The following is a 144179-nucleotide window of genomic DNA, read 5'->3' as shown; positions in this document are numbered from 1 at the left end:
TTCTTTATATGTTGAAGATGTAAATTCTTTGTCAGATGTGTTAAAATATTTTTTTCCAGTCTCCAACTAGCCAATTTATTTTCTTACAGGAGTTTGATGAACAGAAATTTAAAACTTTTATGATGGAAAAATGAAATATTTGCATATATAAGTCACAAAGATATTCTATGTTTTCTTCTGGAACTGTTACAGTTTGAGCTTTTAACTTCAATGTCTACCTATGTGTTGAGTGTCAGGTCTTGAATTCAAGATGATCCATTTTGAATTAATTTTCATGTTTTATGTGGCTTAAATATCAAGGTTTGTTTTATTTTTTATATGAATATTCAGCAATTCTAACACGATTTGTTCAAAGTTTTCTTTCTCCACTGGATTGTCTTAACACCCTGAAAAATTATTTGATAATCATATAGGTATGTGGGGGCCTATTTGGAGCATCTGCTCTGTTACATTGACTAATGTTTGTCTGTCTGCTAAACTACACTGTCTTGTTCACTATAGCTTGATAGTCAATCCTGAAGTCAGAAAGAAAGAATCTTCCTATTTTGTTTTTCTTTGATAAGATTGTTTTGGTTATTCTATAACTTTTTCATTTCCATAGAAGTTTTAGAATCCCTTTGACATTATTAGCTTAAAAAGTGTGCTGTGATTTTAAGATTTCATTGAATCTGTACTTCATTTTGGGAACATTTACCATGTTAATAATTTTGAGTCTTTTAATCCATGAATGTGGTATATTTCTTGTTTATTTAGGACTTTAAAAATTTACTCCACTCATATTTTATAGCTTTTAATGTTAAGATCTTGAACAAGTTTCATAAAATACAATCCCAAGTATCTTATGTCTTTGGATACTGTTTTAAATGGTATTCTTTAAATTTCATTTTCCAAATTTTTATTGCTACCATACAGTTATATAATTAATTTTGACTTCTGAAACATTATTAAACCGACTTATTAGATCTAGTAGGTCTTCTCTTCTTTCCAGCAATTTTAGGATTTCCTGCCTATATAGTTGTGTCATCTGAGAATAATGGAAAATTTATGTTTCTTTCTTTTAAATCCTTGTCTTTTATTTCTTTTGGAGTGTGTGCCTAGTAAATTTGAAATTATGGATGCCTCAGTAATGACCCCTGTCTCTCTACAGTGGCTCTCCCTGGGCAATCTTATCTATTTTTATCGTTTCAACTTCAATTTATATTTCTAATTCAAATCACTATTTTGAGTTTTGTACACATATTTCTGACTTCTTATCATTAATCACCATCTGTACATTTCCTAGTCATCTCTATTTCATCATCCCAACTGAATTTACTTTTATCTCCCCAAGAACTAAATGTATTTTTTCCCCTAGGTATTTAGGTCAATGTCATGACCAATAACTTCAAAATGGATTTTTGAAATCAATTTTAATTTCATAGTTTACTATCACCATTACTCCTCCCACAGATCTACTTTCACTCTGAGGCAAACACAAACTGTTTAGCAAGCACTTTTTGACTTACCTCTTAATCTTCTGTTCCTTCCTTGCTGTCTTCCATGTTACTCATGTAATTCATATGCTTAATTTCATTTGCTTGGACTACTGAGGATCAGTGGATTTGTCTCATCTATACTCCACATTAGATAGATTACAAATGATGAATTTAAAATACAAATCTAAACATGTCATTTTGTTTCCAGAAAACCTTCAATGAATCCCATTTATGTGTAGACTAAAATTTATATTAACTCTCCAAATATATTTATGCAGAGGTAATACAGAAATTTAGAAGGCCAATTTAAAAGTTCCTGTTGATTTTAATGTCACATAGGATAGTGCACTAGATATCTTCTTTTGCCCCTCCAGATCACTCTCCACCATGTTCCACCCCACTCTATGCACTAGCGGCAAACTATTACCATCTATAGACTACTTGGTTCTTCAGTTTCCTTTTTGGTTTGGCAGATGAGTAGCATTGTTAGGAGCTAAGTGGAACGGTGGAGGGAGAGTTTGAGTTATACATTCCCCAGATTTATCCCTTGGCCTGACTGTAGTCCTTGTCATGCTTACCCTTATATTGCACTGGCTTTGGTGTATGATATTATCTCCATCACTGCCCTTAGACTTTGTCTTCAACTTTAAATTGTCTCTTTATTGAATGCTTTTCAAAGTATTCACTTTGAAATTATGATATTGACACATATGAAAGGTAAAGAAATGACCTGAGGATGATTTTTTTTTTTTTGAGGATGATTTTTTGACATAAATAAAACACTAGTTGATCCTTATGTAAAGACATGGGAAACTAATGCAGAGTCAGGTCTTGTCAGGGTGGGAGGTGCTTCACTACCTAACATCACCTATATTCCCAAATTCATCTTATCTCACTTTTTCATGTCTACATCAGCCTCCAGCCATTTCAGGTGAAATGTAGCCATATTTTGTGCAGGCACAATATTTAATGTTTCCTCTCACCTATTCTTTTTCCTGGTAACCTACATAAAGTCTGCTTTAAGGACATGCTGGTCTACTGACACTAGCCATATTTATGTTTCCTTTTTGATCCATGTTGAATTAAACAGAACTCCTCTACTATTTTCCTGTAATTCAGACTTCCAAGTCATTTTTTTTCAAACTAGATGATATCTTCCATTTGGGAAAAGACAACAAAAATTATTTTGACTTTTGTATAATCAATGCTAAATATAACTCAATCTATCTATACCAGACATTAAATAAAGGTTTTTTGATTATTCTCAGAGATAAGCAAAAATATGCATAGATTCATGTAATGCAGTTTAGCAATATTTTATGGGTCCTGACTTTTGAAATTAGCTATTGATAGAGAATAACTTGACAAGTAAATTCAGATGTTTCTACCTGCTTAGTTGAGTATAGGTCACCTTAATCAAATAGACACATAAAACTGAAAAAGTGCTAAACTTCTGAATTTGATAATAAAATAATAAAGAGCTTGAAGGAATATTTGAAGGTAATACATTATAGTGTTAATGAATTATAAGATAGTGCATTTCCCTAAAAGTTAGAAATGCATCAATATGCATCATTTTGAATAATACAAAGATTCAAAATGATACAAGTGGCAAGGATGAGAAGTAGGATCAGATTCTTGACTGAATCTGATCCTGTGTTCTTGTGTTCTTGTGTTCATTGAAGCTCTTGTGTCACTCCAGTATTTGGGACACATGTCAGCCTAGTTCATTTTATTCAGTATCCTTAAATTACTTCTAAAGTTTAGTCAAACACTTTTGTGCTTGAATTGCTAGCTAACACTTTAAGAAATTTCTTACATGTCTCATGAGCCACATCAGTGCTTATTTTTCCAATGAGGTTAGCGGAATAATATAATCAAAGAAAAATAATTGCATATATGAGATTATACTGAAATCATAATATTTGGGGAGAGAAGCTTTGCATTTATGGAACAAAATCCTACTGTTTAAATCCAACATATATATATATATATATATATATATATATATATATATATATATATATTTTGTTCTGGTTTTAATTTTGCTGCTGTTGAATCCCTGCATCTTTCAGGTGAAGTAACTTCAGTTAATAAAAATACATTTGAGCAAACACCCTTTTTTTTAATCACTGACCTACATAAATTTATGATCACAATAAATAAATGAATGTTAACCAAGATTGCAAAATAGTACACAAACTCCTTGAAAGATAGAGATAAAATCCTTCACAAAGTATTTTGAATTACAAAGTAATCAATCACATTATAGTCAGAGATACATAAATGCATGACTTTCAGCATTGAAAATGATTACAGATGGCATCTACTTCATGATACAAATTATCCTTCACTAATGTCTAAGAAAAGCAGGCACTTGAGTTTAATTTAAACAGTCCTAGTGACAGAGAAATTATTACTCCATTTTAATCCAGCCAATTGTTAGAAGTTCTTATTATTATAGCAACATTTATCATCTTATAAATTATACTCATTTTTTCAATTGATTATACAACAAATCTAATTTTCCAGTCTCATAACAAACCTTCAAATTTAAAAACAGACACTTCCTCCTAAATTGTCCAGAGTAAGAGTCTGAGTTCACATGAACGTTTATCATAGTTTGAGGTGTTTCATCATCCTGATACTATCCTAGCAACTTATTTAGGTTGTCAATAATCTTATAAAAATATGAGATGCAGAATTGATTGTATCATGTTCAGTGTTTCATGATCTACCTAGTGTAAGAGATATGAAATGAAATTAATAATTAGATATTAACCAGAACAGGATTTTTAGTCTGGGTATTATAGTCAATGTAATTATTCATTTGTGTACCCATTAGTATCCAAGGGAGAGAGAGAAACCACAGGTTTTTTTAAAAAATATTTTATTTATTTATTCATGAGAGATACAGAGAGAGAGAGAGGCAGAGACACAGGCAGAGGGAGAAGCAGGCTCCATGCAGGGAGCTCGACGTGGGACTTGACCCTGGGACCCCAGGATCACACCCTGGGTGGAAGGCAGGTGCTAAACTGCTGAGCAACCCAGGGATCCTAGAAACCACAGTTTTTTTTGAACAAGGGAGGTTTAATATAAAGAATGATTAACTATAACAAGAAGTTGAAGTAAAGAGAAATTGGCTAATGAGAAGTAGAGAAAAATAAAGAGAACTCTAAAGAATATGGGGATGCAAATATAAGATATAAGATGCAGACACTACTCTAGGACTGGGCTATAGCAATCAAGGGAAAGTCTCCCCACTCATCCCCCAGGACTTAGATCTATACTGGCAGAACTTGCTGGAAATTTTCCCTCTGGGCACCAGAGAAAGCCATGCACAGGAAAGTGTCTCAAAACTTTGGCGTTACTACAAAACCACCCAATGGAGAGTGCCAAGAGAACGTGTTGGCCTCTGAGCTTTGTCAAACACCCTGTCCTCTAAGACCTGTATGCTGGAGCAGCCATGGCACTGCAGGAAGTCATATATATGGAAAGAAGCAGGTTTTAGAGAAACTGCTTTTTCTGCACGACCCCAGCCCTGCATTTTGAGGCATCCACTCCTAAGGAACTTAGTGCTGGAGAAACTATGTAGAGTTTAGTTTTCCTTGTATGGTGTCTCCATCTTTGAGCATGACTATTCTAAGGAGCAACGTCTTAGTCTGTTTGGGCTGCTGTACCAAATACCATAGACTAGGGGGCAGTTCTTGTAAACAACAGATATTCTTTTCTCACAGTTGGGGCTGAGAAGTCCAATATCAAGGCACTGGCAGATTCTTTGTCTGGTGAGGGCCCACTTCCTGGTTCCCAGTCCCCTTCTTATTGTGCCTTCAGAGAGTAGAGGTGAAGAATTTTGTCTCTTTAGGCTCTTATAAGGACACCAACTCTTTGTGAGGGCTCTACCTTCATGACCTAATCACCTCCTCAAGGACCACCTCCAAAAGCCTTCACTTTAGGGATTGGTTTTCAACATAGCAGTTTGGGTGGTGGAAGGACACACTCATTCCACCATAACAGTGACTGTAATTGAGTCACTGGCTGTAATTTAGTGTTGTGTTACATACACACACACATGCAGGAATGTATATTTAATCCATTAAAACATATACATATAATATATATAACATATATATAGTAATATACATAAATATATATTTATACATATGCTATATATATAGTATTTTAATTATAATCAACACAACATTGATGAAATTTTACCTTGTACTGTCTACTTTAACCTAATTAAAAACAAGAACCCCATGTTATTTTACACTATCAAATATAAAGAATGCCTGGTTACTAGAAATTACAGTCAATATGTCTTTTTATTTTAAAGATTTATTTCTTTGAGAGAGAGAAAGTGGGTTTGGGGGCTGGTGGGCAGAGAGAAAGAGTCTTAAGCAGACTCTGCACTGAGTGCAGACCCCTATGCAGGGTTTAATCTCAGGACTTCGAGATCATGACCTGAGTAGAAACCAAGAGTTGGATGCTTAACTGACTGTGACACCCAGGCATCCTGTCAATATGTCTTTCTGATAAAAAACTTAAATTTCTACATATGTTATTTAGTATAGTACACATTATCTAGATATAGTAATACAACAATTATTAGCTGCATTATCCAGAACAATACAATATTATCTGGAATAATACAGTGTTATCCAAAATGATACAATAAAAAATATAAAATAAAATAAAATAAAATAAAATAAAATAAAATAAAATAAAATAAAATAAAATAATACAATAATACCTAAGATATGTGTGTGTATACATACATACATACATGTGTGTATATCATTACATCACACTCTCTTTGCCTCTTGGTCAGCACCCTGAAGGTGATTAGAATAGAACAATTTATATTACTGCACAAGACATTGAAAAATGTCATTCCAGGAATGAATCCAAACTAATAAACCTTGTTTCCCATGTAATCATATTTCTAATATCTCAGAATGTGTCAGCTTTTACCTCACTTTGAGTTCCAATTTTAGGTTTAATGATCCTACCTCAAATTGATTTTAATATTCACTTTATTCTATCCATATAAAAACATGACCAAATTATAATCATTCTGGTGGCACATTGGGCCCTTTTCTCAACCTGTGTTGCCTAAACTGTTTTCCTTTTGAAAGACACCAGAATAAATCAAATATTTTTAATAGAAACAGAATAAATCAAAAGTTTGCATTGAGATGTTGTAGGAAGTCCAAGATCTGCCCAAATTTAATAGTGTCAGTGTCCTGAATTTGATTATTTGCCTCACTTAAAGAGCAGTGCATGAACATATAGGTGATTAAATATTCAACAGTGTAATTTGCTCAAGATTTGAGGTTATTGGATGGTGAAAAATACAAAATTGCAATGAGGTAATAACCAGAAGAACCAGAAGAATCTTGTGTTTCCTTTGACAGGACCAACCCTAAAGAATATTGATTAGAACACAGCTTTCTTAAATACTTGTCCTGAAAAAAAAAAAAAATACTTGTCCTGAAGTTGGTGGACTTTGATTATTATTTCCAGTTACTTGCTTCTTGGAATTATTCTTATGAGTACAATATCTAGCTCCTTGTCATGTGAACATGTAAAATTGTTCTAGAAATCACTACGTGTTTAACTATTTCTAACAGTAATACATGTCATTATAGAAATTTGGAAAACATGAAGAAAACTGAACTTATTCATGATCCTACTCTACAGAAATAGACATGAAAGCTCATTAATGTATTCATGTATTAGAAATATTAATTTTCGGGGATCCCTGGGTGGCGCAGCGGTTTGGCGCCTGCCTTTGGCCTAGGGCGCGATCCTGGAGACCCAGGATCGAATCCCACGTCGGGCTCCCGGTGCATGGAGCCTGCTTCTCCCTCTGCCTGTGTTTCTGCCTCTCTCTATCTCTCTGTGACTATCATAAATAAATAAAAATTAAAAAAAAAGAAATATTAATTTTCAAAATGTCACTGTAAAATATTTTCCCTATTATTACATACCCATACCATTGAATATTATTTGAAATATGTTTCCCTAGTCACTTATATAATCCTTATGTCATTTATTCAAACATTTCTCTCCTTTTCAACATTAGTTCTTTTTTTTTAATGTTAGTTCTTCTTCTTTGTTATTATAAATAATTTTGGGAAGTACATCATCATTCTCTAAAACTTGAATATAATCCCAGTTATTCTCTTACAGTAAATTTTGAGAATTTAAATGATCTATAGAAAAAGGATGAATATTTTGTCCGTTTTTTACTTTTTTTTACTTTTTATTTTTCATAATTTATTTTTTATTAAATGCTTAATTTTAATTCCAGTACAGTTAACACACAATGATATATTAGTTTCAAGTATATTTGTCCATTTTTTTACAATAAAATACCAGTTGGTTTTCCAGAAAGATAGTACCAACATGCACTTCCATGTACAGTATTTTAGAAAATCTTGTCCATTCTCAAAACATTCTTTAATGTCTTTGATCATTACTTTACTTTGATTTCTTCTGGAAACAAAGATTTCCACTCTCCCTGGAATATCATTTTATTTTGTTTTGATATTTTTTACAAAAATTTTGAGTCTAGTTGACACACAATGTTCCATGAGCTTCAAGTATACATTGTAGTGACTCAACATCTCTACACATTATGCTATGCGTACCACAAGTATAGCTACCGTCTGTCGCCATACAGTGCTCTTATAATATTGATTATATTCTCTATCCTGTGCTTTTTATTCCTGTGACATATTCATTCCTTAACTATAATCCTGCATCTCCCACACACCTTTCCCCATTTTGCCCACCCCCCTTTCCTCTGGTAACCTTCAGTATATTCTCTGTATTTATACATCTTATTCTGCTCTATGTTTGTCTGCTTATTTGTTTTGTTTTTAGATTCCATATATGAGTGAAGTCATATAGTATTTGTTTTTCTCAGCTTGATTTATTTCATGTACCGTGTTACCCTCTAGATCTATCCATGTTGTCACAAATGGCAATATCTCATCATTTTATGGTTCTGTAATATTCCATTGTTGTATATAAACCACATCTTCTTTATCCATTCAACTGTTGGACACTTAGGTTGCTTCCATTTGTTGGCTTATTGTAAATAATGCTGCAATAAACATAAGGACTCAAATATCTTTTAGAATTAGTGTTTTTCCTTACTTTGGGTAAATACCCGAATATTAAAATTATTGGGTCATATGGCATTTCTACTTTTAATTTTCTGATGAACTTTAATATGATACTCCACAGTGGCTATACCAATTTATATTCCCAACAGCATGTGGGAGTTCCTTTTTCTCCACATCCTCACCAACACTTATTTCTTGTTTTCTTTGGGCTTTTTTTTTTTTTTTTGGTTGTTATTGTTTTATTTTATCTTAGCCATTCTGACAGGTGTGAGGTGATATCTCATTGTGGTTTGGATTTGCACTTTCATAATGAAGAGTGATGTTGAGCTTCTTTTCATGTATCTGTTGGCCATCTGCATGTCTTCTTTGGAAAAATGTCTATTCAAGTCCACTACCTATTTTTGGTCAGATTGTTTTTTTGATGTTGAATTGTGTAAGTTCTTTATATATTTTGAATAGTAATCTCTTATTGAATATATCACTTGCAAATATCTTCTCCCATTCAGTAGGTTGCCTCTTTGTTTTATTGATGGTTTCTATTCCACCCAAAGCCACTTACAGATGTAATGCAATCCCTATCAAAATACCAACAACATTTTTCTTTTTTTTAAGATTTTATTTATTAATTCATGAAAGACATAGAGAGAGAGAGGCAGAGACATAGGCAGAGGGAGAAGCAGGCTCCGTGCAGGGAGCCCAATGTGGCATTTGATCCCTGGACTCCAGGATCACGTCCTGGGCCAAAGGCAGGTGCTCAACCCCTGAGCCACCCAGGCATCTCCCAATAACATTTTTCACAGAACTAGAACAAATAATCCTAAAATTTGTATGGAACCACAAAAGACCCTGAATAGCCAAAGCAATCTTGAGAAAGAAGAACAAAGTTGGAGAATTCAGAATTAGAGATTTCAGGATAGACTACAAAGCTGTAGTAATCAAAACAGTATGGTAGTGGCACAAAAATAGACAAATAGATCATTTGAATTCTATCATAGAATAGAATAAAGAGCCCAGAAATTAATTTGTGATCATATGTTTAATTAATCTATGAAAAGGAAGCAAAAATATACAATGGGGAAAAGGCATTTTCATCAACAAATGGTGCTGTGAAACCAAATAGCTACATGCAAAAGAATGAAACTGGACCACTTTCTAATACCCTACAGGAAAATAAACTGAAAATGAATTAAAGACCTAAAAAGGAGACCTGAAATCATAAAAATCCTAGAAGAGAACATAAGCAGTAATTTATTTGACATCAGCCATAGCAACATAGTTTTCTAAGTATGTCTCTAAGGCAGGGAAACAAAAGCAAAAATTAAACTATTGGAACTACATCAAATAAAAAGCTTTTGCACATTCATTTTGTTTTTGAATGCACCACTTAAAACAGAATATTAGTTTACACATGAGGATTTTTATAATGCCTTGGTTTGACAACTAGTTTGTCAATAATGCCTTGGTTTAACAACTGCAAACTAGTATTTGCAGCTCACTTTGTATATTCTGGCAATATAGTGGAAAGAATTAAGAATTGTTAATACTAAAGGATGACAGTGGTAACTAATACTTCAGCATACAAAATGTCTCATAATATTTTTTTTTAAACATCCACTGATATCCTATGTTCATTTTGTGGATTTTTTTATATGGGCAACTCTTAAAGTGAATCTATTACTGAACTGGCATTGCTCTCTCTCTCTCTCTCTCTCTCTCTCTCTCTCTCTCTCTGTCTTTTGTATTGATGAGGCAAAGTCATAATGACTTCCAGCAAATGCAAGAAGGTCTGGCTTCCGTTCATGTTAAGCTTGTCTCTAACTTCTTACTTACAGACTGTTGAACCCTCTCTCTATTGCATATCACAATCCTCCTGCTGAATTAACATAACATCTGCCAGATATCCCTGTAGGACAATGTATACATAACTCTAGAAAAATTAAATTTTTTACGTCCTGATACCTATTTGGTGGCACGGCTACAATGAATTTGCTCTACTCTTGTGCAAAGAAACACTACAATACACAATGTATGAGGAAAGGCAACTGGTTCAGATAAAAGAGCTTTGCAAGGAAGCTTCCCAGGGAGAGAGATCTACCCTACTGACCTTGTTAAATTTCATTTAAGGCCTCACGTGTCTCAACAGTCTTTGAAAATGACATTTGAAAAGAAGTTGTTATGCAAAAAGAGTGCGTATGACTATATTTTCATATGTAAACAGGATGGCTACTGGAGAGATGAAATACTGACTAAAATACTTCCTTCTGAGAAGCAAGCAGCTGGGTGATACTTTCAAACATTTTTGGCAAACTAATAAATATAATGAAATTGTCTAACTTTTCCTCCTGTCACTAGAGAAAATGGGGAAAGAAAGGGATGAACACAAGGATTCAAATTCCCAGCTCAAGTCTCACATAAGTGATCTGAAAGCTGTGTGTGTACCCTGAAGAGGAAGACCCTATATCCTATGATCTCAGGCATGAGTTTGGGAAAAATCAAAACCAAATTCTAACCTGCAAGTGGATGAGTTATATAATGTATACTGAACTTCCAGTCTCACAGGATGCCTCTGTTAAAGTGAGAGTACAGATTGAGAAGAAATGGGATGCTAAAAATTGGAATGAAGATGATGGGGAATACAGTGATGGGGGAACCTGAGCCCTTAAATTCTGATGAGTCTTCTTTGCCTGCAGAAGAGCATTCCGCACCCTCATCTGAGATGATTACTCAGCATTGCCTGAGGATTGTAATACCCTTCCTGAGGCAGTTGTCAGGCAAGAAAGGCCATACTACTTATTCCTCAGGACACAGCTTCACATCAGTCTTGCTACTAGATAACTAGATTCACATCCCAGCAGGTCTGTAATTGTGAAGTATAAAGTATGGACCATGAGGATATGCACTACACTGCAAAAGAACTACTTGTGTTTTATAATTTATAGAGACAGAATTCTAGGGAAGTTGGATGGCAATGGATATTAAGTGAGTAGAATAACAGTAGTAGGAACATAAAGTTAAATCAGGTTGAATTTATTGATATGAGGTCAGTAAGCAAAGATTCTGCCTTTTATGTTGGAGCTCAGCGACTTTGTTTGGTTGTTGGTCTAAAACATAGACCAAAAGATGGCCCTAGTAAGTGAATAGGAAATGCTGCACTAGCTTTGGTTTAATGTAGGGGAAGGCACTCAAAAGCTTAGGGAAAAAGCTTAGGTTGTTTTCCTATCTTGTCTCTTGTGAATAAATTTGTTGAATCCAAGCTCAATAAATATTTTGAATAAAATTTTCATAGACATAAAAAATGCAATACTGATCAGGAGATAATACCTATAAACATAAGAGACTTAAGTATTAACAAAATAACCGGACTCCACCTCTAGAATGTGTAATACCTGCTTTTTCTGGAGAAAGAAATTTGCCTTCTGTTATACTATGCTAACATATGTCCAGTAGAACTTGAACTTCTTGCTTCTCTGCACTTTTACCTTTTCACCCTCTCTGGGCCCCTTTATCATGGTCAGATATGTTTTATGGGGAAAACCCTCTGGGAAGAAGAGAGACAATCACAGATAACTCCAGATCTATCTCTTTTGCCACCTTCCCATAAGCTGAAAATGGAGCATTATTCTTGTTCATTAAGCTAAGGAAAACTAGTACCTGATATCTGTAATTTTAAGGTATTGGCAAAATGTAATTTTATAGGATAGTTTGTGAGTGTGGTAAATACATGGTTTATTTATCACAACTAGGTTAAATTAATTTACTAGTGTTATAATATATTTAATATTCTTAATTAGATACTCTTAATGAGAAAGTTACTTCTTTAAAATTATGAAATACTTCCTACTTCCATTCAAATGGGCAATAAAATGTTTATGATTTAGATTGATAAAATTACACTGATATATGATGAGACAGAAATTAGAGTGGGTTCTGAAACTTTCCTCCTTGTTATGGATTTATTCAAGAATAAAGTATCCAAGTTTTTTAAAAAAGAATAAAATATCCAAGTTTTAATTAATGACACAGCATGCATTTTAAGAGCATCAGTCCATGCCAATGAACATTAGGTCATTTCGGGAAAATCTGTATTATTCATCAATTTTCACTCTGCCCCAAATCTTTGGCATTGTTTCAATGTAGCTAGTTTTAGGCTTTATAGATGCAAGTTTCAAGTTTAAAGGTCATTACTAGAATTCTCTGGTTCCTTCAGTTCATTGGACCTTTGATTTTGTTGCTACTTTACCCATTAAAGCTAACTTCATGGATCTGAACCAATGAAGCTAATTCTGTTTGTTTGTGTGTGTTCTTGTTTGTTTTTCTTTAAGAAATAAAGCAATTTTATTTTTAAAAGGCCAAATATTATGATGTAGAAAGCCAAATTTACACTTTTTAAATTTTTTTCCTAATTTCTTTTTTATAGTGGTAAAATATACATGCTATAAAATGCACTATCTTAACCATTTCTGAGTGTACAGTTCAGGGGCATTAAGTACATTCATATTGTACAATCATCAACACTATCCATCTATGGAGACTTTTATCCTGCAAAACTGAAATTCTATATCCATTAACTATCATGCTCCCTTCCCTTCTCCTAAGCACTTTTCTATTTTCATTTTTATTGTGGTAAGAGCACTTAACATGATATTTATCCCCGTAACAATTTTTAAGTGTATAATATTATGTAGTCAACTGTAGTCACAGTGTTGTAAGCAGGTCTCAAAGAACTTTTTCATTTTGCTTAACTAAAACTTTGTGGCCTTTGACCAATACCTTTTCATTCCCCCCACCCCCTCAACCACTGGAAACCATCATTCTATTCTCTCATTCTGAGTCTGACTCATTTGTTTGTTTCAATTTCACATATAAGCAATACCTTGTAGCACTTGTCTTTTCTCTGTCTGACTTATTTCATTTAACATAATGCCCTTCATGTTCATCTGTGTTGTTGTAAATAAAGCAGATATTTCTTTTTTATGACTGAATAATATCTCATTGTATATATATATATACCACATTTTCTTTATATATTGATGGATATTTAGGTTGTTTTTACCTTGGCTATTGTGAATAATGCTTCAAAAAACAGGGGAGTGCTAATATCTCTTCAGGATCCTGCTTTCAAATCTTTTGGATAAAAACCCAGAAGTTCTAGAATTGCTAGGCTATATGGTACTTCCATTTTTAATTTTTTGAGGAACCCCCATATTGTTTTCCACACTGACTGCAGCATTTTGCATTTCTACCAACAAGAGTTCCGATCTCTCCGTTTCCTGCCCATTTGTATGTCTTTTCTGGAGAAATGTCTATTCAAATCCTTTTTATACAGCCATACTCATTCGTGACTAATGCATGACTAAAGCATAAATGGTTGGTAATCTTCTCTGAAGGAATATAGCAACTGCCATCCCATTCTCTCATTAGTATGCTGTTCTAGTAAGAGATACACACCTCTATTAAATCTCCAAGTGAAATATATACTTTATGAAGATTGTGTAGAAGAAGATTTAAACTTCATATTCTTAGTTCTTTATTGAGATCCCTATAATAAAAGATGAACAAGAGAAAAAACAAACAAGTTTATTAACATATATACTTTACATACATATCCTGAGGAAAATGAGTAATACTCAGAAGTGGTTGGGAACTCTGGCTTAAATACCATCTTTAGCTAAATAAAATAGAAAGAAAGGGATGGGAGAGGCCAGTTATGGTATGATTCCCAGGAAAACCATGGCAAAGAACTCTAGGGTTAATTTACTATGCAGATTTTAATGGGTGCCTTCTTCACTGATAATGGTTTAAAGTTGTCTCCAGGTATTAACACTTGTTCTTTTGGTAGAGTGAAGAGGATGGACACCCTTATAGATTTATGTGCCACTTTTAGACAAATAGGGGAAAGCAGAGAGATTTTCTCATATCTTCTTCTTCTCAATTACCTTCAGATCAACATAATCCTTATGCCAAAGTGTCATATTTTAGGATGGCATTCTACCACCCTTCAATTGAAATCATTAGTTTTGTTTGTTGAAAACATCTAGCACAAATCATTTGTCTTAATAGGTACTCAATAACTGTTTTTAAATCAGATTTCCTCAGTATCATTTTTTATGTGGTTTAGCAATAATAAATAATGATACTCTTCAGATAGGTTTGCTTTATTGCACTCCCATCTGAGTGGGTCAAGACTCAAAATAAAACCAATTAGAACTTGGTTTTGACTTTGTGACATCCAAAATGCAAAGGCAACGAAATTTTAAAATTCAGAGGAAGAAATAGGATATGTGATGATTCAAAATATAGCTAGAGCTTGGAAAAGCATAGGCAATGTATAAAGAGAATTAAGAAAGGTCATTCATGGCAGGCCTAGGAGATTTTTCATGCTTTTATGAAATGGCTAATCTTTTAAGCAGTCCACTTAGCATCCAAATCCACCTTCCCATAAAAAGGCAAATGTTAGGGCAGCCTGGGTGGGCTCAGCAATTTAGTGCCAACTTCAAACCCAGGGCCTGATCTTGGAGACCCAGAATCGAGTCCCACATCGGGCTCCCTACATGGAGCCTGCTTCTCCCTCTTCCTGTGTCTCTGCCTCTCTCTCCTTCTTTCTTTCTCTCTCTCTCTCTCTCTCTCTTTCTCTCTCTTTCTATCTCTGTGTCTCTCATGAATAAATAAATAAAATCTTTTCTTAAAAAAAGGCAAATGTTGAGATTTTAATTGCTGGTCTTTTGAGAAAGGTTATAAAATGGTACCATTATGTATTTCTTGAATCACAAATGGAGGCAGTAGGTATGTGGGGAGCCAAATTTCTAAAACCCTATAGAACCTAATTTAAATCTTAGTCGAATGTCTTAAATTCTCTGAATCTCAAAATTTGAGTAAGGGACAGGCAGGCTAGGTAGGGAGAGATAGATAGGGAGCTATGGGATTAGGCTCATGGAAATCCTAAAAATACTGAGATGTACGGAAACCAGAGATAAGGGAACAAACCAGACCATCATGCCCTAGGTGTGGGTGGGGAGGATGGTGTGTGTGTGTGCATGCATGTGCTTTAATGACAATGGCTGTGACCAACAAAGAACAATCAGACTCATAAGGAAGCCATTAAAGATGTTATCACCAGTCATTACTCAAACCAGGACATCAAGAAAATGATAAGGCCACAAGCTCCCTGGTCAGTTCTTTTTTTTTTTTTTTTTTAAAGATTTTATTTATTTATTCATGAGAGACACACAGAGAGAGAGAAAGAGAGAGAGGCAGAGGGAGAAGCAGGCTCCTCATAGGGAGCCCGATGTAGGACTAGATTCCAAAACGGGATCACACCCTGAGCCAAAGGCAGATGCTCAACTGCTGACCCACCCAGGTGTCCCACCCTTGTCAGTTCTAAATAAAAGACTGTCAGTAGAGGCCCACATTGTCAATCCTGTTGGGACCCTTCTCACTCTTGAGAGCTTTTTCTGTACCTAATAAACTTATATCACTTTACTCCTTTGTGAGAATGATTCTTCAACACCATGAGACAAGAACCTAGCTCTTCTGCTTCAAATTTATCCATAAAATGGCAATTATATTTCTGAACCATGGTTATTGTAGGAATTATGCCAAATGCCTGTGAAATTTTTTCATAGGCTGTAAAAACCTTATAACCTAATGGGGCACCTGGGTGGTTCATTCTGTTAAGTGTCCAGCTCTCAATCCCAGGGTTGTGAGTTCAAGGCCCATGTTGGGTTCCATGCAAAACAAAAACAAAAACAAAGCCAAATTTATAACCTTATAGATTATAAATGTATACAATTAATACATGTAAGACAAGATGGTGATGATAATGACAGAGTTAAGACTAAGATATATAACTACATATGTCATAAATCAGTGATCAAAAATTATGTCAGAAGAGACTTAGGTCAGATGTGGCTTAATTTTGCATACTTTCTATCAATCTTGCATTGTTAGAAAAGTGAATTTACTGCAGTTTATGGTGCAGCCTGAATAGGTATAAAGATATTTGTTAATTACTATTCTCTAGTAGCAGTTTTATTTAAAACAATATTGAAATAAAGATTTGGAAGGGGAAAAGGAGTAATTCTAAATACACAGGCATTGGGAAAAGAAGGTAGGCTCTGAATCCAGCTAATCTGGTCTTGAGACTCCACTCTCCCACTTCATAGTTGGTTTTCCTAGGGCTGGATACTTGGAACTTTTTCTTCCTAAAATTCAGTTTCCTCATCTATTGCAAAATAATTTCTTAGGGGTAATTTTATTATCTCATGGTATGAGCATGTTATAGTAAAAAAATCTCACATTTATCCCTTCATCAAGAAATATTGATTCTATACCATGTCCCAGACACTAGTCTTCAAACAATATTTTTTATATAAAATTATTGATAGTAAATCCAGGATATTGATTTCATAACTCTCTGGTGCTATTATTTATACATTCATAGCAAACCTATAAGCCAGAATACTCTTTATTTAACACAAGAAACATAGCATAAATTTCATTATAACATGAACAATGCTACAGATTTTAGAATATTTTCCCAAACAGAAGCTATATACAACAATTGGATTTACAGCCAATTTGAGTGTCATTAGTTTCCTTGTTTGTCCAAGAAAAAATGTATGTCTCTAGCTTTTCCAAAACGAGTATGTTTTGAACTTGCTTTGAACTTGTGTATATAGCCCTTAGAAACCCCAAGGTGAATAGTAAGAGGGCAGATTTTGATGTCTATCTTCAAGAAAATTATCTTTTTTCTCTTCATAGACAAATTATACAGTCAATTACAATTCCCACTTTTGGAGACGCTCTCAGAATTACAGGTATAATTTCAGCATTTTGATTGAAGGAAATTATGAAGACCTGGCTAAAAGTAACTACCTGGATAAAGCAGAAGAAACCAAAGATAATTATTTTAAAGCAACTATCTGGCCATTCAAGATTGTTCTGCCATATGGTAAATGCCAGTGTTTATGTGCTTGAGGTGATGCAGGAGAGAGATTTCAAATGTTTTTCTGAATTTTCAAGCAGAGGTTTACTTTTATTCTCGTTGCATATTCAGCTTCTGGAATATAAATATTCCTTCGCTAACTGAAATGGTTGTGGTAGTATTGCCATCATTATTGTATCTTTTATGAAAATCTGTATGAAAATCCAACTGCATTGGTGAGAATAAAATAAAAAAAATTAAAAAAAAAGAAGAAGAATGGAAAAATTTGCCCATGCTGATAATAATAGCCCTTAGAATCAAATGGGTTTAATTCATGAGCTTGTTCTCAAAAGTTCTATCCACTCTGTCCAGATTTGACTCTTTGGGTTTACCTAGTTGCAGAAAGTACGGACTGCCTTTCTCCACACAGATTTTATGTAGTCGATTAAGTTTCTACTTAAATTACTGCTCCATTCCAGTACTGCATCCTGAGATGATTACAGGCCACTTTGATGGGGGACTTAGGAATTCCAAAACTTTTCAGTAATACATTTAGAGACAGTTTGAGTTACTCCCAACAGATGGCTAATTACATCTATTGTGTTGTGATTTAGCTCTCAGAGGCAATCTTATTACCCAGTTCTTGTTTGGAGAGAGGACAGCTCACTGTTTCCATGATGTTACACTAAATTTGGAAGGAGCATTAGAGATAATCTCCAACTCCCTCATTATGAAGATGAAAGAACTTACTTTGATAGAGTAAGTGGGTAAATCACTTATGAAAATAATTTAACAAACTCTAATTGTGGGACTAAATATGCAAAACAGCATGCATGTTTGCACTGGATGGAAGGGGCACCTTTAAGTAGCTTAGAATGAGGTTAAAGAAAGAATGTACCTTTGTTAAGGTAAAATAGATACACAATACATATCACAATAACCAAATAAAAAAGACCATTGGAATTTGGGTATTTATTACCACAGTGGGGAAATCTGGGACTGTTTGGAAAAAGAAGTAACATTTGATCTGTATCTTGAAGAACAAGTAAGATTTTTGACAAGCAAAGATTAGGAGGACGTGGTGGTGATATTTTAGGAGGCAATCATGTTAGCCAAGGCATACAGGGCTTTTATAATGGAAGCAAAAAGCATGTAGAGTTAAGTATAGTGAAAGAAATGGCACTAAAAGCTAGTTGAGCTGGAGGAAATCAAGCTCCACACTGAAGAATTTGGTTTTATTCTATGGAAAATTGAAAGTGATAGAAAATGTTATCAAAGTAAGGAAGTAACTTGATCATAACTTTACTTTAGGAAGATAGCTGCAGAAACTATATTACACACATTATAAAAGGGGGGGTTAATGTGTGGATTGTGCAGTTTCAGACTACTACAAATGAGATAGCTTTGAAAATTTGTGTTTACCATAAAATGTCTCTTGATATTTTGCAATATACATCAAATATACCTGTGAGGCTTAATATTTAAATGATCTTTCAATGTTTTACCTACCAAATTGCTTCAAATCACCTTCCTCTCATATCTCATATAGAAGCACATATTTATCTTGTGATTTTATCTAATTCTTGGTTCAAACACTTCAGACTTCCTAGTTAAGTTTTAGAATAAGAAGACAGGGATCCCTGGGTGGCGCAGCAGTTTAGCGCCTGCCTTTGGCCCAGGGAGCGATCCTGGAAACCCGGGATCGAATCCCACCTCGGGCTCCCGGTGCATGGAGCCTGCTTCTCCCTCTGCCTGTGTCTCTGTCTCTCTCTCTCTCTCTCTCTCTCTCTCTCTCTCTCTCTCCTCTCTCTGTGTGACTATCATAAATAAATAAATAAAAATAAAAAAAAATAGAATAAGAAGACAAAGTCATATTAAAAATTTGAATAATAAGCACCTGGGTGCCTCAGCTGTTTAAGTGTTAGCCTTGGACATGATCTCAGGGTCCTGGGATGGAGTCCCTGCTCAGTGGGGAGGCTGCTTCTCCCTCTGCTCCCACCGGCCCTGCCCAGCTCCTGCTCTCTTTCACTCTCTCTCAAATAAATAAATAAAATCTTAACTTAAAAATGTGAATACTAATGGCATTAATATAATAACTAATATAATAACAGTAATAACAATAGCAAACAGCAGAGATAGCAGTGATTATCAGGGAGTGTATTCATAAGCCAGTATAGATACGTGCTTTACATGCAGGATCTAAATAATCCCTCAAAACAATTATGTGATACAAATATTATTGTCCTTAATTACAGATAAATATCCTAGTGATCCTGGAGAGCTTGGTTGTTTTCTCACGGAGTCGAAGAATGAATCCCGCGAATATAGCGGAGTGAGTAAAAGGATAGACGTTTATTAAGTAAAGATACAGAAAAAGCTCTCAGGAGCAGAGGGGTCCTGACACGGTTGCCACTGAGGGCTTGTAGTGTCAGTATTTTAGTGAAAATTAAATGGGAAGCTTGTGGCCTTGAGATTCTTGTGTTGTCTTGATTTGAGTTAGGACTGGTGATAACATCTTTAATGGCTTACTTCTTCTTTGGGGTCTGTTTTTTCTTTGTTGGTCATAAATGACTGTTACAACCAGACACCCTCCCCACCCACACTTTAGGGCAGGGCTATCTGGCTTGTCCCCTTATCTCTGGTTTCCTTACACCTCAGCATTTTGGGGATTTTTGTGAGCCTACTTCCATGGCCTCCTACCTAGCCCTGCCTCGCTCTGTTTGTCCCTAACTCACTAGGGCTTGGAGACTAGTGAAATAGCCCATGGTCACAGAAATAATACAAATGTAGCTAGGAATTTAACACAACCTATTTTTATTCTAATTATAATGGAAACACTAATTTAGGGATTTTTTTTTAATAAAGAAAAATTAATGACAACAACAATGAACTGAAATCCCTTAACCAAGTGATAATCATTTATATTATTGAGGCATATTTTATTTATAGATGCACTCACAGGCATGGACAAATTTGAAATTGCATTTTATATACAAATGCACCCCCCCTTTTTTTTGTAATTTAAAATATTTACCCTCTCCTCCAACAAAATTAAAGTTTGTTTACTTTTGGGGGAAAAACATGTGAAAATAATTCTATGAAAAAGATTGTTTTTCCTCCTATACCCAGTGAGGCAATGAAGAGCTTAGCATGTTTTACTCTTATATTATAGGGCTTCACTTCAGATCATGATTGTAACCTGGTAGGAAAGGAAAGGGTAGGTGATATGCAAAGCTACCTGCCTTCCAAAAGAGTCATCTCTTAGTCACCTTCTAGGGCCACAGCAAGCAATTTGGGAGGATATTGTATAAGCAACCTGGTCCACCCAATCTTAATGCCCATACTCTGTATATTCCACGTGATGCTTCTATGCAAAAGGAAAATCCTAGTGTCTTTCCCAGCATTTCTACCTCACCAATCATCAATATTTAATCAATCACCAAATTAGATTATTTTTATACTCTAAATATTTCTTACATCTGTTTACTTCCTTCCATATCTGTGACAAATTATCTAACAGCTATGTGATAAAGCGGTAGCTTCCTAAATAAAATACACACATGCAATTTACCACTTTCCCAATTTGACTTTCATAGCTAAAGTGATTTTTTTTTGTAATATAAATATGATCGTATCAATTATTTTATTTAAACTCTACCACTGTTTTGTTTCTATTTTAACACATAGAAATTATTTTTATCAACACTAGATTAATAGAAAGAAAGGCAGAGAAGGAAAAAGAGAGGAGTGGGGAGGCAGAGGGGCACAAAGAAGAGAAAAAGAGTAGAAAGGATGGAGTGAAAAGAGAAAGATCAGTTGTAGTTGTAAGATTATCTTCCTGGCACACCTGGGTGGCTCAGTTGGTTAAGTGTTTGCCCTCAGGTCATGATCTCAGGGTCCCGGGATCTAGCCCTGGGTCTCCCCTCAGCAGGGAGGCTTCTCTCTCTCCCTCTGCCCCTTTCCCCACTCGTTTGTTCTCTCTCTCTCTCTCAAATATAAACAGGTAAAATATTTCTTAAAAAAGATTATCTTCCTGTTTTTAAAGAGATCTGAAGGATATATAGAAAAAGTATTAATTCTCTTCAAATTCAGTGGTTTATAAGAAATATTATTTTCTAATTTTTCCATATACTTTACTTTTTTAAAAATTAAAAGAGTGTTGATGCTTTTCTAAAAAAATGAGTAACTTGTAAACACAGATTACCAGGCTCAACATGAGCCACTGTGTCTCTCCAGACTCAGGCTATAAGGCTATCTACAGTGGTTACACATGAGTCCCTCCCATTGTTGGGAGAAAGGTCTGGAGAACAGTTCAGGATAACTAAATTAGATGTCTATTTACCATCAAAGTAATGTGTCAAAAAGACAGTTTAAATATATGAGTCAGAAGTTCAGGAGAGAGGTCAGAATCTAGAGAAAGAATTTGGCAGCCACTGGCATATAGATGATATTTAAGGTCATGAAACCAGATGAGATCACCAGGAGAAAAAATGTAAATAAAGAGGAGAAGGGGACCAAAAATTAAGCTGTGTGGTTTTCTAAAGTAGAGATGTAACCCAGCAGAGGAGGAGCTGGCAGAGGAAACAACAGGTAGAGTCAGTGGTTAAAGCAAGAGAGGCGGTGCTTTGTTTGCCTCCCAGAAGTAACTATAATCAAGAAGGAGGAAAGAACTATTGTGGCAGAACTGATGGTGCTAAAAAGTCATAGGAAAGATGAGAACTGGATTAGATGACAGGATTTAACAATGGGGAAGCAGGATTCATCGGTGATCTTGACAAGAAGTAGAAATCTGCCACAAAAACTTGGCTGGAATGTTTTTTTTAAAGAAGTAATGTAATTGGAAATAATGTGATAATGAGTAGAGATCACAATTTAAATATTACACTATTGTTGAACATTTGGTTTCTGTCAATTTCCTTACTGCTATAAATACCAGAAAATAATAGAGCAATAAACACTTTTTAAAAATATTTGTTTGATTATTTCCTAGAAGTGAGGTTTCTGGGTGAAAGATTCAAAGTATTTTTAAAAATAATTCTTGTCGCACATTTTTGTTCTGCTAAAATTTTTGTTATCTTGCTCTTTTTATTTGTTAGGCTTACTTTTAGTATTTTCTGTATTATATGTACCGAATTTATAAAACTATTTTTATTAATAATAGTGAAAGATATCATTTTTTTAAGAAATCATCCTTTTATATATGAGAGAATATATCTCCTGCTTTACTGTTAAAGGTGACACTGACTTCTAGATTGTCCATATTTTTTATTATGATATTGATAATATATGTTCATCATACAAAATACGACAGTTCTAAAAAGGTACAGCCAAAGTAGGAATCACCATTTACTGAAACATTTTTGTATTTTTTAATACATTTGCAATTTTCATCATAAGGATTCATGAAGACCTTTTGAGAAATATTCTTTTTTAATGTGTGTTATTCTATTGTCTTGTGTTTTGATGTTGCTTTTGTCCATGGCCCAGCAAATGGTGGAGTAATTATGTGATTTACATTTTTGAATTGATACTTCTACATGCTTTGCCTCCAGGAGAAAGGAGGGTCAACCTCAGAACTAGACTGAGGAATTCAGGAAATTCTTTATAAATGTCTGTTGAATAATTGACTAAGCAGTAAGTAACTCTGTCTTTTATCATTTGTCAAAGATTTCTTCAACCCAGTTCTATCAGTAAACCTCCCTTAATGCTCTGTGGAGCACAGTAAGTTTTTGTGTTTTCTGAATATCTTTATCCCTACATCTTCTAGTCTAAATGAAGTCTAGTCATTTAGAGTAAATCCTGGCAAACTATAGTCTGTGGGCCAATTTCAACCTATCACCTGTTTCTGTAAAGAAGTTTTTATTAGAACTCAGCCATATTCATCAGATTATGTATTATCTATGACTGCTTCTGCACAACTGCAGAACTGAATAACTGCAACAGAGATTTTTATGGCCTGAAAAGCCTACAATATATACTATCTGCCCCTTTGCAGGAAAAAAAAATTGCCAACACTGACCTAGAAGGATAGTTCTCAAACTTTCCTCCTTACAATCTCTTACAAATCATTGGGGATACCAAAGCACTTTTGTTTATATGTGTTATGCCTACTTATCTATTTACATATTAGAAACCATATTTGAAAGAAAAGTTAATTCATCTAAAATGACAATAATAAACACATGTTAAGATAAATGACATTCTCTGTGAAAAACAACTGTATTTTCCAAGACAAAATAGTGTAGTGAGATGACTGTGTTTTCCATTTTTGGAGATCTTCTTAATGTCTGGCTAATTAGATGATTATTTTCATAATTACTTCTGCATTCAATTTGTTGTAATTTGAAGTTTTGTCTGAAGGAGATGAAGAGTTCAGTCTCACACAGACATATATTTGGATAAGGGAGGGATATTTACAATGGGATTTCAGATGACTGAGGATACTCAACAAGTTACAGTTTCTTTAGGGCTAGTGGCATTGAAAAATCTGAAACCATGTCAATCAACTTTTCTTGTATGCTGTTACCTTCAAATCCATTGCTCTGTCTTGCACATTGAAAGGATTATATACTCATATATAGTTTTGTAACATCTTTTCAATATACAGAGTCAAAAATCCATAGCTGATAGGGCTACCAAACTCTCAGAAAGCATGCAAGGATTGGAAAGCTGGTTAACTTACAGTAGAGGATATGATTTCTAGCGTTCTGGTTTCTTTTTTTTTTTTTTTTTTTTTTGGTTTCTTTTTGAAAGTTAAAATTTTATTATTGCCAGCAAATACTATAATATGTTTTTTTTTTCTTTTGTGAAAGACTTCACTCATTTTGGAGAAAGTATCTGCCAATTATTTAACTCATAATAACCACAGTTTATACAAGTTATTCTTTCAATTAAAAAAGGACAAACATTATATGTTCTCATTCATTTGGGGAATATAAATAATAGTGAAAGGGAATAGAAGGGAAGGGAAAAGAAATGGGTAGGAAATATCAGAAAGGGAGACAGAACATAAAGACTCCTAACTCTGGGAAATGAACTAGGGGTGGTAGAAGGGGGGGAGGGCGGGGGGTGGGGGTGAATGGGTGACGGGCGCTGAGGGGGGCACTTGATGGGATGAGCACTGGGTGTTATTCTGTATGTTGGCAAATTGAACACCAATAAAAAATAAATTTATTATTAGTAAAAAAAATTAAACTATGAAAAAATAAAAAATAAAAATAAAAATGTCACTACATTTAAAGAACAGCTAAGCTAGTTCAGCTGACAACAAAAACTTTAGTGCAAATGTTTTCCTTCAAGTCATCCATTATATTTTAATATGTAGCAGAAGTCCTTTATGTGTGTACCTAACATTTTGTCATACAGAATATTTAAAAGACACTCAGGGATCTGTGAGCCGCACTTTGACAGGTGGTGGTCTAATGTTTCTTATTTTTCTAAAGTGTGTCATTTTTATCACTGGCCAATCCTAATGATGGATGACTTTGGTTCCTTCCTGAATTCACATAGAAAATAGAGTCATGAAAGACTCCTAACTCTGGGAAACGAACTAGGGGTGGTGGAAGGGGAGGTGGGTGGGGGGTGGGGGTGACTGGGTGACAGACATTGAGGTGGGCACTTGACGGGATGAGCACTGGGTGTTATTTTATATGTTGACAAATTGAACACCAATAAAAAATAAATTTACAGAAAAAGAAAATAGAGTCATCACACATACTCAATTTCACTGGAATATTTCTTTCAATCTTAGTATGCTACACCTACCCCCTCCATCCCAAACCTGGAAATACCATCATAAATTCTATAATGCCTCACAGGCCTTTTAGAAGAGTTCTATGGTCAACTGTTTAGAAGTCAGGAGAGAGGGAAACTGGTAGATAACTTTGGAGGAGGTGACAAAGTGTTTGAAGCTTTGTTGTCTCCTCAGTAAACTAGAGGTGTAATTCTGGTGCATTTTCAAAGAATATGAAAATGACAGTGTAGATCACATTTAAGATCAAAATTGTACCAGTGCTCTATTATACATATAGCTAATAGCGATAATCACACCCTAAATTTTATATTATTTTCTGAAAACTGAGATGCAGAGAAGCTCAGTGATTTTCTAAAGTCACATAATTCATACATTCAGAAACCAAGGTTTAAATCCAGACCTGTCATCTCCAGAGCTTATAGAGTTTCAATTTTGGGGCTACTACTTTACAGTGAAAACATTCTAAAATTTTTTTCCGTAAAATGTAATGTGTAAATGACCACAGGATATTTTATTGTTAAAATTAGGATCATTTATTTTGTAATACTACTAATTCATTTATCTTTTATTGTACCTCTCAAAGGGTTATATGATTTAACTTCTATGAGAGATACTGACCATTGTCTCATTTTCGCTCTCACATTAATTTATAAATCCCAAAATATACTTCTCTTATTCTATCCTTCCTCAGTCCACAGCACACAGTACCCTAACTCAGTAGAAACAAACGGCTTTTACTATATTTTTCTAACATTTTAGGATGACCCTAATTCAGTAGAAACATATGGTTTTTACTATATTTTTCTAACATTTTAGGATGATCATTCCAAATAAATCATCACTTGATTTTTTTTTTTTTTTGAGTTATCTCAGGTTTATCTCCACAACCCAGTCTTGAAGTCTGTGACTTGGGTTTTACATGAGTTGAAATACTACTTGTCAATATAACCTATTTTCTTCAAAAGTAATTTTATAGCTTAAAAATTATAAATTAAACTGAGAACCTTTTACAATAATTTAGGCGGATTCTTTTTTCCAAAAAGAAATGTCACTTTTCTCCCCATAAGAAACCTGTACATTTCCATGCATCATACTATCATGTTGATAATAAGAAACAGACGAAACTACTGATTAGCTTTCTCTAGTGCATCTTATTGAGGACTCATGGGAAATAATACCTCAATAATCACAGTCTATTGCTTTTTGCTAAAAAAGATCATGATGTTACTGTGTAAAGAGCTCAGGGTAGTAGTTATTCCTTGGGAGAATGTTAGACAAACTGTGTTAAGTACTTGAGATCAACAGGGAATAATTTGAAGCAACTTTTTCTCCCTAAAAATAACCTACTTTTATTTACTTTTATTTCCTATTAGAAATTTGGGTTTTGAAAATGTGATGATAGAGATAAAAATAATCCAGAAGACTTTCAGGTATATTACTAAATCTTTGAGTTTAGAAACATTCCATAATCTATATTTGCTATATCAGTTTACAAATATGAGAACTTATTTTTGGCAGAAAATATTCTACAATAAGATTTAAAAATCATTGATATAATTTAATCTCTTTGCAGCATTTTGTAACTATATTGCATATAAAATATATATTTATTATATGTTTAAAGTATAAAACTAAGTAAAATATTAAATATAATTTGTAATATAAATATGGCTATATTATAACTATTCTTTGTTATAATTATAGATGAAGAAACAGCAACTCTAAAATTTAAATAATTTGCTCTCTTAACTAATATTCATATTGTTCATAATAAAATACATCTTAACATTATCGATAATGACTTTGAGAAGCTATGTCTAAGAAACTCAGTACTGAAGTTATTTTCACGTATCAAATGATTTGTTACTATATAAGAATATACATATATCTTGATAAGAAATTGTTAGAAAAAAACAAGGAATTACAGCTCTTCATCTAGACATAATTTATGTTTGGCATCACTTTTTTTTTTTTTTGGCATCACATTTTTTTAATCCCAAGCCTCAATTAAACTTGTGAATTAGAGATACATTATCCGTCAGGATATTGACATCTATGTCTATGAAGTAATCTATTTTAACTGAGCGTGTTCTATTAAATTAGATGTAACCAATAGAATTTCTTAACTTGTACCTCTTGATTTTCAGTTTAGAGAATATTAAATAAAATAATTCAAGAAACACAAATTTATGTCAATAATATATTTAAAATGTCACATCCTAAGTGGAAAAGCTGAGTATCGGTAATAACATTTAGAAATGTCAATGTCTAAGAAACATCTGAACTCTCTCCTCATATTTTAAAAGAAGTATCAGTCAGAATATCTTCGGCAAACATGAGAGAAAATTTTCAGTAATATTTGGAGTAGACATAATAGGAGGGGACAGGTGGGAGAAAAGGTGGCACATACTCATGCATAGGCTCTTGCTTATCCTCCCACCTGGTTAAATTCTGCTTTGCTCCTTACCTACTTAACACCCACTTTGGTCTCAAAACCAAGATCAGTTATTACTTTTTTAAGAAACCCTTCTTTTTTGACTCTTTGTTCAAATACTTTACACTAGCATTGGAATATTCACTTACCCTTCAAAACCTTTCCTCAGTTCTAATTTTACATGCATTTTTGTGAATATTTAATTAATGTTCATCTTCCCTACCGGATAGTAAATTTCAGGAGAATAAAGACCTGATATTTTTATTGGTGTTGTTCTTTTGATGTCATTCTAGCCCCAGGACAGTGCTTGGCACAGAGAACTATGCAATAAATGAATAGAAAATGAATGACAAGATCTACTTTCTTATATAGGCATGTATTTGTGAAAGATTACTCTTTTCTATGCCAAAACAACACAAAATTTTCTGTCAACTGAGCCAAGATCTGGGATGGATTGGAGTGAGGAGTGGAGAGGGAGTAAAAACAATTGAAACCAAAGATCTGTTTATCACACATTAGGATGCTATGCTTCGAATTTCTCCTTTCCTTTTTTTTTTTTCTTCTCTTTTTAAAACGTATGGGCAGCCATGGAATGAATAGTCTTTTCATGTCTAAATTCTCCCAAAATTCTAAACATAAAAGAGCCCTGAACATTTTCAAAAGCCCCAGTAACATTTGGAAAAAGTCAGTTGGCATAAGAATTAGCCATTGAACATATGTTGCTGTGGTAAGTAGTAGTAGAATTAGGCTTTTGATTGAATATACGTTTTTCAAACTCTCTGTAAACTGTTAAAGCCTTTTTGGTTTGTGTGTTTTAAATTATAAACCTGCCGGAAAGTTTTACTTTCTTAGCTTGCTGTGCTTAGAAAATGCTTTAAATAATCCATTATTTTGGAAAATATGTATTTTCAACACATTGAGAAATCACACACACACATACACACACAAATATGATTTATATATTATGATTAAACAGTCCTGAATTGTTAATCATCTTCTTGGTAAGATAAAAGAATGATGTGTATAGAATACACTAAAATAGAGAAAGTGTGAATATAAATTATAAATTATTTCCCATGTCAGCAATTAATTTATGCTTATATATGTATATATGTATTATATATAAATGATGCTAAAATTTCCACATCTGGGTCACTTTTGTTGAAAATGTATAAAAGAGGAAATGAAGCATACAGAATACATGCTAGAAGAAAATGCTTTTCCAACAGAAAAAACGGTCTGCTTGTTAAAAGACAATTTTTAAAAAATCAGCAGTTGCCACCTTACACAAGTCAGATATGATATTTATAGCTGGATATTCAGCCTGTAGATTTCCATAAAAGTTTTAAATATGCATTGAAAATATGAGAGTTCATCTTCAACATGAACTCTATCCATCAGTAATTTACAATCCATTTTACTCTTATTCATATTTAAATATGGCTGTGGAAATTTTAGGTATATTCAGTGTTTATCATTATACTTAGAAGTTTTAGGATTTTTTTTCACTATCTATTTGTATATGTGGATGGCTGTAATAGTCTTTCCTGAGAAATTATAGGTGAGTTTCTAGGACCATCATTTATCAACATGGATTACTATCTATGCAATAAGTGAAGTGTATTCAGATAACACTACAGCTCTGAAGTTGTTTCTTATAAGATTTTTTATAACCTAATGATGTAAAATTTCTCTCCAAAATTTGCTTTCATCTTGGTAATATTAAAATATCAAATATTCACTTGATTGGGGTAGATCAGAATAATTACAATATTGAAGAAATGCTACTATGAAGTAAAATTCTCTTTTGGAATATCAAATTTCATCAATATTAATACAAATAAATTTTCACATTATAAAGCATGTTATGGCTTCCAAATAATTCTTTTCTATATTCCACCTCAGTAAAGGACAGGTGAGAGCCCTGGAACAGGGGACACTACACCATGAAATACGCAAGGATCAAAGGATGGGTTGCTTTGGCTCAAATTAATGCTGTCACATTTGATTAGTTCAATTTACCCTCTGTTTTGTGGTTACTTCACTTGAAAAATGAGGAGGAGGGTTTACATTATTATAAGGTCTCCACTAACTCTGAAATTATTTAAGTCTCTGAGGAACAAAAGCAAAGCTCTCAGAAGATAAATGGTTTATCACATAAACTAGTAAATTTTAGAACCTGAAACATACCCAAATTATCTGATTGAGTTTCTAGTAAATTTTTGAACCTGAAACATACCCACATTATCTGATTGAGTTTCTATTTTATTTATTTATTTATTTATTTATTTATTTATTTATTTATTTATTTATTTATTTTGATTGAGTTTCTAGAAAACATTTTGGCAGTAAAAATAACCAGAACGTCTGTAATGACAATAGAAAGATGAGAATACTTTTAGTTTTTTATTTATTTGAGTTTAATATAAATAATAAGGACATCATCTGCCCAAATTAAAAGTAAATCATACTGAATCTAATATTTACTTCCCATGTGTCAGAGAAAATAAGAAAAATAACAATAACTAACTTTTGTGCGATTATAATTTATAAGATACCTGTCAGATACATGCTCATGAGCACAAGATTTCAATAACTGTATGCAATGAAAGAAAATATTCTTTTCTCAGAAATGTTGAGACTAACCTAGTGCAGGAGGATGCTCTCTATGACTTAGCTCTTAGAGCTTTAAAATGTGCAACTTATGTAATTATGTGAACCTTTTCACTTATTATAACATTTCATTATTTACAGTTTTGATCAGTTTTGATCTATGGCAAAGGGAAATAGGAAATAGCACAGATAAATAACAATGTATATTATAACACAAATGTAATTTCAGACAAGAGATTCTCAATCACAAAATCCACTGAAAAGAGAATTTAACAAATAAAAATTTTGAACTCTTGCCATTCTAGATACATTAATAAAAATCTCCTGAACTGACTCTTAAATTTTACTACTTTTGTATATCTTCCCAAATATTATATGAAAGTTTTTTTCTCTACCTGTAAAAGCATCTAGAATTAGTGAAGAAATTAATAGACGAACACACACCGCATGCTCTAATAGAAAACAGGGTCTGGCACAGTAGGATTCAAGAAATGATCCCAAAGAAAAATAAGCAAATGCTTATAATGAAAATAACATTCAATATGACAGAAAAAGGTCATCAAGAGAGCAAGACTTCAATGAAAATATAATAAAAATAAAGTTTTAAATCCACATTGGAAAATGAAGATAACAGAATTTATATTTTGTTTCATTAGGTAATCATATTGTAATTTTTAAAAATTTTAAAAATTTTTAGAGGCAGCTCTGGTGGCTCAGCGGTTTAGTGCCACCTTCAGCTCAGGGCGTGATCCTGGAGACCCGGGATTGAGACCCATGTCGGGCTCCCTGCATGGAGCCTGCTTCTCCCTCTGCCTGTGTCTCTGCCTCTTTCTCTCTCTGTCTATCTATCTCTTATAAATAAATAAATAAAATCCAGAGAGAGAAAGGCAGAAACATAGGCAGAGGATGAAGCAGGCTCCTCTGGGATCCTAGAGTCCTGGGATCAAGTCCCACATCAGGCTCCCTGCATGGAGCCTGCTTCTCCCTCTGCCTGTGTCTCTGCCTCTCTCTCTCTCTCTCTCATGAATAAATAAATAAAATCTTAAAAAAAAATTGGAAGGTCTATATTCTATTGTCTTTTTTAAAGATTTATTTATTTATTTAGAGAGAGAGAGAACATGCAAGCACATGAGCTGGGTGAGGGGCAGAGGAAGAAGGAGAGGGAGAAGCCTTAAGTGGACTCCCTGCTGAGCATGGAGCCCTACAAGAGGCTCTGTCTCAGGACCATGAGATCATGATCTGAGCCAAAATCAAGAGTCAGATGCTCTACTGACTGAGTCACCCAGGCGTCGCACATTGTCTTCTAATATACAGTTTGCTAATAAGAATTCTGAGAAAGGTTTGTTTTCTTTAGATTATTGATACTCCTTTTCTCTTCTATGAATTCTCTCATAATTTTCTGTATTACTCACATGTTCAATTTTACAGCAATATATAAAGGTATGAATATTATGCATATGTGTGCAATTGGTAAAAAATACTTTTAAGATTCCATGTTTCTCTTTAGCTTTAGTAATGGAAGACAGGCAACCATGAAAGATAAGAACAGCTTTTATACCTTAAGCTCTGCAAAATTATTCAAAATAGCCAGTCCAACGGGAGCATCCAAAACCGAGCTACCCCTCCCCAACTTACCATATCTATAAATTGCTTCCTTCCATTCTAGCTTGCTGTTGTTACCTTAGCCCACTGGATGAACCCTTGTGTGGCCTGGCCTGGTAGCCTTCTCTCACCTAGAGATATGGACAACAAGAAATTCAGTTCTTCATCTACCCAAGTGTCACTGTGTTGTATCCCTCCACCAAGAAAATGTTTAAATCTTATAAAATACATGTGAAGGCCCAACTCTCTTAGAACGCAACTTAAAAACAACAACAACAATTAACAGCTAGGAGAAAGCACACATTGAGTTTGTGTTAGAGAGATGAATATTCAATATAGAAATATTGGTGCTTCTTTTCTTTAAAGATTTTATTTATTTATTCATGAAAGACACAGAAAGAGAGAGGCAGAGGGAGATGCAGACTCCCCATGGGGAGCCTGATGTGGAACTTGATCCCAGGAGCACAGTATTATGCCCTGAGCCAAAAGTGATGTTCAACAACCGAGCCACCCAGGCATCCCAATATTGATGTTTCTTAAGAGGAAGTCAAAGAACAATTGAAAATGGAATTATCAGCTATTATAGAAAGAATGTTTCCTAAAGAAAAAATGTAGACTGAGAGAGATCCTAATTTCAGGAAACATGATCACAAACTGGACCCATACCTACATAGCAGCAAATTTTTAGACTTGCAAAATTAAAGAAATAATTAATCCCACAAAGGAAAAACAGGAAATAAAAACAAGTTTACTGAGAAGAGTAAAATCAAATGACTTGTGCACACTAAGTAATATTTCTATGGAGTTAAATATATAATACATCCCAATATTTTCATATCCATTCAAAGATTCCTTGCTTTTGTGTTAAAATTTTAAATTCTCAACTAAGTAAATTGGCAGCAATAATACAACCTGTTTAAGCATTTTAATATTTTAACATGTGTGTTTTGGGGATAGTACTCATTGTAGCTTTGCATGTGTCTCTTTTCTGCTCTTCTTAGAATAAAGAAAATTTCTGTACCTAAACCCATCAAATGTCCCCAAGATATATGGAATAGAGAAGTCATATTTAAATCATAAGAAAGTAAGTTTTAAGCCTAGAAATAAAATTAATTAAAACTAAAGAACTGCCTATAAATAACTGCCTTAAAAGTACACAGAATGAAGGCAAGGTGATTTTTTTTTTCTTGAAAGAGAAACTAAAAAATATTGTATAATTATCTAATGATATCAGCCTGAAGTCACTCATTTTATTTTATTACCATTATTATTATTAAAGACTTTATTTATGTATTCTTGAGAAACACACACACACACACACACACACACAGAAGCAGAGACACAAGCAGAGGGAAAAGTAGGCTTCCTGCTAGGAATCTGATGTGGGACTTGATCCTGCATCCCAGGATCAGGCCCTGAGCTGAAGGCAGATGCTCAACCACTGAGCCACCCAGGAGTCCTTATTGTTATTATTCTTAAGTAAGCTCCATATGGGGCTTGAACTCACAACTCTGAAGTCAAGACCTGAGCTGGTATGCTGGGACACCTGGGTGGCTCAGTGGTTGTGCATCTGCCTCTGGCTCAAGACATGATCCTGTGATCTGGGATCGAGTCCCACATCTGCTTCTCCCTCTGTGTAGGTCTCTGCCATTCTCTCTCTCTCTCTCTCTCTCTCTCTCTCTGTCTTTCACAAATAAATAAAATAAAATCTTCAAAAAAGAATCAGATGCTTAACCATTTGAGCACCAAGACATCCCACTAATTTTATTTTTAAAAATATAATCAAATAACAGACAGAAGTAAAGATGTAGTGGTAATTTCTAAATTAAGTGGTCATCAAAAATACCACTTATTTTGTGATTTTTAAATTTGAGATAATATTCTAAAATATGAAGAGCCAACTGTGTCTAGAATAAAATAAATACAACACATAAACTTAAGTTTCATTTGAGATTTAGCAAAAATCGGGATCCCTGGGTGGTGCAGCTGTTTGGCACCTGCCTTTGGCCCAGGGCGCGATCCTGGAGACCCAGGATCGAATCCCATGTCGGGCTCCCAGTGCATGGAGCCTGCTTCTCCCTCTGCCTATGTCTCTGCCTCTCTCTCTCTCTCTCTGTGTGACTATCATAAATAAATAAAAATTTTAAAAAATCATATCAAATTTAATGAAGCTGAAGCAAAAGTAAGGAAAAAATGAACATACAATAGCAGATATTAATACAAACTATAAAACAGAGGTGCCTGGGTGGCTCAGTCAGTTGAGCATTTGCCTTTGGCTCAGGTCAGACTTTGGGGTCCTGGAATCAAGCCTCACATTGGGCTTCCTGCTCTGTGAGGAATCTGCTTCTTCCTCTCTCGCTGCTTGTATTCTCTATTAAATGGATAAATAAAATCATTAAAAAAAAAAAAAAAAGACAATCCAGAACACATAAAAAAAAAAAAAAAAAACCTGTAAAACGGGAAATGATTTAAAAATCGAAGATAAGGGGATCCCTGGGTGGCGCAGCGGTTTGGCGCCTGCCTTTGGTCCGGGGCGCGATCCTGGAGACCCGGGATCGAATCCCACGTCGGGCTCCCGGTGCATGGAGCCTGCTTCTCCCTCTGCCTGTGTCTCTCTGCTCTCTCTCTCTCACTGTGTGCCTATCATAAATAAATAAAATTAAAAAAAAAAAAGTTTTAAAAAAAATCAAAGATAATTATTTAAATTAAAAAAAAAACTGAAACAATTTCAGACACTAAAAAGTTAGAAGAAAATATACAAAACCAAGAAGAGGGATAATTACACAGGTAGAAGAATATTAAACATTTTTGGGATAATGTGTTCCAATTTATGAAAAAAAAAACACTGAAAGTTTAGATTGAAAACATTCTAACAGTATCCAGTGGCTAGTTCCTAGAAATTGCTATTTCCTTTGTGTATTTTTATAAATCCATATGATATTTTGAACTCTAGTCCTCTGGTTCTGAACCAAATCTTTATTGTGAGCTTTAATATTCATAGAGGATTTTAAGAAGATAGACAGCCTTTCCATCTGCTATCAATTCTTAATTTTATTTTTGTTTTGAGCTAGAGCAACAGAGAGCAGAGCAGCTTAGTGAGGACTTTTGCAGGTGTGTGCTTACCAAACTCTGTTTGGCCTTATGCCATTAGTCTATTTTGAGAGATTTTATAAGGCAAGGAACTCTGAAACTTGCCAAAGTCTTGATTTTAAGGGTGCTGCAGTCTATATTCTCCTGTGTACCATGAAGTGCCATGTATATGAGAAACCCTTTAGAAAAAAAATCCTGTTGTTGAGAAATTCAAATGTGAGATTAAACAGACGCTGAAATCTTTATTGTGAATGGCAATTCTCATTGTATTTTGCCTTCTAGAAATCGGATAACCGGATGTTGTACTCACCTCAAATAATGGTGCTTGTTTTCACAGCTTTTTTGTGCTTTGGCACTATAATTATCTTTGTATATTTTCCTGTCCTGACTTTTCTATTCCCTCAATTACTCATTAAAAACATTTTTCTTTTTAAAAATCTCATATGGCATGCTTCACTGTAAAGGCATGGCTAATTTTTCACCATGTCAGAATAACAATGAACTAGACTTAAAACAATCAATTAGCATTATGGTCTGACCAGCAACCAGCTACTGAAAAGAAGCTGTAACTCCCCAGACAATTCAATGACACTTTCTTTTGTAGTTTCATTCCTTATTACACAAAATAAAGAATCTGATCTACTCTAGTTAATCTCTAAAATGTTTTGAGATTGAATGTTTTGAATGATTTCATTCCTTATTGTGGAATGCCCTGACCTAAAATTGCTCCCTTCCTCCACTTTTTTTTTGTAATATGTATGGGAGTGTCTATCAAATTAGGAGCACTTGGAAGAGATCTATATACACTCCAAGACTTATAGTTATTATTATTATTTACATTGGAAATCCATATACACTTCAAGACTTATAATTATTTACATCGATGTTCATGGCCTTCATGGTGCTTACCTTCTAGATGGAGAGATAGGAAGTGAGTATGAGGTAGAGGTCAGTGGGGAAACTCCTAGGCAGAAAGTAATGAGGTAGGGGGACAAGAGGAATGATGGCCTTAAAGAATAAAGTGGAAGAGTCCAGAGACAAGAGAAAACAATGGCAATAATTTATTGTTTTCCCCTGTGGTTTCATATTTTAGAAGCAAGATAGAAAAGGCAGAGAGGGAAAATGTGGCTCGATGAGAAATTTGTAAGCCATGATTAGGAGTAGGAGCCACATCTTTAGAGTATTGAGGATGTATTTGTGGATTTTACTGACAGTGATGTGAATTGCAGCTCATTTTAGAAAGATCCCTGTGGTGGAGCGCCTGAGGGGCTCAGTTGGCTCCAACTCTTGATTTGGCTCAGGTTGTGATCTCAGGGCTGTAAGATGGAGCCCTGTGTGGGGAAATCCATGCTTAGCAGGGCGTCTGCTCTAGATTCTCTCTGTCCCTCTCCCTTTGCCCCATCCCCCTCTCTAAAATCAATCATCACTCAATCAATCAATCTTTAGAATGATTCCTTTGGCTACCCAGAAGGGCTACCTTACAGGACAGAGAGAGGGAAAGAGATAACTCTGCAACCATTATTGAAAGGACAATAACAACTTGTTAATAAAATATAAACTTACTTAGCATTGCCTACTTATACTACATGTGGGAATGATTTAGAAATATCAAGTTTTGAACCAAAGTTGACTAAATTTGTCTTTATTTTTAACACAGCTCTTTTGTGTTTTTTTTTAAGATTTTCTCTATCTATCTATCTATCTATCTATCTATCTATCTATCTATCTATATCTATCATCTATTTATTTATTACCCAGAGGGAGAAACAGACTCCCCCTAAGGAGCCCAGGAGCCAGATGCGGGATTTGATCCCAGGAGCAGGGAGCAGGCCCTGAGCTAACGGCAGACACTCAACCGCTGAGCCACCCAGGCCTCCCCAACACAACTCTTTGAATTGCCTGTGATTTCCTTTAGTCATTATGTCAGTGGTTGGAGGTAACAGTTTAAAACATATGTGAATAGAATCACATAGGTAAGCAAAGCAAGTCTTGTTTTCCACCTCAATTAGAAATCCAAAATGTTTTAAAAATTGATAATAATACAGGAACAACAACATGTAGATGGCTTCTTTCTAAATTTACCAAAACCCTGTAAGTGTTCCGTTAGAGACACTCTATCATCCATGGTGTATGTTCAGAAGGTTGTGAGGTGTGGGAGATGAGAGCAGTGCCTGGTGTCTTGAAAAGCAAATGTTTGAATAATTTCAAAGTTTAGAACAAATATTACCTATGGAGCCAAAATGACATCTGCTAAATAAATCTACAAAATGCTACTAAATCTATGCCAGACACAGTTCTTTACATGAAAATTAAATGCTGACTAGAATCCTAAGTAGTGTTTTGTTTAACAAAATTGCAGCATCAGAAGTTATTATTCAGGAACTCTGTCTTCTGTGTTTTCTACTTGGAATTTTACAGGGGATATTTTAATTACCTCAATACTTTTTTGAATTGTTTTTGTATTAAAACATTAAGATGAGGGGATCCCTGGGTGGCGCAGCGGTTTGGCGCCTGCCTTTGGCCCAGGGCTCGATCCTGGAGACCCGGGATCGAATCCCACGTCGGGCTCCCGGTGCATGGCGCCTGCTTCTCCCTCTGCCTGTGCCTCTGCCTCTCTCTCTCTCTCTCTCTGTGACTATCATAAATAAAAATTAAAAAAAAAAATACAAAACATTAAGATGAAAAGTAGAGGTTTCATAGTAAATACTATTGTATGATTTTGTTTTTAGAATGGAATACATGGAATTTATTTATATTAAGAGTGAAGTCTGTGGCACTTGGCTGGCTCAGTTGGTAGAGCACAGGACTGTTGATCTCAGGGTTGTGAGTTCAAGCCCCACGCTGAATGTAGAGCTTGCTTAAAAACAATAAAGTATGTATAATTGTTCATACAAACGAGTAAGAACCTGGAAAAATTAAGCGCAAAGGGCTTACTTTTCTTCTTTTTTCCTCTTTTTTGTTTGCAAAATGTCTTTCAATGTAGAGCTATTCCTGATGATAATAGACATGTAGGTTTAAAATTGGGGTTAAAGATGCTGAAATTAGATCACAAACTTTCTAAAATACTATCTCACTTTCAGAAAGAAATCATTAGATTAGCGTACCTTTAATTCTGAGGAGGCAAATATTAGTAGAGTATTTTAGCATAATCTATCTGGTCTGCACAAGAGCAGTATAATTTTCATTGACACCAACAGATTATTTAACACATATGAATCTATTGTCTCTAGAATCTGGTTAAGTTCCAGTTTTTTTTTTTTTTAAGTTCCAGTTTTATAAAGGATCTTTAGGATGTTATGTGAGTACAGAGTTTTTAAAATATGGTGATAAATTATCCTTGTAGTACAGATTGTTTCTCACCAGGAAGATCCACCATAGTTAGACTGAGTAATCTCTGTTCTGCCTGTGAAATCTCATCATGTATTTTTATGTGAAAATGAAAATAGAAGAATAGAACACTAATTTTATTTGCCTTGTGCCATATTATATGCCTTTGGAATCTGGTCAGCAAGATAAGAATGCTATAATTATAAGCAATTGAACAGAACAAGCTGATATACATTTGTAAGACTGATGCTTCCATTCAATGATATTTTTAAAGTAATTATTGAGGAAATACTGCTGGTCATGTGATATAATCACAACTCTGAGCAATTAGTTATGTTAGAAAATCTGAGACAACAGTACCATAATTCTTGTGTTATATATTATAAATGCCAGTATAATTCAGACATAGAGTTTTACAAGTACATTCTATGCATACATACGTATAATTTCAAATATTTGTGCTTTTAACATTAGCACCATGCCTATAATTTTATATGGTTTTTCTGCCAGTCAGACAGTGGGCTTCTCAAAGAGAGAGATTGTGTCTTATTTATCTTACGCTCACCAGTTTTTCATACTGTAGGTACATAATGGATGACTTAAAAAATAATAAAAGAAAATTCACAAAACAGGAATTATTTATTTTTAAAATGTTTTGGAACACAGATTTTCTGACATCTCATAAAAGTTAGGTAATAGTTGAATCATTCAAATAAATTATTTTCTTTGAATGTGTGACTCATTCGAATAAAATTAGAGAAGCATCCTATGATTCCCCCCCCCCCGACTTTGCCACATTAATCTTTCTTTTGCTGACAAATGCTTACTGAATCATCCACTTTATACTTGTCACTGAGGTACTTTTAGCAAATTGGGAAAGAGTTTTCAACACACTGCACAGCTTCTGTTCATGTTTAGTACAGTAATTGTTGTCCTGTTGTATCATGTGTATATGCTTTATTTCCAAAAATAGATAGGGGATTCTTTGCAGTGTTTTATTGACTTTTGCTCCCCAAAGTACTCTAGGATTGGATACATATTAACCTTTCCTCAAGAATCAACACATATGCAAATGAAACCTTGAAAACAATGACAAGCCATTTAAAATTTATAAAGCTAGTGTGCATTTGTGAGTTCCTTGCTTCCGTTAATAATATGGGTTTTCTTGAGAAAATATTGAGCAGAAGTGTTGTGATCAAGACTCTTAGTAAGTAGTTATGGAGTGAGAGAAGCCAAGGAAATGTCTTCCTTGTGATAATAACTTTTAAGCAGTAAACTTTTGTGTCCAGTCAAATGCACATAACAACACAGGACTTTCAGGGATGGGAAAATCTGCATGGGCATCTCGCATATCTTCACAAAGATTGGCAGGGGCCTCAATTTAATTCATAATGCTGAATTTAAAAAAATTAAACAGTATGGCAACAGGATTTTAGGTATTATTTAAAATATATTTATTATTGATATTAAATAAAAAATAAACCTTAATCATCTTAATTAAGAAATATCATGATTTAGAGTTTGTTTTCATCATGTTGTCAAAATTTAAAACCCAATTTTCTGTAATAATTCATAATTACTTCATCTTTTCACTCCATCTGGAGGGTAATCAATATATAAGCACATGAACCAGCTGCTGCCCCAGTCATGGGGCAGCTGCCAAGAGTGACCTGGGCTCTTGTCCAACAGCAGAATCCCCAGAAAACCCTCTAGCTACAAGGAAATTGGTTCAAGTGCAAATACAGCTTCCTTTTTACCCAGGGTTTCATTTATTGGGGTCTAGGGATCTTTGGGCCTCTTGCCTCACTTTTCACATCCATGATATTATAAACAACAACAATTTATTAAATTCCCAATTTATATGACAATAATGCCTATAATCACTTAGAGGATATAGATATAATGACTTTATGGATTTTTTTTTTTGGCTTTCAGAACCATACTTAAGAATATCAAAAGTCTGATATGAATACGAGATAGGAAAACAAAACTGCATCTACCAAGGAAAACCTGGTTATAAAAGGGCACGTGAAGTCATAGGAGCATAGGGACTTCCAAATAAAATCGTGGGAGATAATAAGTAAAATAAAGCATAATATAACCCAAATTAATTAAATAAAGGATTATGACCTACTGTTGTCATGCTCATCTTGAATTAAATAAAGGATTTCTACCTACTTTCATAATTAAGCATACACAAAATAGGTTATAGATTAGATTCTGTAACTTTACTGTATTTGAGATAAAAATGGCAAGCAGAGATTCGATATTTTTCAGTTAAAAGGTAAACTAGAACAGTTGTTGAACTTTGACCTCATATACATCATTTCCACTATGCTTTATAACAATAGTGTAAGCAGGACTTCAGTATTTCCATGCTGTAAAGCAGGAGATTAATTTGCACCAAATTAGGTAACTCGTTAGTCTGCAGCCTGTTAATCTCATGGTTTTCCACTAAATACCACTGAATTCCTTTTTAGGCTTAAAAAAATAATACTGGCATCATTACTCTTTTTAATCCCTTAATGCCGTATTTTCACTGCCAATGTTCCAAAGAGAATTGCTAGGAATAAAAACCCACACACAGTTCTTTAATATCTTCAAGGAGTACTTTGGCAAAGACAGGGTGTAAAAACGATTCACTTCCAGAGGTGGGCATCTGAGCAACTGACATTCTTTTTCTCGCCTGGCCTTCTCTTTAATTAGTTGCTTGTTTTTTTAAGTATTTCCAGGATTTAGACTTATTATTTATATTCCAGCTTCAAATCTGGCACTCTTATTTCCCTTGAGTAATCTGCTTCCTGGTGATAGAACAGCAAGGAAGAATATGTTGGAACAATCCAGAAAAGGGCTACCTCCTTCCAAACTTTTGCTTTTCCTTAAAAGCATAATGAAATGTATTTCATTTTTATCTGTTATTTTCAATTCCAGTTCCAATGCATACTTTGCTAAAACTAGGCGTTTCAAGGGAATATTTACTTTAATTTTCAAAATTTGCCATATGTTCTATGAGCTAGAATGCTATAATCAGAATAAATTAACTTGGCTTCCTTTACTCTTGGTCCTTCAATATCTTTACTTGAAAAGCAAATAAATGTTATTTACAAAGATTTTAGTTGAAACTCTCCTTGTTGAAATTATTTAAGTGTTGTAATTCCTTTAAGGAATAATGAATTCCTTAAAATTCATAAATGGAATATTCCTTAATTTGGCAATAATGATAATTGCAATTCAAACAAATATACATTTTTAAAAATAAGTATTTAAAATTATACTAGGTTTAACTGTTGCCATGCTTATCTTGAACAATCTCTAAGATTTATTCTATTCAGATACTATACTTGGTCTCTTACCTAAGTAAAACCCCTTCTTCCCAATTTAATTATAATATATACTTTTTTTTAATCTTTTCCTACCTTTCCCACACTTCTCTGATTTCTCCTAGATTTGTGTACCTACCCTTTTGTATTAGTCTTTAGACTTGTTGTCCACTCCATGTAGAAAACCTTTGCCTTGGCAAATGTCAAGTTTCTCTCTCTAGCAGGGCTAATCTGACACTTCTAAATATTTTCTGTGTTTCTAAACTGAATATTATTCTGAAAGCTTAGATTTGGAATGCTTTGATACAAATTCATCTTTTCCTCATGCCTTCTCTGAATATATATATATTTTAAATTTTTGCTATCAACACTTTGTTTTGGTTAATGCCACTATGGTTATGGGTTAAACTATGTCCTCCTCACCCCAAGATATGTTGAAATCCTAACCCCCAGTAAAACAGAACTTAATTTTATTTGTAAATAGGGTCATTGCAGATATGATTAATTAGGATGAGGCTCTACCGCAGTAGGGTGGGCCCTTAATCCAATATGACTGGTATCCTGAAAAGAAGGGACAAATTTGGGCAAAAACACATTAGGGGAACCCCGTGTGAAGACAGTGAGTACACAGGAGGACACACCTCTGTGACAACAGGAGTGGAGATTTAAGCAATGCATCTACAAGTCAAGGAACACCAGAAACTAGATGAGGAAAGGAAGGGTTTCTCCTGTGGGTTTCATAGGGAGTGTGGCTTTGCTAACTCCTTAATTCTGGAATTCTAGGAACAGGGAGAGAGCAAATTGCTCTTTCTTAAGTCACCTGAGTTGTAGTAGTTTGCTAGAGCAGCTGTTGGGAATAAATACAGCTATCCCCATAAATTTAATGTTAAAAACATCTTTTAACAGTCATCCTGACCCTTCACAACCAAAAAATGTACAAATTTACAAATTCTTTCAATTGTTTTGACAATAATGGTGACAGCATTCTCCTATACATATACTTTACTATTATTCACAGGCTTTTATCATATCTTACCTAATTAAAACCTTAGAAGATTATGGCAAGATGATTACATTAGCAGCTCCAATTGTTTACTAGTCCCTGGTTCCATACTGTTAATGTAATTTTGTTGTTTTCTTCCATCCTGACTTTGGTTTCCATCATGACATGTGTTTAAGGCTGATTGAATGCTGGGGACCATACCATAAGTAGTCTTGAATAGCTTGAATTGTGAGGCTTTTCTTATATGCCTCTGACTTCATCGCTTCCAGGAGAATATATGCCCAATTAGCTGACAGGAAGATAAAAGACGTATGGGTTAGTCATTGCAAAACCCTGTTAGACAATCAACTGTCCACATGTGAATGAGTTTAGGAGACATCAGAAAATCTAGGCAGGTAAATCAGCCCAAATGCTGATTTGCATGCTCCGGGGCTGAAAAAATATAAATGGCTTTAAGCCCCTGAGTTCTATGCTTTCCTCACATGCACCCATAATTCTGTGCACACACAAGTTTTTATTACTATCTCAATAGATAATCAGTAGCAGGATCTACACATCCAGCTTTAGAGAACCTTAATAATCTAGCCTTTTCCTTTCTTTCAACGTTTATTATTCATTGCATCAGTTCATTCACCATATCTTTTAGCAACCTCAATTATTACCCGGAGTCTGGGTTATAAGGATGTGCATGATTAATAACGCAGATTCGTTGTTACAGTAAAATGAGGCAAAATGAGATTTTCTGACTAGGTGCATCGAGAACCCCTAATCTTCTGAAATCCCAGAGAAAACCTCAAACATATGAGGGACTTCTTGTTTATGAATTATGAGTTAGAAAAACATAATCTGTATTGTTTTAATCTGTATTGTTTTAGAGGTCTCTTCTTAAAAACAGTGATGCACTTAGGACAGTGATTTATCAACACAATTATTATCTCATAAATAAGCCAAGAATATTATGAAAATGTATCATTTTCTGGAAATCAAATCAGAAAATCAAACATCAAGTGATAGTGCCAGGAAATACATTTGTATTCCATATTGTGCAAATGACTCTGTATCTATAAGACTAGAAAAACTAAATTATTTATGAAAGTGTCAAATTTGTATACAGAAATACCAATTTGGATTACAAATTCATGAGTATATGATATCTTATTGCAGAGTAAGCAGACACTCTAGAGATGAAGTATTCCCAAAGTAACTATCTTTTATATTTATATATTTTAATAGATACTCGCCATTAAAGAATTATAAGCCCTCACTTACTAGCATTGTCTTCTCAATTTGATAAATTACACATTCAGACAATCAAAATTCAGGGAGAAACTTCCATTGTTTATCACTTTATGTATGAATTTAATAAAAGCTATTTGTATATTTAATTAAAATTTAAGATATTTATATATTTAAACTTAGTTAAAGATTTTAATTTAATATATATGTAATTCTCAAGTAAACTTGCATTGGCACAGAAGACCTTTTTATATTTAGTTAAACTTTTGTGCTTAGAAATTTATCTTTTCTATTTGAACCATTTAATCATTAGGTTGATTTTCTAGTCACTTTAATAAGTTAGCCTTGTAGATGGTCTTAAAATTTTCCATATTTTTATATAGCAAAAAAGAATAAAACATACACATTTTCCTTTTTCTAGTATAGCTAGCATTATCAGTTATTCTGGTATTTTACAATCTTACACTGATGCACTCATTATTTAAACAATCATTTATTAAATGTATTGTATACTAAAAAAAATAAATAAATGTATTGTATACTATAAACATTTTATACATGTTGCATACATACTTATTTATATATACAAATATGCATATTATTTATAATATATATATTTATACACATATAGTTACAACACAAATATTGATTCACTAAATTTTAAATAACTTATTTTAGGGATGCCTGGGTGGCTCAGTGGTTCAGCATCTGCCTTCATCTCGGGATGTGTTCCCGGGGTCCTGGGATAGAGTCCTGTATTAGGCTCTCCGCAGGGAGCTGCTTCTCCCTATGCCTGTGTCTCTGCCTCTCTCTCAGTGTCTCTCATGAATAAATAAAATAAAATCGTCAAAATATATGTATATATAGATTTTTTTAAGTACACCACTAGAGTCATTTGCAATTGAATTTTACTGTATTTAGTCAAAAATGTCAATTCAACTACAGAAAGCTGTGCTCAAACATACCCCAATAATATAAGAATTGTTCCTAAACTGTTAAGTTTGTTTTGTTGAATTTTCAGAAGTTAATAATGTGAGCATTCTCCTCTGAGAAAGCTGCCATAAAAGTTGAAAGAGATAAAAAAAAAATGGAGAATACGCCATTATACTAATAGTTCCTTTGAGTTTATATTCAATTACTTTATTTTAAGCTAATCCTTAATTGGCTCAACACATTTAATCTCTCTCTAGTTATCAAAACAACTAGCAGCCCTGATATGCATAAAATATGTTGTTTAATCTATTAGAAATTTACATATCTATGTATGCACTATCCAAAACTAATAGAATAATTTATGAATGTTTTTGTGTGAAAAAGCTGAATATGTGTTACTTTATTCTGTTTTATTTATATTCAGCACAGGACAGAATCTGTTAAAAAAACATGGGATATTTTAGCAATTTCAACAAATACCAATTACTGTATTAAATAATTTAAAATATAATTAATTTAAAATATTATTCCTTTGCTCTGTAATTTACTTCTGGTGGCACGGTTTAATACTATTGCAGTAAAGAGTGCACAGATATCAATTTGGTATTGATTTATTTGATATTCATTTTCTATCTCATGAAAAATTAACGTCTTTTTTTTTTCTCTTCATAGAAAATTATTTCATTCTAAATCTTCTCAGGACTTAATTCCATTGCAGTGTAGGCATTTTGCTTATATACCCCTGTTAGGCAATGCAACACAAATATTTCAACAAGCGGCTGATGTATTTGAGTCTATGGTAACTCCACTCTTGTCAAATGAGGCAAGCCAGCAAAATGCAAAGATACCAAAGGCTTTAGATCAGAAAACATAGAATTTGAATTTTACTTGTGATGCAGCACATCCAGTAAAGATAAGCTTCTATGTCCTCATATTGAAAAAAAATGGGACCAAAAAGACCCACTCCCATGGATTTATGATGAAGTTTAAGTGAGATAATACACATGAAAAATAGCAGCTTAATGTTTGCTTTGTAATCCAAACCTTAGTTGTCTCCCATACCTCACACGAAAAAGTTTGTTCTAGTGGAAAGAAACAAAGGTATCACAAGTTCTCTCAAAGGAATGGTATAAGCTCCCTGGATTCCTGTAACTATAGTACATGTTAGCTCTCAGGACATTCAGGACATGGCATCCATGATATAGAGGGATCACCTTACTCTTTATTCATTGGATATATTTCTTAAATTCTCACAGTACATCATTTCTTTATCCATCTTTTCATCCTAGGGATCTCTTTTATTTGTACTTACTTTACAAAGTTTTAGGTACTAAATTGATTAAATAGAATCTCAACAAGTCTGTCTTCAATATAAATTTTAAAATTTGGATATGGATTTTATCTACAAACAATACTGAACCTCATACTTAGGAGAATTTTTGTGTTATCTTAGCAAAGTTCCTGAAATATGGAAAATTTTTTAATTATTAAGATGAGTGAATGATAATGTTAATGTAATCATTCAAATGTGATAACAAACCATACCTTGTTTTTATTCCCGGTCACTTATTTGCCTGGACAATTCTCACATTAGTCCTAGAATAAATAGCATTAGTCACCTTGTTATCTATCTTTTTCTGGCGTTGGAGCCTTAGCAAAGTACACAAGTATTTAATTACATTTTGGATCTTCTAAATACTAAAGATTTGAGTTAAGTAAGTCACAGAAAATTCAAATTCAGCAAATTGTATTAAAATGGGACTAGGAGTAAATCCTATAATTTTTATTACATAAAATTATTTTACCTTTGTCTTAATATTAATAATTATAATATTTAGTGTCTTGAGAAATGTTATTTTTAATAGCCATCAAATAGTATTTATGTTCTCAGTGTATGCTTGAAATGCAAATCAATGTTTTTGTGCTGAAATTGGTCAAAGAAGCAATGTGTCTCTCCTCATTAAGTTATACATATTGAGGGGATCCCTGGGTGGCGCAGCGGTTTGGCGCCTGCCTTTGGCCCAGGGCGCGATCCTGGAGACCCGGGATCGAATCCCACATCAGGCTCCCGGTGCATGGAGCCTGCTTCTCCCTCCGCCTGTGTCTCTGCCTCTCTCTCTCTCTCTGTGACTATCATAAATAAATAAAAAATTAAAAAAAAATTTTTTAAAGTTATACATATTGAGGAAAATTGACAAATATGTTATATCTGACACATAATAGGCCATTTTATGAACACACTCAATGCATATTCCTCATATAACATATATTCAGATATTATATAGGTATATGTATATACAGGATATCCTAGCTATTTTATTGTTGTGTCCATGAAGAATACTACCTAAAGAGTCACATTCTGAAGATTACAGAGCAAAATGATGAGAAATGGGTGTTTTTTTTTTGCAACATGTGTACAACAGTTCAGCCTCAGTGATAACAATATTAGCAGAGACTGCACTAATTTTTTTTCCAGAATCGGGAATGCATTTTGCTGATCCATCCATATTTTAGCAGCCTGTCTAATTAAAGGATACATTAGTAGTAGCTTCTGGAATGGAGTAAAACTCATGGTCTGTTCAAGGTTAAAAATCACAATTGCGGTTGCATTAACATCTGAATTTTATCATTCAAGCTGACAAAATTGAGGGCAATGCTATCAGGTGAAAAGTTAAGAATAACAGAGAAAAGGAAAGTAAATATCCACTGATGTGATTTATTTGATGATAATATAGAATTTAGAGGTGGGATAAGTCTTAAAGATGATCTATTTAATCAATGTATTGGAACAGCTTAGGAAATAGGTGCCCCCCCCCCATCCAAGAAAACACATAACTTGTTTAAATGGCTACATCCCCTAGAGATTAAAGGCAAAGAGGCAGGGGGGACCAGAACTCAGTTGTTCTAATTAGTATTGTATTTCCTGTTCTTACACAGATTGCTTCCAGAGGAGGTGATTTATTTTGTAATAGATTGACCTAAGCCACTCAGATTTCCTTGTTTTAGGCTCATTTCTTGGTGTTGAAAGAAAAAAAGGAAGGGAGGCAGTGCCTTAAGGGATAAGGAATTCTTGCCTAGGAACCTGAAATATGCAGTGATGAAGGAATAGCAAAAGGACATGACGGTTTTTGTGCCAGGCATGCTCATACGCATCATCTTACATAATCCTTGCTGCATCATGTCAGGTAGGTGTAACTCAACCAACTTTCAGAGTTGAGAAAATGGCAGCTTTCTTAAGGTCACACAATAAAGTAGTGATGGATTTGGGATTACACTAAATCGCTAGTTGCCATGTTTGAAGTGTCTGAGATGGCATATTTGCATAGATTGTATCTAAATTTCATGTCAACTCAAAAAACGAAGTTCAACAGCTTGCCTAGGTATTAGAGAAAATAAGCAACAATTCTGAATTTCAACTTGGAGGAGCCTAACATCTGTTGAAGATCTTGTTTCTAGATCACACCTGAGCTTGACAGTTCTTTGACACTTCACTGCTCCCAGCATAAATTTCTTTGTTTGAATGGTGGCAGAGTTCCTCCTGCTTTGAGTATTCTTGTATGGATAATTCAGAAAACATGTAAAAATGGGTTTTGAAAAATATAATATTAATGCATTTTCCCTGTGAGTACATGAAATTGAAATAAAAGAATTTCTGGTATGTGTTGTAGCCCCAATTTTCCATTGCACCCAGAAAAAAATTAGTCTTTTAAAAATGATGTTCTTGGCAGTTTTATGATATTTTAAAAGTTAAACTATTTTTAAAAATCTTAATTGTACATACTGCTTTGTAGCTCTCTGGTGTTAGGAAAAATAATGCAGCCCAGTTTTCCAGGACTCCCCTATGGAATGCATTTTTAAAACTTTTGTCTTTTTTCCCCAATGTACTCACAATAACTTGGCAAACACTGAATTCTGTCTTTAAAAATTAGTTTTCATCTTATAAATAAATCCATAATTCACTTCAAAATTAATTTTAATCTCTACTGCTCTATGAATTAAATGTTTTTCACTGAATAGATTTTCTATATATTTTAATCCAATTTATGTAGTTAATTATACTGCTGTTTCATTGCATTTCACACTTTTTATTTAAATCTCACATTACTAATCAAGACATCAGTTTGCTTACAAGTTCTTAGTAAGTAGACAGTTTCTTTAATAATTGAGATTAGTTACTTTCTGTATAGTGTCTTCCAAGATCCTCATTTTTATTAAACCTGCATTATAACTGATGTGTTGATATATACAAATATTTATATAAAATTGATCTCTTGTTTAAAAGAAGACAGTAATGTGGTAAAACAAAAGACAAAATATGATTATATGTATGTCTTGTGAATAATGAAAATACACAAAGGCTAATCCTTTTGCCACAGAAAATTAAAAAACAAAAAACAAAAACAAAACACCTCACTAAGTGAAATGTGACTCAGCAAAATGGCTCTTGTTTGTAATCTATATCTGTGACAGTGAATTATGATACAACTCCATTTCCAGGTACAAACCATATTACTAATGTTATTTGTTTTTATGTTCATAGTTTTTAGATTATTTCGAACATGATATTAAGACTGTCCCTGTGATTTATGATTTTTTTCTTCTTACTATAACTCTAGAATTACATACTCTAAAGCTATCTTTCAGGTAAATGAAAGTTGCTCAAACTAATTTATCTTGACTGTGTCTAATAATCACACCTATGGCAACTAACATTTTTTAGATGCCTACTCTGTGAGGTAAAATACTTCAAAAGTCATTATTAAAGGAGACGTATGTCATAATTTTCCTACCAGTTATCTTTCCATTTGCTTTGAAGATTTTATTGTCATAAATCATGATATTTCTGGTCTTCCTGTAATAGGATCTTGTAAGAGGATCCTCATGAGGGAGAGTGAAAGCTTATGATCTTAAACAGGAATAAAAAGGTAGCTCCAAATGTCCTGATTTTCAGGAAGCTGATAAGAAGAACAGAGAGCTTGCTGAGAATGATCTGTGGGTAGTGACAATCAACTCTCTGATGAGTTGAAATGTTAGAGTTGGGTAGATTAACTTCAGAACACTTCATCCATCATATTTTGCTCTCTATCAATGCTTTAATCCTGGGGTCTCCAGCAGGGCTCTCTTGTCCTTGATTTATTTAAGCGTGTGCACACACACACACACACACACACACACTCCTCCAGCACTGTCACTTTCTTTTGGTTGTGACAATAGACTATAGAGCCTCGTTTATATTTATAGTGCTGACAATTCAACAAGAACTTAACTCAGGGTCCCAAATGCCTGTTAATTTCACAGCCATTCTGACACACGTACACTTGTCTATACCCTATGGGGCACATGTGAAATATTGTAAAGGGTTTGGTACCCAGAATGATTAGAGACCAGCCAGGAGCTTATATCATGCCCTGAGCAATACTGCAAGAATTACTTCAGGGTCCTCTGGTTGTGCAGTGGGGTTTGAGGAGACATCTTGACCTTTCTAGCCCGAGTAAACCTGATGGCCCAGCTCCAATCAACCTCTGCTGTCTTTGGAGTGGACTCAGAATCACCTCTGTCTAATCTAGCTTCTAATCTCAAACTTCCCAGGTTTCATGCTTAAATATCAACTCTAACCTCAAATTAGACCTATTTTTAAAATTGACCTAAAATGAGACTTATAAATGCAGAGAATTTATAATTTGTTCACAATAGATATTCCATTGATATCAAGTACATAACTGAATCAAAAAATAAATTCTTTGAGTTGCCATCCCACTGTACCTAACCAATGGAAGAATTATGCATGTAAATTCATTTATTGCAGATAACTCTCTCAATTATGCTTTTGTTTATTTAAGCAGAACCTTATGAAATAAATTATCAAGCAGTGGTATCCCTTTGTCATATTATCAAAACATTCTACTAGAATACGAAAGTGCATTGATTAAAACATACATTATTCTGAATGTGTCATATGTTAAGATTATTTAGCATACCATGAATTATTTTCTTTCCTATATAATTTTTAGTAGTTTTATGGATGCTTTTACAATATCTTTTTAAAAATGAGGTCACAGGCTAGATTTCTGGTGTATTTTCCTCTACACAAAGCAATTGCTTTTTTGATTACTTGTTTCTTTAGCATAATAACTAGAGCTGAGGGGCAACATGCATTGTCATTGGCATCTGAGGCAACATGCATTGTCATTGGCATCTGAATATTTGAAATTTAATTTTAAACAAAATTAGATAAGTCTTGGTACTATAAACTTTGACTAACACCAAGTTGTGACTTACACTCCATAATACATTGCCAAATAATGGTAAAAATTGTGTGTACCTTCAACAAAAAGGCAAACTCAGAAAGGGGTCCATTAACAAGCATTTTCATCACAATATAATTATTTCACAGTATTCCATCCTAACACCTAGCTTTTCAAGAATTTTTGACAGAGGTTTAAATTTTTCTGATGAAATTCTGTGAGAACTGTAAGTTATTATAACTGGTTTCAAACTTCTTAAAACAGAGTACTTGTACATAATGAAGATATTTCTATACATTATGCAATAATTTTGCACTCTGCATTGTCTATCTTGTTTTTGAAACATAAGTACAGATCTTAATTGACTTATGATGAAGTTACATCCTTATAAACCCATCATAAGTTGAAAATACTCTAAGTCAAAATAGGTTTAATATACATAACCTACTAAACATTATAGCTTAGGCCAGCCTACCTTAAACTGAATCAGAACAGTTATATTAGCTTACAACTGGGCAAAATCCTCTAACACAAAATCTATTTTATAATAAAGTGTTGAAAATCTTATGTAATTTGTTGAATACTGTACTGAAAGTAAAAAAAAAAAACAGAATGGTTGTATGGGTACAGAATGATTGTCAGTGGTACAGTGTTGACTCTCATGATGGTATGGCTGACTGGGAGCTATGGCTCACTGCCCTGCCTAGTGTCATGAGAGAGGATTGTACCACATATCGGGAGTCTAGAAGAAGATCCAAATTAAAAATTCTAACTACGTTTTCTCCTGAATGTGTATGGCATTTGCATCATCGTAAAGTCAAGAAAACAAGTTGAAGTCAAACTATTATTGTAAGTCAGGGACCATCTGTATAACATTTGTTAGTTTACCATTATTTCCATTGTAAACTATCATTGACAGATATGATGAGAGGCAAGCAGCCTTATCAGCTTCCTTAATTGTGTGGAAAATGTGATTCGCATGTTCTTCTATCTTAGAAATTTCTCAAATTGACAAAGATGAGTACTTATTTAAGTAACTTTTACATTTTACTTAGAAATATGAAGTAGTATGCATTTTTAGGAATAGTTTAAATCAACTGTATTGGTTACACTAACATCCAAAAAGAAAGTGGCTCTTTGGGCTGGAGTTTTGTTTTGTTTTGTTTTTTAATAAACCAAGGACAAGACAGTTCTGCTTGAGACCCCAGGATTAAAACATTGATAGAGAGCAAACTATGATGGACAAAGCATTCTGAAATTAATTTAAAAATCTGTTATTTAAAACAACTCTATTTTTTTAGTTTAGTAATACATGTATTTTCAAGGATATGCTCCTAGCAGATACCACAAAAATTTCTGAAGTAACCTCTATGTTTTTTGGGTACAAACATGAGTGCCTGAAGCAGTGTTGAGGATATCTGTTCATTACTAAGTACAGCACCACTTGACCACAAGCTCAAAATAACTACAGAAGTCACTGCCTCACAGTTTTCTGGAGTGATATTTGGTCAAGGAAATCTGGGCCTTAGGCAGTGACAAAGATCATCGTGTCTTGTAATCCTGTGTCTGGAAGAAATTTGCAGAATTCTCTTTATATTCTACCCTCAAATTGCCACTTCATCTGTCATCTCATGTCTCCAGGAGGATGTACCAAAACTAGGGTTGCCATATAACAGTCACTCTAATTGGCAGTCCAGTAAATTACTTTTGGAAGTCTTATATCTCAGGTTTCCACAGGGGAACTAGGAAATACTAAGATTTCATCCTCTGATTATCCTTTTAAAGCAGTTTGCTTGTCCTTATCATGACTGAATAGTAGACTGAATAGTACTCTTTTCTCTTTTGCCTTGTTCTCAAAACTAGTTACCACTGTCTCCTCAAAGAAACACACGCAAATACACACTCTGTCTCAGGACCATTTGCCCCTGAATCCACAGATGCTCAGGTGAATGTTGGCAGGATTATAAGCTTTTTGTAACCATGTCCATAGACACCAAAATTTGTGAGACATATTTTAACTGTTGTCAGGTGCCTAGAAAGGGAAATAGAGAAAGCTATCTGCTTATTGGAGGGCAGGTCAGTGATTAATGGCAATAGTACTTTGTGCAGGCAAAAAAAGAGAGAGAGAACTAAGTTAATTGTCAATAATCATCTGTCTTTATGTATATTATATATAGGAAAATATTAACACACACAGGATATCAGAAGGTAACTTTGTGTCTTTAAATGCTTCTGGTAATTATTAATAATCAGAGCACCAACATTACTTGAGTGATATATGAAGCACTGTGTTATGCAATTTATATATATGTCAATATTTATAAATATATACATATAATATATTATATATTTATATATAGAATTTATATATAAGCATATATATGCAATTTATATATATTTCTTATATATATTATATATTTCTTCATTTAATCATAACAATGATCTTATGAAGTTCTTGTGTTCATTTTAAATAACTGAAACAAAAAGAATAAAAAATGCCACATCTTTACTAGGAAAATTTCCCTCCTAGTCTCCCTCAGATAAACACAAATTTGCTCAGTGATCCAGTTGCCCTGTCACTCACCTCTTCACTCAATGAGCAGCAACTAAAACAGCAATCAATGAGAATGGATTAGAACTGCCAAAATAAGAAAAACTATTTTCATGCTTTGGAGAGGACACTATTTACTCCTTTCAATTATTTCCCAAAATAACTGGCTAAAAAGTAGATAAAAAGAATAATCAACTGAATGCAAAAACCATTGCCTCCAAAGGCATTTGCATAATATGGTGGGGGTGTTTATTTCCACTTTTTCTTACTCTCATAGAAAGGAATGACTTAATGCATTACTCCCCAGGAGACAAATGTGTGGGAAAAATACATCTGACTAATAATTTTTTTTTGACTAATAGATTTAAGAAAAGAAATCAGTGTGGTTGACTCAGTGTCTCCTAGGTATCCTTTTGTATCCAGCTGCTTTGCAAGACATATGCATCCTCTTCTGCTTCATGGAATAAGCTTTGAGTCTGGCTCTTGCCCTGCAGGGGAGGTGTGCAGATGTCCAAAGCACTAGGGACTGCGTGACTAAGTCTGTGGAATTCTAGGGTGAAGGATAAGCAAGTACATTTTGCCAAATTAACTGATGTTCTGTTCTCTACTCCATGTTATCAATAATTAACCTAGCATTTCACGTGTCGTTTTCAGTTCTATGCCTAATTTCAAATCTGAAAAAAGTAGAAAGGTATTTTTTATTGGCTTCAGAAAAAACCTGTATCCTACAGTTATTGGGAAGCCTAGAAAATATAGAAGTAATGGTATTTGAGGACCAGATATGATGGAAATTTGCTGTAGTACTAATAAAATCCTTAGGGTATAAAGGTCATGTGGCATTTTGAATTAAGCCTTTCATAGTGGCTTATTCATAGGGCATTTGCTGTTTTTAAAGGTTCAATGTTGTTTTTAACGGGCCTTTGGCATATTAAATATAGGCTCTACAGAACTTAATATGCAGGAAGAGAATTCTCGGCCACTGACACCGATCTAACCTAAGGCATGAGATAGTCCTTTATGACTGAACACAATCCTACCTAAGCTGATACAGATTTTATGTAGCAAATAAATTATACTGAATAAAAGGAGACTTTGAGACATACTTGGTGCTTATTTAAAACAAACAAAAATCCATTAAACTAGCATTTAAGTCATTTGAAGTGTGGATTATTTTCCCTGCTTTTCATGTGCTTTTCAGGCATTACCTCAGATTGGGATTTATAATTGCAAAGTTAGCTAAATTTCCAGTAAGAAGTTCACAGAGTGACCAATGTGTGAGCTAGATTGTGGCAGGGAAGACATTCCACATTCTGTTGGTTTTTACATAGCTTTTAACTACAATAAAGTTTAAAAGAAAAATATCTAAGGGTACACTTTTTTAGTAACATATATTTTCTTTTCAGTCAGGACTCTTGAGAACAGAACAGAACCTGAATTCGTGGCTTCCAAAACTCTGATCAAAATGTTAGATTTCAGAGATCCTAATTATGACTCCATCTGCATAAGCTCAGCAGAGTTTATTATGCAAAGAATGGTAGAGAGGCCATTAATTTATAAGGAATATGCCATCAACTTCAACTGAGGACAAAAAAACATGTTGTAAAGATATACAAAGGCAACTTAAACCTGAGCTAGAACATTCTGCATCTAGGAATGCCATTTCTCAGAAAATCCAAAACTAATTGGCTTGATTTAAAAATGTCCTTTGTTCTTGATGATCGGGAGTAGTAAAAAGTGAAAACACCATAAATTTAAGCTAATTAAGCTTGAGGAGGAGAGAATTTCCACACAAATGTTGTGATTTTAAAGGAGAGGATATATACCTTTGAAAAGGGATAAATGAGATCTTGGCGATCACGCCATATAGATAAGAAAGCAGAGGAGACGCACTTTGGTGTAATTAATTTTCAGGAAGGTATTAAAGAAGGGACACCTGTCTTGGTTTCACTATCAGAATGAATGGCTGGGTTCCCCTAAAAATAAATAAATAAATAAATAAATAAATAAATAAATAAATAGGAAAATGCAAGGTTTTCCTGATTGGGAACCTCACTGAGAAAGATTCCAAAAACATATTGCGATGTATCCTCTTGATGATTAAATTAAATAAAGAATCCATAAAACTGGATGAATCACAATTTGAAGATAAGAGAAGGTATGAACAGTTTTGAGAGGGAATGACTAGCAACATGAGTGTATGTAGCCACATAATTACTGAATGAGATTTGGGGAAACACAGTTAACTTAGGTGGGGAAGTCCTGCTTGTGCTCTGCAGAAACAGGCACAAAAGGAAGGAGGCACCAGGAACCTGACACTGAGCCAGTCTGGGTAATAACAAATCATATTCATCCTCAGTTTGGTGGTAATAACAAATCATATTCATCCTCGGTTTGGTGGAAATATTCAGAGAAGGGATGTAAAGATACACAATTTTTCTTTGAATATTCATTGATTTTTTTCAGACCAAAATGTTCACTTGCTCTATGAAACCAAGGGGCCTCACAAAACAAAAATCAAGAATTATATAGGGAATGCAAATGTCTAGTGCCACCAGAAAAAGGGTAAAATAAACCTTTATATTTAGGGAAATGACTCCAAATGTGGTAGAGTGAAAAAAAGAGGTGAACATAGGCTCAACTGCTAAAAAGGCTCAGCAAAACCTCCTTCAAAGCACCGGGGTCAAAGAAAGCAAAAGTAAAAAAAGGCATAGCTTCCTACTGCAGAGAAAGAGAGTAGAAAGAAATGCTAATCAGAGCTGGAAATATTCAAAAGGTGAAAGAAGAGAGAGAACAGGGCTTCGCAGTGTTGCATAGAGATATCAGAGATCTCAGTCACAAGAAGGCTTTTTCTTTTCTTTTCTTTTCTTTCTTTCTTTCTTTTTTTTTTTTTTATAAGATGCCCAATAACACAGGAAAAAAAAAAAAAAAAGATCTCCAGATCTGGGAACTGGGCCATCACCAGTGCAAATTTCCACACATTGCTAAAAGGCACATATGCCTCAAATACCACTTTCTGAGTGAGAAGACAGTCTAAGTAAGTGGATGACAGTCCTGGCCTCAGCTGCTGAAGAGCGAGCACCTTCCCTGTGGGGCCTCTGCCCAAGCATCCCAGAAAGCCACCTCAGCAGCCAGAGTCAGCCAGTCTCATTTTTAGAATTTAATTTCTTTACTTCAACAAGAGCTATGAACTTTGATATATTTTCAGGTTTTATATTCATTATTTGGGTTAAGGGATTCCACTTGGGATTGTAGGCTTTTCTTAAGTGGATAATGGGAGGAGCTTGTCTTGAATGGGGGAACATGCTCTGGACTACCATCAGGCTCTTCCATTAGCTATTATTTAATCTTATCTATTATTTCCGCCACTACCATTAAATTTCATCTCATGATCTTAGGTGAGGTAAGAAAGCAGTCATGGGTAATTTGTGCAGGGAAACTAGGGGGAAATACATAGTTTAGGGCTTAGCAAAGCCTTTGAGATACTTTAATTAATTACCTGTTCTAAACCAGTGCTTCTCCAACTGTAATGTACATAAAGAAGTACCTGGGGATCCTGTATAACTATAGAGTAAGTACATCTCAGCTGGGTCTGAAATTCCACATTTCTAACAAATTCTGCATTTCTAACAAGCCCCAAGTGATGCTGATTTCTCTGGTCTGAAATGATAAGGTTCTTTTTTTTTTTTAATTTCTTCTTAAGATTTTATTTATTTATTTGAGAGAGCGGGTGTGCTTAAGAAAGAGAGAGAGAGAGAGAGCACAAGTGGGGAGGCAGAGAGAGAAGCAGACTCCCCACCAAAATGGGAACCAGATGTGGGGACTTGATCTAGGGACTCCAGGTTCATGACCTGAGCAGAAGGCAAATGCTTAACCAACTGAGCCACTCAGGGACCCCTGAAATGTTACGGTTCTAAACCACTTCAAAACCCTCTGGGGAGGAAACTAACTCCCTGCCGGTGAATCCAGGAGGACCTACACAGAAGCTAGGTTGGCATGAAGGGAGTGGCATCATGAAGATGGAAACAGGGCTAGCCTGATCCGTCACCTCTCTCCTCCGTGACAGTAAGCTGCTGTGATCAGGGCTGATCATAGAATTAATCATTTAGTCTAACAAGAAATAAGATCTGAGGAGAATCAGGGGGAGATTTTGTATTTCCCATTCCTCATATTTCTGTGAAAAGGGAACAAATTCCTACCTCAGAACCCAAGGAATAAAGGTCTGGGGAGAACACATCCAGCTCCATTCTGCTCCTCCACTGTCCTCTATCAAAGGGCAGAAAAACAACACATTTGCTTCCTTGGCTCAGGGGCACTCCAAGTTCTTTTGTGGGGCCACCTTGCTTGCAGGTTCTTACTTCCCCCTCAACTGCAGAGGACTAGCTTTCCTTGGTCAGGAAGGCCCTCTTCATTCAGCACTGCCAGTATTGTGTGGGTCAGTCTGTTTAACTCTGGGGTGAAGCATTTCAAGTCCAAGTGGCCATATTCTTAAAGCCACATTCACCAAACATCTTTACCAGTAATAAATATGTCATATTCTCCATTTATCTGATTCCTCTGTATTTATTTTTCAATAAGTTCCAAACTCAGGAGGGGAAGATTGAAGCGTTCCTCAGGGGCCAACTAAAAGGCCAATGGTAAATACAGTCTTCTTGAAAGACCTCCTGATTTGTGTTTTTCTATCACAGAATGGGTTTCTCTGCTGATTCTACCTGCCACCAGGCTGTATCATGAGACCAGGCTAAAAAGGAAGAAGTAGATGAATGGGCTGCTCCTTTCTGACCTTGAGGATTGTTAGAGGAAGAAGGAAGATAGTAGTTTTGTTATGGCGTCTCCTCATCTAATTGTCACTTTATCTGTTAGGTCCTAACTTTAGCAAAGTACAAGTTTTAAAGATACCCAGGTATGTACTGTGGAACCTGAACACAAAAAGCAAATGTCCTGTGGCTATTGAAAGAACATGGAGGAAGCCACAGGTCCATTGAAGAACCTTGCTCCTCATCAGCACCCTACCCACCAAGGTGTCAAAGAGATTACACAGAGAATGAGAATGGTGGGTGAAGTAATTAGTTAAGATGCAGCAATAATTCTTTACTTCCATCCACAACCATGTGGAGGGATCAGGCATTTGGGGTATAAATGCTTAATTCACAAAATCAAAAGAAAGTGCTGAACATATGAATAAAGATTTAGAGACTAGGGTTAGAAACAAGTCTATCTATGAGTGGGAGGACTTTCAGATGAAACCAAATGAACGAACACCATGGATGCTAGTTGTAGGTGTAGGCATGTCCCACAACACACCAAACAAAGCCAATCCAAAGATAGGGATCACCTGTCCAGTAGTTATACCAGAACAGGCCCCTTCACAGCAGGAAACCACACAGAAGTTCAGGAATCTAAGATCCTCTTAATAACCACAAGGATGCATAATTAATACACAGTTGCCATTTTGGGGAAGAGAAAGGAGAACACAATTTAAAGAGATTCAGGTTTTTAAAAAGAACTATTTAAACCAGCACTGCTGGGAAGTTGAACTATGAATTAACGATTTTAACAGGAAAAAACTGTTATCTGAAATATCTGTTATCTGAGATATCTGTTTCCTTGCCACTGGCATGTGGTTCATAGGAAATATCAGAGAAGCTATGGAATAAATAAATAGAAGCTACATTTCTGTACCAACCAAATTAAAAAAATGAGAACAGAGGTAGAATAAGACTTAGAAGATAAACCCAGGTGACTGAATCTCAATCTAATGGCATTTAAGAAATGGACAACAAAGAAAATGGAAGACAAGCCACCATGAAAGATAAGAATTACTAAAAGCTAAAGAGAAACATGGAATCTTAAAAGTATTTTTTACCAATTGCACACATATGCACAACATTCATACCTTTATATATTGCTGTAAAATTGAACATGTGAGTAATACAGAAAAAATTATAAGAAAATTCATAGAAGAGAAAAAGAGTATCAATAATCTAAAGAAAACAAACCTGTCTCAGAATTCTTATTAGCAAACTATATATTAGAAGACAATGTGCGACGCCTGGGTGACTCAGTCAGTAGAGCATCTGACTCTTGATTTTGGCTCAGATCATGATCTCATGGTCCTGAGACAGAGCCTCTTGTAGGGCTCCATGCTCAGCAGGGAGTCCACTTAAGGCTTCTCCCTCTCCTTCTTCCTCTGCCCCTCACCCAGCTCGTGTGCTTGCATGTTCTCTCTCTTTCTCCCTCTCTCTCTCTCTCTCTCAAATAAATAAATAAATAAATCTTTAAAAAAGACAATAGAATATAGACCTTCTAAGCTCTTTTTTTTAAAGATTTTATTTATTTATTCAAGAGAGATAGAGAGAGAGAGAGGGAGAGAGGCAGAGACACAGACAGGGAGAAGCAGGCTCCATGCAGGGAGCTTGATGTGGGACTTGATCCCAGGACTCTAGGATCCCTGGGCCGAAGGCAGGTGCTAAACTGCTGAGCTACCCAGGAATCCCGCAGACCTTCTATATTCTGAGGGAAAAGTTTTTCCATGTAGAATTGAAAACCCTGACAGCTTAACAGTAATATCTGAGTTAGAACAAAGCCATTACAAAATTCCCAAGCTTGGAAATTTATTTCTGGCCCACCTTTTCTTAGGAAATCAGTTGAGTATGTGCTTCAAAAAACAATGAGAAAAAAAAATTTAAATGAGTAATAAGTCAAGGAAAGATCCTGAGATCCAGTCAATAGTGATTTCAGACCCGGAGATCAGTGAAAGAAAATTCTAGGTTAAAAGTCAAAGCAAGAAGACAGAATTCTCTGGAAAGTAGGTCATGGGTATGAAAAAATGGTATGTATCAAACTTGACAATATAATTGAAAATTTGAAAAAAAGAGGTTATGATATTATATATATATTTTTTTTAATTAATTTTTATTGGTGTTCAATTTACCAACATACAGAAAAACACCCAGTGCTCATCCCGTCAAGTGTCCACCTCAGTGCCCGTCACCCATTCCCCTCCAACACCCGCCCTCCTCCCCCCTTCCACCACCCCTAGTTCGTTTCCCCGAGTTAGGAGTCTTTATGTTCTGTCTGCCTTCCTGATATTTCCCAACATTTCTTCTCCCTTCCTTTATATTCCCTTTCACTATTATTTATATTATATAATAAAACATAGATTAAAAGAGAAATGGTAAATTTATCATTATAATATTATATTAACATTCTAATTAATAATTAATGAGCAATACATAATATAATGAATGATATCATTATCAATTAATATAATGATATTACTACAAAAAAGTAAGGGGCAGCCCGGGTGGCTCAGCGGCTTAGCACCGCCTTCCGCCCAGGGCGCGATCCTGGAGACCCGGGATGGAGTCCCGCGTCGGGCTCCCTGCATGGAGCCTGCTTCTCCCTCTGCCTGTGTCTCTGTCTCTGTCTCTGTCTCTCTTTCTCTCTCTCTCTCTCTCGGATAAATAAATAAAGTATTTTTTAAAAAATGTAAGAACTGAGGGTTAAAATAACTGAGGTTAAAGCAAATTAAAATATTGCATCATTTTGAGGAAATATTGGCATCTATGTTAGGGGATGAGAGAAGATGACATTGTAGGCTTCAACCTGCACAAATTTTATTAGGGTAAGTGATTGGATGAGAATGTGGGCAGGAAGCTGAGCAGCTAATAGGGCTTTCAGAAGGCTGTGTAGGCAAATCTGAGTTTGAGTGAGGAAGGCGGGAAAGGAAGGTATGATAGGAGAGTCCTAGAGTGTCTAAGGGAGGTACAGTAGGATCAATGAGGTGCCAACACTGATTTCAGAGCACAGCAACCTGTATCGTTACTCTGCTCCCTGTTGTTGGTTTACAAGGCTCATTCTCAAGGCTACTGTGGCATATAAGAAAATTCATTTGATCCAATATCTCTTTTGTCTGCCCAGTGATCATGACTGTGTAGTCAAAGAAGAATCACAACACCTGGCTTTGAAGTGACAAAATGACATAACTATAACCAAGAGTAATACTTGCCATTTTTTTCCGATATGAGAATCAATCTCTCCACAATATGGTTACAGAATAGTATCTGTCTTACAGATGCAAAATAATATTATAAATGTCAGAAATAGAATGATAGATGGGAGCAAAAGAAGTAGATGAGGAATAGGGGCAGTTATAGCCTCTTCCAACTAAGTGAGAAGTCAAGAGATAATTTCTAGTTAAGATAATAAGAAATATGGCTTAAATATTTTTATTAACTTCAATATTTGAAACAAATATTGAAAAATTAAACTGCACAATATGACTGTATTGGTAGGAAGAAGAATGTGTGTGTGGGCAGTGATATAAATGAGGTAAAACATCATCATTCAGAGAGATAAATAATGAGTAAGAATAGTATCCATTCTTTTGGATATATCCCCTGGATCTAAAAACAAAACCTATTTTTAACTTACCGTCTCTTGTAATTAAGACAAGAGGTCAAGGGACGCCTGGCTGGATAGGTGGTTGAGCATCTGTCTTTAGCTCAGGTTGTGATCCTGGGGTCCTGGGATCGAGTGCTGCATGAGGCGCCCCTCAGGGAGCCTGCTTCTCCCTCTGCCTATGTCTTTGTCTCTTTCTATGTGTCTCTCATGAATAAATAAAAAAAATTAAAACAAAAAAAGGCTAGAGGTCAAGAAGGTTCAGTTTAAGAAATGTTTTGCACATTATTTTATAATCTTTACTGCATTAGATTCATTTCCCTTTAGGAATTTGATTAAAGGGTTAAGAAAAATACTAAGTCATAATCCTATCACCCAGACATAACCTTTTTGCTAAATTTTTGTTTCTGAGTTTTCATGTTACAATTATATAATTGCCTTATTTGATACACGTTATGTTGGAAACTTTTAAATTTAATAGTAATTATAGTTATATCCCCCATATCCTTACACATTCTTTAAAACAATGTTTTTGATTACTTTCATAAATCATGCCATAAAAATTTGTCATTAAATATTCAACATGTATGAACTCTAACACTTAGGTTGTCACCATTTACCAAAAAAATACTATAACAACATTATCTTATATATACATATTTTTATGTATTTGTAATTGTCTTTTTGACAAATTCCAATACATGATATTACTGGATCAAAATCACAGACACTTAAGTTTAAGATAGATAGGTAGGTAGACAGATAAGAGTTTCTCCTTCAAGTGTATTTACCACACTTCCATTTTCAATCACAATGTATAAAAATGCCTGTTTCCTAGTAGTTGTTAGCATTTTTTCCCCTTCCTTTGGTCTTTTTCAATGAGGACTCATTGTTACTCTAATTGCATTCCTTTTTGTTTGTTTACAAGTGAGGTTCAATATATTTCATAGGTTTATTGGCTGTCTTTTATTTCTTGAATATTGTCAGCTTATATTTCTTCCTCTATTTTTGGATTGAAGTGACCCTTTTCATGTGTTTTAACGTGTAGACATTTTAAATTTATATGTGGCCAAATATATCAAGTTTTCTGCTTGTATTTCTTGTATTTCTTTTGTTCTAGTGCATCTGCAAGGCTGAGTCGTATTCATCTTACAGGCTTGTTTCTCATCAAAGGCACAGCCTCATCCCATATGCTGCACAGACTGAGACGGCAGAGACACGATGCTGCTGTGTGTCACACACACACACACAATAGTGTGTGTGCCCATCTGGCAGAACTACCCTCCCCTACCCTCCCCCCCCCCATCCCGGAAAATGCCAAAGCCAACTTCTCTGGGCATTCATAGTGAAGCTTTGTAGGAAATGGGCTCAGGAATGTTAATCGCAGGGTATTAAGTTCTAAAGATACTTCTCAAGGTTTCATAAGTAGTTTCTATAAATGTTACGTATATATCTTCTTCTACTTCCTCTTATGCATATCTCCTACCTTCAATAAGCATTCATTCCATACTGTGAATATTATGCCTTCTGGTAACACATCCCTTTAGCTCTTTTGCATTCAGGTAAATTGGGAACCTCTTTGCCAAACGTGGGTTTTGAACTTTCAAAAAAATGAAGTAGGCTGCAAAAATAACATGATTAAAACCAAACTTTAAAGAGAAGAAATTCAGTGAGAAAAGTCACAGAGTTATAAATACAAATAGCAGTTAGCAAATGATTTGTATAAAAACTATAGATGTAGAAAAATAGCTGCCCTGAACCTTGTCTTACAAGGATTTAGAAACAATTATATTTAATCGTTCTGGTGCAAATCGCAAGTTGGTTGCTCATGTCTTGCAAATTCAGTTTATTCACACATAATGGGCTTAATGTTCCCCCTCTTTTTTCCCCCTGGGAGGGAAAAAATTGTAATAAGATTCAAAACAAATATAAACTCTCCCTCCACCGGCTTCTCTTTATTTTGGAAAAGGGAGATCCCCCTTCTAAGCAGTCCTGCATACGTCTAGTGCAAGAAATTTGACTGTGTCTTTTCTTTAAATTATTAGCAAATCCACCTCAAACACCAACTATTTATACACCAGGAAGCCAAATTTTTCAGAAGAAACATGGAAGAGCATCATACCATCTCTGATGTGAAGGAACAATAAATGTTACACATATTCTTGCCTATGGTTTTGGTGACTTTGGTGACGCTGATAGAAATAGAAATTTTGTTTCTTCTATAGGAATGGCTATCTAGCAAATGAGAATGTCTACAGTGGTCACTGTCAACATGGCCAATTGTACAAGAATGAATTTTAAGACAAGGGACTTCAGACACACCTGGGTTGAATGATTACTTCCTTTAATACAAGTACAGCAGAGGCTCTGGATAGCGATGTAAAAATTAGTGCAGCAATGTGGTTTGGGGGTAGAAGAAGTGTTATTCTTAGAGAAATTTCTCTGGCCTGGCTTAAGAAAAAATGTTGATGTAGACTAAGGGAAACGTCACATCTGATTTTCTCTTGGCACTGACTTGTCAAAGACCTGGGGCAAGTTACATAACTTCTTTGAATACTATTTTCATTATGTTTAAAAGAGAAATAATACTACCTGATAATCATAATAATACCTATCTTGTAGTTTGCTATTAGAATCAGAAGCAATGCATGTAGTCATTTGCACTTCACAAAAGCGCAATATATAATAGCATTTGTTTCTAATGTGATCATTATCACTATTATTCACTTTGCATTTGTAGACAATCTTGGATATTCCATAAATGCTGTCATAAACTATTTTCACTTTCCACATGGCAAATATGAAAAGAGCCCTCATTTCAAAAGTCATTTTTAGTTGTATTTTCTTCTCTTTCTTTTTCTCCGTGTTAAGAAGAAAGCAATGTTACACTGATTCATTATAATTCTCTGTGAAACATTATCTGAAATTGCTTTTTCAAAGAAGACCTAGCCTGTACATTTTTTTTTGTTATTACATTTAAACAAGGGATACACCTATTCTAAAATAATCACATTTCTAGAAGTTCAATCCTAAGTAAATCTTCTAGAAAAACAGATACTAAGTAAAAACACACTACTTTAAAAATCAAGAGATGTGTCAATACCTGGAGTGGCCAGAATATCAAATAAAGTTCATCCCCTCTGGCCAGTTTTCTCTTTCAAGTATACCATGCTTTCTGTAAATCCCCATCAGACAAAAAAAAAAAAAAAAAAAAAAGTCCTTGAGAAAGTTCTGTTTCTTTCATGTTTTATTTTTAATGCCATCAGCCATCTTTCTGGGGGTTTGTTCTACTTCTTTGATGAAGGGGGCTGTTAAACAATACTGATCCTGGGGACTGCTGCTATGCCTTCAGCTGCCCTGGCTGAACTTGACTGAGCTATAGCAGACCTCAGAGATGGCAAGTGCATTTCTCTGGAGCCTATGATCAAAAACTTCATGCAACCGGTGGCCTGACATCTGTGTCTAACATCAAAAACCAATACTAAGAGTAGGGCACCTGGATGGTTCAGTCGATTAAGCATTGGCCATTTGATTTCTGCTGGGCTCACGATCTCGGGGTCATCGTCTCAAGGTCGTGAGATCAAGCCTCACAGGGCTTGCACTGAACATGGAACATACTTGGGCGTCTCTCTCTCAGCTCCTCTCTCCCCTCTTTTCTTTCTCACATACACTCTCTGTCTCCAAAAAAAAAAAAAAAAATACTAAGAGTGTTGAGTGTTTACTATGTGTTCTAAACTCTTTAAAATTTTACATATATAATTCATGTAATCCTCACTATAGCCTTATAATAGAAGTATTATTGTTGTCCCCATTTTACAGATGAGGAAATTAAATAAGAGAAAAATTAATTTATTCAATATCAAATAACAATTGAAGGGGTCCTACCACAATAGGTCCAAAAAAAGAATGGATTGGTTATACATTTATGAGATATGCTTATGTCTGTGATGACTGATGGATAATTTCTGTGTACTTTAATTCCCAAGTGGCTGCTAAAAAACCTCAGTAAATCAAAGTACGTGTTCATAGTTAGTGATAAAAAACATTATACTAAATAAATCAAATATTATTTCTCTTTTCCTCAGTACTCTGCACCTAAAATTCTGATGAACGTACTGATTGTTTGGAATCTTTTTAGAAAGAGATCCCACTTCAGTCTATGGTGGCTCCAAGACTGTGTTTCTGACAAGCGTGCAGATGATGCCGATGCTTCTAGTCTTCAGACTACACTTTGAGTAGCAAGCTGTAGTATGTCTTTGAATTCAACTTCATCAAATTCTTGATCCTATATTTCAATGAAATTTCTATGTTGTAATATGAAAAGAATGTCGATTTAGTTAGTGCCTTAGTGGCTTTGCATGGTTAGGTCTACTTCTTTTAAAAAACTGCGTAAGTGTAATCCCATCTGGCCACCTCACAAATTCACATATGTACTCCAAATTCAACTATGAGAATAATGGCACCTAGAAAACAGATTATTTCCACTGAGAGTGCTAGTGAGATACCCAAAGAAAATCTGAAAATGTGTACCACGAAAAAAAAATCACTGTGAATTTTGTGAGTGCAAATACGTGCATGCAAAAAAAATCCCATCCATACACCACAAAATGGAATGCATCCATTTAATAAGTAAACACTATCACTACCTAAGTCTTAAGTGGTAATCTGACTGCCAGTATCTGATGTCAGCAAATATTTTTTTTTCATGTAAAATTCTCAAATCCTATTTTAGTTCCACTACATAAGTCCTATTAAAGTTGTACTAGAACAACAGTTGTTTTCCCCTTCTCACATTTGCCTCTAATTGCCCACCTTCAAATTAGCCTTTACAGCAGCTTCATGGGTATTTTAGTTCAAATGTTGTGTTTCTTCTGAGCTTTCCAGATTGCCCATGTCAAATGTCAATCAGCAGTACCAGGGAGTGGTGGTGGGGGTTACATGGTCACAAGACAGAGAACAATGTAACAGTAGGAAGAAAAAAGTATCAATCATGCCATAGTATTCATAATTAGCCACTTTGTGGAAAGAATCACAGCCTCAGGAAGCCACCTGAAATTAGCTTTGCACAGTGACCCCTTCCTGCACTGGTTTTGTCAGCATCTTGGGCTCAGCTGGAGAGTGGAGGGGGCGCTGCACTTGGAGTGCTGTCAGAAACCAGTCACACCTGCAGCCTCACAACTAATGGGCATTGAAATAGAAATTACTGGTGTCACAATTAACTTTGACGAGCAATGATTATTGAATCTCAGTTTAAGAGTATGTACAAATATATAGTAAACTCCATTGGAGCTTCAAACTGAGGTACATAAATTTGAGAACAGAGATTAAATCTGATATCACTTAAAATTTTACTTGGGCTGGAAGAGGAAATGTCAAATTTATAGTTGGTATAGTTGATTTTTTGCTCTCTTTTTTAGCTTAAGACTGCCTGCACTAATGATGGTTTGTTGAATGGTTTACCGTATCTTACACTAAAGTTTATAGCAGTAATTCACAACCTATATATCATGTAGTAGAATCTCCTAGAGCGGTGGGGAAGGATCTTTCAAATATGTTGGCAAACCTTTCTCCCATTGGATTCAGTTGGTCTGCAAGGAGCCTGATAATTTGCACTTCTAAAAGTTTCCTTTGTCACACTGATAATTCCAGACCCTAGACCATACCTGGAGAATTATTGCCTTTATGCGCACTGTCAAGTACATTCTCCTCATTGGTTAATTCAATTCATTTTTAGTTTACAAAGTCAACTTTTTTTTTTTGCAGTTTTGAAAATATTTATTTTTTCTATTGCTTCAGTTACAAATATTTCATGTAAAGATTTGTGCCATGTTATTCCAGATAATTTTTGTGCCACAGTATCCTTCCAAAATAAATATTTCACTTATCCACATGGTTAAAAATTTAGAAGTTAAAACGCAGTCCCTTTTCCTTTATACCCAACATATATATTTTAGAAGTTTATAATTTTCTGATTATATAAGTCATTGTTCAAATAAATGGTACACTATGAGGCAGATTACAAACTTAATAAAATAAGACAGAGGTTTCCCGAGATTTCCATTGTGAAGGGTGATATAACTGACTTTAACCCATAGCACCTTAGCTGAAAACAGGACCTGGATAACCAATCAGAACTCTGTGGAGCCAACCAGTTTGGTCATGAGTACTGACATCCTAAGGCCTCACTCAAGACCAGACCATCAAGGCAGGTGTATTCTCTATCTAGTTTATCTTTTCCTCTCAAAAGATCCTGTGAAAAGTGCAATCCTATTGCAGTCAGAATTCAGTGCACACACACACACACACACACAAAGAATTGGAAAGATTGAAGTAAAATGAATGAAACAGCAGTTTTAGGTATATCTGAGTACTGGTCATATCATGTGCTAAGGTTTAGCTTGGAAATGACTTTTCTTTAAATCCTCAGGTGGTAAACTCATCCCAAGATAACATAACATTGCAGGACTCAAATGTTTAATGACAATAAATCAGGACTTGAGGATGGAGTTTCTGGTCCACAGGATTTTGAAACATCTCAAAATCCAGTAAATAGTTGAAAGCCTAAAGAACAAAAATGGTATCTGGCTCAATCTCAAGAAAGAGGCATGTTTACATATTCTAAAATTGAAAAAAGAAGGCATAGTAGTTGTAAATTGTATGAATTGTATCACAAAACCCTAGGATTTGGACTCATAATTTAGCCTCTGCCAGATTTTGAGCAGGTTCTATTTTATTTACAGCTAAATTTTGGCAGAGTTGAAGAATAAACATAGCCATTGCAATGTGCATACTCAAACAGATTTAGAATACATAATAAACTATTTTCTTTTGGTTCTGTCTCCCTTCTTAATGTTCAATTGTCTCCCAATTTTGTGGAATACTTAATATCATAAAATTGATATACAGAACAAGACAGAGGTGTAAATCAAATTTATAACATTTAATTCACTTTGGTTATACTTATATTTTGAGGAAGAGCATTATACAAAATAGATACCTTAAAAATGACAAAAGAGAAGCCTTGAGGCTAATTTTGGCTGCACCAACTTAAATGTATGAATAAAATATGTGGAAGAAGTCTGGAAGGAAATTTATCTTTTGATTCAACACAGTAGCTTGAAGCTCTTCCTTTAAATAAGACTATGGTTGCTGCTTAATGGGTATAGAATTTCAGATTTGCAGGATAAAGAAAATCTGGAGATCTCTTTCATGACAATGCAGAAAATATTTAACACTATAGAACTGTACACTTACTGTGCAAAGGGGTAAGATAAAAACATTTATGCCAAATCCTTTAAACCACAATAAAGAAAAACACTGGAATCTGAGGACTAACATTCTAACTTCTTGAAATTTTTGATGCTCCTCTTTGTTTTTTAATTAATTTTATTTTCCAAATAGTAGTAAAGCAGACCTTACAAAGCCAAATCACAAAATAAAGTATAAAATAAAAGTACAATTCTATCTCTACCCAAAATTTACAATATTTCCCCCTGAAAGCACTAAAAATATTACTATACATTTTTTCACTCCGTGGAATACCTTGGAAGCCATCATTTCATTCAGGCTACAAACAATCATTGTGTTTTGAGCACCTGCTGTGTAAAAGGCATATTTCGCTTGTATAGACGTTCCAACATTAATCAAAGTGCCTACCTACTCTAAGCTTAAGAACAAATGGAGTTCTTTTCCAAGAAGGTAATTTTGATGTATGTCTTCTTTTTGAATGCTGCCCAATATTTCATTGGATAGATTTATTCGATTTTATTGAACATGCCTCCGATTAAATACTTCAGAGAATTCCATTTTTTATTACAGGAATGCTGCAATGAACATTTTTACATATAAATGTATTTAAGTACATGTAATAATCTATTTCTATAATGAACTTATAGACACACAATTGGATTCAAAGGTTTTTTTTTTGCATTTTTGCATTTTTGCATTGAACATTTTAGAAGTCTTTGCCATAATGTCTCCAAAAGCCTTCTATAAACTTACACTTCTACTATCCTAAATGGAATTCCCAATCTCAGCCTCACCACACATCATCATACATAAACACATATTAGAATCTCGTCACTCCATAATTACCTGTATTTTGTTTATGGCTGATTCAGTTGAGCAAGTAATCAAAAGTCATTCTCCGTAGCCTTGTTAGTAACAGTGTGGTTGCTGGACAGGCAGAGTCAGCATCACCTGGGATCTTACTAGAAATACAGCCTCCTGAGCCCCCCTCCCAGATGTACTGAACCATAATTTGTATTTTAACAAGATCCTGGTTCATCTAAATGTACATTAAATTCCAAGGAGTGTGATTTAAGATATCCAGAGCTAGGTTTCGATATTGTCACATTGCATAAATACTTAGTGGCTATGTGAATGTGGACATATAGATATAGCTAACATAGGTTTTCTACCTCTGTGTTACGTGGACAATACAGTCATGTACTTCATTTAGTTGTTAGGCAATTTCAACAAACTAATATTTATGAAGTAGGGAGTGGAGCACTTATCATGTGGTGAATGTCCAGTAAATATTGGCTCCTATCAATTATTTTGAATGCATATGTATCATATTATTATTATTATCTGATTACTTCTTGTTGGGGACATTAGCTGTTAAGAATAATTAAAATTCAAACTTAGTGAAGTTTACCATACTTTTTCACTATGACATTATAGTTTTTGTGCACTGGCATAAAAAGTACTTTCCTTTCCAATCCTATATATAAACAAATTCACATTTTCTTCACATCTTTTATAGTTTTAACTCTTTAATCTTGCAATTTATTTTCTAAATATACTTATTATGAAACTTATTTTTTATGATCATGGCTCTTCAAAAATATTGGAGCTAAGTAAACATTTAGCCAGTTTGCCAATCAGGACAAATGGGTCCTTCTAGCACATATTTTAATGTGATGTGTATGTGTGTGTGTTTCCTCAGGCCCCTTTTAAATGATTCACGTCAAGCCTTTAATACCCTCCTAGGGAGACTATTGCATACTTTAATAAATCTGTATACTATCTTTCCCTCTTTATGTGGAGCTTAAATTCTTTTTTGGCTCAATTTCATTTCATTACTTTGAGCTCAACTACGTTTTTGTTTTATCAGTCTGTGGAGAGAGTAAAAAAATGGATATGCATTTATTTATTTTTTTCATTTACTAAACACTTCCAGTACCTCTGGGCACATGTGCACAAGAATGCTAACATCTTATACTTATTATGAGTATTCTGTTCCTTCACCATGTGAAATATTTCATCTCTGGTCAGCAGTAGGGCCTAGAGGGTACTCTATTCATAAATGATAGGCATCTTCACTTTTTAGCTTTAGGAAAGTTTTCTTTGAATTTCCATAAGCATTTCAGTGTTGCTTTCTTCTGGAAATTAATATAGTTGTGTAAGTTATTTGAAATTCCTTATGGAGAAAAAAGACTATAAATATTATTCCATGGTGAAGATAGATTAGAAAGAGAAAAGAAAAATGTATTAGAAAGCCCTTCTTGATTAAAATCTTCTTTAATTTGCATATATTTTGGACTTACTTATAATTTAAGATATAGACAGTTTTATGATTCTCATTGCTCCTCTTCTACTTGAGAAAAATATATGGTTTCCAATTTGATTCGCAACTTTTTCCCCCAATTTCCTATTATGTGGAAACTTGATGCCTTAGGTCCCAGAGTTGGTCTAACAGGACAATTCAGAAGATTCCACTGTATTTCTGAAATAGATAATTTAATGTTGTAAATGATATAAACATCTATATTGGTTCCTCAGTTGCTCCACTGTTCTTCTCAGATAGTGAACAATACATCTGAGGTTAAGAAAGTATCTTGAGTTTTCATGAAATAACCACTGACAGAAATGCAACTTCATGACTTCTTTCAGTATGTTCAATTCCTCCAGCCGTTTAAGAAAAGTACTTGTTACAGTTCTGTCTGCATAAAATTCCACTTCCACTTAAGATGTTAAAAGCCACAAGACAATATCAAGCCTACCATAACAAGTCAGGTGTTCTATAAAATCAGAATTCAAAGTCTGACAAGTCCCTTCTAGGAGAGATAGGACACACAGACGTATTTTTTCTTTGGAAGAGTGTGGGTGGCAGCCATAAAAGTGGGAAGAAGGAAATTAAACCAAAGAAAACCCCAAATGATTAAAGGTCAAATATGGGCTAGTGTAAAGGTTCAGAAGGCCCCTGAGCTACAGTCTCAATAATGTCTTTGACCACTTTTCATCTTTTTCTCATTGGCTTCCGCCAGATGCACTTGAGAACATTTGAGTTCAGGCAGGAGACCTGAAATAGCTTTCTTCAGCAGTGCAAGGGTATAAATAGTGAATGACTTTTGCAACATAGTTACAAATTTCTGGAGTCTTGTCCATAAATAAAAACTATCCACCACCAGGGGAAAGGCAAAATATTTGTTTTTGTTTGTTTGTTTGTTGTACCATCACATCCCTCACCTTCAGTCCCTAGAAAACCTTGGTGACCATTTGGGGGGCTCATTTAAAAATAAATAATTGAATGAATACATACATATGGTCATAGAGACAAATTTCCTGTGCTTAAGAACTCTATATAATTTTCAAGCGTTGCTGTAACAAAGCACCATGAACCAAGTTGCTTAAAAAAACATAGATTTATTCTCTTACAGTTCTGGAGGTTAGAGTTCCCAAATCAAGTTGTTGGCAGTAGCATGGGCTCTCTCAAGAGACCAAGGGGAGGAGTTGTCCTTATCTCTTCCTCCTTTCTGGTAGATGCCAGCAATCCTTGGGATTCCTTACTTGTGAATACATCCTTCCAACCTCTCCCTTCATTATCAATTGTCCTTCTTCCCTCTGTGTATTCCTGTCTCTGTGTCTCTTCTTTTCTTGTAAAGACATCAGTAATATTGGATTAAAGCCAGACTCTAATATGATCTCATCTTAACTAATTATATTTGCCATTGCCATATTTATGATAAGGCCACATTCAGGTGTTCTGAGAAAGACATGAATTTGGAGGGTAGACTATTAAACCCAGAACAAGTTCCAAATAATTTATATAAGTACCATGTAAATCCCTCAGGGAGGTGAAGGATGACTTTCCACTCCTTATATGGGCTGCACATAGTGACTTCCTCCCAAACAGGATAGTATGGTGTGGGGGTGGGATGGAGATTAACCTTACAATTGAGGGACTTGACAAACACCAGCTCAGCTAGGCAATCAAGTTCGGTGATAAGTGAGGTTGACAGCATGCACCCTTGCAAGTGATGAAGTGTCAGCTAACTGCTGTGAGCTTCCTTTCTTAACCTCATAACCCAATTCTAATTGTGAGGAAAATCATCAGACAAATCTTAATTGAGGAAAACACGCAAAATACCTAAGCACTACTCTTCAAAACTGTCAAGATCCTCAAAAGCAAGGCAAGTCTAAGAAACTATCACAGCCAAGAGCTAAAGAGACATGATGACTAGATATTATGTGATATCCTAGGAGGGTCCTGAGCCAGAAAAAGGAGTCTTTACCTAAAAACTCGGGAAATCCAAATGATGTATGAATTTTAGTTTACAATAATGTAACACTATTTGTTCATTTATTGTGATAAATGTACCTTATGTAATAAAACAGGGGAGGCTGAATCTTTTAATATTTCTTCAAATGAAAAAGGATTATAAAGTAAAACATTTATTTTTAAAAACCAATGAAATATAAATAAGAAAGATAGAAGAAGATAATTGGATCAAAATTTACTATAATGAGGAAGAATAAATTGATAAGACTAAAGCCAGATTCATGAGGAACAAAACTGAGGACACAAATTACCATTACCAGGAATGAAAGAAGTGGCATCACTAAAGAGTCCACACACTTAAAAAAGGTAACAGATGACCAATAAAATATCTTTATTTTATTTTATTTTTTTAAAGATTTTATTTATTTATTTGACACAGAGAGAGAGAGAAGCAAGAGAGAGCATCCGGAGGGAGAGGGAGAGGGGAAGGGGGAGGGGGAGGGAGAGGGAGAGGGAGCATACTCCCAACTGAGCAGGGAAGCCAATTCAGAACTTGATCCCAGGACCCAGAGATCATGACCTGAGCTGAAGGTAGATGCTTAACTGACTAAGCCACCCAGGTCCTGTAAGCACCTTTATATCGATATATTCAACAACTTAGATAAAAATATAAAATGATAAGCAATCAAGAAGAACTAGAAAACCAGGTAAGCTCTATATCTGTTAAATAAGTTGAATTTTTGGCTAAAATTCCACAGAGAAAACACACTCCGATGAATATTGTATTGTACCAGATTTTCAAGAAAGAAATAATAATAATCATGTACAAACTTCACCAAAAAATAGAAAAGGGAACATGTCACAGTCCATTCTATGAGGCCAGCATTACCCTGATTTCAAAACTAAAGACATTGGAAGAAGGTAACTGCACAATGAAATCCCTCACAAACAGAGATTCAATAATCTTTAACAGGGGTGCCCAGGTGACTCAACTGGTTAAGCATCTGACTCTTGGTTTCCCCTCAGGTCATGATCTCCGGGTCCTGGGATCTAGCCCTGTCAGGCTCTGTGCTCAGTGCAGAGTCTGCTTGTCCCTCTGCCTCTGCTCCTGTCCTTGCTTTCTATTTCTAAAATAATAAATAAAATCTTTAAAGAATTAAAAAAAAAAGGATAATTTATTATAAACAAGTTGATCCCAAACATTCAAGCTTGGTTTAATAGTTTTAGAGATAATCAATGTAACTAACTATATAAACTGACTAAAAGCAAAGTAAATAAATAAATATATTCTTAATAGATACAGAAAAATCATTTAACAAAAAGATATTCCTGCCTATTCACTGGAATAGCAAAATCAAAATGGCTAACAATACCATTTTCTGGTAACTGTGTAGTGCAAATAGATTTATTGTACATTGCTGATGGGAATGCCAAATGGTAGTCAGTTTGGGCAGCAGTTTGGCACTTTTTTGCAACATTAAACATACCATATGACCACTATAGGACCCAGAAGTGTCAAAAGAAGTGAAAACACAAGCCTACGCAAAGACCTACTTGCTAATATTCATAGCAGCTCCAGCTATAATTCTGAAAAAAAAAAAAAAAAAACTCAAATGTGTGCATGCTTGTGAGTGAATTAAGAAACTGTGGTCTTGGGGTGCCTGGGTGGCTCAGGCAGTTGAACATCTGACTCTTCGTCTCCACTCAGGTCATGATCTCAGGGTTGTGAGACCAAGCCCCCCAGAGGCTCTGAGATCAGTGGGGAGTCTGCTTGGGATTCTTTACCCTCTTCCTCTCCTTCTGCCCCTTCCCCAGCTCATGCCCATGTGCTCTCTCTCTCAAAATAAATAAAATCTTTTTTTAAAAAAGAAATTGTGGTCTAGCCATAAAATGAAATATGACTCTGTAACTAAAAGGAATAAATAAATTACTGATACATGTAACAACATGGATGACTTTTAATAGGATACTATTAGTGAACAAACACTTATATGCATCCCCTAGGACTCTATTTATATGCCCTTCTGGTAAAGACAAAGCTGTAGAGATTGAAAACAAATGAGTGCTTGTCAGGTGTGTGGGCCAGCAAGAGGAATTGAGAGCAAAGGGGCAAGAAGAAACGTTTTGGGGCTAGGGAACTATATATTGTTAACTTTGGTGAGGGATCCCTGGGTGGCTCAGGGGTTTAGCGCCTGCCTTTGGCCCAGGGTGTGATCCTGGAGTTCCAGGATCGAGTCCCGCATTGGGCTCCCTGCATGGAGCCTGCCTCTCCCTCTGCCTGTGTCTCTGCCTCTCTCTGTCACTGTCTCTCATGAATAAATAAATAAAATCTTAAAACAAAACAAAAAGGTGATTACAAATTCTTCATTCTGTGCTCTTAAAGCTGATGATATCTATCTATCTATCTATCTATCTATCTATCTATCTATCTATCTATCTCTATCTATCTATCATCTATCTATCTATCTATCTATCTATCATCTATCTATCTATCTAATCTATCTATCTCTTCCTGTCCAAAACATCTGGAGATCTAGGGTTGTCAGTAATTCAGATTTCTGGGCCCCAAACAAGCCTACTGAGTAGGAATCTGAGTGTGGTTCCTGAGAAGCCACACCTTTTAAAATTACCCCTTCAAGCCCTTGCTCTGACACAAGTATTGGTTCCATTGGTCAGCTTGGTGTTGCCAGCTGAGCTTGTTAAAATAAAATCAAGTTATACTGTCTCCCTGGGACCAGACTACAGTTACCCTCTTACTAATAAGTACAGAACATTATTATGTAATATGTTCTTGCATCTGCTTTTTGGGGATGGATCCGTGATTTTGAGTAGTAAGCAATAACCCCAGATTTTTTTCATGTCTCATTGGCATAAATGGTGGACTGGATTTGGACTCAGCTACTTTTAGGGATGTGGAAAACTTCAGTCTACAGCTTCATAAAGATCCACTTAGAGGCTTCATGAAGAAGTAAATATAGCAGTTTATTCTGTTTAAGGGTCTCAGATGAATTGAGCACATAACACCTGTGCTCAGCAGTCTGCTGGTGACTTATCTGTTTGCAGGTGCAAAGCAAAGTGATAGCTGTGATGTTAAGTTTATTTATGCTACATGCAGACTATGTCTAAGCTTTATTCTCAATCTAGATGATTCCCTTTCCACAGTCTTTATATATATTTTATATTAACACTTTAGAATTGTGTTTCAGATTATAGCGGATAAGGAGTCAAGTTATTTTTGTGAATTTTAGTGTCATTATAGTTAATGAGGCTGACGCAATACAAATTAAAATGTCTTGTCTAAAGACATTGACTACTGTGGTGCAAGGGAAACAAAGATGAAAGTTTCATACTAGTTCACATTCTAGTAGTAGAATGGGAAACACAGTCTACAGGCAACTACCAATCCATTGTGTAGCCTCAAAACCTTTTGTATGAATAGAAAATACCAGATGCCAAAGTTATAATGGGACCTTCTTTTCTCAATGACCATGATTTCATTAGAAAAAATAGAAATGGTAGTCGTTCTTCAGTATAGATAAACATCACAACTTCCATAAGAACAACAACATTAAATGCTTAGGATTTTAAATCATAGCATGACCTTATTTATATGTGGAATCTAAAAAAGTTTAATTCATCAAAGGAGAGGGAGAATGGTGGTTGCTAGAAGCTGAGGCATGAGGGAAGCAAAGGGATGGTTGGCTAAAAGCTACAAAGTTTCAGTTGTGCAGAAAGAATTAGTTTTGGGGATCTAGTATACAGCATGAAGACAATAGCTAGTCAACACTGTAGTGTAGAGTTGAAATTTGCTAAGAATGTAAGCCTTAACTGTTCTCACTACAAATAACAAAAATGATAATAATGTAAAACAATGATAATGATAAACATGTTAATCAGGTAGTTCCCAGTGATCATTTCATGATGGGCACATATATCAAAACATTGCATGGTGCACACAAAATATATACTTGTTTTATTTGTCAGTCATATCTCAAAGCTGGAAAAAACAAAATTGTAGTTACAAATGTTTGCATGCCATTGGATATTGTCTAATATAAATCGTAAATATCATTTGAAGGAGTATCCAGCCAAACATTACAAAATTTTAGTAGTCATAATAATATCTGAACAGATTTGAGGCATCTTTATACACATTTTATTATAACTTTAGCCTGATTTATTTTTACATCCATAATTTATTTCGTGAGCCTTATATAAGGTAAATAGACAAAGAGCTGCAAGGCAACACATATGTCAATTTAATCTCAGGTAATTTACCAGGGTACAGCTATTGTGTTTTGGCCAAAACAGATGGGCATCCTGTTACATTCTAGCAATGTCAGCCTTACTTGACAAGGGCGACATTCACTTGATAAGAAGCCCACATTTCTTCTTGTTCCTAGTTTTCACTGTCTTTTACTTTCTGCCTTGGGCTTCCCAGAAGGGGTAGAATTTAAGCCCATGTGCCTCTGCTCTCTACTCCACAACTCATGCTTGCTGACAGTTGTGTGAACACCTGACTTAAAATAGCATCTTCTTAATCACTTGCAGATAGATAAATAGCGGAGGCACAGACATGAATCTTCCAATACAATGTCATGCTTGAAGAAGTAGCATTTAGAGTTGCCCTTAGCAACGGAGCTAGTTTATTTTCCTCCTTTCAGGTACAAGCTATTTATCTGCTAAAGGAGAAGTTTCCTATTTTTCAGGTGGCCTCCCTCATTTAGTTCACATACTTTTTCTTACGTACCCTGTGATCGCTCACTCTTCCCTGAAGGTTTACCTAGCATCGAGCTCTGTTAAAAGAAAGACTATAATACGTTATGATAAGCTTAATAATATTTCTCACTTTTTATTATTTTTGCCACTATCATATTCTTACCAGAAATACTCTACGGTATTTATTGAGTGAATGTATAACCAGTGCTTACAAGGTTGGAGGACTACTAACAAATCTAATAATTAACAAAGAAAAGCAAATCCTGGGACTTGCAAGTAAACATAAAAATAAAGTGTTTGGGGCATCTGGGTAGCTCAGTGGTTGAGCCTCTGCCTTTGACTCAGGTCATGATTCTGGGGTCCTGAGATAGAGTTACCAATCAGGTTTCCTGCAGGGAGCCTGCTTCTCCTCTGCCTATGTCTCTACCTCTCTCTCCTGTCTTCCCTGAATAAATAAATAAACTCTTACAGAAAAGTATTTTGTTTCAAAAGTAATAAACTGTTAATTCCAGGTTAAGCACTTATTTGCCTTGTTACACCTATTACTACATTAACTTTTGCCTTGCTAATTATCTTTTAAAAATTTGTAACAATAATAATACATTATGCAAATAGATATGTACAAAGTAGCTTTAATATTGAAATTTTGATAATCTATCATCAAATTGCTTTTTTGTTAAGGCACAAGATTTCTAGGAGATGTTATGAGAGATAAACAGTGCCAGAAAACAGTGTTGTTAAATAGTTATTTGTTTCCACTTCTAATATCAGACAGACCTCTTAGGTCATCTTCCTTGTATTTACATTTACAATGTCCCAACTTCTTTATTGAAAGATTCTACAACTATTTTCCTCTTGGGGATCAGATAACTAAAAATAATAATTTGTTGTTGAAGTTCTAAAAGTGTTAGCAATAAAAATTTCAATTATTTGTACTCTAATGTAGTCACACTAAATATTCTGTGAATTTGGAGACTTTTATGTTGCTTGAGCTTTCAGTTTATGGTCCTTCATTTTTCTTACCTTTCCAAAATGTAACATCCAAAATAATCTCCCTAAATTTATAAATTTATATCAGGATAATTTTACTTCTTTTTTTTCTTTATTAGTTTCAGAAATGTCTGCTGACAGCAAGGTAGAGAACAGACATAAAACAGTGAATAGTAACCAGGATCCACATTGTCTCTGAATGTGTTATTTATTAACCAAACATTTAGATATCCAATCCCCTATCAGGGATGTATTTAAAATCATCCCAACAAGGACACCACTCTAAAATGTCTTTTTCAAGGTCTATAATGTGAAGATTGCCTTTTAAGTGAAATTATCCTGAAAGAGATTACATTGCTTCTATTATCTCATGTAAACTATTCCCACTATCAAAGATTTAAATCATGTTGGAGGGTAAAATTATCTCCTGGGTCAAATTTTTCCTAATAGTTTATGCATGTGCTGCTTGCTGCAAAGATTATAGCAATGTTATGAGTTTATAGGAATGTGTGAAATATCCCAGGTCTTAAATACTGCACTCAATAGGTACAGTACTGCATCAACCTATACAATAACTCACACACAATGATTTAGTCGGTGGTGAGAGTGCACATCATCTACCAATAAAGTCTCATGTTTTCACTAAAAAAACAAAGCCCTATGCATTCACAATTGTTTTAGATTCACTTGGGAACTAAGTGCATATGACAATCCTGTAAGATTTCTTTTGAGGAGGAGGAGGAAGGGGAGGGTTAGTAATCCTGTGGAATCAGAATTAAAAATATGATATATAGTTAATGAAAATGAAAATATGGCATACAATTACAATATTTATATGTAACATGCCATATATATAGTACTTCCAAAGCTATGTTTTTTGTTTTTTTTTAAAGTTTTTTTATTTTTTATTTTTTTTTAATTTTTTAAATTTATTTATGATAGTCACAGAGAGAGAGAGAGAGAGAGAAAGAGAGGCAGAGACACAGGCAGAGGGAGAAGCAGGCTCCATGCACTGGGAGCCCCATGTGGGATTCCATCCCGCGTCTCCAGGATCGCGCCCTGGGCCAAAGGCAGGCGCCAAACCGCTGCGCCACCCAGGGATCCCCCAAAGCTATGTTTTTATTGCAAAAACACAATAAACTCTTTTTTCTGAGATTCTCAATTTACACATAACAATTCCATGTCTCTGATCGATTAAATAACTTTTTCCTGATTTACAAAACTGAAAGTGGAATGACCAAGTTACGCCCCAGTAGTTTTAATTTCAAAACCAAAGGATTATTTTTTATTTTATTTTTCTATTTAAAGCGATTTTGGTAATATGATTCTCTGGGTGGAAAAACTCTAGGCAACTTTATTGAAACAAAATTTACATATAAACTTCCCCAACCAGAGTTGTTCTGCATTCGTTTATTTGCACACTGAAGTTTCATGTATAGTTTCATCTCAACAGAGGATTTAGTAGCTTAAAAAATTGAAAAGTACATTATTTGTATATACAATGTAAAAATCTTTTGAGTATATTACTGAAAAATATACATTTTTTTTTTTTTACTTCAGAAATTATAAGCAGGGGCACCTGAGTGGTTCAATAGGTTAAGTGTCTGCCTTCAGCTCAGGTCATGATCCCAGGGTCCTGGGATCAAGTGCTGCTGGGTCAGGCTCCCTTGCCAGCAAGGAGTAGTCTGCTTCTCCTTCTCCCTCTGCCTACCACTCCCCCTGCTTATATTTTGTTTCTCTCTACCAAATAAATCTTTTTTTTAAAGAAATTTTAAACAAATACTGGCAAAGGTTATCCTTAAAAATTTACTTTTTAATATTCCTTTAATAATATGAGCAAAGTTAGGCTTGACCTAAGGAATATCCAGAATTAGCATAGTAATATAGTACTGTTCATTGATTACATTTCACCGAGCAAATAGAATTGTGCAGCAGTCAGCAGACAACACTTGATTGTCATTGTTGCTTTTACGTATTGTCTTTCTTATGACTTTCTCAAGAACGACAACATTATGCCAGCTAAAATAACTTACCTTGTGGTTGATTCTAAAAACATGAAAAAAGCCTTCTATTTTAAATGGAAATACCAGTGATTACTTGTGATTTTCTCTTAAGACATTTTTTTCTATATCTGTCTAGAAAATACAGCAGCAACAACAAACGGTACATGAACCCTCCTCATCCCCTATTCCCAAATTATGATTTCTAAATCTCATTTCCAGAAAAGAAACTGGATCTCTTTCTATACCTGGTTAAATCCAGTTGGTTAAATCTGGGGCAGGGGATCCCTGGGTGGCTCAGTGGTTCAGCGCCTGCCTTTGGCCCAGGGTGTGATCCTGGAGTCCCAGGATCGAATTCCTCATCGGGCTCCGGGCATGGAGCCTGCTTCTCCCTCGGCCTGTGTCTCTGCCTCTCTCTCTATGTCTATCATGAATAAATAAATAAAATCTGGGGAAGAGAATATATGAGATGATCCTTGGATACTCTTTTGTGCCAACAGACAAGAAAGCAATAAGACCTCAAGATTTGTATCCATAGGATATAAAAACCAATTGGAAGAAGCTCCCACTTTCCTAAAATGATATAATTCAAACAAAAAAGAAGAACAATCATTATTAAACACTTCATATATATAAAGATGCAAGAATACATAAAGATGGTTTAAAGCAACTAACCCAACCATCAATATTCGAGATTGCTTACAGCACAACTAGTTACTCTAAAATCATTTTTTTAAAGATTTTGTTTATTTATTGATGAGACACACACACACACACACACACACACACACAGAGGCAGAGACACAGGCAGAGGGAGAAGCAGACTCCATGCAGGGAGCCCGATGCAGAACTTGATCCTGGGACTCCAGGATCACAACATGAACTGAAGGCAGGTGCTTAACTGCTGAGCCACCCAGGCATCCCTAAAATCTTTTAAATACCAAAAAAGAGGGGACCTTTGGCTCAGAAGAGGCAAAGGTGCCACTGCCTTTGGTGATCTATAATTTGGGTTAATTGACACCAATCGCCTCCAGCAAGCTGTCTAAATTTGACCCCAACCAGATCAAAGTCATAACCTGGGGTGCACCAGTGGGGAATAGGTGCCACTTCTGCCCTGGCTGGGAAGGTTGGCTTCCTGGGATTGTCTCTAAAAAAAAAACTGGTGATGAAATTGCCAAGGCCATTGGTTATTGGAAGCCGTCTGAGGATTACAGTAAAATTGACCATTCAGAAGAGACAAGCCCATCAATCTGGCCCATTTAATCAGTGGTGCCTTCAGTCTCTTCTTTTAGGAAACACCAAGAGACAGACAGAAAGAAGCAGAAAAACATTAAGCACAGTGGAAATATCACTTTTGATAAGATTGACAACATTGTCCAAAAGATCCAGCACTGATCTTTAGCCAGAGAACTCTCTGAAGCCGTTGAAGAGATCCAGGGGCCTGCCCAATCTGTGGGCTTCAATGTTGATGGCCACCACCCTCATGACATCGTGGATAGCATAAAAGGTGGTGCCATGGAATGCCCAGATCAAGAATACAACGAAAAATAATTTCAATAATGGATCATTTACAACCCCCTGCAAATAAATAAATTAGTTAATACCAAAAAAAATATTTATGACTAAAAGGTCAGATGTTTATTGTGACATTCTTAAATTAGTTTTATTTGAAATAACCACATACGTGATGATAAACCATGGAGAAATTGACAATTATAAATTAACCATTTTGCAATTCCTATATGAAATCACTGGTTCATGTAAAAATAATCTATATCCTAAAATCATTAGTCAAGTTTGATGTAAGTTTTTTAATGGAATGTTCAAAGTAACACCAGGACCCAAAAAACTCCACTAGAATTCTCAACGTCATTTGAAAAGAAACTTTAAGAACTAATGGTTTGTACTAAAATTCCATTTTAAAATAGATTCTCCAAAGTTTACACATACACATTGCAAGATTTGGGGGGAATGGTGAATTCTACAAACTGAAAGCCATTGGATCACAGACCTACCTCATCTAATGACTGTTTAGTAAATATATATTTCTCCATCACACTCTTGAGAAGTTATGTTACTTTTGAAAAACCACTTTTTATTATGGTATAATGACTTCTTTTTACCCCCAAGTAGGCCAAATACACTCTATAAACAGTACCATATCAACATTATGCTTTCAAGTAGTTAAATACCTCAATTTACTCAACAAACAATATGACAAGAAAAATGCCTAAGCATCATAAATATTACAGTGAAAAAGACAAAACCTTCTCTTTTTGCACAACATATAATTATCTTTTTAAAATTAGTCAGAAAATAATTGCAATATATGTAAATTAAAAACAAAAATATCTAGAAATTACAAAGGTAGCTTAAAAATAATGAAAAAGACAAGTAGTCTTAAATAATAGTGAGTATAATATATAAACAAACACTTCTCCAAAGAAGAAATATAATTTGATAGTAAATAGTCTTAAGATATATAACTTAATTCATAATCTAGGGCATAGAATTTAAAATAGTATGAAGGGAGACAGAACATAAAGACTCCTCACTCTGGGAAACGAACTAGGGGTGGTGGAAGGGGAGGAGGGCGGGTGTTGGAGGGGAATGGGTGACGGGCACTGAGGCGGACACTTGATGGGATGAGCACTGGGTGTTTTTCTGTATGTTGGTAAATTGAACACCAGTAAAAATTAATTTAAAAAATAGTATGGAGTTAATGGAGATATGAGTGTTCATCCAATAGATTTTAAAAAGTAAAAATGTGCTTATATCTTATTTAATATTGTTGAGGGAGTTTAAAATGAGCACTTCCATGTACTTGAATAGAATATTAATTAAGGAAATATATTTGAAAAGGCATTTTTAACTATCAAAATTTTTAAATGATCAGATTTTTTGTCTTTGCAGTTCCAACTAGTGAAAAATTATGTGTATTTTTGCTCATGCTCATCATGGTAGAAAAATAATATAGTGTTCTTTGGTAGCAAAAAAATGAGGAAACACCTTCATTGTTTAAAAGCATCCATATAGCAGGGGATTATCTAATCTAAATTAGATTTGAGAATAAGATTGTTCAGAATAAAAAAAAAGGATTTTTTCTCAAATAAATATTAACTCTACTTTTGTTTTTCAATGTTAAAGATAGATAAAAGGTAAATAGAAATGTAATGCCATTCTCCTTCCATTGAATATTTAATATACAATAATTGATTATAGCCACTTTCACAATCTGAGATATACCTCTACAGAGAGGAGTGTTTTTAATGGGAGTGTATCATAAACCTCTGACTTTGGGTAGATTATATGCTAAAAATAACTATTACTGTTAAATTATATTTAATACTTGTAAAAGGTTGATATTGTGTTTTTAAAAATCTCTTAAGCCACAACTTTAATTTGAATTTTTCAATTATGACAGCTATTAAGTTTAGAAAGTTTACAACTCAAGGCCATTGTTTCTGCTCCATTGTTTGTGTAGTTTCCTTTCTCATTCTTCTTTAACAATTAAATTGATTTGTCTGGGTATACTTTTTCTTTTTCCAAAGACTATCTTGAGGAAATGCCGAGTTATTCCCTGTTCATCAATTTAATTGACTTGTTAAATAAAATTCTGAGAAATAGATGTTACAACCAATCACATCTTTATAGCTACTTCCTTTATTATTTTGGATAGAACTTATTTTCACTCCTTTTAAGCCTTTAACATGCTCAGTGGTATAGAAAATGTTTGTTCAAGCTTCTCATAGAAGTCTGCCACTTGTCTGTTACAGACTGATGCTCAGTAGGCGGAGGAAAGATACTTTCACATTTCTGTACTCTCGTAGAGACTACATTTTCTTCCACGAACATGGTGAAATGTTTTCCTAGGTTGCTAAGGCATTGCTCATGTTCTGGTCTTTGTTTCCCAAAGGCTAACTTGAGGAGGGCATGTGAGAGCACCATTTTCCCTTCATTTTATTATTTTGTGGAGAAAATGTGAGAGTTGAAAGGGCAAAGTGAAACTCTTAGATTTGAGAGTCAGAAGATAAATTAAAATCCAAGATGTGTTTATTATAAATATGTGATGGTCAATTTAGCCACTTGTCTGAGCTTCAGTCTCCCCATTTATGAATAGGTATAAATTTCCCAATTTACATAGCTGGGCTATTGCCAGTCTAAAACAAACTATTGAAGCTGTTAAGATTTAAACATTCTACTTAAGACTTAAAGACCACATATCCAAATGTACCAATTTGTACTTCCTAGTGAAAATAACGAATAAGGCGCTTAAGACTTTTTTCATATCAGTTTCTTAATCTTTAAGATGTTATAATAGTACCTACTGTACAGGCTACTGAAGGATCAATCAACTAATAAATGCAAATTAATAGTAATAGTATTTCCCAATAATGTATGCTCAATAAATGTTAGCACTTTTGCTTATCAAACAAATATTTATAAGATACCTTATAAATGCAATGCAATGAACTAGGTTCTGTTTGGAGGGGAGTGAGTGACGTAAGTTTTCCCTTTATATATTTGTAAAAGAGGTAAAATTATAAATGACTTCAGTCACACTGCATAAAATTTAAAAACATGGTCTCAATAATTAAACTGTGTAGGTTGGCATTGTTTAAAAACTCTGTTTTTTTTTAAAGATTGGTTTTCCAATCTTTAAAATTATATTAACAATAACCTATGTGATAGGGTTGTTTTGAGAATTAAGTTACTATTTGTAAAGCACTTAAAATATTGTTTGGCACACTTTAAGTGTAAAATAGTTGATAAATTAAAAAATAAAATGCATGGTAGGAAATAATATAAGCATTTTGTTTACAAAGATGCAGCTGGATGACTTAGGGAAGTCATGTAAAATTTCATAGAGGAGGTTACTTTGACCTAGGCTTTAAGTGTTAGGGGAGTGAATGGAGTATTAAAAGAGAGAGAGTGCCATGTGCAAAAGAAAATGAAAAGGTACAGATCTGGAAATCTGAGAGTTTCCAAAAGGAACAATACATCTTTTCTTTGGCTGGAATGACCCATTTTAAAAGGAAAGAGTGGAAAAGAAAAGATTGAAAAGGTAGGTTAGAAAAGAGATCCTAGAAGTTGTTGAATGCCTTTATTTTTCTGGCTCTGGGGAGCAGAAGATAAGTAATTTGGCATCACAGTGCAAGATAGAGGCATAAAGGTTTTAGGAGGAAGACCAATTTTGTGGCATTGCAGCAAACTAGGGGAAAGAAGGATGAAAAGGACAACACAGAATGTAAATGAAAAAGTAAATGTAAAATACTGCAAATATGAAACCATAAGAATGTTGTAGGTGATAAAGGAAAGAGAGAATTCAAAGATAATTCTAGTATTTTTAGACTATGGATGGGATAGAGTTCTATTACCATAGGAGCAGTAGGTAAATGGCTAATATTTCAGATTTGACTCCATGGTATTATTTTTCTATTTTTTTAAAATTAGTTCTCTATAAATCTTAATAAAAAAATATTCACAATTGCAACACACCTACTCATTGGAAGAAAATACACACACCTACAGACACACCACCACAGACACTATCATCATAATCATTGGTTTCTAAAAGAATATGAAAATGCTTTTTAAAAAGGATTTAACTTTCTAAATCAGTAAAAATATCATTCTAAATAATAAAGAAAAAATATTTTTCTTTTCCTCTTTTTCCCCCATATTTCCCTTTACCATACTAAGCAATTCAATCTTAGATCTATGAAATGACACACAGTGTTGAAGGCCCATGGACTAGTGGGTCTGAGTTGGAGAGGCAGAGAAGGCTAGAATGGGTTTCCAGAGCTGGATGTTAGAACTTGACCAAGAGAAGAGATCATAGACTCTTTGTGAAAATGTTAAAGAGGCTCTTCTTCTGGCCAAATAAATATTAATTAATTTTAACTCATTGAATAAAATAATAATCATAAGCCCATATTAAAACAAATAAAGAGAATAAATCAAAAGTTTGACGAGGAGCTTAGCTATTTATATTGTTTCAATGTACCTGTCTACAAAATATTTGTCAATTGTAAAACTTAAAAAAAAAGAGTAACTCTACAATGGCGAGCCCTGTTGAATATATTTTCACTAACCAGTCAAAGTGATCATCATCAGTATTAGGAAAAAAATAAAAATCACATGACACTTAATAAGGCACGAAAAAATGCAGCACATCTTCTGTGATATTCCTGGAAAATATATCATGAGGAAGCATCAGACAAACTCAGATGGAGAAACAGTCTACAAAATAATTGCTTTATACTTCAGAAGTTTTAAGATCAGGAAACTCAAGGAAACATCGAGAACTATTCTAGTTTGAAGGAAACTGAAGAGTCATGACAAGTGAATGCCATGAATGATTCTGAACCTGATCGATTTGCTACCAAAAACAATATAAGGGTAACTGACAAAATTTGAGTGGGATTTAAGGATGAAATGGATATGGCATATCAATATTAATTTTCAGATTGTGAGCTTGTACTGTGGTTTTGTGACAGCCATGTACATAATTACAGGAGATATATTAAAGAATTTGGAGTTGATGGGGCATCAACCTAGCAATATATTCTCAACATTTTAAGAAAAAAATCTTTGTAGTGGCTGCGTATGGTTGGAGAGAAATGCAAGAATGAGCCCTGTGCTAAAAATAAATAAATAAATAAACAAATAAACAAACAAACAAATAAATAAATAAAATCTTTGTGTTGTACTTACCATTTTTCTATAATTTTGAAATTGTTCAAAAATCAACCACTAAAAATGAATAATATTTCCACATATTACCTTAATAGAAGGTGTTGTATAACTACTTTACCTTTTTAAAATTCCTTATTACCGATTAGAATATCTATTCATTCATTGTCAAATATGTGCATATATATTTCCATTTTACAGATGACTATATATATTTAATGATAATTGATTTTTTAAAGATTTTGTTTATTCATGAGAGACAGAGAGAGAGAGAGAGAGAGAGAGAGAGAAAGAGAGAGAGAGAGAGAGAGAGAGGCAGAGACACAGGCAGAGGGAGAAGCAGGCTCCATGCAGGGAGCCTGAGGTGGGACTCGATTCCAGGACTCCAGGATCATACCCTGAGGCAAAGGCAGGTGCTAAACCATTGAGCCACCCAGGCGTCCCAGTCCCAGTAATTGACTCTTATACATAGTTCAGTGTAAAGATATTTAATGTTTCTATGAATATAGCCAAGTAGATATTTTCAAAAATACTTCCAAATTAAGGGTGTTATTAAGTCCTAAATTTTCTATGATTCATTGGAGAGGGGTAATATAATTCTTTAAGGAGGGGAATATATACTCAAAGAGGAAAATGATAATAGCTTATATATGCAACCAAATGATACCTTTATTTTGTATATCTGTGGAATCATGGGATCACCAATTTAAGAGGACCTCAAGGAGTCTTTAATACTGTGGCTATTAAGCCTAAATAACCATGTACTACTTAGGATAAATCTTTATGGAACCCCCATAGCTAAAATAGTCAGTATCAATCTGTCCTGCTTAAAACATAAATGTAGGCCCCAGAACATTGTCTTCTTGGCCTTCCTTTATTCCCTCAGAGGACCCTTAGTAACCAGAAAAAAATCTCTAGCAATTCATGAACTACAATTTGAAAACCATTTTCTATACCATTTCATATTTAATGTATGAATCATATCTCAGCATATCCAGGACATAATTATATATTTCCCAGCTTTATTTTTTATAGTTCCAGTAAAAAGAACTCACTAATTCCTAAGACAGTCTATTCCCATTTAAACAGTACAAATATCTGTCACTTAAAAGACAAAAATAACTAGAGAAGCCACTTTCATGATAAAAATATCCATGTTATTTTCTATTATCTACAATAAGAGGAGTAACAAGAGCCAAAAAAGAGACACAGCACAAAATGAGCCAAGTCTAAGGTCAATAATAAATCCTATTTTTAATTCCAAATGCATTTGAAAGATTTTATTTATTTATTTGAAAGAGAGAGAGAGACAGAGCTCTAGCAGGGGGAAGGACAGAGGAAGAGGGAGAAGCAGACTCCTCACTGAGCAGGGAGCCTGACCACAAGGGACTCCATCCCAAGACCCCTGAAATCATGACTTGAGCAGAAGGAAGACACTTAATTGACTGAGCTACCCAGGGACCCTAAATGCATTTTCTATGAATTGTAATTTAGGGCTAAAATTTTAAAATATGTACATATTATAAAATATGATATATATTCTTAAATAACTACAGTTCATTAAAGTTTTAAATAATGCTAACAAATAGTTTTATAAACAGTCAGCTTGTTCATATTGTATATTCTATAAACTTTTGCTTAATTTTTTAACAATGGGAATGTTAATTATCAATTGCTTTTATTGCATATTGACTTAGTTCCTAATCTATGTGATTAGGATACGCAACAGAGGATACAGCAGAGTCCCTGTCAGCATGTAGATTAAATCCAGGAAGTGAGGAACTACTTAAAGCAGATATATTACTAAACACATAGTATGGGAACACCTGGGTGGCTTGGTGGTTGAGTGTCTGCCTTTGGCTAAGGGCCTGATCCCGGATTCCTGGAATCAAGTCCAACATCGGTTTCCCTGCAGAGAGCCTGCTTCTCCCTATACCTGTGTCTCTGCCCCTTTCTCTGTGTCTCTCATGAATTAAAAAATAATAATAATATGAATTATAATTTAATAATGTTAATGATAGATATATACAGATTTAGTTATTTTCAATCTTTTTATTTCTTCATTATAATGATATCCCAATATGGGTTTTCATAATAGATATATTATATCTTTAATACTAAACTTTGTTACATATGGTATCTCTAGGAAGATACCACTATAAATAAACATCTATATTTGCTTTGTCATGGTTATCATTAATATTTATTCTTAATAATTTTAGAAGAAGATTAATACCCTCCATCAGCATGTTGATTAAATATGTTATGCTAAATTCCAAAATAATTCATCCCATTTTTGGACCTACATATCCTAATAACCCATGCAGACCATTGAAACACAAGAGAAAATAAGCAGCATATAATATATACTCCAAATCATATTTTATTTTGGAGTTCATTAACTTGAAAGATATTATGTCTAGAAACATGTGAGCTCTTTGTTACAGATAATTTATTCATATAATTTAGCTGATTCAAAGTGCAATATGGTAAGTTTCCCTTGATACTAAAAATTTTAATGATCAAATATGAGAATGGGAGAAGAAAGGTATTTTATTCTTAAAATAACTATTATATTAAAGTCTCCCAAAAGACCTTTTAAAAGAAAAAGCAATTAACAAATGAATTGACCTAATTTTATAAGCCATCTAGACTACATCTCTTTTCCTTTGTTAATATCTATTAAGTCGTACTCTTATCTTCATACTCTTAGCATAAGCTGGTTCTCCATTTTTTGTTCTGAAGTGTCTTTGATTCTCATAGTTTTATACTATACATAGTTATAAAATATTTATAAAACATATATATAATTCATATATAATTCTGATACATATATGTCAGAAACTCTGATATATATGTCTAAACGTATGTTACCCAGGGCAATTTTCACATTTAATGCAATCCCTATCAAAATACCATGGACTTTCTTCAGAGAGTTAGAACAAATTATTTTAAGATTTCTGTGGAATCAGTAAAGACCCCGAATAGCCAGGGGAATTTTAAAAAAGAAAACCATAGCTGGGGGCATCACAATGCCAGATTCCAGGTTGTACTACAAAGCCGTGGTCATCAAGGCAGTGTGGTACTGGCACAAAAACAGACACACAGATCAATGGAACAGAATAGAGAATCCAGAAGTAGACCATCAACTTTATGGTCAACTAATATTCGATAAAGGAGGAAAGACTATCCACTGGAAGAAAGACAGTCTCTTCAATAAATGGTGCTGGGAAAATTGGACATCCACATGCAGAAGAATGTAACCAGACCACTCTCTTTCACCATACACAAAGATAAACTCAAAATGGATGAATGATCTAAATGTGAGACAAGATTCCATCAAAATCCTAGAAGAGAACACAGGCAACACCCTTTTTGAACTCAGCCACTGTAACTTCTTGCAAGATACATCCACGAAGGCAAAAGAAACAAAAGCAAAAATGAACTATTGGGACTTCATCAAGATAAGAAGGTTTTGCACAGCAATGGATACAGTCAACAAAACTAAAAGACAACCTACAGAATGGGAGAAGATATTTGCAAATGACGTATCAGATAAAGGGCTAGTTTCCAAGATCTATAAAGAACTTCTTAAACTCAACAGCAAAGAAACAAACAATCCAATCATGATATGGGAAAAAGACATGAACAGAAATCTCACAGACGAAGACATAGACATGGCCAACATGCACATGAGAAAATGCTCTGCATCACTTGCCATCAGGGAAATACAAATCAAAACCACCATGAGATACCACCTCACACCAGTGAAAATGGGGAAAATTAACAAGGCAGGAAACCACAAATGTTGGAGAGGATGCGGAGAAAAGGGAACCCTCTTACACTGTTGGTGGGAATGTGAACTGGTGCAGCCACTCTGGAAAACTGTGTGGAGGTTCCTCAAAGAGTTAAAAATAGATCTGCCCACGACCCAGCAATTGCACTGTTGGGGATTTACCCCAAAGATTCAGATGCAATGAAACGCCGGGACACCTGCACCCTGATGTTTCTAGCAGCAATGTCCACAATAGGCAAACTGTGAAAGGAGCCTCGGTGTCCATCGAAAGATGAATGGATAAAGAAGATGTGGTTTATGTATACAATGGAATATTACTCAGCCATTAGAAATAACAAATACCCACCATTTGCTTCGATGTGGATGGAACTGGAGGGTATTATGCTGAGTGAAATAAGCCAATCGGAGAAGGACAAACATTATATGGTCTCATTCATTTGGGGAATATAAATAATAGTGAAAGGGAATAGAGGGGAAGGGAGAAGAAATGGGTAGGAAATATCAGAAAGGGAGACAGAACATGGAAGACTCCTAGCCTCTGGGAAAGAACTAGGGGTGGTGGAAGGGGAGGAGGGCCGGGGGTGGGGGTGACTGGGTGACGGGCACTGAGGGGAGCACTCGACGGGATGAGCACTGGCAGTTATTCTGTATGTTGGCAAATTGAACACCAATAAAAAATAAATTTATTATTTAAAAAACATTTACATACATGTATATATAACTGATATATATGTGTCAGAAATAAATTCCAGTTTTTAACCCTTCTTTTTGAAACCTGGAAAATAAAAAAAAAAAAACCTGGGAAAGTTCATTCTTGCTCAATAAAAAACATTGTACAAGTTAATAAAATAACTGTAAATACATAATCATTTTTCACAAATATTTACTAGATATTTCTGCATTTAATTCCTTCATCAATCATAGCTTATCTTCAAGGATCACTGAGTATGTCTATTCCTAGAAATGTTACTTTAGAACTGTTGATAGATTTTACAAACAAAACTTAAAATATATATGAAGAAGAAAGACATATTTAATACCACTTCTACTCAGTAAGAAAATTTGATTTTCTAGTTTTTTTTTTGATTTTCTAGTTTTTAGGAGAGAAGTTATGTTCTTCAAAATCCCAGCCTATAATAAAAATGACTTATTGTACTATTGAGTATTAAAAACATAACAGCATCTGTATTTAAAATGATAATAAGCCTCATATTTATATATATTAGTCTATTATACGTCAGTGATTCAAGGTCCGAAGCCTGATGTCTAAACTCGGACAAAGCTCAAATGTGTGTTCCATTTGTTTGGTAACCATTTATATATTAAAAAATATATATATATGAGAGATGAAATGTCATTTTAGAGGAATTAGCCTTGAAATGTTCATAATTATATGGATAAGCACACATGGTTTGAATTGTAATGCTAACTTTAGTCAAATCTACTAGATTAATACCCAATGAAATTGCATTGATTGGCAGAGAGCTTGCATTTAGTAATTTACACTTGCTAAGTAGGCACATACATATTTCTCAGTATTTCTGGGTAGGTCTGGCTGCAACTATAACTCAAACTCTATTTTGATAACATTGTTATTTTGACAATACTAGTGCAAAAGTGGCCATCAATGCATAATGTGTATCATGCTTTATAATTTTCTTTCAAAATCAGTCATAATAGTCCTGTTAGACATGATTATTACCCCCATTTTATAGATGTGTAAACTGAGGCTTAGAGAGAAAAATACTCACCCATATTGAAAAATACAAGGTTTTTAGGAAAGCAAGTGAAGATCAGGCCTTTGGAATTAAAATGAAGATTCACAGGATAATTTATATTCCTGGAGGTGGTAATGAAATGACTTACTATAGAGAATGTTCCTAGATGGTTGGTATTGAGAAGATGGAGAGAACAACTTTTGAGACTTTTGTATACACAATAATGGTGGTCATCTTATTAAGTGCTTACAGAAAACCAGCAACATTCCAGGTACTTTACATTTATCATCTATCTTAACTCCTGCACAAACTTATGAAATAGTCATTATTATCTTTATATTGTAGGTAAGAGACTAAAATCTAGAGAACTTAAGCAATTTTCCCATGCTTCAAACAGTGAATGTGTAAGGTTTCAATCTCATCCCTGACAGGCTCTGTAACATGAGAACATGAATTCAAATCAACCCATGCTCTGAAACTACAGAAGATCCAGGCATTAAAGCTCAGGCTTAATTTTAAATACATTGAATTAAGGTCAGTATGAAGACTACATACCACACTGAAGAGCCTGGGAAAATGTTTTAATTTTGTACTTTGTCTTAATTTTAGTTTACTTAAGTTGTAATAAGTACTGTTTTCTGAAATATTTTATGTATGTATAAATGAACAAAGTTATAGGAAAAGGGATCATAGAGACATTGAACTGAGAATAAATAAGACGATTTGAAAATAATATTGAATGCAATTATAAATAAAATGTTAAAAGGAGGCATAAACTGGGAGAAAGAGTTGAGTACAACATCAGACTGAACAAAACTGCCTTCCTCAGCAAGTCAGGCTGAAAGGAGAAAGAGCCCCAGGCCTAGTTCACACTCCAGGTCTCTTGCAGCCTCTGATTTCTTCCACTTGGCCACTTCCACTTCCACTTTTTATATCTTCAACTTCCATCCTGAGAGATACATTGCCAAAGATGAAGGTTTCTACAACTTGGATGATAAAGCCAATGTGGTAGAAACACCAAAAATAACTAAAACTGCCTAAAGAGAGCTTCATTAACACATAAAATTATTATTTGTTTTATACTTACGTAGTCTGCAATTTCTAAGTTTGAAATTTAGGTGGGGTAAGAAAAAGCAAAATGTTCCCTACAGAACATTTTGAAGGTAATGATCTGGAAATAATCTTGGCAATAATCTGCCAGAGTCAAAACCAATTGAAAAGTATTTTGTTGGGGCACCTGTGTGGCTCAGTTATTTGAGCATCCAACTCTCGATCTCAGCTTAGGTCTGGATCTCAAGTTCCTGAGTTTAAATCCCAATTTGGGCTCCATGATGGATGTGGAGCTTACTTAAAAAAAAAAATTAAGAAAAATAAAAAAAGTAATTTGTTCAGTCAGCCAACACATGATAACCCCCACTACCCTATCTCCCTTGGCAGGCACAAAGCATAACAATCAAGACCCTCTTGATATTATAATGCATATTGAATTATTAGAACTAAACTACCAATGTCCAAGTGGGAACGAGGGAGACTGTAGAAAAAAAAATGCCTTATGATCTTTTACAGATGGTCAAAAGTATACTTTGTAAAAATGCTCATTTGTTGTCCCTATGTTAATGAGAATCCAAAGAATCAAAGATCAGGACATTATTTTTAATTTATTCCCATATTTTTTTAAAGGATTGAATTACAAAATTTGATGGTATTATGGGTTACGTAGAGCCCCCTCCACCAAAAACAAAATATATGTTGAAGTTTTAACTCTCAATACCTTAGAAAATGGCCTTATTTGGAAATAGAATGTTGTGGGTGCAATTAGTTAAGGAGGGATCTATAGGGTGAGCCCTAATTATGATTCGTATCCTTATAAGAGATGGAAATCTGTGCAAAAGCACACATACAAAACACCTTTTGTATATGAAGAGAGCCATCTACAAGCCAAGGAGAAAGGCCTAGAACATAAACACCTTTTGCATATCAAGAGAGCCATCTACAAGCCAAGGAGAAAGGCCTAGAACATAAACACCTTTTGCATATCAAGAGAGCCATCTACAAGCCAAGGAGAAAGGACTAGAACATATCTTTCCTTTATGCCCCTCAGAAAGAACCAATCTTGTCAACAACTTAGAATTGTGACACAATAAATTTCTAGTGTTTAAGCCACCCAATTTGTGGTACTTTGTCAAGACAAACTACTACATATGGCATTATGTCAAAACCAATTTGAAAATCAAAAAACTCTGGTATTGGCCTAGTGTAATTGGGAAGCACACAGAATTAATCATTAGGAGACTGATCCTAGTTAGAATTAGTCTTCACAATTTGCTATAAGCATGCTTTCAAAATGTTTCAAAATAACTAATTTTTATTGAAAATATCAAACTAATTAGTTCACTTTAAAATGTTTCAGAAAGGATGTCATCATAGATATATAGTGTTGTATAAATGTTGGTAATGGAATTTATTAAACATCATCAAAATTTCTCTGTTAGAATAATCATTGGAATAGAAAAATATGGCACAGTTATTTTTATAAAAAAGATATTTTTAAAACTTCTTCCTTGGATTTGCCTGACCAAAACATCTCCTTCCAATTTGGAAGGTGATGAAATTTAGCTCTTAGATTCTAGAATCCAAAATATAACAATTTAAATGGTAGTTTTGAATTAAAATCACCACCTTTTATTTCTTTTTATTAGTGCTCAATTGTCAAACAGCACCGATTTAGGATAACACCTCCTTGTCTGAAATACTAGGAGCTACAATTGAAAATCTACTGTGCAATATTTTCTTCATGTAAAACAATTTATCCACTTTTGCAATGTATTTGATTATATATTTTCCTTCTTAACTCAACCTGAACTCTTCAAGAGCTAAGTACCTATGACAGTGTCTACAGTATACTCATGATTCAATGTTTAATAAAGGAAAAATGGGAAAGCCTGAAAGATTGGACAGAGATGAAAAGGAAGAAATCAGTAAAAGAAAAACTATGTAATTTCTAAGGGATGATTGATTCATGTCTAATTAATTTTCCCTCTATCTTAGTCTGAATTATAATTTTCAGTTATCAGTAATCTTCCTGGTGAACACACTCTAATCCAAAACACTGTGTGATATGTTTCTTCCTGAAAATGAGGGGAGATAGAATAGCAGCTGGTTGACTTTTGCAAGGGCACATCCACTGTATGGAACCCATACCCTATGAGAGGGAGAGAAAAGGAGAAGGAAAGATGGGGTAAAAGGGATAGGGAGGGGGCATGTGTAATACATCTTTAGACCTTATACAAAAATTATCTTATTATATTTGCTCAATTCAGGGTAGACTTCTATGCTACCATCCGATTCTTATTTGTATAATTCCTCCATTTTTGTGTATATGGCTTAGGAAAGAGAGGCCTTGGAAAGAGTTAAATAATGCCGTACTCCTTCAAGTAAAGCTCAATAAATGTTGTTTATTCACTACTCACTAAGATTAATTTTCAAATTACACAGTTTATAACCATAGTGTCTCTTCCAAAATAACTGATGCAAAATCAAAAATAGGCTATTGAAGTTACTAAGTATATTTCCAAAAATCACAGTTCTGAAGCACTGTTGAAATTCTAATATTAATTTCCTGACTCATCTTTATTCCATGTTTATAATTTACCTATGAGAAAATACAAGTCTTTTATGCTTAAAAGATTGTTAATGAAGGAGATTTTACTTTACACAGAATTCACTTAAAATGGTTTCAGCCTAGTTCTTTTGACAAGGCACAAAATTATATTTAGGATTAAGAGTACAGTTTCTGTAACTGAACTACTTGTATTTTAAGTTTCATTCAGTACTGATTTTATAAATATCTAATAATGTGATTCTGGCCATGTGGTTTAAGGCCTAAGTCTCAGATTTTAACAAGTAGCAGTACGTATCATATAGAGTTATATAAATATCAAATAAGGTAATATCTTTAACATTCCTAGCTTAATGCTAAAGTACCATAAAATAGTTATTGTAATTATTTAGAGATATATTCACATGAGCCTACTACCAAAAGTAAAAATGCATGTGCTATGCTTCTTCCAGTTTTTTGTATTAAATACACAGTTAAGTTCCACTTTGAGCAAACATTTGCGATACAGGAGTGGCAAAAACAAATTAGCAAAGTCCTCAACACACTGGAGTAGGAGTTAGCAAAAGAAAATCCATTTGCCCAGTTTAACTATTAGGTAATAAACTAGCAATGATCCTTATTTTCCCGATTAACCCCTTATTCGGCTCTTAAGATGTCCTGCCACAGGCTAGCCCAAAAAAACTTGAGTCTGTAGAAAGGGAGTGAGGGTGTGGTTTTCAGTGCTAGGGTTTTGTCACTGTTTCTTACTGCCAAAGAGTACATGTTTTCTAGACCTGGTCCTGCCCAGTAAAGAAGATGGACTATCTTCGCTGCAGCTCACTCTAAGTCAGGACTAGCTTGTTTATTTTTCACGACCTTCCCCCATGTTCAGCTATTACCTGGCAAATATTAGCGAGCCTCAGAAGAGTTCCAGCCTTAGGAACAGGCTAAGATCCCCACAAGAATCAGCAAGCCCTCTCCACCAGCTCAGAGTACACTACCCACCCTGTGAACCTCCTCTGGTGTACTTGGGGTGGGGGGTGGTCTTCTTTCCCAAAGAACATGAGACATGGCACCCTTTCTCCACACAAAGTGTTACTATAATGCTGGATCAATTCAAGGCAATCCTTCTTGATTTTGTCCAAGTCCTAGAACTTCATACACGCTCTATGCAATGCCTTCATAAAGCTGAGACACCAAAATAAGTAATGTTTGATAATCTACATGAGCTGCTTCAGGTTATTTTCAGCAAGACTACTCTGTAGCAGCTGGTAGCCTTTCTCATTAAAAAAAAAAAGTGTTAACAGTTATCTTGTTTCATAATTAACCAGATGATTATAATGCAAAGATGTGTGCTGTGAATGAAGTAGGTATGGGGTGCTAGGGAGCACTCATGAGGACAACAAATTTGAATTAGCATAGTGGGCTCTAGAGGGGAAAGGGGAGTGCGAAGAAAAGCTTTCTTTTAAAGCAGGCTTGAGAGATCAATGTTGGAGTAACTGTGATCAGCAGGAGAGTAGCTTTCAACCATGAGAACTTGAAAATCATTCATCTTGGTGAGGGAAAAGGTCAATGGCTTTAAATTTAGACCAATGTGGGTTCAAATTGGTCTTTACCATGTACTATAAAATAAAACTGAGGCATTTCTCATCTCCCTTAAACTTTTGTTTATCTAAAATATTGGAATAAGCATAGGTATTTCATTACAAAGATTAAATTTGTCTTTATTGAAAACCAAGGGAAGCATGAGACAGGCAGGTTTCCCTCAGAGTTCTTACAGATTAGCTGGAAAATGATAAGACCAGATAGATAATATAGGGTAGTGGTTAGTCAATTGACGCTGGAGTCTGTCTTTTGAATTTTTGTTTTTAAGATTTTATTCATTTATTCATGAGAGACACAGAAAGAGAAGCAGAGACATAAGCTGAGGGAGAAGCAGTCTCCCCACAGGGAGCCAGATGCAGGACTCGATCCCAGAACCCTGGGACTGACACGACCCAAGCCAAAGGCAGATGCTCAACCACTAAGCCACTCAGATGCCCCCATCTTTCAAGGTTTGATTCCTGGTTCCATTACCTACAAAATTGGCTTTTGACAACTTATTTAACTCATCTGTAAAATGGGGTTATCCATGCTTCTATCTCCTATGACTATGGATTTAGTGAATTAATCTGTATGAACATTTAGAAAGGACGTCAGAATGTTTTAAACATTCACTTTTAGGAATTCTTTGTACTTCTTCTCAGGAACAAAGAAATTCTGCATTCAGCTGTTCCTGCCTCTTCCTTGGCCAGATCAGTCACTTTCCTCTCTATTACATTCTATTATTTATCTTTTCCATTGGTGCTGAAACAGGCTGGAATCTCTTTAACCTAAAAGGCAAAATAAATACATTAATAATAATTTAAAAAATCCTTTTTTTCCTAGGTCAGTTTACTACCCAACTACTACCATGCATTCTTACCTTTCAGGCCCAATTTAAGAAATAACTTCATCATCATAAAAGGGAAACGAGGATGGAGCTGTGGGCGCTTTTTCTACCCTCTGCGTCTCAGATTCAGGCTTACAGAACCGTGAACTTAATCTTCCAAAGTGTCAGAAAGACCATCTTATGTCCCACCTCGCACCCTCACTCCTGCAACACCAATTTTCCCACCACACCAGGGTCTGTGGGATACCATCCATGCAGTTATCTCACCTACAACTACAGGCTGGGAGGGAACCCATGCACCTACAGCCAGGCAGTGTATCCTCTGGTATTAAGATCAAAACACCCAAAGCCACCAGATAACACACTGATGCCCTACATGAGGTACAGCAGAAAATTCTGGGACCAAGTAAAAGCTTCCAACTTTGACCTAAACTTGTAGGAGATTGGCCAGATTATTGGTGGCATGTGGCAAGATCTCACTGGTAAAGAAAAACAAGAATATTTAAATGAATACAAAGCAGAAAGGGTAGAGTACAATGAATCTATGAAGACCTCTCATAATTCCCTTGCATACTTTGCTTACAGAAATGCAGAAAGTCATACGGAAGCTGCTTTGGAGGAAGAAGGTTGACAGAGACAGTCTCACACAGAGAAAGGAGAACCGTGCATGAGCATTCAGCTAGCTTAAGATGCAGATGATTATGATACTGGCTTTTTAGTGAACCATTCAATGAAGCATCCATTTTCAGAGAGATCATCGCCTCATCAGTGAAATCCCCGGTGAAAGTATGGGACCAGATGTTTGGTCAGTTGTCACAGCACCTAGAATGTGACTGGACCACCAGTCCTTAGTAGCAAAAACTAGAAGCTGAACTTCTTCAAATAGAGGAGCAGCACCCAGAAAAGAAGAGGAAATTCCTGGAAAGGACAGATTCATTTAACAATGAACTCAAAAATACTGTTCAGTCTGAAAATCAAGGTGGATATGGAAGAAAATTGCCCCTGGAATTGCACAGGCAGAGGGACAGGCCTGCAAAAGGCAAGAGGAAAAGGAGGAAGCAGCAGAGCAAGCCCAAGGCAGTCAGAGCAGTGTGGTTCCTGAGGAGGAGCCAGATGCCAGTAAGACTGAGACCAGAGACACCATGAAAGCATCCTGATGAAGTGACGAAAGCCATGAGAATGATGAGGAAGGCACATCTACTCCTGAAGACAAGGCCAGCGGGCAGGAGGGGGCCGACAGTGTGGTTGAGGAAGAGCCCAGTGATAGTAACACTGTCTCCGAGAGCAATAGCACCACAGTGAGGAGCCACCAGCTGACCCTCACCGGAAGACAAGAAGAAAGAATAAACGTTGCCTTGTATTATGTGTTCTAAACACTTTTTCAAATGAAAAAAAAAAAAGAAAGAAAGGAAATCTCTTCATCATGCTCTCAATTGTCACTCCATTCCATCCTGTCAACTCTCCCCTCTACTTAGAGAGCTTTTCGTTTCCAGATCACTGTTCTTTGTAGCACTAAGTCCAGGGAAGATTTTCCAACTTTCACCTTGTCTGATATTTCAGAAGCACTTTGTACTAAGTGAGCATTAAACCGCTGCCTCTGAATAAAATAATATTCAAAATAACAACAGTAATAAAAATGACAGCATGGGCAGCCCTGGTGGCTCAGCGGTTTATCGCCGCCTGCAGCCCAGGGCGTGATCCTGGAGACCCTGGATCGAGTCCCACGTCGGGCTCCCTGCATTGAGCCTGTTTCTCCCTCTGCCTGTGTCTCTGCCTCTCTCTCTCTCTGTGTCTCTCACAAATAAATGAATAAAATCTTTTTAAAAAATGACAGCATATTGCTTTGGTTTATTCGATACCACCCTCTTCTGGCATTCATCTTATGCTTTAATTCTCCCTTCTCAACCACATGGATGGTCATTTTTTTCTATGCAATCCTTAACTGTTGAATTTCTTTGTGGATTGTCACAGGTCACATGATCCTCACTCAATGTCCTTCAGTTAATTCACACCCTACCCATCGCTTCAGTTGTTAGGAATATACTCTGACATTAAACACGTAAATATGTGTCTGCACCTCAGCCCTTTTGAATTCTAGCCCCATTTAACAGGATAACTGCCTACTTGTATGCTTCCATGCTCACTAGTGATCTTGCAGTGTCTTCCTCTAATGATTTCTATCAGAATGAACGATAACAGTATCCATCCAGCTGTACAAGTTAGAAACCTGAGAATCCTTCAAGACGCTCTCCTCTCATCCCGCGTATCAGTGAGGTCTGATACTCTATTGATTTTGCCTCCCAAATAGCTCTTAGGCTCTGCCTCTCTCAGCATCTTTTCTGCCAGGATCCTAATCCAAGTGATCGTCTACTGTTCCCTCAATTAATGCAACACCCTTCTAAGTGGCCCCACTTTCTTTCTGTTCTGCAAATCTTTACAGTACAGGGAAATTGATCATTTAATAATGCAAATCTGAGTATCTTTCTTGTTTATAATTTTTCAGTGACTCCCCTACTTTTAACATGTGCAAGGCCTACCATTTTAGGGTCTGCACTTCACTTTTCAACTTCATGTCTAACATTTTTCTATTCTTCTTTCACTCTGACCTTCATTTCCTCTAGTGAGCAATACTGCTCCCTGCCTTAGGCCATCACACACACTGTTGCCTCTGCTCCAACCATCCTGACTTTGCTCCTTTTTTGTCAGCAAACACTCATCTTTTAGATCTCAATGAAAAGATCAAAGTTTTTGTTTTCAAGCAAATGCTAAGGACATTTATCTAGACTAAGTTAGAGCTTTCATTTACAGTACATTGCATTTGTCCTTCGTAACACTTATCATCTTATTTTTGATAACTGGTTCTCTCCCTAACTGCACTTTCTGATGACAGCAAAATGGTGTCTGCTTTACTCACAATTAAGTTCTTGAATTTTTAAATGGCTATAATTCCCAAATTCCAGCAACATTTATTAAAGTCATTTTTTTGCTCCCAGGTTCTCTTAGAAAAATTTGTCTTTGTCATCTGGATTTGAGACAAACATATAACTTCCCTAAAATGTGTATTCTAATTTATATTTCTTCACCCAGGAAAGTTAGATCACTTTTTATACCATGTCATACTTGCTCATACATTCTTACGACGAGCAGTTTGAATTACTCTATCACTTTAGGGGATGTTCAATGAAAGAGGTACCTGCAGTAAAAAAATATAGTAGTATATTCGAGAAATGTCTTGGATGTATCAACAGATGAAAGGGAAGATCTAGTTCTTTTCATATTTTAATAAACTTTCCTAGTGTTAAAATCATTTAGTGAATGTTCCTCTCAAGCTCTGCCCTAGTGAAATCCCATTTGACTTTAATTTGCTTTTTTTTTTCTTTTTTCTTTTATTGAAAACAAAGGTACAAATATCACCTTAAATAATTCAGGGACACATACATATCGAAACAGCCAGGGAGAACCCAGAAACTTCCAGAATCTCAGAGATCAAGTCTCAGGTCACTAGCACCATCCTATCTCTTGGTATAGGCAATGAAATGAGATAGTGAATGATGGCAAATTGCTGCAGACAGGTAAAAACAGATTTTGAGATCCACTTGCTAAGAGAAAGACCCTGGAGCTACCTTTCATTCTTTACCAATTTATAACAAATCAACACAAAGTAAACCCCAATGAGCAGAAAAGAGGAGGACAGAAAAACATAGACTGGTGTAGAAAATCTGAGATAAATTAAATAAGAAGGAAAAAAAGGAAATAAGGAGGTTTTGTAGACCATAAAAATGATAGCATCATCTCTATAGCCCACAAAACCATCAGTTTGTATTATATTTGTATTATTTTTCCAGAACACTGTGTCTAATTTATATTTGGCCTGTTTTTAGCTATCACTTTTGAATATATATTAATTCTTTGATTCAGTGAATATTTATTTTATTTCTTTTATTCATATCTTGAGTATAATGGTATATATGTTAAGTGTATATATATTATAATATATATTATAATAGTATATATAATGTATAAGAACATATATTCTTGTATATATATATGTATATATATATATATATATATATATATAATCATCAACTCAGTGGATTCAACAGCTCTTCAAAGGATGCTTAAGTTACTGAAGGGGATTAAAGGACATCAGGACTACAAAGATGGACTTCTTCTGTGGCTTGAACTGAGTTGGTGTGGATACTCTTCTTGGATAGCTTTTGTAGCCACCTTAGGAACTTTCCTTGATAAGATTCTCTGTGACTTATGAATATGTAAAGAACAATGGCAGAGACATTTCCAAAGAGCTCCTAAAGTGAACAGCATGATTTTTTCCAGGTTTCATAAAAAAAAACAAAATGGTATAACTAAATACAGTTGACCCTTGAATAATGCGGATGTTAAGAGCCTGATCCCTTACACAGTTGAAAATTTCTGTATAGATTTTTAACTCTCCCCAAAAAATCCACATATAAGCAAACCTGCACAGTTTAAACCCCTGTTGTTCAAGGGTCAACTCTTCCCTTTTCAGGTGATTTTACTTTCCAATTTTGCAACTACTTTCAGCTCACTGGAATATATAATATTATATATAGATATAGATATAGATATAGATATAGATATAGATATAGATATAGATATATATGTATGATCATCCCCTTAAGTTTTCTACTCTAAAGGTGGACCCATTGTTTAAGTAAATAATTGTAGAGAAACTTTTCCTATATGAAACTCCTAAGGCTAGAATCTCTACAGTGACCTTAATAGATTAATCGTTGGTGAGGAAAGCCTGTATGCATTCTGGAGAAACTACTGCTGTTACAAAAATAAAATGCTCGTCCAATTTATCAGTAGGAAGATAGTTTAAATGTGTTATCAGGGTCTTGACATCTCCAGCTCTCAGCTCCTTTTATTTTTCCTGAAAATCAGTGACTTGTAGAGGATAGATAGCATCTCATTTTATACTATCCGCTCCCCCAACCCAACCTCACAGCTTGTTAATATACATATTTGATGATTTTATTCCCTACATTTATCCCTAAATATGAAAATATTTGGGATCCAAAAATGTGTCTGTAGACCACGTGCCTTTTCCCTTGTGAGGAATTGGAAGTTAATTATTGATTGCTACTGGCCTGAATGACGGCATGTTTGTGTTTTTTTTTTTTTTTTTTCAAAGCAAGGCCAAAGTTAATTCCCGTTAGTGATAGAGGATTGTCCTAAAAGAATCTCCTTCCAATGCAATGGAAAAGCTGCTATGTCAATATCCCCTTATCCATACACTTGTCTTAGCATGCCTCATACATTTTATACTTTTTATTTTGTTGTGATTTTGAAGCTATATCATCTTACTCCCTATACTCAACCCGTCTTGGGTTACAAACTGATTACTGATTCACCAAATAAGATAGCATTTTGCCCCTAGATTCACGGAAACTTTTATAGTCATCAGGGCAATTTCCCTTTACTACTATGTTATAGGACACCTAACTTAGCCTCCTGACACAAGCCTACTGAATTCCTGGGGTCCATGATTTCCTTCCTGGGTAATTAATGACATTAACTTCTGAAATTCTTGTGTCCTCATTAAAATTTAAATTCACATCAGCATATTTTACTATCTATCATCTATCAAAACTGGCTAGGTTTTCCGACTTGTAGTTGAAATACATTGCACTTATGATGGCATGTGGGTATTCTCATGTGATCACAGTGCTGCTGGTCAGGGCACAGCCTCTCCAATAGTTTCATATAGAAATTTCCACTAGGCCAAAGTTATTACAGTTCAGTCCTTCTAAAAGTTTACCCAAATTAAGTCATTAACGGAGTTAGTAAGATTAGTTCTGAAGTTTGCTGCCATTACCATCACTACCATCCAACAAGTTCTAGGTTTATGGTATTCCTCGGCAACAAGCAGTGAGTCTTTGAACATTTTCATTTAATTTTCCCGTAGCAAAGCCCTCAGCATACACATAGGTCAGGTGCCTTCTCTCTCATGCGCTTAATTACAGTGATCATAATATTGGTGGTTATTATTGCATGAAGGTTACAAGTTACATCAGATGTTAAAGAGGCCAAGCAAAAATACACTATAGTCTTTTACTAATTTCCATTTTAGCAGATGCTTTTCTCTCCATAACTAATTGTAACTAAAAAGTCACTGAATTTGCTACATTATGTCTGAAGTCCAGCTTATTTTCCCATTGAGAAGGATATGCTCCTCCAAGTTAGACTAGCAATTGTTTTTCCTAAATGCCTCCAACATATGGAGTGTTATTTTCTAATTTTCATGTGGTTTCTGGTTGGCCTGTATTAACAAGAGATATTAAAGCTCTCAATTCACAGAAGATAATGCTGTTCTTGAAAGTGTTCATATAATTAAATAAGGTTTCTGATGGAACTCTTCATGTCCTCTGCCTACCTTCAATGTGAGAGAACTTTGCCCTGACAACCTCTCTTAAATGGTATGAAGTAGAACCAATTTTTAACTTTTAGTACGAGATACTGAACATTGACTAGGAATCCACATTTGTGGGCATTTCCAAGGTTATGACAGTAAGGGCTAATGGACTTTTTAGGCTCACTCTACTTACTCATAAGTCTTAATGCATTAGAAGATTTGTATCTCGCAACATCACATCAATACTGAATTTTAAAAGAAAATATATTACTCCTTTTCCTTTGAATTGCAATTAGCTTACTCATATCTACCACTCACTGAAGTTTACTTGTATTGTTAGTTTTGTTCTGTTGGGGAAAAAAAGAAGAAAAAAAAGATCTTCACTGGCTTACATTGCACCTTACATTGAGCATTACAAGTACATATCATTATTTCTAACTCACATTACAGTTTCTAGCACCTGTAACTTGGCTCTGTGCTGAAGGAGCAACTTCCTTTTAGAACAGGTCACTCTCATGGCAAAGGAAAATGGCTCTGAACTTTTATTTGTGAGTGACATCATTCATTTATGTTCATACTCCATTGGCCAAATCCAGTCAAATTCCTCCTACAGGGAATAGGGACATGGGAATTCAGATGGTAATGGGAGGGAATATAAAATTTTGTTACAGGGAGATGAGAGGTGAACAATTGGGATAATAATAGATCTCCAGCAATTATCTATATTGTTTTCACCTGTCCTGGGGCTTTCAGATGTTCTGTGTGTTGGATGGCTGACTACCCAAATAAATATTTCAGTTGTCACCCATACCTTTCCTGATATCATAAATACAGGTGTTAAGTCATTGGTAGTACAAGAGGGCACATTTGGAAAATAAAATCTATAGTTACCCTATTTATTGTAGATACAGTATCTAGGGCAAAGCTGGACTACACCTTGACTTTCCTCTTGTATGTTTCTTCTTAGTAGTTCCCTTACAACATAAATCCATATATTTGTAGTCATGCTTTGTCATTAAATGTGCCATTCTTCTTTCCTCCACCTTCACACATGAATTGTGTCACCCTGCAACACACTGAGTAGAAACTGACAAGTGCTGTTTATTGTTTGCTTAAATTTCCCTCATTTGTGCAAATATATTATGTAGTGACTTCACACATTTGTTGTTTTCTTTTTATTTATTTTTTTAAGATTTTATTTATTTATTCATGAGAGACACAGAGAGAGGCAGAGACATAGACAGAAGGAGAATCAGACTCCCTGCAGTGAGCCTGATGCCGGACTTGATCCCATGACCTCCAGATCATGACCTGAGTCAGAGGCAGATGCTCAACCACTGAGCCACCCAAGTGCTCCTTGGCTTCACCCATTTGGAAGAGATTCCCCAGTTGATTCCAGTATTGATTTATTTTTTATTTTTTTAGATTTTATTTGTTTGTTCGTGGGAGACACACAGAAAGAGACACAGGCAGAGGGAGAAGCAGGCTTCATGCAGGGAGCCTGACATGGGACTCCATCCCTGGTCTCCAGGATCACGTCCTGGGCTGAAGGCCACACTAAACTGCTGAGCCATCCCAGGCTGCCCTATTTTTCAACTTTCAGAGGTTGCTATAACCATCTGGCTGAGTCAGTTTACTCTCTGGAATCTTCCCTGAATATGCTGTCAATACCAAGCTCACAATTTATGAGTAAGTATCTGTCTCCTTCCAAACTTATATTTAAAGGACTAGACCATCTTCCTTTGTTGCTGTTTTTCCCTGAGGATAGCTCTCATTTTCCTTTCACATATGTATTTCTTATTCTCTAAAACCTTGAATCTTTTCATAAATAAGTCCCATTTTTACTTTAACTAGTGATTCTTTCTACGATTTTCAAGGCTGAAGTATCTACACACATTCTTTTATAGGATAGTTTTCTCTACCTTTAAAATTTTATATTCATTTTTCCCCCTGAGGGAAAAAATAGATGAAGTAAAAACACCCGTCTGAACAATTTTGCAATATATACATATATCGAATCATTCTGTTGTACACCATAAACTTACACAAGATCCTGTGTCAATTAGATTTCAATAAAGCTGGAAAAGGAACAAGGGTTGATGCAAATTCTGACCTCTTTCTAAAGCCCACCACCTCCATGCAGGAGAGCCTATCATATCTACCCATTCTAATGCAAATAAGTAAACAAGTTAAAACAATATTCAGACATGAAAGAAGGAATAACGGATGGACCTGGAGTGGAGAGAAGGGAGGAAGAGGAAGAGGGAGTCATAGCAGGTTGGGCTGGGATACCAGAGTAGAGTATTTATGGTAGAGAAAGTTTGGAAAATGAGAAACTTAAAAAAAAAATATGTATTTATTTGAGAAAGAAAGGAAGGGGAAGAGGGAGGGGAAGAGAGACAGAGAGACAGAGAGAGAATCTCCAGCAGACTCTCTGCTGAGTGCAGAGCCCCATGCAGGGCTAAATCCCACAACCATGAGATCATGACCTGAGCTGAAACTAAGAGTCAGATGCTTAACTGACTGAGCCACCCAGGTGCCCTAGAAAATGAGAGACTTAAGAGAATGCAAAATATATCAGATTGTGGGAGAAGAGGATACCAGATATAAACTGTTCCAGGGTATTATTTATTAAATCCCTTTGCTCTCCTGTAAGAGACTGGAGTAAAAAGTATATATCTTTTTCACAAGTATTCATTTATTAGTTAGCTCCCTGATTACAGGGTATTCTTTTTTTAATTTTTTATTTTATTTTATTTTATTTTATTTATTTTATTTTTGGTATTCTTTTTCTAAAGATTTTATTTATTTATTCATGAGAGACACACAGAGAGAGGCAGAGAAAAAGGCAGAGGGAGAAGCAGGCTCCCTGTGGGGTGCCCGATACAGAACTCAAATCCAAGACCCTGGGATCACACCCTGAGCCAAAGAAAGATGCTCAACCATTGTGTCCCTGTACAGTATTCTTTAAATGGGCCTCAGTTCCTGGTTTGACTCACATAGATGACTACATTAATTGTTTTTTTTGTTATAAGCACATTAATTGTTATTCTGATGTCTGAAAACCAAATAATTCCAAGTGCAAGCTTCTTAGCAAATTTCCAGACTTTATTTGAAGAATATGAAAAGTTCCTATGTAATTATGATGACAATTAAAAATATTTTAATTAATGATGTCCACAGCACACCTGTAGTCTGGGTCTATAATATCTACTGTTACAATTGGCACTGATTCAATGAGCCCCAGCCAAAGAGGGCTGAGAGAGCAAAGGAGAAAGGATGCCTCAGACAGATTTCTGGAAATCCAGATGAATTCCTAGAGGCTATTTATTCTAACCACAGTTTTCTTTTTGAGATGAGATTTCATTCAATAATGAGGAGAAAAGTAACAAAATTTAAACAGTCAATATAAAGCCACCTTCCTGGACCCAAAACCTGAACCCAGAAATCTAGTATTCTCTAGAGCTCTGTGCAAGAGCCTAAATAAACTTCCCAGACTTTACAGGTATATTTACAGCTCCAGGAGATTGTACTGCCATCACACACCAAATCTGATATCAAATTGAATCTTTGAGCTTGCCAATTCAGGTATAGACTGAAAATGAGAGGCAGGAAAAAAAATCCTGTCTTTGGTGCGGACAGCAAAAGTCTAACAAGGGCTATATGAAGCAGCAAACAGAGATTACCCAAAAACAAACGAAGGACTACTTCTTAAGAGATGTTGGACAAATGAGCAAATCCTAATCCATTTTTTACTCCAGTATTTGTCTTTGCTGTATATGTTAAAAATATTTGAGGCAGTTGATTTATTGAGAATGATTCAGTTTCTTTTTATAAATGTGTCAGTTGATATGGGATCAAACATTTTTTTTTATTAAATCCACTTCTAAGTGTATTTATATTGAAGAAATGAGGCAAAAGAAGCTCTCTCTGCCTTTGGTGGGGGAAAAAAAAGATGAAAACAATTACTGCAACTCCAGTTCCACTTGAATGAGCCACCATTTCCCCCGCCCGCCACCACTGCCAGCCACATCATTGGTCCTGTTCTATGCTCTATGACCTTATTAATATTATTGAAGGTCAAATTGTCCAGTGAATTGGTTAACTTGCACACATATGCTAAACCTAATAGTTAACTACCTTTGGCATATTATTCAAAAAGAAACCATTACCATGTGTATGCTCATAGCCTTGACACATGCCAGATGTTCTCCAGTGTAACATGCTACCAAACTAATGAGCTATTCATGTTTGTATTCATGGAATCTGCAGCAATTTTGCCTTAATTTTAGATATTTTAATCCATTTTATATCAATATTGAAAGTTCAATGATAATATCATTATAGAAACATGAGAGCCTGATACAATTTTATGTATCAGTTCCATTTATTTAAGGAAAATATTATAAAAAAGCACAGACAATTAGAATCAAATAATTAGGCCATAACTGAAGCAACGTGGACTCCAAACTGTAGATTTTTCATAAAGTAAAACAAGGGAAAGTGAAGACTCTATTCTATTTTACCTTAATGAAGAGGATTAAAAAAAAACATTGTCAATTTTAAGGTAGTAGTTGGATTGTCTTTTTAGGAATGTCCTTCACTCTTTGCTAATTCCTATTTTTCTTTCAGGTCTCATTTGGAAAGTTACCTATTCAGAGAATCCCTCTTCACATTAGGTTATGCCGCATGGGACCTAATCTTTATTCCCCCAGTTAGTTGTGTCTTTTTTGGAATAATTCACCTCTTTCTTCCTGGTAGTGCTTCATGCATTTTTAGGTTCCAGGCTGATTGAAATCAAACTCAATCTACTTAAGAAACTTTTCCAGAGGAATATAGTACCTATTCCTTTTTTTCTTCTTCTTCTTACTGCCTTAATGAAAAAGAATTAATTTAGCAGATTTACTTTTACTATATTTTTAATGGAGATCATTAAACAATGCATACTTACTCTTTATTTGATGGAACTTCAACAAACAGATTTTGGCTGTAAGGAATTAATGGAGGCATAAATTAGTCCAGTGGAAAAGCACCCATCAAACTTGCAAATTAAGGATTTGAGTAACTTCATTTTGATGCCAGTTTGCAACATCTTTTTTTTTTTTAAGATTTTATTTATTTGAAAGAGAGTGAGAGACCACAAAGGAAGGAGGTGCAGAGGGGGAACCAAATAAACAGGATCCCCACAGCAGGACCTGGGGGCTTGATTCCAGGACTCCTCTTAACCAACTGAGCTACAAGTGCCCCTGAAGTCATCATCTCTAATCTTTCTGTTCTTACTGAATAAAATTCCTCCAAATTCACTCCAAATTCTTAAGTTGAAGTCCCATCCCCCAATACCTTATAGTGTGAATGCATTTGGAAATAGGAACTTTAACTTTTAGGTTAAATGAGGATATAAAATGGGGGCCCTAATATAAAATGATCAGTGAGCTTATAAGAAAAGGAAGACACTAGACATGTGCATGCACAAGTAGGAGAAAGGCCATGTGAGGACAATGAGAAGATGGTCATCAGTGAACCAAAGAGATAGGTCTCAGGAGAAACCAGACCTGCCAGCCCATCGATCTTGGACTTGTAGACCTCAGAACCATGAATAAATAAATTTCTGTTTTTCAAGCCACCCATGTGTGTGATATTTTGTTATGGTAGCCCTAGCAAACTAATACAATAGATAAATGCTGATGGCTACCTAGTATAAGAAAACACATTGACATTTTATAAGATTTCAGTAAACGCTTATGCTACTAGCTGTCTCTAAATAAATCAGTAGATAAAGTTTCATCTAGTACCTAATCTGAACCATTAGCTACTTGCCTCAAAGCATACATTCCACTTGCAACTGTATTAATCACTATAGTCCAGTATGTCAAGATGTAAAGAATTACAAAAAAAAAAAAAGATTTGATACTTAGCAAATGTATATATTATGTTTATTTTTCCTCTGTTCAAATGTTGCTCTGGGATTTCTATACTTTGGGAGGCTTAGTACACTTTGCCTGAAACTCCCAATTTCACCAGCAGAGAAAATTCAGGGCTCTCTCTCAAATTTCATAGCTCCTGTTTCATATTTTTGTTTTGTTTTGTTTTTAATTCTGACAGAGCTACCTCACTGTTCTGCATCTACCTAGGGAATCTGATTGCTTCCCCCATCCCACCAACACATACACACTGCAGTTCAGAACCTAATCTCACTGTCGCCAAACTCAGTCGCACTAGATATATCATTATATGTGTAGTTTACTGAAGTTGTTTTTTTCAGATCATGGAGAAGTGAATGTTCAAGAAACCTCATACCAAAATGGTGGCTTCAAACTGTGATAATGTCATCATACTGCAGACCCTAAGAACACAAGTCATTCTTCCAGAAACACAACCTCTCAACATCTTTCTGATGTTCAAGCTCCAGGAAGATGATTCTCTTTGATTTGCATAACCTCTATCCTCCTCCTCAATTCTCTATTGTCAGAAACTATTTATCTCTTTCGGAGGATTTTCCCAATAAGCCAATTGGTCCTCCTCACTCTTACCTCTTAATTTATCACTAATTTTTATGTGCTTATGTATGCAATATTTTAAAAACAGAATTTTAATCCCATGTTTTATTAATTTTAGCTTCTCTTTGCTTACTAGAATTATGTGATAAGCATGTCTTAGGATCATTAATTACATTCTAAAATATTTGCAATTCCTAAAATATTACATTATTTGCATGCTCTATGGCTTATTAACTACTTTCCTGCAGATCCCATTTTTTGCAATTGAAAATTACACTGGTAAGAGAATATTTGAACAAAAATCTTCCAGTGATTTTTGGCTATTTTCTTACAATTGATATCTAACAAGGGAATTCTAGATCAAAATGATAAAATATGTTATTGCCTTTTTAATAATTATAAAAGTAATCAGTCATTCCTACTAGAAACTCTATAATGTGTTATTTTAATGATTTATAAAATGAATATTATGCAATTCATAATGATTTACAGCTTATTTGCATAAACTCTACCTTGGAAAAATTGCCTATATAGATAAGTAAATATCTTCAAGTGTTTCTCTCTATATATTTATATATAATGGATACTTGTGTATATATACTTATATATGTTCCAATATATATGAATAATATTCACCTGAATTTTAAAGCAGCTGCATGCACTTTAATCTATGAAGATAAAAATTAATCAACTTTGTATTGGTGACTTAATGTGTTTCATTAATTTTTTTTCACAAATCTTACTACAATTAATACATTTTATGTATAACACTCTGCATATAGATCTTTATAGCAATTCTTAGACTGAATTTGATAGTTTAAAGCATATTCACATTTTAAAATTTGATGAATTTGAACAAATAACCCTCCAAAATTGTTCAATTACTTTCCATTCGGCAGTGCAGATGATACATATTTTACTTTTTTCTAACAGTCATATTGCATATTTTATTAATATTATAACAACAGATGAATTTATGGATAAGAGTTTGGTAGAATATATTTTTATTACACTAAAGTAAATAATATTTCTAAAATGTAGACACCATTAAATTTCTTCTTATATAAAACATACACTAAATATACATATATGCCTGTATACATATAATATTAGTGTGATACAGTTCTAGCAATATTTTACAATTATTTGTGATCACTCCAACCATTTTCATGCTATAGATTAATCTATGTAGCCTCTATATAAGTTGCCTGTCTCTTCAAAATTATAAGAACTTACCTTAAAAAATAATCTAGCCTCAGAGCCTTTGGGGAAATTTTTAATTATTTCTTTTCCATTTTTCCCTAGATTATTCTTATTTGCTTATTTGTTTGAGAAACTCTGTATCTTAAAACTTCTACATTATTTTGCTACTTTATATAGACAAAGCTCATGCATTTGTATTTTCATATAGATTTTGTTATTTTCAGTTAATCTGGGTAGCTTTTTATTGCTTAAACATGATAGAAGTTAGCATCTTTTTCATTAATATGGCTAAGAAGTTTTTATTTTATGAAAAATATTTAATATCTTCTAACTCCATGAAAATGTTTAATTAGATTCTGTTACAGGTGGATTTAAGATAACAACACCTGAATGTATGAGAAATACCTCATGCCATTCTTCATTGCTCACGTTGTCAGATTAAAATTTGGATAGTCAGCGCAAGCTACTCTCTTAATTTATGGATTGAGTTCAGATAGAAAAATGCTGAACCACATGTTCTTCATTTCGGGAGGAAATTCACCCACTGCCAAAAAAGTGTGTGCATGGAACTTATTACCATTTTCTGTACCAATTACCCTTACTTTGAGTATGTGAATGGGGATTGTGTGGGCAGAGATAATCTGGATACTTTACCAATGAAGATGTCTCTAAGTAGTTTAAAATATTATGAAGAGAAAAGTGTTTTAAAAAAACTTCAGTTAAGTTGTACTTACAATTACTGTCACATTGCCTGTGGATTATCAAGCAAAATATAATGGAGAGAAATATTGGTTAACTTACCTAGGAAATGTATTTTATATCCATACATATAACTGTATAAATATATATTTCCTCACTGAAGAACCACTAACAAAGCTATATTAATTATTTTAACATAGTTCAGCATAAGTCCATGTTAATGTTCTATCATTTAATATTTTGAGATGTACAGTTAATATTTTGGTGACTGTCTTCCATTGAAAATTCATTTGTTTTATATTTTAAGTTGCAATATTTCTGTGCCCAGGGATTATTATTTTTTAATTGAAATATATAATGAGAGTCAAAAGGAAGGTGTAATTCATTAAATAAATTTATATGTCACAAGGGGCACCTGGGTGGCTCAGTGGTTGAGTGACTGCCTTTGGCTCATGTCGTGATCCCAAGATTTTGAGATTGAGTCCCACATCAGGTTCCCCACAGGGAGCCTGATTCTCTCTCTGCCTATGTCTCTGCCTCTCTCTCTCTGTGTGTCTTTCATGAATAAGTAAATAAAATCTTAAAAAAAAATTATGTGTCACAATGAATGTCTCCTGGAAGAAATATTTCCTTAACATATCCAACATACACTATAAAAATATATGTATATTTATGACACATAATTTTTGTGTCACATAATTTGACATACATATATATGAGTGTGTGTATTATATATGTATATATTAAAATAAGAACTCAATTTAATTTTTAAGAATCAAAATTTCCACTTTTTACAAACCCATCATTAATTGAATAAAAGAAAAAATGTAATTAAAAGTAAATCTTTAAATGAGTTTCTATTAATACTTGTTTCACTGCAAAAGAAAAAAAGCAAACAATTGCAATTCAATGAGACAGTGCTAATATGGCGTCAGGCTTATAAGGCTAAAAGAAAATGGGTCTATGACGGAATATATAAGAAATCTTCCCTGAATTGAGGCAATTTGATATGTGGCAAAGGTAGACATTTATTAGATAAATAAAAGGAATATGCATCTCATGGATAAAAAAGAGTATATCTAATTATACTGAGATTTTAAAAAGCATGATCAGATCTTAGGTTGAGTTGTCTAGAAGTGAAGCCTGAATTGAGGATATTAATTCAAGTGTTTTATCTAGGATATGTTCCCAATAGTAAAGGGAGCAGGAAAGTGGGACAGGGAAAGGGGGAAAAAAAAACAAACAAAAACAAGAGTGTAGTCATTACAAAGAAACTATCTAGAGTGTATCACACAGCGAGGCTTTGAGGACCAAAGTGCAAGACTCAGACCCACCTTCAGACCATCATTCACTGCCTCCTGCCTGAGGTCTTACCTCAGAAGGGGGATGGAGATTCTCAGATATGTTGGCTCCTGTGTAGTGGAGACAAGTCTTTAGGGAAGGGGGCCATTGTGAGTTGTTCTTAGCCAGTAATCTCAATAGCTGGAGGAGGGGACCAGCAGCCATATGAAGGATCCAGGTGGGGATGGGACATCAAACAGCCTGCAGTGATACACTCCTTTCAGTGCTCCATTTATTTCTTACCTTGAATTTGTCCATTCTGACAATGCCTTTAAAAAAAGAATTAGATCTATCACAATGTCTAGGAAAACTTACAAGGAGAAAAGTGAGATCAACAGCCTTTGTTGTTCAAATTGTTCTTTAGGTCTTTCCTGCTGCTCTTTATTGCCATACTCCACCACCAATCTTGGATTCCCCTTCGAATTTAGGTTGCCCTTTTGGGATTCTAATCCATCTGTTTGGTTAGATGGCTTGTGTGGTGAGTTGACTCTGATCTTAATGAAGGGTCAGTCACTGGAAACCAAGCCCTCATCAAGCTGTGATTATGGTACTTACCTATTTACAGTTAGAGCTAGAGATGAGAGCATTAAGAGATGCTCTGGGGGGTTACCTGAAGGCAAAGCAATTTCTCCTTCTTCTTATGAGGTGTCAGGTTTCTTTCCTCATGGCTTTCATGGTCAATTACCTGTACTAAAACATTAACTCTTTTTTTTTTTTCTTTTCTTTTCTATTAGCACAGAAGCTCAATTTGGCTAGATGATGGCTTTAGCATAAGGTTCAGTGGGACTTCCATTGTGCCTTACCCTGTGGAAGCACACCCTTTCTGGAGACCAGGAAGAGAACTGCAGATTTCTCAAGCAGTTCACTGGAAATGGTGCCATGAGGTCACTCTTACTCATACCTATTGTTTCCCAAACCCATGATTGCATTTGTGTGTGAGGGGGGATAACACTATTTAATAGCCATATATTCTATCTTGAACAATAGAACCTATTTTCTCAGGATGTCATTTCCTCTCTGGATTCTCAACTGTGTTTTTAAAAGGCCATTATTACATTACTGTAGTAGAGAGCAACTTGATTTATTATCATATGCCCACTATTACAATTCTTTTGCTATAAAGTGGATTCCTTGTGTGAAGAGATGTTATGTGGGATCCCATGTTGGTAGATAGATTATCTGGAAGCCCTGGGGTAATAATGGTACAGGCACTACAGGCAAAACAAGGGCTAAATTCATCCAAGAATATGAGTCAGTCTCAATCAATAAGGAGAATTGCCTGCTCAAGTAGAAGGGACCTAAGCCAATCAGCTTGCTATTAAGTGGCTGATTGTTTTCTTTCAAGAGGGTTTCATACTAGGGGCTCAGGTTTGGTCTGCATTGCTGGCAGTGCATTATTTATTCTGCCACACCAGTGAGTAGTACTTGGTTTGAAGAAACCCATGCTATTGGTCCCATATACATCAAATACCTCTGGCCCTATGGTATTAACATTCAGGATTCCATTGTATAATGGAATAAGTAACTGGATTGGCATAGAACAGAAATGACTGAAATTTACTTGCTAAAAATCTGTTGTCAAATTGCTTATTTAGTGATGCTTCTAGTGGGCACTTATTTAGGATACAAAGATCTCTGAGTTTTGCATGAGTCTGCATACTCTTCCTTAGGTCTTTTATCTCTCCACACAACTGTAACACATGCCCATTAGGAGAATTTTCTTCACTGTTCTCTTCCAGGGCCACTTTTGAGAAGAGCTTATTAAAAATGAAGATAATATTTGGCTTACACTTTTATACCACACTAGCCAAGAACCAAATTCAGGTGTTGTAATCCTTCATCACCTACTCACTGGGTAGCCATTAGGCTCTAGTTAACAACTAAGACACAAAGGCACTGGGTGCAATGTTGGGAGGTGACATTAGGTGCTGGGCAGCTTACTTACGCTCTTTGAATATGCTTAAGCAGACTTCTGTTTTATGATGGATTGCTCTTAAGCCCACCCACACTTATGAGTTTGTGATTCTGACAGTATCTACTTCATAATGGAAAGTTTGGGGCACATGATCGCTTGCTTTCTCATTGTCAGACACTTTGTACTAGGGCCCAGGAGCATGCCAAGAGCTGATTTTAAAATGTAGTATAGTTTTCTGCTGTGGAAGACATTGCCTTCCTCCAGAGCTTCAGTGTCTGTCTGCACTGTGTTTTATTAACACTTGTCAGAATTAGTTAGTAAATCCACATGACATATTTTTCCACCACAGATACCTCATATACCATTGGATATGTAAGATTATAATGGCCTAAATGGTGGAACTTCTTATTTCATAGCCTAGTACTGCTATAAACCCATTTCTTATTGTCCTCTCATTCAAATCTATCAGGCTTATGCACCAATAAATGGGTTATGGCAGTATTCCACAGTGTGGAATATGCTTATGCCCAAACCTAAAGGTGCCTTTCAATCTTTGCATTTTTTCTTAGTTGAAGGAGGCTCAAGGTACAATAACTTGCCTTTTACTTTGGAATGGGATGTCTTAGCATGCTCCAGACAATTGGATCCTAAGAACTTCATCCATGTGGCAAGACCTTAAGTCTTTATAAGTTTTTACCTTGCACGCTCTAAAGTTATGTTCTCAAGTCATTTAGAATACTTGCTACTTCTTATTCATCAGTAACAATTAATATGATATCATCAGTATAATGGACCAACATGACATCTCTGAAGTACCCATAACATCAGAATTCCTTTGGATTATTTTAGGAAATTGAGCATAGGAATTACATAGTACTGGGGAAAGAGAATTAGTGTATAGTACGTAAGTGTGAACTGCTTCTAATCTTTCTTCTTCTTTCTTTTTCTTAAGATTTTATTTATTTATTCATGAGAGACACACAGAGATGAGAGAACAGAGAGAGAGAAACAGAGACAGAGACACAGGCAGAGGGAGAAGCAGGCTCCATGCAGGGAGCCGGACGTGGGACTCGATCCCGGGTCTCCAGGATCACACCCTGGGCTGAAGGCGGCGCTAAACTGCTGAGCCAACCGTACTGCCCTAATCTTTATTCTTGACGGGTTTGAAAAAGAAGACATTTATTTACCAGATAATAATCAACAAGTTATCCTACTTTATTTTTTAAAAAGATTTCATTTATTTATTCATGAGAGACACAGAAAGAGAGAGGCAGAGACAGAAGCAGAGGGAGAAGCAGGCTTCATGCAGGGTGTCCAATGAGGGACTCATCCCAGGACCTTAGGGTCACGCCCTATGCTGAAGGCAGATGCCTAACTGCTGAGCCACCCAAGAGTCCCACAAATTATCCTACTTTGGTAAGAATATTTCAACTCACACAGGTATTGCAATTGGGACCACCAATTGGTTAAATTTGTGCTAATCCACTAGCCCTTGCCATTATTCATGCTTTTTTTTTTTTTCTCATGGACCAGATTGTTGAATTACATAGGTATGTAACAGTGGCAAATTGCATCCTTCAAGTCAAGAGGGTCCCAACAATTTATGAATTTTCTTCAGAGATATATTATGCTTTTAATTTATTATCTTGCTCAGAATGGGAAGATTTGGATAATTTCAGAGGCCTCTACATTGCCTTCCCTACTATAATAGCTCCTATGATACAGATCAAGGAGACAATGTGAGGGTTCTGTCAGCTGCTAAGTATATCCATTCCAATTTTACATTTTAGAAGTAGAGAAATTATCACTGGATAATTTTTTGAAACCTAGACTTGGTCCAGGACACGATTTATTTATTTATTTTTTAATTTCAGTATAGTTGACATGCAATGTTACATTAGTTTCAGGTGTACAAAATAGTGATTCGACAAGTTCACACATTATGCTATGTACCCCACAAGTGTAGCCACCATCCATCCCATTACATCACTATTACAATATCATTGACTATATTCTTTGTGCTCTGCCGCTTATTCCTGTGACTTATTTACAATTTATGATTTAACTTCCATGTACCCCTTATTCTATTGGATTTGATGGTGCTTTATATTCTTAGGTATCAATGTCAATTTTCACTATATTCACAAGCTCTTGAAAGGTCTGGAAAAGTCTGAGTATTCTGATTTCCCTAGAATATGGTTATACAGGTAAATGGCAATGGGTATCTATCTATCTATCTATCTATCTATCTATCTATCTATCATCTATCTATCTATCTATCATCTATCCCTACATATGCATATGTATCTATTCCGTCTAGTTATTTGATGGCTCTCTATCTTGCCCTGAACCATCTCTATATTTCTTTAGCAATGGTACCCTGGGTACCCTTCTGAGCTTGCTGTCCAGTTAATTACATTCACATTTCTTATGGAAGTAAAGGGTTACCATCTTTGTTAACAGGAGCCTAGTTGTCTAAATTCTCCTACCACCTGTACAGGTCTGCAGAGGATATTCATTACTGATATTTCAACAGTGGTTTCCCTATTGCCTTGGTAAATGGAATAGTCTCTTTGCCCTTGGTAAATGTGGTCGCTCTGTGTTTCTTGTCTTCTATAGGGAACTCATTCTAGCACACTCAGTTCTGTCAGCTTTCTGATCCCTTTCTTCAGGATGTGTGACTGAAGGTCTTGCATCTCTGCTTCATTTAATTGGAACGGTTGCTTTTGCAAGCTTCCCAGAGCAATCCCCTCTGTTTGTTGTCACTGTTGTCGTTATTGCTATTATGTGGAGGGTATTAAAGCCATTTTGTATATAATTCCTTTCGTCCATTAGTAGGCCTAGAACCTACTAAGTCTGATAATATTGCAATGTGACCTTAATTATGACAGAGAAAATGGGGACATATCGTGAAGAGAAAACATATTGTCTTTTAAAGTAGCTGTCTCATTTGAAGCCTCTCCATAGTCTTCAAGTGAAGAAAGGTGCAATGGGCCATTTCTGAAGAACCAGAGATTAAGAGCAACTATGGAGTCAAAGTTTTTGAGTACATATACACAGATCTCCATTCTAAATCTCAAAGCCCTTCTCTTTCCCTACCAGGACCCTATTCCAGCATCACAAACTTCCCTAGGATGAAATTTTCCCTTCTCTGGTTTTCTCCTTTTACAGTTAAGTTTGATTCATTTTCTTCAACTCTGCCTGAGTTTTGGTAATAGGAGTTGCTTCTCCTTGAAATTTCCAAGGAAATTCTCTGATGCTTACACTTTGCTTTAAGTTATTAACAGACCTGAAACTATATTGTATGTTTTCCACAGATCAATGGTGCTTCCTAACTGCCATCTGATTTCACAAGTGCTTATATTTTAGACCCATCCTCATATGCTGGTAGGGTAGGTGGTTATGCAACAGTGTTCTATATATTAGTAGGGAAAATGCAACTGTATAACTACATTTTAAGTATAATGACAGTAATGTATGCACATTCCCTGATGAGGTGGTGATTGGTTTTTAAGGATGACTAAGGAATCATTTAATTGAATGGTACTATTTGAGCTAAGTATGAAGCATTAATGGAAATTGTCTAGTATATATAAGGAGAAAAATTAATATAATTTTCCACTGAAGATCTTTAATCTGAGTAAAGAGATAATTAAGTTTGTTTTCTAGATATATTATCTTGAGAATAGTGAGCTGATTATTGAAATAGCCTAGCCAAGAATTCATGAGCTTCTTAACTAAAGAAGGCCTAGAGACAATGAGGATTTGATTTATTAAGAGTGACTCATGAGGTTCTTGTTTAATGACTAGACGGTAGAGGAGTTGATTTCTGAAATGGGGAATGTAGGAAGAAAAGGTTTGAACTTGTATTTCATCTCGTACACTTTGAGTTTCAGATGACAGTGAGAATCAGAGGTGGGGAGATCAAGCCATTTGTTTCAGATGTGTGACAAGTAATCAGATTCTTTTAGAATATTTCTCAGCATTGTTAAGTACAGGTACAGAAGGGGGACGAGGTCATAGAAAATGCACAAGTTTGAGAAAAAAGTAGAAAGGCATTTAGTTGTATCCATACTTACATTTGAAACATCTAAAAATGCAAAAAGCTTTTTAATTTTTAATCTCATTTTCTTTTAAATTAAACAGAGTCCTGCCTTGTACTATTAAACACAAATCAAAGAACTGAGCTCTTGAATTAGGTTGCAGTTTGACAAATTTCACGAAGGAAAGCATATAAGGAAAGCATTTAAAAGTTGTCTAGAAGACTCATTTATTAGCTAAATTTACCAAGACAACTATGACAAAAAAAAAAAAAATCTGTCATGTGCTAAAGAGTATCCAGAACAATGGCTTTAATCTTTGCAGAATGGGTCATTTTATTTTATTTTATTTTATTTTTGAGAAACAGAAAGAAGTATAACTATTAGATAAAAAGGAAAGTAATTTTTCTAAGTGAGATGTAATTTTCAAAACATCTTTTGAGAAGATAGGAATAGCAACCTTTAATTATGATTGGGATTTGTACAGAAATACTGGTACACCAATTTAATCAAAAGCAGATGTTCTACTTTCAATGCTTTTCCAAAAGGAGGAAGATGACAATAGCAACTTAGTAACAAAAATAATAAGAAATGTAATATCTTACTAATATTCATTTTACTCAGATGCAGATCTTGCCATGGGAAAAGTTTCTTTTGCTAAACTATGCCTGATTGCTGTAAAACTGTGCTAATTTTGCTTTCCTTGAAGTCATTCCAGAAGTTTAAATTCTTGCAAAATGATGCTATCGTTTTCCATCTCTTGTTACTTCTGCACTCACAGTCAGGCTTTTGCACTTTTTCCTAAATATCCTAGATTAATCTCTGACAAATATATTAGGTATGCATCCCACGTATTGGATTATCATCAATTCCAGATTTTCCCAGGTATCGGTTTTCTAGTTTCAATATTTGAAGTTTATATCTTGCTTCTCTTTAATTCTTTCCAGTTCGAATTAGCTGTCTACAGCTAGTTAGAGGTCATAGGAACTCATCCGAGTTGCCTTTCTACATTGCTCTATCATTTACTTCTAGAAGGAATTTGATATTTATAGCAAAGTCCCCCCGAAAATGTAAAAAAAGATTCTTTTGTTATAATCAGAACTTTTATAATATAAAAGATTATAAAAGATTGCTACCAATCTTTTAATCACCTCACTGCTCATTTGCAACAAATGATGAAAGGATAAATTAAGGAAAACAAGTTTAGTAAATACATTTTTATATAACAACTCCATTGAAAGAATCAGATCTCTTAACTCAATTCCTGTACATAAGTGTCTTTACATTTAAATAGATAGCAAGCTTAGTACATTTTCAAACATCACACAAAAGAAAATACAACACAAAATATTTAGTGTATTTGCCCAGTAATATAAAAAGTTATGACAAAACAAGTTATGTTTTAAATGTTTAAAGATTAGAAATATTTGCATAAATATTTTTTTAGTTTTAATTACATATCACATTATGCCAATAACTTTACATAGCTTGATAATACAGTTAAGGAAATTTTGATATTTAAGTTTTGAGGAGTAGTTATCAATTTATGAGACATTTTTATTAACACCAAACTTTAAGAAGTTTAGTTTATAATAAGAAGTCAATGTTTTTATGATGATGGTAAGATCTGTGTTATCTATGTAATCTATTATCAACCAGCAAAGTTTAAAAATCTAACAGGTTTTAAAAAGAAAATATAAAACATTTATGTCTAAAATGGCTTCATTTTATACTGATTACTAATAATATATTTAATAAATAAAACTATTACCAAAAATGTATTTTTCCTTCCACATGTCCACACTTCGACCAGTGAGCGACCCAACAGGACATATGTCAAAGACAAGTGTTGGCCACATGTTAAAAATGGGTCATGTAGGGAGAGAATTGATGCCTCAAGTAATTTTACGGATGTACCTAAGTTTTAAAGTAGGACTACTGGAAAAGACCATGGAAGAAACTAGTTTTACAAGGTGGAATTCTATCAAACCAGCATGGCTTATTTCAATGCACCATTGATACTGATGCAATTAAAAAATGAAAAGAAAATATGTGACTGATAAATTATAAGGTCCAGAATATTTCAACAGGTGTAAAATGGGAATTCTCCTGGCCAGCTTAGATTTGTGTGCACTCAGCAATCAGATAGAGAATGATGCATTTGCATCAGGGTATATAGCCAGAGAAGAAATTTTTGTATTTTCTAAAGCACAAAGATTTGTTATAAGTGAGTAAATGAATGAGTAAATATTTTATTTGAAATATTTCTAATCATGACAAGTAGACCAGAAGTACTGTACATAAAGACATAATTTTTAAGGTTTTAGTGTGCAAGGTGGTGTTTTTCTTAAATGAACATTTAAGTTATTCTACTTTTTTGATTCTTTTAAAAGACAGTTGCACACAATTTCCTAATCAAAATTCAAGAAATAGTAAATGACCTAAAAACTGATGTTGTTACAATGTCTCAATGTTTATCTTGCACTAATGGAGAATAGTTGAATTTCAATAAAATGTATTGAAATCACACTATTCCATTTTATTTATTTCAATAAACTCAATAATCTATCTTCTTTAATTATATATGATTATAATTTTCTTAACAGGCATTTTATTTTTCCCTCTCGCTTGTACCCTCAAAGCCTATGTCACTTTGATAACTAGCTTTCAAGAACAGCCAATATCCATAATTATTTATGCGAGGAAAATTGTCCTAGCTACAAGATCAATGCTTATGGTAGACTCATCTTCAACATTTTCCAATTTAAGAGTAATAGCATGTGTGTTCTTTGCAATAGTTGTATACATATACTGATTGTAATTAGTGCATTGGGTTTTTATGTGTTATCCATTTCCCATCATATTTAATGATTATCAAATGACTACAGTAAAAAGTCAAATATAAGGGTAATGTTTCTTCTGTCACATACTTTGAACAATTAGCTCTCTGATACTATTTGATTTTAAAACAGCAGTTCAATTACTTTTTATTTGACACATTTGAAAATATTTATAAAAAATACACTAATTACTTTTTCTGTTGTTTGAAATTAAATACATTTTGTTTTAAAAGGAAAACATGTTGTAGACAAACTAAAACACAAATTAAAAAATCAAAATAGTATAAATTTACTATGCATAAAAACACTAATAACATGTGGTGTGAGTCATATTTATAGATTAAAATGTGTCATAATGTCTTGTAATGTTTATAACTCAAAATACATGTAAAATAACTTAATGTACCCCATGTAAAGAGAATTAACCTGCTACATCACTTTTAAAGTCTCATTATTCTGAAATACCATCATTTAACAAATTACTTCAAATTTATTCAAGATACTTGTATTTCTTTGCTATAGTAATTAACTTAAAGATTAGAAGCTCTTTAAAATTAAGCTTTTCTTAACACTTTATATTTTCACATATGTTCTTAAAGTTGTACATATATGACTGCAGACTACTTTGTTTATATTGGTATTCATGTTTCAATGCCTGTACATGAACATAGTCCTTTACTGAACTGCACCCAGCATTTAATATCTGGTACTGTAATAGAAAGAAGAAATAATGTCTGTATTGTTTATTTTACTTTTTTTAAAGAATTAAGTTTAAAATTGTGTCAGCTATTTTTTAGGAATAGCTTATTCATATAATTTCTGTGTTTTATTACTGGTAGGCTCACTTTTCACTGATTTGAAGAAATTCTTTGCATCAAGGAAACACATATTTTATCTTTAATATATGTTGTAATCAAGCGGGGTTTTGACTTTATTTATGAGAGAGAGAGAGAGCACACACAGGCAGGGAAAAGGGCAGATGGAGGGAGTCTCAAGCAGGGCTTGATCCCATGACCATGAGATCATGACTGAGCCAAAACCAAGTCAGATGCTCAACCAGTTGAGACACTTGGGTGCCCCTTCAATCAAATGTTTTATGAGCCGCTTTTTTTTTTTATTAATAGAAACAGAGAGAGAGAAAGAGAGAGAGAGAGAGAGGCAGAGACACAGGCAGAGGGAGAAGCAGGCTCCAAACAAGGAGCCTGAGGTGGGACTCGATCCTGGGTCTCCAGGATCACACCCTGGGCCGAAGGCGGCGCTAAACCGCTGAGCCACCCAGGCTGCCCCTTATGAGCCAGTTTTAAATTTAGTTTACCACTTCTCAGATACATAGAAATATATTTTATTTGTGTATAGCTTATCTTCATGCTATTTGCTTTACGAGTTATGCTTAGAAAAATTAAAGCAATACTTATTCTCTCTGTTATTTTAGTGATTTTACATTTAAAACTTAGGTCATTCACCAATTTAAAATTTATTCTGGTATAGCTGCTGCATCTGTTTTACTCAGATTTAGAGCTACTCCTGGATTTTTTGTGTCCATAAACTGCTAATTTCTGTAATATAATTGCAGATGATTTTCCATATTTTATATATCTTACACTTTAGAAAGCTCTCTATATATTGTACAAGTAATTTTTTCAAAAACATTCAAGCCACTGACTAGTATATATAACCTGTTTCATATTTTTACATCACAGCTGATGTACTCGAGCTTTGCTTCATATAGAATACAAAAAGCAACACAGAAGGAGAAAATACAAAACTATATTACATGCACTGTTTTGAACTAAACCTAGGGAATGTCTGCATGCAAGCAGATACTCATTTCCATGGAGATGGTGAACAGGATTGAGACTCTTGGAAAGAGTACTTAAGGGTGTCTAAGTATATAAGTCTATGAAATCTCAGCATTCATCTCTTGAAGTTATTCATAATGCTGATCTGACAAAAAGTAAAAATGATGGAATAGTCGCCTTTCAGACCATTACATAGAGATACACTTTCATGGCATGAAACACCTGTCAAACTAAATATGATATACGGTAATCTTTTAAAACCATTTAAATGATCTCATAAAAGATTATTTTAAGTATTTTTAAGTATTTATGTTAGAGTCAAGATGAGGCTAAATGTATTGTTCTGTTTAATATAAACATGATATAAATTAATTCATATTTTACCTGTATTCTGTGGAAACATTTAAAAAACAATCCCTCAGGCTCATTTCATTTCTAATTGTGTTTTCTTCTGTAACTTAATAACACCTGTTGGTAGAGATTCCCTGAGGGATGGCAAGCCACTTTCCAATCTTGAGTCATTCAGTTAGGCAACAGTGGGATGCAGGTGGGCAATGTCCCCCAGGGATTCAATTCCATTCACTGTTATACACGATTTCCATAAACCCCCCCCCCCTCAAAATAGAATTTATCATTTTATCCAAATATGCATTGGATGAACTCAAAGGATGTCCTGGAAGCCTTGTTGGCTCCTTTTTCCTAGAATCCACATCTCTCCAGCAGCCGCCAGAAGCTCCCCTGGCCAAGTCATCCCATGAGTGGGGCTACAGGAACCAGGATACATATTTATAAACATATATATAATAAGCATTTACAATTATTCTCATTCTGTGGGATTCTTATGTCTGGATGAATGATCCTCCAACTACCACTCAACTATATGATGACCAAGAGCCTGAGCAGGGGAGATAAACAATTGAACTTGTTATTTAATGAATTTCCCATGGATCTCACAAAGTTACTATAAAAGGGAGAAGAAAAACAATTCTATACTCCTTTCCATGCATTCAGGGACACTTGCTTGAAATTTATTTTTATTAGTATAGTAGACTCTTCACACTATTATCAATCCTTAAATTATGACCTAACATAGCAGTGTACCCTGGCTTTTTTTTTGTCCTCTCTTAAGATATAGTAATTTATTACACAATCTTAATATTACCTTCCTCATCTGTTTCACTCCCCTTGATGTGTTTCCCTTCCCTCCTCCTTCTCTCATCTTTTTTTTTTTTTTTTTCAAGAATGACAGGCAATGTGTAGTAATTCCTGATGGTCCTAGATTTTCAAGTATATTTAAAGAGAGGCCCATGCATCCAGGAACATAAAAATATGCCAGTTGGTTGATACCTTTATCTTTCTATTCAGTTGCCCTCTTTTATCTGTAAGGATTGAATCCTGACCCATACTTCTTTAAAAAAATATTTTATTTTATTTATTCATGAGAGACAGAGAGAGAGAGAGAGAGGCAGAGGGAGAAGCAGGCTCTCTGTGCGGAGCCTGAGGCGGGATTTGATCCTAGGATATGGGATCACGACCTGAGCCAAAGGCAGATGCTAAACGACTGAGCCACCCAAGTGCCCCCTGCCCATTCTTCTTAAGTGTTATTTGTAGAAGCCTCTGGAGCAGGTTGGCAACCACAGCCTTCTATAGCACTAACAATCATTCCGCACATGATTTTCATAACCACTGAAGTGGGTATCATAATGCAAACTGAGGAGTCAGGCTACTGGTTAAAAACCAGTGTTGTGGGGATCTCTGGGTGGCTCAGCGGTTTAGAGCCTGACTTCCGCCCCAGGGCGTAGTTCTGGAGTCCCGGGATCAAGTCCCATGTGGAGCTCCCTGCATGGAGCCTGCTTCTCCCTCTGCCTGTGTCTCTGCCTCTCTCTCTCTCTCTCTCTCTCCGTCTTTCATGAATAATAATAATTAAAAAACAAAAAAACCAAAAACCTGTGTTCAGGTCCCCAGGCCCAGCTACTGGTACTTATAAGGAAGAAAGCTACCCTGCCCACACCAGACTAGAGTAGGATGCCCTGCAGTTGCTGAGGGGTCCTGTAACCAAGGACTTGGGCTCAGGGTGGCTTTGTCTTCCCAGCCCCTGGGCCTTCATTTCTAGGTTTCTTTATCTAAGGCCTTGGGGAGAGGTCCTCTTCAGGAACCTCTGTTGTTGCCTCCTTGTGGAAGAAAGGGGAAATTCTTGAAGACATTCTCCTTCACTCTGCCTCAGTACTCTTCTACTCCTAGCTCTTCCCTTGCCCACACCACTTCCCCCACTCCAAAATCCATAAAACTGCTGAAGCCTTCTGTTCAGGACTACCTCAACAGTGGGATGACCCTCCGTTCACGCTGATCCACGTGACCGTGAACCTAGATGCCATTCTGTGTTGAAAAACGGAACATGGGGAGTCGGGGCTACCTCTGGGTTCAGGTTGCTGTTTATACCCCTGTAGAATTAAAGTCTTAACTGTTCTACATTGTTGCATTAATTGGCCACTCCAGCACCTGATAGTTCTGGTCTCTCCCACATCAGTTGGGCTTCTGACATAAACATCCATCACTCTGAGGATGAAATAGCAACAAATTAAACTAAGGAATCCATAGAAGCAATAGACCCCAATGCCAAACATTGTTAGCTTAAGCATACTCAGCATCATGCATTGCTGATTCCCATAGATTTCTAATATGCACTTTAGCCATCTGTTACTATACCGATGGCCGTATCAATCATAAGTGTTCTCACACTACTGGAACTTATCAGCATTCCATCTTCTTTCCCTTCTTATTTGTATTCTATTTTTTCTTTCTTTGGAAGGAAATAATATACTCATTGCCAAATCCCTTGGCAATTGACCTTATGCCAAAAAACATTTAGTTCATGTATAATCTGGTGATGTATGTCATGGAAGCTCAGGGAAGAGAGTCAGGGCTATGAAAGAATTAATATAAAAGTATTTCTCCAGTTGATTGCAAGCCTTCAAGGTGAAAGTCATGTTTGTTTAACTGCAAAGCATGACTAATAATGATAGTTTAGTTAACTGCTCTAGGAAAGCTCTTGGTACACATATGAATATGATATAAATTTTAATTTTTTTTTTGAGAGAGAGTGCTTGTGCAAGCTGAGATTGGGGGAGGTGGAGAGGGCAGAGGGAGAGGGAAACAGAATCCTGAGGTCACGACCTGAGCCAAAATCCAGAGTTAAAGGTTTAGCCTAATTGAAACCTCCAGGTGCCCTGAATATGACATAAATTTTAAAGCACATGTATTTCTAAATCTGGTCAAATATTGATTTCTCTCATACAGGCATTCAATAAACTTTGTCAAATATTAATTATGGTATAATTATCTCTATAATGGAATGATTATCTCTATAATCTATTTCTATGGAAAATATTCATAAGATTATAAATTTTAGTTACATAAATTATTTTTCATAATCTCATATTACATATAAAATTAATAAAATATTTAAATACAGATTTATAGTGTTGATCACTTAATTCAATAAAATGATAAAATCATTAAAAAGATTTCTAGTTTTGAAATAATTTTGTTGTATAACAAATATATATATTTCTAAGTACATATATATGTATATGTACTTATCTCAATGTATACATATTACATATTGCTAAGTACATATTAAAATTTTATATATTTGTATTTGATCTAGAAATCTATTTGAAGAATATTACTTGTTAAACATTTTTTACTGTGATTTACAAGTTATTACTTGTAATGATAGCAGCAAAGTTAGATATGAAATTGTGCCAGAGATTTATGATAAATTCTAAATTCTGGTTGGTCTGCTCTTGTGACTCCGTTTGAAATGTTATTTAACACATTGTTAAGGTTTGGAAAAGTAGTTTTTAAATGAAACTCAGTTTATGGTAAAATAAAATATACCAGGAAGACAGAAACTATTACATTGTAAAATGAAAAACAATCATTAGAAGAGATGAGTGGGAAGATATATCTGAAAAACAAGAGTATGAGTAGATATAAATTTGCTTCTAATTAGAGCAGATAGTGTATTGCTTATGTTTTGATGTTTTAACTTGCATTATTTTTAAGAAGCTGTATATTATATATATATCTATATATATATCTATATATATATATATGTAACAAGGATCCGTAATACATGGATATAGATATAAATGAGGTCCTTGTTCCTTTGTTCTTGTTTCAAACCCTAGAAAAAATTTCTCTGCCCTGCATTCTCTCTTTCTCTTTCCTTTTCTCATGTGAATTAAAGATAGGATATTGTTTTCCAAGAGAGTCTTACTTTTTTCTGTTTCAACATTTCAATTTTAGAAGAAAAGAATAAGGGTTTTAAATTATTAAGACCAGAGCCACTTGCAGAGAGTTAGTAATGTCTTCATAGAAAAAATAGACACTATACAGAGAACCAGAAAATGAAAATGGGTGGTAAAAGAGAAAACTCCTGGAGAGCAGCTGAGTGCAGAGTAGTACACGGTTCAGCCTGATGCAAGCCCACTCGGTTATTCTAGGAGAGTTTGACGGTGTTCTAGAAGGTAATGAAGAAGACAAAGTCATCTGTTCACCTAATCAGACAAGTGACAGGTGTGGGAAGAGACAGACAAGTAATGACAGAATATATAAATACTTCATGTAAATTCCTGTAGCTTAAAAACTGGCTAAGAGGAAAGACACATGAAGTAGACAATGATATTTAAAACAAAGAAAATCTCTTGAAGTTTAAAAAAAAAAAGAAAACCACAATTACCTAACAGCAGGTAGTAAATTATGAAACTTGTTTCTTTCAGAATGTGATTCAAATCAAACATTCAAGATAAAATGTAAAGGTTTGGAAACCTTCGGTATTATGGTTCTCTAACAGATTCTGGGAAACTTCAAATATTTTTTTTTTTTGACAATTCATTGCCTGTTTAGAGACACAAATACTTTCTAGCAAGATTGGGAATTATTTGGGTATATAAGACCAAGATGTATTCATGTTCTTGTTTTTATGACTGCCTTATGTGATGCAGAAATGTACTAAGCAATGTACAGATTACTAAAATCCCTTTGGAGTAAAAAGCAATTAAGCTGAACATTTAATTTTAAATCATGAATATTTAAATCACTAAAAATATCTGACTTTTTTATGGTTTCAGCCAACCTTATAGTCTTGAATAAAATATACTTATTTGAAGAAGTTCAGATTTTAAGAGCTTTGAACTGTATGAAACTTTCCGCCATAAAGCTATCTGAATAGAAAATATGCAACTTCTCAGTAGTTTTCTTTCTGGCATTTCAAAAATATTATCAAGGAATATAGTGGTATCATATAGAAGATGAGGACACATGAATGATGGTACTCTGTGTATACCTCATGCACCTTGTCCTTGTTATAATAAGTAATCAGATAACTTTTTGAGTATCTTAAAATGCATGCATTTTAGGATTAATTCAATTACAATCAGATTAGACTATCTTGGAAAGAACTCTTTATCTCTTCATTTATAGTGAATATCTGTACTAAAAAAATGTCCCTATAGACTAACGCATAATGTTAAATAATTAAAATCTTGAGTTTCATCTCCATTGTAGTTAAATTTCCATTGTTTGATGGCCATACATAGAAGTACAACTTCAATATAGCATGAGACAGACTACTTCTACTTTATGCCCTTGATCACAAAGAAAACACTGATGACACAGGGAAGAGAAGTATAAATTTATACACTCTTAGGGAGAAAATATTTTTTGGCATAATCTTCATTGGCAATTCATCAATTCTATTGCTTTCATCTATATAAAATGGAATTTTATGTTTCAGAAAGGTAGCAATTTAAAGTAAACAGTCATTTAGGCAAGATGATAAAAATGTAAAATAAAATTTGACATCAATATAATGAAGTATTTAAAAACAGAACATTTGGGACAGGCAGATGTGGGTTTCAGCATTGGCTTTGCCAATTAATTTCTTTGTGAATTTGAATGATTTACTGTCTCCAAGTTGTTTAATGGTAAATGAGGATAATAATAGCTCTTTTTGTTATTGGGTTGTATTCTTATTTAGTAGTTACATATGTATAGTGAATTTAAATGCTTAGAATGGTGTTTGGCACTTGGCAAACACTCAATAATTATTAAGTAAATTAGTACTTATGTTCAAAAGTAGTTTAAATGTTTTCAAATTTATTTGCTTGCACTCTCATAAAAACACAGTACTATTTAATAAAGACAAGAAATATAGATATTGAAACAATAATTATTATTATTATAAGTTGTGTTGATGTATTGATAGACTCTTAGATCCTCACTAGATAGAGATTTTGAGATTAGAATCTCTGTTTAGTTGTTATTCTCTAAACCATGCAGAGTAATTAAAAATATACCTTTTCATTATATGTTATAAATATACTTTAAAAATTAAAGAAGGCACTACTGCTAGGATTTTATGGTGCACTGAGGATGATGTTAAATTCCTAAATTGCGCCTTCATACCCCAGAATAATTCGCACCAATTTCTGACAATTGTTTGAAGGTATTAAATAGATGACAACCTTATTAACAAAACTTTTACCTAATACAAATCACCCTTCTTGATTTTTGGAGATCTTATTTTTAATATGATTCCACAGAGAAGTTGAAGATGATTGAGTGGCTTGTCAAGAAGCTCCTCTGGCACAAACTTTTCTAATTTTCTTCCTTCTTTTTTTTAACCCTTTCAGTTTGAGCTAATGCCTAATTTTTAAAGAGGATTGATGAGGTATTTTGTCATGTAATCTTTTCAAGAAGCAACTCTCACTATATAATGATATGAATTTGACATGTAAAGGACATATATATCTCAAAATCACTTACCAATAAGGCAGAAATGTAATGACAAACCACAGTAAATTAAATAAGAAGGTAATGGGGTATAGATTGTAAATTGAAATACATCTATTCTTCCTAATAAACACGGACCCTTTTTTTCTGACTTATTTTGTGTATGTATGCATGATGATAAGGCACTATCTTCAGATTTGACTGGTTTGATTCTGTTGATTCTGTTTGTTTTAGACATTTAACTTCTCTAATTTTTTTTTAAATTTCTTTCCACTTATAAATGTGTTTTATATATTTGAGACAGTTTTCCTTATATGTTTCTCAAATCAGTTTAATTAATAATTCAGTTACAGTAAAGAGTTTATTTAAATTTAAGTTGCTCCTGGGGATCCCTGGGGATCCCTGGGTGGCACAGCAGTTTAGCGCCTGCCTTTGGCCTAGGGCGCGATCCCGGAGACCCGGGATCCAGTCCCACGTCGGGCTCCCTGCATGGAGCCTGCTTCTCCCTCTGCCTGTGTCTCTGCCTCTCTCTCTCTCTCTCTCTCTCTCTCTCTCATTGTGTGCCTATCATGAATAAATAAAATTTAAAAAATTTAAAAAAATTTGTTGTTCCTGACACTTCAGGTATTGCCTGGTAGAATTTTACTCTGCTTTTCATTTTTTTTTTCTTCATTTTGACTTACTGATTTGATGTTTCACCACAGAGTATTTGTCTTCCAATGTGAAGATCCTTTGTATACCTCTTATTATAGATGCTCTAGTAGTCTTTCAAATAGTGTTCTCACCAACTCCACAAAAAGTAGACTACTCCATATCTTCCAAAAACCTCTATTTGATTCCTTACTGTGAGATTTTTATTTTGGAAAGAAAATAAATTAAAGGAAATGCCATTTTCTCACTTATAGAGTCACTCTCTACTAGTGAGCTAAGTTTTAGAAACATTACAAAAACAGGATTTTGAATTGAAATTATATTATCACCCCGGAATTCAAACGTATACATGTGGGATCCCTGGGTGGCGCAGCGGTTTGGCGCCTGCCTTTGGCCCAGGGTGCGATCCTGGAGACCCGGGATCGAATACCACGTCGGGCTCCCGCTGCATGGAGCCTGCTTCTCCCTCTGCCTGTGTCTCTGCCTCTCTCTCTGTGACTATCAAAAATAAATAAATAAAAAAAACAAAACAGACAAATGTATACATGTTAATTAACCTTTTCAAGTGACTCTATTTTATTAAAACAAATTTATTCTTATGAAGTTATGTTGAACTTCTACCAACTATTATGTTTCTATTAAATTATTTTATATATTCTTGAAGTTATCCCAGCCAAAATTTACATATATAGTCTGTAGTTTCTACATCCTTTTTGGATCTCTTCTAGTAAGTACAAGTTTTATTTTAAGATCTCAACTAATTCTGGATGCCTGGGTGGCTCAGCAGTTGAGCACCTGCCCTTGGCTCAGGGCATGACCCTGGGGTCCCCAGATAGAGTCCCGCATTGGGCTTCCTACATGGAACCTGCTTCTCCTTCTGCCCATGTCTCTGCCTCTTTCTCTCTGTATCTCTCATGAATAAATAAATAAAATCTTAAAAAAAATAAAATCTCGACTAATTCTTCAATGCACTGGGTAACTGTTCTAACAAATAGTTCCATTAAGTTACCTCCAAATGTTGGTGCTTGCAGCAGCATATTGGTGTTGGACAATAGTACCAGTTAAATATAAATGCTTCTCCTTATTTTTTACAGCTTGCTTTAGTTCTCAACCCCATCTACTTTAAATGATAATAAAATAATTGGACCTTGAATTAACTTAAGACTATCTAATATAGGGCAGCCCCGGCGCAGTGGTTTAGCGCCGCCTGCAGCCCGGGGCGTGTTCCTGGAGACCCTGGATAGGGTCCCACGTAGGGCTCCCTGCACGGAGCCTGTGTCTCTGCGCCCCCCCCCCCCTCTCTCTCTCTGTCTCTATGAATAAATAAATAAAATCTTAAAAAAAGATTAATATATAATATCAGAAAATAGAAGTTAAATAATATCTCTATATGCATTTATTTCCTATAGCTGCTGTAACAAACCAACACAAATTTAGTGACTTAAAACAACAGGAACTTAATCTCTTACAGTTCTAGGTATCAGAAGTCCAAAAGGAGTCTTGGGGCGCCGGGGTGGCTCAGTCAATTAAGAGTCCAACTCTTGATTTCTGCTCAGGTCACGATCTCAGGGTCCTGGGATTGAGTCCCAAGACAGGCTCCTTGCTTGGTGCAGAATCTCTGCTTGAGATCTCTTTCTCCCTCTCCCTCTGCCCCTTCTCCCACTTGTGCATGTGTGTTTTCTTTCTCTCTCTCAAATAAACAAATAAAATCTTAAAAAAAAAAAGTCCAGAAGGCGTCTTTATGAGTTAAAATCAAGTTGTTGATAGGTCCAGTTCCTGCTGCAGTTTCTAGGGTAAAATTCTTATCTATTTCAGCTTCTGGAGACTGCCAGCGTTGCGTGGATGTACCACTCCAATCCATCTCTCTTTCCATTCTCTTATCCCTCCTTTTCTTTTTCTCTTTTCAAGACTGTATTTATTTGCTCATGAGAGACACACAGAGAGAGAGGCAGAGACACAGGCAGAGGGAGAAGCGGGTTTCCTACGGGGAGCCTGCTGTGGGACTGGATTCCAGGACCCCGGATCAAGACCTGAGCCAAAGAGAGACGCTCACTTAACGCTCAACCACTTAGTCACCCAGGTGTCCCATCTCCTTTTACTTTTCTTACCTCCTGCTTATAAGAACCTTTTACATTTAGGGCCCATCTTGATAACCCAGGATAATCTGTCCACCTCAAACATTTTAACTTGATGACCCTTCAACCAGGTAAAATAGTTCATTCGCAGTTTCCAAATTCCAGGAATTAGGAAGTAGATATTTTTGGTGGGACTGGAGGGAGCCTTAATTACTTCATCACAGTCAATATTAAAGTATAAAGCATGAGAAATATCACTACCATAAAAAAATAAACTAGCATTCAATGAAAATATCTACCAGTTAGAATTAGGATTCTGCATCAATATTTATTGAGTGTGCATTGTGTTGCTAGATACTGCAAGATACAATACAGTTTTCCAGAACAAAAGTGAAAGATCCCATGATATTTACTACAGTTTCAGGATTATTGCCTATTTACTTAAATCTAAAAATTTAAATCCAAATATTCCTCACTTATGCATAGTTTGTTTAGTCGTTCCACATTAATTAGAAAAGTGAATTTTAAGTGGGCGATATATGATATAGTAGGATCATTATGAGATTAACAGCCAAATAGTTTTAGTTTGCTCCCTGGCCTTGTTTTTCTGGCTAGCTTCGCAAACTCTCAATTCTTTTTTACAAAACAGAGATAGTAGATAAATGTCCAGACGTTTTTGTAAGAATAAAATAAAATAATTTTGCAAAGCAACTAGCTTGTTTTATGCTGTATGAGAAATGTCCAATACCTGTTAGAACACTTACCTGTATGATAAGAACAGTTTATAATAAATTTGCCTAATTTTTTTTTAAGATTTTATTTATTTATTCATGAGAGACAGAGATAGAGAGAGGAAGGCAGAGACACAGGCAGAGGGAGAAGCAGGATCCATGCAGGGAGCCTAACATGGGATTCGATCCCGGGTCTCCAGGATTAGGCCCCGGGCTGAAGGCGGCGCTAAACCACTGAGCCACCCGGGCTGCCCCAAATTTGCCTAATTTTTAAAGAAAATTGCATTCTTAAAATTGCTGAGATACTCTTCTACCACTCTGTCATCTGCAAGTGAAACTAAATTCAAGTATCTTGACATGTATGTTAGTTTTGCATAACATCATTCAATGTTCTGTGTTATACATGGATAATATGCTATCAACATATAATATAAAAATAACTTTGGGGCAGCCTGGGTGGCTGAGTGGTTTAGCGCCACCTTCCTCTCAGGGCATGATCCTGGAGACCAGGGATGGAGTCTCACGTCTGGCTCCCTGCATGGAGCCTGCTTCCCCCCCTGCCTGTGTCTCTACCTCCCTCTCTCTCTCTGTGTTTCTCATGAATAAATAAATAAAATCTTAAAAAAATTAAAAAAAATAAACAACTTTGAATTGCTTACATTTTTAAATTTCAGAATATCATATGGGACAATTCAAAATGGAATTTTTTTTTTTCAAAATGGAATTTATGTTGAATAACTGAGTATGGAAATTAGTAAGTGAGCACAGATATATGGGTGTGACAATTACAGTTAGCTTAGACCTTCCAGGACCATGTAGAGGTCAGGCAGCTCATAACAAACTCTATTCTTTCACTGTACTTTGTGATTGTGACATCTATTTCTGCAACAATATTTTAAAATTTGAATATTTTTAACAATATAGTACAAGAATAAACTAAAAAAGACACAAGGAAATTTTTAAAAAGAAGTTAATTCATTAGGTGGAGTACTCAGTAATAAGACACTAAAATGTGGGAGGCCTGGGTGGCTCGGTGGTGGAGCATCTGCCTTTGGGTCAGGGTGTGGTCCCAGGATCCGGGATCTAGTCCCACATCTGGCTCCTTGCACGGAGCCTGTCTCTCCCTCTGCCTCTGTCTCTGCCTCTCTCTGTGTCTCTCATGAGTAAATAAATAAAATTCAAAAAAAAAAAAAAAAAAGAGACACTAAAATGATTATATGTTTTTTTTTTTTTTTTTTTTTGGCCTGGAAATAAAGGAGCTAATAGAATATCACTGATGTTTCTAAAATTAAAAAAAGAAAAAAAGAAAAGGAAGAGAGAGAGAAAAATAGAAACAGTGACAGAGAGACTGAAAGCTAGAATATAGTCATAAATAGTAGTAAGTTATTATAAAAGTCCAAAACTATTAATATTTGCTATTTATTCGAGATGCATGTAAATCAGAAGACAACTATTCCACAAAATTCCTTTTGTCTTCTTCTCTCTCCTTTTCCCTTTATATCTAGTAGATAGGCTCCCATGTTATTAACCAAAAAAAAAAAAAAAAAAAAAGAGAGAGAGAGAGAGAGAAAAGAAAAAAAAAAGGTTTTAGCTTACGTCCATCCTAGTATTACTATGCAAACTTTAAGGTCTGAAATTGCTATTGATTTCTTTTTCCTAATTTCTATATACTATCTGACACATTGCATGAACCAAATAATGTTCATAATGCATGAGCAATCCTTCAGACAACAAAAAGAAATAAAGTCATCCAAATTGTCAAGGAAGAAATCAAAATTTCACTATTTCTAGAGTATGTAGAAAACTTGAAACACCTGAACAAAAAATTGCTAAAAATGATACATGAATTCAGTCAAGTCATAGGATACAAAATCCACACACACAGAAATTTGTTGCATTTATGTACACCAATATTGAAACAGCAGGAAGAGAAATCAAGGAAACCATCCCATTTACAATTGTACCAAAAATTATAAGATTCTTAGGAATAAACCTAATCAAAGAGGTAAAATATCTGTACTCTGAAAACTAGAGAACACTTATGAAGAAATTCAAGATCACATACACACACACACACACACAAAACAAACAAACAAACAAACAAAAAAACAGAAAGACAACCCATGCTCATGGATTGGAAGAAAAAATACTGTTAACATATCTATACTATCCACAGCAATCTATACATTTAATGCAATCTTTATCAAAATACCACCAACATTTTTCATAGAGCCAGAACAAACAATTATAAAATTTGTATGGAATCACAAAAGGCCCCAAATAACCAAAGCAAACTTGGGGGGGGGAAGCAAAACTGGAGGCATCATAATTACTGACTTCAAGTTATATTATAAAGCTGTAGTGATCAAGCCAGTGTGGTACTGGCACAAAAACAAACACATGAATCAGTAGAATAGAATAGAAAACTCAGAAATGGGGGTGCCTGGGTGGCTCAGTTGATTAAGCATACAGCTCTTGATCTCAGCTTAGGTCTTGATCTCAGGTTCATGAGATCAAGACCCACACTGGGCTTCACAATGGGTGTGGAGCCTACTTACAAAATACAGAAAACCCAGAAATGGATCCACACTATATGATTAACTTATCTTCGACAAAGCAGGAAAGAATATCCAGTGGAAAAAAGAGTCTGTTCAACAAATGGTATTGGAAAATTAGCAACATGCAGAAAATGAAACTGGACAATCCTTTTATACCTTACACAAAAATAATTTCAAAATGGATGAAAGACCTAAATGTGAGACAGGAAGCCATTATAATCCTAGAGGATAACATAAGCAATAACCTCTTTCATATTGGCCATAACAACTTCTTACTAGATGTGTCTCCCGAGGCAAGGGAATTAAAAGGACTTGACTTCAAGATAAAAAGCTTCTGCATAGTGAAGGACAAAATCTACAAAACTAAAAGGCAACCTTCAAAATGTGAGAAGGTATTTTCAAATGACATATCTAGTAAAGGGTAGGTATCCAAAATATGGAAAGAACTCATGAAACTCAACACTCAAAAAGTGAATATTCTAGTTAAAAAATAGACAGAAGACATGAATAGTCACTTTCTCAAAGAAGACATAGAATTGACAAATAGATACATGAAAATATGCTCAACATCACTCATCATAAATGAAATACAAATCTAAACAACAATGAGATATCACCTCATATCTGTCAGAATGGCTAAAATTAACAACACAAGAACAACAACTGTTGATGAGGGTGCAGAGAAAGAAGAACCCTTATATTGTTGATGGGAATGCAAACTGGTGCAGACACTCTGGAAAACACTATGGAGCTTCCTCAGTAGGTTAAAAATAGAACTGCCCTATGACTCAGGAATTGCACTACCAGGCATTTACTGAAATGATACAAAAATTCTAATTCAAAGGGATAATGCACCTCAATGTTTGTAGCACCATTATTAACAATAGCTAAATTATGTAAAGAGCCTAAATGTCCATTAATGGCTAAAGAAGTGACACACACACACACACACACACACACTGAAATATTACATAGCCATTAAAAAGAATGAAATCCTGGCACTTACAATGATGTGGATGGAGCTAGAGAGTATAATGCTAAGCGAAATAAGTCAGTCAGAGAAAGACAAATATTTTATGATTTCACTCATATGTGGAATGTAGGAAACTAAACAGATAACATGGCAGGGGTGGGGTGGGGGTTGTGGAGATATGCAAACCATAAAAACAGACTCTTAAATATAGAGAAAAAAATGCGGGTTACTGGAGGGGAGGTGGGCAGGGGGACTGGTTAAATTGGTGATGGGTATTTGGGAGGGCACTTGTGATGAGCACTGGGTATTGTATGTAAGTGATGAATCACTAATCTCTACACCTGAAACTCGTATTTACACTGTATGTTAACTAACTGGAATTTAAATAAAAAATTGAAGAAAAAAAAAGCTGCTATATCAGAAGTAGTCAAAAGCAGCGATAGGGATGGCACAGACAACCAACCAGATACTATCCAGGAATAGCCCTTGGCTACAATAGACTAATTAGTCTGACTAATGGGTTACACCCTTCTCTTTAGTTTATTTATTTATTTATTTTTGAGACTCCATTATAGGCCAGGGGAGACAGAAAGAGAATCTTTAAGCAGGCTTATGACCCTGGGATCATGACCTGAGTTGAAACCAAGAGTTGGATGCTTAATTGACTAAGTCACCCATGTGCCCTGATTACACTCTTCTAAATAGTTTGTTTTGGATCTTATATTTTGGAGTGTTAAAACATTTGAAATAAAATTTGTTTTTTTTAAATGACACTGTATTTTGTAACTAAAATAAATACCTCAGATGGAAATTAGGATTATATGTAGTTTAATAAACAATTATAAATTCAGTATAGTCCTTGATCCAACTATAAGGGAAAAAAAGTATACTTTTACCAGCTAAGAAAGATATGGGAGGACATGATATTCCTGGATATAACCATATAATTTCAAAATCATAACTAAAAGAACAAATCAAAACAAAGCTGGTTATCTTGCATTATAAAACATCTGAAATGAAAGTTATTTCAAGTATCAGTATAAGCAAAGCAACGGAGAATAACTTCCATTTAAAAAAATCAAACAAAAATCTGAACGGTGGTATTATGTTTAGTTTATCAGAAGAATGCTCTGTTCAGAGTTTCCAAAATTAGAAGATTTTATACAGAATAAATGCAGCCTGAGATTAGTATTGGATTAAAGCATCTGAAAACCAAGAATCTCCATCATAGTATTTCTTCTCCTCTGTTATTTTAATGCTAATGTGTATGTTGTTATAATAAGAAATGAGTCCCAACTCAAATGGGCGCTAAGTAGCCTAATGCTAGTGTGTCCTTTCTTCTAGGTACTTTCAAGGCTGAGTCAGGACTTATTTTTTCTCTATGGTCATAATTTCATTGTCTTACAGGTGATACATCCACAGCTGCTGCTTCTGACCAACTGCTGCTGACATCAGTTTTTGTTTCCTAATAGGGATGTAGCTATGCCTATTTTTGAATGTTTTTTTTTTTTTCTGCATGGCACTTAGCCCAGAGAGAAATACTTTATTTTCCTAGGTGTTCTTGACCTCCCAAATCAAATGACCCTCCTCAAAATTCCTCTGATCCTACATATACCTCTGTTCTCTTGTCTTTCTCCAGTTTCATCACTCACAGGCTCTGAACTACTTTCAAATGCATCCTGCACTGTTAAACTTCGTCCATCCTAAGAGATTCTTGCCCTGCATTACTTCCTCCACTCCCCCTTTCCTAACCTCTTCCACTTCAACTTATCTCAAAACTACATGCTCTTCCAGTTTCCATTTAATCGCCCACTAATAGGATTCAGCCTGACATTATACTAAGGCATAGAGGATAGAAAGGTGAATAAAACCTAGCCCTCTCCTGGGAAAGGTCATGTTCCAGCATGAGAAAATGACAGAAATCCATTATTATTATATAGGACTGATGAGATCATTATAAAAGATAGACATCAGATTTAATGGTGCACAAGAAATGGACCTTATTTGAATATGATGCTTAGAAAGTGGTGAATCATAAGGAAGGTTAAGGTTTGAACAGGAAGAGAAAGAAGACATTCTGGGAAAGGAGCACTATCACCCAAAGACAGGGAGGCAAGACGTTTATGCTGTTGGGAGAGTGTGTGGAGAAGTGAGGCAAGAGCCTGAATGATGATAATCTTATTTACCATCTTAAAAGCTTTGGCCTTTTCCCCTGAAGGATATGTCAGAGAGTTTTTAATCATGGGAATGACACAATCAGATTTGCAATTTGTACAAGTTACTCTGATAAAAGTGTGGAAGAGTGAATGGAGGTAGACAATTTTATAGTAAAATGTCAAACAAAATAATAATTGATGAAGTTGAACCCTTGCCTTCTGCCATATACCAAAAACAGAAACAAGCAAAAAAACTCAAAATCGCTTACAGACCAAGAGGTAAGAGCTAAAACTATAAAACTGGCAGAAGAAAACATAGGGGGAAATCTTCATAGGTATTGGATATGGCAATGATTTCTTAGGTATGCTACCAAAAGCATAGCCAACAAAAGAAAATATAAATAAAGGGGACTGCATCTAAATTAAATATTTTAGGACATCTTAGGACACTCTCAACAAGATAAAATGATAACACAAAAATGGGAGAAAATACTTACAAAACATCTATCTAGCAAGAGATTATTATCTAGAATGTATTAAGAACTTCTGCAATTTGGGACGCCTGGGTGGCTCAGCAGTTGAACATCTGCCTTCTGCTCAGGGAGTGATGCCAGAGTCCCAGGATGGAGTCCCACATCAGGCTCTCTGCATGGAGCCTGCTTCTCTCTCCGCCTGTGTCTCTGCCTCTCTCTCTCTCTCTCTCTCTCTCTCTGTGTGTGTGTCTCATAAATAAATGAGTAAAAGTCTTTTAAAAAAATAAAGAACTTCTGCAATTCAACAATTTAAAAAACCTAGTTAAGGGCAGCCCTGGTGGCTCAGCAGTTCAGTGTTGTCTTCAGCCCAGAGCATGATCCTGTAGACCCGGGATCGAGTCCCACATCGGGCTCCCTGCATGGAGCCTGCTTCTCTCTCTGCCTATGTCTCTGCCTCTCTCTTTCTGTGTCTCTCGTGAATAGATAAATGAAATCTTAAAAAAAAAAACCTAGTTAAAATGGATAAAGCACTTGAATAGACGTTTCTGTAAAGAAAATATAAATATGACCAATAAACATGTGAAAATATGTCCAACATCAGTAGCATTAGGGAAATGCAAATCAAAATCATAATCATATACTCCTATATACCTATTTAGATGGTCACCATTAAAAACAGAAGCAAAAATAAAAGATAACAAATGTCAGTGAAGATGTAGATAAATTGGAAGCTTTGTGCACTTCTGGTTGGGTTAGAAAATGATGTAGCTGGTGTAGAAAATAGAACAGCATTTCTTCAAGAAATTGAAAGTAGAACTACATATGATCCAGCATATATAGAACTACATATGATCCCACTTCTGGGCATGTGCATGAAATAATAGAAAGCAGGGCCTCAAACAAATATTTGTACATCTATGTTCATACCAGCATTATTCACCATACCAAGAAGTAGAAATAAACCAAGTACCTACCAAGAAGTGAATGGATAAACAAAATCACACACACACACACACACACACACACACACACAGAGGAATATTATTTAGCCCTAAAAAGGAAGGGAATTCTGACAGACACTACAGCATAAATAAACCATGAAGAGCTTAGTCCAATGAGATAAACTGGTCACAAAAGGACAAATACTACATGATTCGACTTAAATGAAGTACCCAGAGTAGTCAGATTCATAAAGATAGAAAGTAGAATGGTGGTTATAGGGGGCTAAGGGAGAAAAGGCATTACAGCAGAGGGTTACTGTTTTAATGGATCTAGAGTTTAACTTTAGGAATATTAAAAGTGTTCTGGAGACGCATGGTGGTGTGGTTGTACAGCGGTGTGACTATACTTAATGCCAGTGAATTGTATACGTAAAAGTGGTTAAATGGTAAGCTTTATTATATGGATATTTTGTCACAACTTAAAAAGAGCAAATATGGGGCACCTGAGTGGCTTAGTCGGTTAAGCATCTACCTTCAGCTCAGGTCATGATCCTAGGGTCCTGGGATGGAGCCCCACATTGAGCTCCCTGCTTAGTG

General features: G+C 34.9%; 1 pseudogene; it reads left to right on the top strand.

Annotated features, from left to right (window-relative positions):
* Nucleotides 1-47963: 47963 nt before the first annotated feature.
* Nucleotides 47964-100842, top strand: LOC112923753 (SWI/SNF-related matrix-associated actin-dependent regulator of chromatin subfamily E member 1-like; annotated as a pseudogene).
* Nucleotides 100843-144179: the final 43337 nt, after the last annotated feature.

Source organism: Vulpes vulpes, chromosome 6 (assembly GCF_048418805.1).
Source record: "Vulpes vulpes isolate BD-2025 chromosome 6, VulVul3, whole genome shotgun sequence".
Taxonomy (NCBI): Eukaryota; Metazoa; Chordata; class Mammalia; order Carnivora; family Canidae; genus Vulpes; species Vulpes vulpes.
The sequence above is the reverse complement of the archived record's forward strand: the minus strand, read 5'-3'. Positions and strand labels throughout refer to the sequence as shown.